General features: G+C 44.1%; 2 protein-coding genes and 1 pseudogene across 9 annotated transcripts; 2 read left to right on the plus strand and 1 right to left on the minus strand.

The window, feature by feature from the left end:
• Positions 1-2,580: 2,580 nt before the first annotated feature.
• On the minus strand, positions 2,581-80,901 carry TTC13 (tetratricopeptide repeat domain 13). 7 transcript variants are annotated; one of them, XM_053207023.1, is made up of 24 exons: positions 80,631-80,672; positions 62,995-63,089; positions 61,885-61,973; positions 59,143-59,218; positions 55,207-55,277; positions 45,818-45,883; positions 44,216-44,308; positions 41,426-41,542; positions 40,252-40,362; positions 34,896-34,978; positions 32,863-33,004; positions 32,196-32,370; positions 30,028-30,184; positions 25,552-25,682; positions 24,654-24,786; positions 23,726-23,818; positions 22,332-22,415; positions 21,182-21,266; positions 11,154-11,263; positions 9,082-9,217; positions 7,816-7,895; positions 5,067-5,145; positions 4,838-4,917; positions 2,581-3,380 (listed from the first exon to the last, which is right to left on the minus strand). In XM_053207023.1, exons 5-24 carry the CDS (start codon positions 55,213-55,215, stop codon positions 3,266-3,268), a joined length of 2,079 nt encoding a protein of 692 aa, XP_053062998.1. In that variant the 5' UTR covers positions 55,216-55,277; positions 59,143-59,218; positions 61,885-61,973; positions 62,995-63,089; positions 80,631-80,672; the 3' UTR covers positions 2,581-3,265. The 7 variants fall into 7 exon arrangements, with proteins under 7 accessions (XP_053062998.1, XP_026902679.1, XP_026902678.1 ...); XM_027046878.2 differs by lacking the exon at positions 61,885-61,973 and having other exon boundaries at positions 11,154-11,260; positions 80,631-80,901; XM_027046877.2 differs by lacking the exon at positions 61,885-61,973 and having other exon boundaries at positions 80,631-80,901.
• On the plus strand, positions 50,670-50,809 carry LOC113595852 (uncharacterized; annotated as a pseudogene).
• Positions 80,902-81,008: 107 nt separating the features above from the next.
• On the plus strand, positions 81,009-98,981 carry ARV1 (ARV1 homolog, fatty acid homeostasis modulator). Of its 2 annotated transcripts, none has more exons than XM_053207028.1 (5): positions 81,009-81,385; positions 89,302-89,421; positions 91,900-92,053; positions 94,653-94,877; positions 95,414-96,037. In XM_053207028.1, the coding sequence occupies exons 1-5, from the start codon at positions 81,176-81,178 to the stop codon at positions 95,428-95,430; spliced, it is 726 nt and encodes a 241-aa protein (XP_053063003.1). In that variant the 5' UTR covers positions 81,009-81,175; the 3' UTR covers positions 95,431-96,037. The 2 variants fall into 2 exon arrangements, with proteins under 2 accessions (XP_053063003.1, XP_014943042.1); XM_015087556.3 differs by having other exon boundaries at positions 81,157-81,385; positions 95,894-98,981.
• Positions 98,982-109,125: the final 10,144 nt, after the last annotated feature.

Here is a 109,125-nt window from a genome sequence, read left to right on the forward strand (position 1 = left end):
ATTGCTGAAGGGCCCCTGAAATCACAATAAGAACCACAAGGGCTGGTCCAACCCTAACACTGGTTATCGACAGACTATGACAGGCCCACATTAATTACCTCATGAGGGTTTTCGAGAGGATTAAATAAGCTAATAATGTACAACGCTAAGAAAAATGCCAACCTGGGTACCTAAGTGCTAAAATGTGTTAGTTCCAAAAGGGTCTCTCACCCTGCAGAGGGAAGCATCTGGTTTGAGTCCCCCCAGGAAAGATGGCGGCAAACCTTGGCACCGAGATGGAGAAGCGATGGCCAACAGGGGAACCTCCACAGCAGTTGGACAGTTCGGCCCAGTCCTGCAGGCCATCATGGCGCTCAGTAGACGCCAGGACTCTGGAATGTTGACAGGCCAGCAGCTGGAAGAGGGAAGGGGAATGGGCGGTGTATGCCTGGACTCGTTTCAAACCACAGGGACTCCCACTGTAATTACTGTCCCACAGAAATGTGGAGGGGCTGTTCCTCTCTTTCGGGTGACAGCACCACCCAATAGAACTTTCTGTGATGATGGGAATGTTCTGTATCTGCCCTTCCCAATACTGAGCACTTGAAATGGGGCTAGTGCAGGCGAGGGAAAAGCATTCACTTTTAATTTATTTTAAAAAGTAACCTCGACGCTCATGTGGGGCTAGAAGTCATGGTCCTGAGATCAAGAGTCACATGCTCTACCCGTGGATGCAGCCAGGTGTCCCTACTTTTATTTAATGTTAAAGTACATTTAAATAGCTTAGGCTGGGACAGGACTGCAGTGACGGCTAGACATGAACCTTTCTGGGGTATTTAGAGAAGTAAATTGTATTGGATGGGATGTGGAACTGGGTGGTGATTTGGAAACTAGGGAAGAGCCAGTGTAGACCCAAGGAGGCCACCTGGGTTTCTGGCTGGAGCCACCGGGTGGCAGGATGCCATTTATGAAAGAGGAAGAGTGGGGAAGGGACAGACTTCAGGGCAAGGAATGAGCAGCTCCATTATGGACAACTTAAGCTATGTTCATGAATACGGCCAAATCTGGTTTGGGACATACTGGCCTTTTAATCTCTGGTCTGATCCACATAAATCTCATTTCCTTATTTCCAAATTACTGGAAGATAAGTATATTAGGAAAATTCCACATAAAATTCCTACTTGACCAACACGCCTTATCTAGAAGATCTTTTTAAGTCTTTGGAAAGTTTGCATCTTTTGTTTCTTAGGAGCAATTTTACAAATAAAGCTCAGCTGCTCCTACAAGTTCTGTGACATTGAGTTCATAATCATATTAGTTACCACCAGAGAACATCACTTGGGAATATTTCTGTGGAAAAAACCTTAATCCTAAAGTCTAATTAGGGTCTCTCCAGGCTGTGCCATCCCATATAATAGCCACTAGCTACCTGTGGCCCGACCTGCAGGGCATTGGGAACACAGCCTCTCACTCGCATCTGACCTGGGCAGAGATGACCTCAAACGTGGGATTTCCAGTTCATCACGGAGGTGGAGGGGGACGAGGCTGAGGGTATCACACACCTATCAGGAAGGGCTTAACATTATACCATAAAACCAAAAGGATATGTGTAGCTACAAAGATAAAAATGAAACAGATAAAACAAACAGTCTTGTTTCCTCAGAATGATCAAGAGGTTTTGATAAGAAATTTTAAGGATAAAAGCAAACCAAATTCTGACTTTTAAGACAGAGATTTATGTTCTGTAAAAAAGCTTTAAACAGCGAATAACTTGTATGATGGAACTCTGGTTGATTTTTAGGCACAGTTTTTCAATTTAATAGAAGAGGCGAAAACTTGAAATGTCATGATATAAAAATGCATTCCAAAGCTTCTCGTGACAGCGCCCCAGCGGTTAGTACCTTCTTGGCCACCAAACAAAACTGCACGTAACACAGTTCGGACCACAGTCAACTTGGCCCGGAGACCGTGGTGGGGCAAGGCAGGCCCTGGGTTTAGCGAGGACCACGGCTTCACCAGCTCGATCTCTTGGGAGAGTCATTCCTGGCCCAGAGCCTCAACTCCCTCCCCCTGTGGAATGAGAACAGACGCTTGCCCTCTGTGGGCGCAATGCCGGCGTCAGGAGAAGACTGACCTGTGGAGGCGAAATCTGTTCACAAGATGGGGTGTGCCTGACAACGTAGACCCTTATTCCCTCCCCTTCTGGTGGCCACCAGATGAGACACGAACGGGAGCCACACTCAGTGGCTGCTGTGAAGCCATGTCAATGTGCGGACAGCGTGTGTCCAAAGGACAGGTCACCTTGATCAAAAGCTGGGTTCTACCGAGCCGGGCACATAACTGCTCACGTCCAGCGTCACTAAAGTCAAGCACGATGTCCTGGCGTGCTACCCCTTACGTGAGATTTCAAGACAAGGAGTAAATAGCGGGGAGCAGCGAACAGTTTCTGATCTGGAAATGGCAACAATTTAATGAACCCATTTGACTGTCATTTACCCTGCCTCGGTGGGGGGGGGGGGGGCGCGGGGGGGGAGTCATTCATTTCCCGAACGTTTTTACACCTGTAAGTGACACTAGTTCACAGAATGAAAACATACGTAATCCAGTGTCAAAAACCGGTGAGTTATAGAAACCACCCCTCGTTTATTTTTTCCAACACAGAGAAAAAAAAAACAAAAACGAAACAAAACATGGTTCCATAATCCAGTGTTTGGGTCACTGGAAAATACAGTCTGCATCAGTCACAATAGACGTCCCTGGCTGTGAGCGCTGTGGGGCACGGTGGTGGCCTGCGAGTGTCCTATCGTTCGAATAAAACGGGGGTCGCACGCGTGAAGGTCACGTGAGGGGAAACAAGATGGCCTACCACGATGTGCACATAAAGGAGGTCTTTGAAAAATACCCAGATCTCTAAAGGAATGGAAACACTCCTGTGCTGTGGCTGGTTTTGTTCCTTTTAATGACCGATTTTTGGCTTTTCAAGCGAGCTTCTCGGCCGTAAGGAAGGAGCTGTATGACGTTGTGGGTGGAAGCCGACAAGGCTGGTGACCTCTAGGCACGCTTTCCTGCCCCGACACGGAGCCAGCTCTCCTCCCCCCAAAACCCTCTTCCGTGATTTTTGTTATGGTTCCCAAAAGTAAAGAAAATGATTTCAAGTATTCAATTCCTATCAAAAATTGGTATCAAAAGTAATAAAGGACCTAGTTTCTTTAGAATTCCATGTTTTAAAAAATAACTTAGGAAGCAAGAGGTCCGGCCCTTTACTTGTATAAATACCACAGCGTGACTAGAGTTTCTTAAGACAACGTGGAGAGGAGTCAGTGTTTAGCACCTCGATCATTGATCTTAACGTTGGGAACGCCTCTGACACGGACGGGAGACTCTTATAAGAAGGTGAAATACTGCAAAAGAGAAACACAAAGAAGGAAGATAAAAATTAACACAGATTTACCAAAAACGGCAAAGCTTATATTTATTCCTATGACAATATTCTCTTTCCAACAACCCCGTGTGTGTAACGTCAGAGGCGCTGTGAACAGAACCGATGCCTCTACTGTGGTGGGCTGGGATACCTGTCGGCTCCCGCAACGAGCTGCTTGCAGAGTGTAACCAGAGTCTTTGGGAAGGAAAATTAAACTCTGATGTACACGTGACTGTGACACACACACGTCCCGTCGGGGCGCGTGCTAGACTTGAATCAGAGACACGGGGCCCAGGCCCACCTCACTCCTTATTGGCAAGGGGGCTTTCTCCAGCCCCTACTCTTATCAGTAGCAACGGGGACAGTCTCCTTAACTCACAGAGTCACCCTGAGCAAAGGAGGAAACAATGGATGCCAAAGGGTGGGGTGAAAGGGCACCTGCTCAGTGGGAGGTAGTTTTTTATTCATTCCTTAAAGAATTATTGAAGGGTTAACACTGTAAAACCATGGAAGAGACAGAAGCCAGATCGTTGACCTTATGGTCCTCTTACTAAAACATGTGGGAAGAGCAATCCTGAAACGAGAATATACTGGAACGAAGGGTGACCGTTAGCAGCGATTGTTACAAAGCTAATAGAATACTTACAAATCGAACAAGAGTGCACTACAGACATGGATTTCTCTGTCTGAAACAGAGTGCAAATCACCCCGCAATTTTTAGAGCAGCTGTTATGTCTAATAGATGGGACAGGCAAAGTTGGAGGTGACGTAAAACACATGGGGAAGGAGCAAGAATAAATGAGGTCAAACAGTGAGATTTGCTTGTTGTTTATTAACTATTAAAGCACCTACGAGCTTAATTTCATCCCAAATTTCCTGGAAACAAGAATCGGGAAAGGGCGGAGGGTGCTGGACTTCTCCTGGTAGCCGCTGGGGATGATGTCCGGTTAGCATTTACTAGTATTTACTAACCACTCACACGTATTCCTTGCCTACGTTACAATGCAGTGCCACCTTCTCAAAGTCTACAGTGCAGTAAAAATGCGGCTGAACGGGCAAAGTGCACCCACTCAGAGTAAGTCTGAAATGGGTCCAGCTCACCCTCCTCCAATTCCCTCCTGAACCCTAGGAGTTTGGGATAAAGGGTAAAAATTAGCCAAGAGAGACAAATCCCTGATTATATAAGGAAGACGTTTGTAACTTTTCTCTCCCACACCAGCGCCCTTGCCTTTTATTCGTTATTTGTTTTTCATCTGTGGACTCCCCCTTTTCAGGGGGGTCTTACACGCCCCCTGGCAACGTGGATTCCATCACAGGCAGAGTGAGAACTCGCGAAGGGAGCACAGCCCCAGTCTCGCACAGCCCCAAAAGGAGCAGGAAGTCCCCTCCCTACTTCAGAGGTTAATGTCTTTTTGTTGACCCCCCCCAAACAGTTACCTTTTCAGGTTCATCCAGCTTTTGGCTATTTTGCTAAAGGCTTCTGAACCCGGGGCTGTCATAGCTTCAAAGTCGACTAACTGAAAAAGAAGGAAGTTGAGGGATGGCATTAGTGTGGGGGAGAAAGGCTCCCTCGGAGATCTGTTTAACTTCTGGACTGCACCGCAAAAACCCAAGGACTGGAGTTTCAGCGCTCAGCCCGCCATCTGCCCTTCCAGCGTCAACGTACCTTCCCTTTGGGAATTTTTCCGGTTACTTCCTTTCCACTTGCCATCAACGCTCCCACGATCACGGAGTAAGCTATCACACTGTTTGAACAAAGAACAACGACCAGGCAGTCAGTCCCAGTCCACGGACAGGTGTTGGGTGAAGCCTCACTATGGATTTTCCACCATGGAAGACGACATTTTGTCTCTTTTAAGACGTCTCTAGAAATTAAACTTCAAAATAGTTTGTCTTAAGAATATTCACTGATTTGCTCCAATAAAAATATTTACCGGTTCGCTATTTTAAGGGTGAATGTGACTCGGGACACTCTTCTTTTTTTTTTTTTTTTCCTCAATGTTTATTTATTTTTGAGGGAGAGAGAGAGAGAGAACAAGAAGGAGAGGGGCAGAGGGAGGGAGACAGAGGATCCCGAGCAGGCTCCATTCTGTCAGCGCAGAACCTGATGCGGGGCTTGAACGCAGGAACCGTGAGATCATGACCTGAGCTGAAATCAAGGGTTGGACGCTCAACCCACTGAGCCACCCAGACGCCCCCAGAATATTCTTTTTCTCAGGAAAAAGTGTTTCTTTCATTTAGCAGTTTTCTTCCCACCTGGCTTTTCTATTCCTATAAAGGAATGAATTAGAAAATGTGTCTGCTTCTATTTCCAGCAACTGCACCCGGCGCGGCTTTTAAAATGCACATATACAATGCACTTTGTAATATAAACATACTGATCTTATTGTTGGAGCATTAAAACCTTTGACCCACAAAGAAGAAAAGCAGAACGCCTTCTCAGATTGAGCTAACAGCCCGCTTGGAAACTTGACGCGCCATGTAAATTTCCTTCCTGGCATGTAACAGACTCTCTCTTGCTTCTGACATTTAGTACACACCGACTACGTATGCCCCTGTGCGGGGCACCCTGGGCGAAGATAACCAGCATGAGGCTCTGGCCTCTGAGAGCAAGCAGCCAGGCCCAGAAGGCAGATGGCAAGAGAGCTGCAGACAAAGCCTCCCGTGTGCAGCGAGCGAAGCCTGGGGGTCACCCAAGGGGACGACCCCACGGAGGCCAAGGGCATGCATGCAGGCTACACCTTCCGGGCTGGGGTGGAGCAAAGGGGGCAGAGAAGAAGGAAGGGAAGTAGCTGGTGCAGAGGGAGAGCACGCGTGGACACGAAGGGGTGAGGCATGGCGGGCAGCCGCGCAGGACAGGGCAACGGGAAGACCCTCGAGAAGCTCCGCAGGGCAGTAAAAGGGCAGAGGAAGGAGGGCGGTGAGGAGGCCAAGGCAAGCTAGGATCAGATGGGACGGGCACTGTGCGTGACGACCCCGAGTTTGCACCTGAGCCGCTAGGTACGAAGAACGGGGGCAGAGAGGCTGAATCACTGTGTTGTTCACCTGAAACCAGGGTAACACGGTAGGTTACCTGTACTGGAATTAAAAGCAACCAACCAAACAAACAAAAGAACTGGGGCAGAGAGGGGAAGGAGGAAAGCCCGGAAGAAGGGAGACTAGCCAGAAAGGTACGGGTGACGAGGGTTTGAACTGTGGCAGTAGCTGCAAGCAGTAGAGAGGACAGACCCAACCGGATTAGGGACTGAATACATGTAGGCTCGGGGGGGGGGGTGGGGGGTGGGGGGGGGAGGAGTGCAGGTGATTATAGTTGTATGTCACCCCCCTCCTGTGTCACCACGAGCCAGCAGAGCTGCTGTGAGGACAAAAGGGAAAATGCTGCCTATCCTCGCAGAGCCTGCTTAGGTGGTTGATAAAAGGGGGTGGGCAGGGGCGTGCTCACATCACACGTTCGGTGCGCACCCTAATAACAGTTAGGCTGAGGTCACAATATATACGCTCTTGGTTTGTCTCCATGCCTTCTCAACACAGCAAAACTTACTTCCATGTTTAGGAGAGCTTTACTTTTAAAGTGTTGAAGCTAAGGACATTCAAGTATATTATTTTGGCCAAAATATCGTAAATTCAAGTCTGTGCCAGCAACAGCACATGCCCCTTCCCTGATCTACGGCTCAGAGAATAAACAGAAAACTCTGCAGACTCACCCCCCCGTCTTAATGACACCTGGAAAGCTCCTGATGGATTCATGAGTAGTGAGAATTTGTTCACAATAATAAAAGTAGTATGGAATGGTTGGTAATCAAAAAGTATAAAACTGATGGGCAAAAACTGGGAGGAAGGGGAGAAGAAGGAAGGGTAACAGTCTGGGCCAATACGAGAAGTTAAAATACAGTGAGTACAACGCATGCACATAGTAGGCCTTCAATATATTTGTGTTGAATGAATGAATCCTTGACCTGTAAAACTTTTTTTTTTTAAGATTTTTTTCAAGTGTGTTTATTTTGAGAGAGAGACAGAGAGCGAGAACGAGCAGGGGAGGGGCAGAAAGAGAGGGGGAGAGAGACAATCCCAAGCAGGTTCCACCCTGTCAGCACGGAGCCCAAGGCATGGTTCAATCTCATGAACTGCGAGATCATGACCTGAGCCGAAATCAGGAGTTGGACAGTCAACCGACTGAGCCCCCCAGGTGCCCCCTTAACCTGTAAAACTTAAGCACACTATCTTAGAACAATCTTTCATAATTCTTTAGATGATATGGTAGATTGAGGACATAATATCTGGGTGGATTTTGGAAAAAACAAAAGGGAGTGTCTTGCCATTGCCTGGGGGTAGGTAGTACAAGCAAAAAGGAGTATGTTTTTTCAATGTAAAAACTTTTATTTAAAAACATTTTTAAATTACAGGGTATCACTCACCTGGATCCTCGAGAGAGTGGCATTAAATTATAAAAGTAATAAACCAAGGATAAGATTAAGTTGCAAACAGCATCAGCTTCCTAGGGGGGGGGAAAAAAAAAGACATGTGCTCATGAATTTAAATACTAGATTATACACTAGTTTTTTACGAGGTGACAAGACATAAGAATCATTTACATCAAGGAAAGGGTTATTTCATGCCTCTCCTACAGGAACCTACGTTCCCATTCTTGAATACTTCATATTCTTTGCTGCCATTTTTTCCTTTTATTAAAAAAAAAATGCTTTTAAGTTTATTTATTTATTTTGAGAGAGAGCGTGTGTGTGTGAGCAGGGGAAGGGCAGAAAGAAAGGGAGAGAGAATCCCAAGCAGGCTCCCCGCGGTCAGTGCAGAGCCTGACGTGGGGCTTGAATTCATGAACCGCGAGATTGTGACCTGAGCCAAACCGAGAGTCGGGCGCTTAACCGACTGAGCCACCCAGGCGCCCGTTACCATTTCTTCCTAATGAAAGGGTATGTATACAGTTTGGTTTAGAGCAATATTTTCTGAGCTGTTGTTAAAACTGAAACCTTTTCTGATAAACATAAAAATCTCAGCCTCCTTTAATGTTACTTGACACGTCAAGATACATATTAAGATTTAAACAAAACAAAGTGCTTATTAATGCTGAGGATGGTTTCCCAAGATTCTGACAGGCACACCCTCTGCGCCGAGATTTAGGTAATAAATACACTTAATTACGTAAAAACCTGAATGCTTAATTGTAGGTATGAACTGATTGAGTGCACGAGAAATGAACCGACTGCCCAAGGACCACGGATATCTACTCCAGAATGTGGACACTCTCAGCACAGCGGTAGCTGCTATCACCAAGGGGGCAGGCCAGATCCTGCCTCCAAGGAGACCTCTCGAGTTGGGGTGGGACCCGGAGGGAAGAGGTCACAGACCAGGAAAGGCCCACTGAGTGCAGCATGGGCCGCTGTCACTCTGGACCGACTTGTTCACTTCAATCTTGAGAAAGCCCAGACTTATAGCAACTATATAAATGTATCATTGCCCTTCCTCAGTCACTATCATTACTAAATACAGTAATTGTTTCCATAAGAATATTAAAAAGAAGTATTTATAGGTCATCAACAAAAACCGATCTCAAGCATAAGGTGCACGCACAATACCAGCGAAAGGGTAGAGGCTTTAAAAAGGTTACAAAAGAATCCTAGGAAGCATGGATAAAATGGAAAAAAGCAAAAAACCAAAAAACCTACCCCAAATTCTGATGAAAGGATCAGTACTTTTCCTTTTGCTGTTAGATCTTTATAAAGTGCATCTATTTCGGCATGATATAATTGTGTTCTTTCTTCTGTGGTTTGTGTTTCCACAGAAAACAGTATGTTGCCAACCCTAAAAATACAACAATGTGTGTCAGAGGCACGTATCATACAATTCAAAGAGCCAAACACAGAAAGCAAAAAAAAAAAAAAAAAAAAAAAAAAAGGAAGGAACCAGTAGGTCGATGTGGCACAAGACGTCCGTGAGAGTATATCCCACCTAACTACAGCCAGATTGAGGCGTGTTCCATAAGCATGCAATTTTTTCACAAAATACAATATTTTGTTCAGTCTAACCATGTGTACCTATTATAGGAGCTTAAGCTAATATAGAAGGAAACTACACATCGTAAAAATGAGGGCATAGTAAATATTTTCTCAGACAGCCACCCTATTATGACTGAAGATCGGGAGCCAGCACTGTTCAAGGAAGTTCAAGGACTCCATGGTGTCTTCAAGCTTTTGCTGCACACCTGGCTACACGCCAGGTACTGCGGAGGATAGAAAGTTGAGGCAACAGGCGTTTATCATATAACTAAACAGTTCTTAGATCTTGTAAAGAAGAACACAGCACAGCTGTTGCATTTACTGGGAAAGGGACAGAGCCCTGAGGCCATCAATTATTATAAGACCATATGCATCACCTAGTTCGTCAGGGTTCAAAAGAGGGAGATTAGGTCTAATTTGGAAAGACATGGACGAAAACAGGAAATGCTTCATGGAGGAAGGGGCCTGAATTTGAAAATCAGGACGGGAGTGAGAGAGGCTCAGAAGCAGGCGCTGGGAGGTGACCACAGGGAACAAGCAGCCCAGCTGAATCAGCAGGCCAAGTTCAAGCAGGAAATGTTGCTCGAGGCCGCATCACAAAAGGCCTTTAGTGTCTGGCAGGGGAGGTGGTCTCAGTATCCACAGGCAGTGGAGGGTCTGCAGTGGGGAGCCACCAGGAGACAGGGGACGGAGACACCAGTTTTGAATCTACTTGTGCTGTGGGGGAGGGTGGCACATGGGTGGGGGGGTACACCCAAAATTCAAGGGATATGGAGGCTCCTAGGTGAAGCTTGGAGTTCAGATATAAGTAAGACTGGTTAATGAGAATGGTCACTGCAGTGCTATATTTTATAAAGTGAAAATGAGAAACACTCTAGATGGTCAGTAACAGAAAAGTAGTAAGAGAAACTCAAAAATATCCATAAAATGAAATACTCTGTAATCATTACAAATGCTTACAAGAGTATGAGAAAATGTTCATGATCAGGTAATGGTAAGGGTAGAAAAGAAGCAGGTTCTAAAACAATGTGGAGTACAACCTCAGTTTTTAAGGAAAACAACCTAATGATTTTCTTTTTTATCTTTGTCTATCTGTGCATTCTAAATTTTTTTTTTAACGTTTATTTATTTTTGAGACAGAGAGAGACAGAGCATGAATGGGGGAGGGTCAGAGAGAGAGAGAGGGAGACACAGAATCGGAAACAGGCTCCAGGCTCTGAGCTGTCAGCACAGAGCCCGACGCGGGGCTTGAACTCACGAACCGCGAGATCATGACCTGAGCCGAAGTCGGACGCTTAACCTACTGAGCCACCCAGGCGCCCCTCTAAATTTTCCATAATAAGGCTGCACTAATCTCATAATACATTAAAACCTATATCCAAAAAAATCTTACAATGGCTTTCTATCTGCCAATCTGTCATCTTTTTTCATTTTATCATTGAGTGTTGCCCACAAGGAACTTCAAGAACCCAGAAGAATGCTTTCCACAAAGCACGTTAGACATTATACTTAATATCTAGAAAGTAGTCAGATAGCAGCACAGTCGAATGTCTGCTGGCGTAATACTCTAAAAGTCACGTTAAAAACATAACTGGCTACAGCTGCACACTGGACCTTGACAATTTTCATTTCAGGATAAAGCAAAAGTCTGGTAGGTCTGACCTCCCGTGGCAATAATCAGGTGCATGCGCACTTCCTGACACCAGCCCACCTTCATGCCCACGCTTAGGAAGCATACGTACTTGTCTCCCGTAATCGTGATTGTGAATCCATCGTATTCCTTCCCTTGATCTTTGAGGCTGGGAACTTTTGTGTTCACAGTGAACCCATCCTTCGTTTTAGTATTAAACTGCTTTCGGGGAAAACAAATTCACATTACTAGCGTATAACTCATTGTAAACCCCCAACTGCTATTCTGTAGCATTGACTCTGACTTCCATGTTTTGAAGTTTATTTATTTATTTACTTATTTGAGAGAGAGAGAGAGAGAAAGAGAGAGCGAGCACGCAAGCAGGGGAAGGGCAGAGAGAGAAGGAGATTCCCAAGCAGGGCGGAGCCGGTTGTAAGGCTCATGACCTAAGCTGAAACCGAGAATCGGACGATTAACCGGCCAGCCACCCAGGCGCCCCCTGATACATGTTTTTCAGAAGGGTCACCGAAGTTCCCGACACAAGTGACCATGACCACGCCTCCTCTACAGTGACCAAGGGCCCTCTGCCAGTCCCTATGGCCCCACACAGAGCCCAGGGTCAAGTTGCACTGCCCCGGGGCCCCCCACGAGAGGCCAGCACAGAAGCTCAGCACACCAGGCTCACAGCTCCCCGAGTCAGCGGGCGCGCTGCTCACTTCTAAGAGCGCCTTTGGGTTTCTCATCATCTTAACTGGCAGCACCTTAGGATTCTTAGCAGGACAGTTGTGCCTAATACCCCCAAAACCCGAAAAACACCTGTGCTCATGCTCGCGCTCCTTCGAGGCAGTCTGATTTGTCCCGAAAAGTACTCAGAATTCCATCTGTCAAATCGAGAATTTCACACATGTGCACACACAACTCTGCAGACCACAGAAAAGTATGTTAGAGGGACGACACAGAGCCAAGAATGGCCTTCAGGGGTGACAAGTAGGAAGGCAGTTTCAGAGGAAAATATTTTTGGCAAAACCAAGATGCTAATAGATTTTGTCATTAGTCCAGAAAAATCCTCACCAGGTTCAATTATTTAGTGTTGCCAGCTGTTTTTGTTCGAACTGATAAGGAACCAAGGATAAAGTAAGAAGACGCTGTGCTTTACATAAGCCACTACCAGGGGAAAGGTTGTCTAAACTAGGCAGACCCCGCGGGTGGTCCAGAGAAGGACCTCGGCCAAACGGACATGAGGCACAGGTAATCAGAGCCAGCACTGGGAACAGGAACAGGAACTCTTTCGTGAAGAAAGGGCTTTTATTTTATTTTTTTAAAGTTTATTTATTTTGTTTAAAAAAATTTTTTTTTAATGTTTATTTATTTTTGAGACAGAGCGTGAGTGGGGGAGGGGCAGAGAGAGAGAGGGAGACCCAGATTCCGAAACAGGCCCCAGGCTCTGAGCTGTCAGCACAGAGCCCGACCCTGGGCTCTAACCCACGAACCGTGAGATCATGACTTGAGCTGAAGTCGGTCGTTTAACCGACTGAGACCCCCAAGCACCCTAATGTTTATTTTGAGAAAGACAAGACAGTGTGTGTGTGCATTTGAGCAGGGCAGGACAGAGACAGAGAGGGAGAGAGAGAATCCCAAGCAGATTCCACGCTCAGTGCAGAGCCAGATGTGGGGCTCGATCTTCACAGATCACGAGATCAAGACCTGAGCCAAAATCAAGAGATGGGCACTTAACCCACTGAGCCACCCAGGCGCCCCAAGAAAGGGCTTTTAGGGGAAGAAATGCGTTAACACTTACTACACGCTAACTTCTCACCTGATGCTTACAACATACCGGTAAGACAGGTATGTTTTCTGGCACAGTCTCAATCCTGCAGAGGAGGAAACCAGCTGGGAGGGGAGGGCCCGGCAAGAGTTACTGAGCCGGGAGTGGCAGCGGCCTCCAGTCCACATTATATGCTGATAAGCTGCCTCAAGGGGAGCTGAGGTAGCCAGTGACCCTGAACAACGTGATGGGCATCTGACTGATAACATAAAAGCTGGATTAACACACATTTTGTATGTTGTATGGATCCTGTATTCTTACAATAAAGTAAGCTAGAAAAAGGAAAATCCCAAGGAAGATAGTTACAGCGCTGTGCCGCCTTTAGAGATAAAAAATCCACATAAGTGGTCTCACGCAGTTTAAACCCATGTTGTTCAACGGTCAATTGTACTTCAACTTGGTTTGTCACTGAAAGCAGATTTCAATGGAAGCTGTCGTGACATCACATCGCACCAAGCACTGGAGAACCAAAGGTGTTTAATATACTTCCATCCGTGCCCTTAAAAATATCAATATGCCCACAGCCCCGGGTGAAAGCTGGGTGTCCAGGGCCCCGACGGAATGGTCACTTCCGGACCATGGTCAGACAGGTGGGGACCTCACACCGGGCGGGCGCCCGGCCTCTCGGCGGCACCCTGAGTAAATTGCAGGCTTGGAGTCCACTATGCTTTTCTTTTTAAACAAAGAGAATATAAAGTTAAAATCCCCCTAAGCTGCTTTGGTATTCTTCCCAAAAGAGTAAGTTTAAAAGCCTAAAGTACCAACAAGAGGGAGATTAAAAACGAAGACATGCGCCAGTTTTCTTTCTGTACAGGATGTCCCAGCGGCCCTCAGTGGAGCGGTTCTGCCCTCTGGGGGGCATCTGGGGAATTTATGGGAGAGTCTGGTGGCTACAGCGTGGGGGTGGCGGGGAGGCTACCACCGGAACTTAGCAGGTGGGGCTGAAAACACTAGATGTCCGGGGGGGAGGGGGTCAGGGAACAGTCACGCGTTATGCATGACTGCCAATGCCCCACTGGACTGCCACGTAGATGACGAACTTATTTACAATTTAATAATTCCTGGGGCACTTGGGTGGCTCAGTCCGTTAAGCGTCTGTCTTCGGCTCAGGTCATGATCTCCAGGTCTGTGAGTTCGAGCCCTGCATTGGACTCTGTGCTGACAGCTCAGGGCCTGGAGGCTGCTTCCGATTCTGTGTCTCCCTCTGCCCCTCCCCTACTCGCACGCGCACACACATACACACACTGTCTGTCTGTCTGTCTCTCAAAAATAAAATAAACATTAAAAACATTTAAAATAATATTTTAATAGTTACTTGGGCCTAGAACCAGACTCCATTTCACACTTAGACACTAAATATTTGTTAACAAAGTTTTAATCCACGCTGAATTTTCCATGAAGGCGAATAGCACATCCAACTGGGGAAACAGGATATTAGGCACTGTTTGGAAGTTTACCATTTCAAAAAACGCTGTCACCAGCAGCTCGTTATACCAGAGTCAGCAAATCACATTGATGTGGGGCTGCGTTCGTAGCTGCCCTGTTCACCCCCCTTTTTCCGCAGGTGTAGTAAGCAACCAGCTACTTCTTTCTGGCTTCTGTGAAGACGTGCCTGAATCCAACATCCTAACAGACGCTATTCTATTACAAATGATTTACCATTTAGACCTCCTTTATGGCACTACGTTGGCCTTTTAAAGAATTATTTTGCGTAGGTGTGATATAGTCTCTATGAATTTCATTTGGATGCAGTGAAGAAGGCGTCTGATACTAGAGTAGCTTTTTTTTTTAAGTTTATTTTGAGAGAGAGAGAGAGAGAGAGAGAGAGAGAGAGAGAAGGAGAGAGGGAATCCCAAGCAGGCTCCAAGCTCTTCAGTGAGGACAGAGCTTGACGAGGGGCTTGATCCCACAAACCGCGTGGTCATGACCTGAGATGAAATCAAGAGTCGGGCGCTTAAGCAATTGAGCCACCCAGGCACCCCAATACTAGAGTAGCTTTGAGAAGGTTGGGAACCACTGCGTCAGTGCATCAAGCCCTTGCAATAACCCCTGCAACAGGCCTGGACAGAATCAGTGCTCTTAGCAGATAAGAGCCTGGGACTTAGATGGTGGAAGAGGTGAATGTGGACCCTGGTGTGCAGAGTATTAGCTCGCTGCTTTGTTCATGACCTGATCCTTCCTGCTCTCATTCCTCAGAAATGGGTAAGATCAGAGGGCACCTGGGCGGCTCAGTCGGTTGAGCGTCTAACTTCAGCTCAGGTCATGATATCATGGTTGGTGGGTTTGAGCCCCGTGTCGGGCTCTGTGCTGTCAGGATGGAGCCTGCTTGGAATCCTCTGTCCCCCTCCTTCACTGCCCCTCCCCTATCATGCTCTCTCTCACAAAAATAAATAAACATTAAAAAAAAAAGAAAGAAAGAAATGGAGGGACGCCTGGGTGGTTTAGTTGGTAGAGCACCCGACTCTTGGTTCTGGCTCAGGCCATCTCATGGTTCCTGAGTTCGAGCCCCTCATCGGGCTCCACGCTGGCGGTGCGGAGCCTGCTTGGGATTCTCTCTCTCCCTCTCTCTCTTCCCCTCCCCCATGCGCGCTGTCTCTGTCTCTCAAAATAACCCAATAAACTTAAAAAAAAAAAAAAAGAAATGGATAAGTTCTGGTTCTTCATGTCAATTTCTTAAATTTCATCTGATGTACATCAAACCTCTCTACTATAGCTATAAGGAGAACACTGATTCACGTTTTACATTAAAGTTCAAACCATTAATTGAAAAAAAAAATATCCACCTTCTGTTGCCAAATTGTTGAGTAGTTATAATCTGGGGTAGAGGCAATGTTTGTAAAATTGTAACTTCTTAATAGATTATACTTTTAAACAATGATTTCTGTCCCCGTAAGTATACTTCATCTTGAATTGCAATATTTCTGATAGTGACATGCTACACTCACATTCTCTTTTCATTAGCTTTTGCCTGGTACGCCTTTCTCCCTGTAAACAGCATATAGCTGGGCTTTAAAAAACCAGTCCGAAATCCTCAGTCTTTCACTGAGGGGATCAATTATAACACCACGTTGACTTGTCACTGTCATTACCTACATTTCCTAGCCCACCTGCTTTTTTATCCCCCTCTTTTTCTAAGCTTTGAGTTGAATTGATATTGTTTTCTTTATTCCATTCTCCCGCCTTCTACAGGTCTAGACGATGATACGTCGCATCTCTGTTGTTTCAGTGTTTGCCTTTAAATTTTTAGTATAGATATTTTAAACACGCATTTTTCTGTCAATATCATGGGTCAGTGATTATACTGTCTCACTGAAAAAAACAAATACCTCAGGAACAGTTTTATTTCCTTTCTCTACTTTCTCTAACCTCTAATGTTGACATTATCCAGTATTTTAATTCCAGACATACATATTTTTAAACATCAGGTGTGAACAATTCATTTCATTGGTTTATTTGTTCACCACGATTTCTTACATCTCATGTTTTCTTCTCTCTTGGGCTTATTTGATGAGAGTATATATGCCCTTCAATCATTTTGACAAAGAAAATCTACACTTGGTGAAATTCCTAAATAACTATATGTTTGAAACAGTTTTTATTTTACCCTCACACTTGAACACTGGCAGAGTAGGTTCAAATAAATTTCCCTTCGTTGTCTTCTAGAATCCACTACTGCTGCTGGAAGGAAGTTGGGCATCAGTGAAATTCTCCTTCCTTAGTTTTTCTTTTTCTTTCTTTCTTTCTTTCTTTCTTTCTTTCTTTCTTTCTTTCTTTCTTTCTTTCTTTCTTTCTCTCTCTCTCTCTCTCTCTCTCTCTCTCTCTCTCTCTTTCTTTCTTTCTTTCTTTCTTTCTTTCTTTCTTTCTTTCTTTCTTTCTTTCTTTCTTTCCTGGAAGCTTGAAGATGTTCTTTTTACTCTTTGTGTGTTAAAATAAATATGTAACATAAAATTTGCCACTTTAACCATTTGTGAATGTATAGATCAATGGCATTAAGAACGTTCAGACCTCATCAAGATAAAAAGTGTCTGCACAGTGAAGGAAACAATCAGCAAAACTAAAAGGCAGCCAACGGAATAGGAGAAGATATTTGCAAATGACCTATCAGATAAACGGCTAGTACCCAAAATCTTAAAGATCTTATCAAACTCAACACCGAAAAAACATATCATCCAGTGAAGAAATGGGCAAAGGACATGAATAGACACTTTTCCAAAGAAGACATCCAGATGGCTGACAGACACATGAAAAAAATGCTCAACATCACTCAGCATCAGGGAAATACAAATCAAGACCACAATGAGACAGCACCTCACACCTGTCAGAATGGCTAACATTAACAACTCAGGCAACATCAGATGTTGGCCAGGATGCAGAGAAGGAGGAACCCTTTTACACTGCTGGTGGGAATGCAAACTGGTGCAGCCTCTCTGGAAAACAGTATGGAGGCTCCTCCAAAAATTAAAAATAGAACTACCCTACGACCCAGCAATTGCACTACTAGTGGAATATTACTTGGCGATCAAAAAGAATGAAATCCTGCCATTTGCAACAATGTGAATGGAACTAGAGTGTGTTATGCTAAGTGAAATTAGTCAGAGAAAGACAAATATCATATGACTTCACCCATAAGGGGAATTTAAGATGAACATGAGGGAAGGGAAACAAAAATAATATAAAAACAGAGAAGGAGACAAACCATAAGAGACTTCTAAATATAGAGAACAAACTGAGGGTTGCTGGAGGGGTGCTGGGTGGTGGGGATGGGCTAACTGGGTGATGGGCATTAAGGAGGGCACTTGTGATAAGCGCTGGGTGTTATATGTAAGTGATGAACAACTAAATTCTATTCCTGAAATCATTATTACACTATATGTTAACTTGGATTTAAATAAAATAATAGGAGTAAAAGGAAAGTTCACATTGTTTGCAACCATCACCACCAACCTTCCACAGAACTTTTTGCATCATCCCAAATAGAAACTCTGTCTCCCTCCCCCAACCCCTGGCAACTATCTTTCTACTTTCTGTCTCTATGAATTTGACTACTCTGGACACCTCATATAAGTGGAATCGTAGGGTATTTGTCCTTTTGTGACTGGTTTATTTCACTCTGCCTAATGTCCTCAAGCTTCATCCATGCTGTAGCCTGTGTCAGAATTCCCTTCCTTCTTTAGGCTGAACAATACCCCATCGTATGGCCATGCCAAATACTATTTATCCATTCATCCATTAATGGCCCCTTGGGTTGCTTCTGTCTCTTGGCTACTGTGAATAATACTGCCATGAACATGGGTGTACAAATATCCGAGTCCCTGCTTTCAATTCTTTTGAATATACACCTAGAAGGGGAGTTTTTGGATCTTATCATAATTCTATGTCTAATTTTTTACCTATTTATTTATTTATTTATTTATTTATTTATTTATTTATTTATTTATTTTGAGAAAGGAGTAAGAGGGAGGGGCAGGGAGAAAGGAAGAGAGAAGGAAGGGAATTCTAAGCAGGCTCCACATTCAGCACAAAGATCATGACTGGAGCCGAAATCAAGAATCAGACTCTCAACTGACTGAGCTACCCAGGCTCCCCTCTACATCTAATTTTTTTGAGGAACTCTCTTTAATCTTGAAGTCCCCAAATTTTATCAGAATGTGTCTAGGTGTCAATATTGTGCATCATGCTGAACATCTAGGAGGCCCTGCATTGATCTTTTCATCTCTCCACAAGCTTTCCTTCTATTATTTTGTTGACTAACCGCTCTGTTTCTTTATCTTTCTTCTCTCCTTTCTGATCTCTATCAGGTCCGTTCTTCATCTTCTGCATTCATCGTCTCTCATATTTTATATTTCTTTGTCCTTGTATACTATATTCTGGGAGAATTTATTGATTGGATTTTCCAGCTCATGTGTATTTGATATTCAACTGTCTTTAATCTACTAGTCTTATCTAGCGGAGATTTTTTTTTTTTTTTAATCATGAGAATTCTATTTCTTTTTTATTGCTACTATCTGTCTACCTATCTACCTATCATATGATACTGGCTCAAATCTCTCAGAAAATTAATTTATGTATGTTTCACTGAGGTGAAATGTATATACAATGAACTTCACATGTGTAATTTGGTGCATTGTGACAAATATATACACCCATGTATCCACTATTCCAGTCAAGATATAGTGTAGTTTCATCATGCTGGAAAGTCTTCTCCTACCCCTTTCAGGTAAACCTCACTCCTCAGAAGCCATCACTGTTCTGCTGTCTCCCTAGATCAGTCGAACTTCTTACAAATGGAATCATACTCTTCTGCATGCGACTTCCTTTGCCCCACATAATGTTTCTAAAGGTCCCCCCGCTGCCGTGTGTTAGCAGTACCCTTTCTCCGTATTATTATTGAGTAGTGTGTTCCATCTCTGGCCTCCTCTGAGGAACGACGACGACCCTCATAAGGCGTCCCGATCTGGAAGACAGCCTCTGGACAAGGAAAGCTGAGGACTGGCACACAAACCTTGGGCCATATGCAAAACTAAAGTAGCGGCTTCTCTGACACCACTGACTTTCGCGTCCTCCAATTTTCTTTTGGTTCTTTTTATAGTTTCCATTCTCCTGCTCAGGTTCTTCATCATTGTGCTCATGTTTTCCTTTAAGTCCTCGAACATGTTAATGAAACAAAGACTTTAAAAGAGTTCATTGCAACTTCTGGATCTCCTGGGGTCTGTTCCTGTTAACTGGTTTTGGTTTCTTGGTTATGGGTCACGTTCTCCTGCTTCTTCCTTTGCCTAATAATTAAGAAGTCTAGACTACGTTTCTTTCCTTTAAAGGGTGTTGAGTTTTGTTTTGGCAGGCAATCCAATCACGAGCAGATCGATTTAATCCTCTTAGACTTGGTTTTCTGTTAGGGTGATCTATTCAGAAAGTGTCCTTCGGGGCGCCTGGGTGGCTCAGTCGGTTAAGCGTCCAACTTGGCTCTGGTCATAATTTCGCGGTTGGTGGGTTCGAGCTCTGCATAGGGGTTTGTGCTGACAGCTCAGAGCCTGGAGCCTGCTTCAGATTCTGTATCTCCTTCTCTCTCTGCCCCTCCCCTGCTCGCACTCTCTCTCTCTCTCAGGAAATGAACATAAAAAAAGAAAAAGAAAAAGAAATTGTCCTTTGTCCTAGAATGTGGACCTCATTCTAGGTGGTCTTATACCTACGGTGTGTCCTTTCTGGGGTTGTGAGTAAATGCCCAGGGTGCTCCCAGGATCCCTCTATTCTGGCAAGGTCACAACTCCAATGTCTCTCAGTGGTGTAAAACTGAGGCTACCTCCCTTCAGCTCTCACACCCTGGTATAAAACTGCTCATACCTCCGTTCAGCTCTCATGCCCATAGCAGCCACTGTCTGCAGGGCCTCTGGGTCTCACTGAGCGAGCAGAGCCCAGCTCTCAGCCAAGCGTGACAAGGAACACCCATGCTGACCTCTGGGGACTTCTCACCTTGAGCCGCTCTCTCCTCTTCTGTACTCTGCCCTGTAAACTCCAGCCACTTCGGCAGACCCCAACTCCAATCTCTGCCTCCTTAGCTCAGCAAGACCACCAAACTCTGTTTAGGCTCCACATACACAGTGGTTTAGTAAATAATCCCAGGTAGAAGGCTGGGGTGAACACGGGGCTCACAGAAAGTGTTTCCCTTTCCTCAAAAATCACAGTCTTGTAATTGCCAACCCCTGAAAACAGGTGCCTTGTATTTTGTGGAGTTTTATAACTGTTACAGTATGGAAAGGCAGTCAACTATCAAGTACTCCACTGTGGCCAGAAGCAGAATTCAATGGTATATACTTTTAAGTTTCCTTCTGTTTCCCGTATCAACTGCTTCCTCACAGCTTTGCTTTTATGTTTGAGACTGATGCCTGTGTTTTATGTGATTTGGGTCATTATTCAGAGGGTGTTTCCGTTAGTGTTTTCAGAATGCTTATAATTTTATTATTATTATTATCTTTTAACGTTTATTTATTTTTGAGAGAAAGAGATAGAGCGTGAGGAGAGGGGCAGAGAGAGAGAGGGAGACACAGAATCCAAAGCAGGCTCCAGGCTCTGAGCTGTCAGTACAGAGCCCGATGTGGCGCTTGAACTTACCAGCGGTGAGACCATGACCTGAGCCGAAGTGGGACTCAGCCCCGACTGAGCCGCATAGGTGCCCCTCAGAATGCTTATAATTTTAAAGTGCTTCTAGCACACTATTAATACACATGCATTAAACGGTTATGAGCTCTTCTTTAAAAAGTACTCTAGTTGTGTTTTTTTTTCCCTAAAAACACCTACCAGGATTCTGATGATAAACTTACCTTCATAATTGGCAGGAGATCTTCTACTTTGTGCACCTTTTCCAGAGCCTCTCTGACTTCCAACAATCCTTTAGGATTATTAGCTCTTTAAGAGAGAAAAAGAGACAGAGACAGAGGCAGATGGCAAGTAAAATTAATACAGAAATGTAATATACAATTCTATTCCTTGCTATTACCTTAAGCTTTAATGAATCGACCTCAATTATGAGTAGCTCCATAGTCAAAATGGTGGGCCCAAACAAAAGTTTCTAAATATGGGGATGGTTTAATCCTAATGAATTTGGGGCCGCAGATGACAATTAAGAAAACAGATAGAAGCCCATCTAGAAGGTGAAACGGAGAAACAGAACAGATTGCTGGCCAGTGGTTGTATATACATGCACAGGTCTCTGGTCATAATTTGGTGATGAAGCCTTGATTCTCATAGACCAATTTTGAAATTAGAAGTGAATTTTTTTTTTTCCTTTCTACAGTTGCTCAAACGGAAATATCCTGCTAGGTTTTTGTGCCACTTTTATATTTACTTGGTGATAACTATCCATTCAGAATTCTTTTTTCCCCATGTTCTGTTCACTGTGGGTTCACTATATGGCCTTTCAGGTGAGAGAGAATGAATATTACAGCTGAAACCCCTAATAAAGAAATTCAAAGAAACGTCCTGCTTTTCAGAGAAGGAGATGAGAAAAGTCACAGTATCGTAAGATTAAAACATTTCATGGATTCTGTACAGCTGTTAAAAGAAGGCTGGTAAGGGGCGCCTGGGTGGCTCAGTCGGTTAAGCGTCCGACTTCGGCTCAGGTCACGATCTCGCGGTCCGCGAGTTCGAGCCCTGCGTCGGGCTCTGGGCTGATGGCTCAGAGCCTGGAGCCTGCTTCCGATTCTGCGTCTCCCTCTCTCTCTGCCCCTCCCCCATTCATGCTGTGTCTCTCTCTGTCTCAAAAATAAACGTTAAAAAAAAAAATTAAAAAAAAAAAAAAAAGAAGGCTGGTAAGTCATTACTGAAAGGCTTTACAACTCCAAACACTGTGTCAACATTTGATAGACTTTGTTTAGTCTGTCAATAGGCTTAGTTTTCAAGTTTCACAGATACAGCTACTGTAAACTCTACCAAAGCTAGCGATTACCGTGAAAAAGAAAACTGAACGATTACCCGTGATAAACAAGAATCCTATCTTTAATAAAATGAAGAATTTTCTCAAAATATTCCAGGTATCTCATGTTGATCACCTGGCCCCTGAAAGGAAAAAAAAAAAAAAAATTAAGAATCGTTTTAGAAAGGACTGTATCGGAAACAACATCTAACTTCCAAGTGAATTCAAGAGAACGGGAAGAGAGCTGTGAGAATAATGTAGCAAAACAGTCTGGAAACTGTGCTTATTTGCACCCGGTGCATGGAAGAAGCAAAGAACTGTCTTGGCAGGATTGCCCGTCAGCTCTTGCAGCTTTTCCTGGTAGGAGAGGCACCAAACTCAGGCCTGGAGATGCCAAAATGAGGAGAAAAATCCTCAAGTACTTCTACGACGTTCAGCCTTTTTATGCCAATTTCCTTCATGAATCCCTGGACTTTTTCTCCTCTCCTTTGGTTCTCCTGGTAGTTCTGTGGTCCAGCTCACACACAGGCTTCATCTCCTCTGCCCACTCTAAATATTATTTTACTCAGGGCACCTGGGTGGCTCAGTCGGTTAAGTGTCCGACTTCAGCTCAGGTCACGATCTCGTGGTTCATGGGTTCGAGCCGGGCGTTGGGCTCTGGGCTGACAGCTCGGAGCCTGGAGCCTGCTTCGGATTCCGTGTCTCCCTCTCTTTCTCTGCCCCTCACCTGCTAGCGCTCTCTCTTTCTCTCAAAAATGAAATAATAAATAAATTTTACTCACATTTCTGTCCCCGCCTCCTAGGTTTCAAACTCTCTCCCAGAACTTCATGTACAGCCGACATACTGATGGACACATCCAACCGGCATGCGTGTGTACAACGTGTTACACACCCAACCGCTCCCTGGGCATCGCTCCCCAGATTCCCTACAGACATCTCAAACCTCAGGTTCGTAACCGTGCACAGGAAGTCACTCCCGTACCCTGCACGTCCCCCCAGCGCCAGCCCCCAAATGTGGCCATCTCCTTTCTGTCCTATTGTCACCTGGCCTATTGGAAGGACCTCGCACCTGAGCCAGAGAGGGGACCGCCTCCCTGTGGGTCCCTACGCTCTCCTCCATTTCCAACCTGGCGCCAGTGCTCCTGATTCTGCACTCTCTCCTCCGTCTCTTCCGCTCCCCCTCCCTTGCACACTTGTTCACCTGAATTATCACACAGTCTCTTCCTAAGAGGAGAGACTGGAGAGGGAACATGGCACGCACTGCATTCTTCCTGCAGCTGGACTCACTCTAAGGAGCGTAGGCGGGACCCTGCAGGTACAGAACTAATCCGTGTGGGCCCTTTTCAAAAAGTCCCCGGGAGAGGATCAAGGGTCGTTCGTCCACGGTCTCCATGACCTGTCTATTTAGAACAAACTCCTGTGCAAACAGGAAAGATGCACAAAGGGTTCCTACCTGATTAAATTGATGTGGTTGTTAAAACCTCTGCTAAGACTTCGTGCTGGCATCTGATCTAACCACAGCACCGGCTGGTCCGGGTCAGCAATCCTGTAAACCAGAGCTTGTTAAAGATGGAGGCCTTATACAACCTAGAAATGTTCAAAAGCATTACCAATGAAACAGGATGAGTCTTTGCAAAGAGTGGGGAGAAAGCAAGTACTCGGCCCATTATCTAAAAGTATGCCACACCAACCTGCTAACTCCAAATAAATGTTCCAATTGGAGCCAGTAGGAAGTCAGTATAGGTTTACTAGAAGAGTAGTATTTTTCTCATGTCAATGAGTATCAGTAGCTCCCCCCTAAGCCATAGCTGGTTAGCCAGGCACACACTTCAACTATCAAGGGACCAGTACACTACAGTTCATTCAAACGTACACCCCAGATAATGCGTTCTTTCCAAGAGACAGCTTTTTCTAAAACACTTCGCTTAAAAATGTGCTTGGAAACTTGAGAGCAGTCAGTTCCTATATTTCGTAAACATCGGCCAAAGGCGTTTCAAAGAATAATGATGCCAGCAATTTCCGACAAACTGTAGAGAGGAAAAAGTAACTTACAAGGCATAGTGTTAGTAATCAAAACAGAATTCGAAACCCGTCGACTGAGTGGGAGGGGCAGGCTCCCAGTAATGGAATGAATATGTCACGGGGGTGCAAGGTACAGCATAAGGACCACAGTCAGTCCTACTATAACGGTGTTGCGTGGGGCAGACGGGAGCTACATCTGTGGTGAACACAGCGCAATGTACAGATGTGCCTAGACTCGCATGAAACCTCATGTCGGCTCCACTAGCCAAAGACACCTGTTACCCAGAGGAGCCTTCTATTATTTTACAATGAGAACCCTTCTAGTTTATTTTCATTTAAACACGAGTTTAATTAGTTACCGTCTCCACTTTACTGCAATGTCAAACATGTCTCTCCACTGCATCAGCCGTGTTTTCCCATTCATTCGAACTTTCGAGTTGGTCCACGTACGCTGTACAGCTTGCATGACTTCCAACGCTGCCAAGCCCATGGCTGAAAGAAGCAAATATTGAGAAAACAAGGGTCTGTGAGTTCACTTCCGAGGGACTGATGTTCACCTACTCTGCAGAGTCTCGGTGATAACTTGAGTCACCGTATAAAAAAAGAATTGTAGGGCACCTGGGTGGCTCAGTCGGTTAAGCGTCCGACTTCAGCTCAGGTCATGATCTCGCGGTCCGTGAGTTCGAGCCCCGCATCGGGCTCTGGGCTGATGGCTCGGAGCCTAGAGCCTGCTTGATTCTGTGTCTCCCTCTCTCTCTGCCCCTCCCCCATTCATGCTCTGTCTCAAAAATAAATAAACTAAAAAAAAAAAAAAAGAATTGTACGTATTGGTAATTTAACAAGACCAGAGATACGCCACAATCGTGTCAGTCTTCATAAAACTAACATCTATCAGAGGAAATTAGAGGCACCCCCCCGAAGCTGTCTCCTCCCAGCTCTGCCTCCTAAAGAACTGGAGATTCAAATTCTCCCTCGCTCCCACACTAAGCAAACCGCTCCCGTGGACGAGCCGTCAGATCCACAGCCACAGCTGAAGACCCATATTCTACATCAACAGGGTGGCGACAACACCAAGGCCACACGGGAAGCTCTCTTTCAGAATTCATTGTGAATGAATCTCTACAGTTTTGTCCGGATCAAATGGGGATTTATGAGTTGGCACAAATGATTTTTTTTTTTTTTTTTACGCGCAACATGGTTTGACGATTCTTGCTCTTATGTCAGCAACCTGTCCGTTTTCGGATGGTTTCAGGATACCTCTGTGTATTCTCTTGTTTGGCAGGAAGCCAGGCGTTTCATACTGCATCAGGGATCCCAAACGATCAGCTACACAGATCAGCTCTTGTACCTCTGGCTTATAACTCTCAAAGTTCTGATGTAACACGTCTCTGGAAGGAACACGACATACACAGTTAGGGACTTTACAACAGAGGTCTGCTAATCCAATTTTACCTGAGGAGCAGTCATTTCCTCCACTGGAGAACTGATCGAGAAATCTATGACCACAGGATCTTGACCCCAGTGCTTGGCACCCAATCTTACACAAATTAGAAGAATCTTTACGCGTGTATGCGCACAATTATTATCACACGCTTGTGAGTAACACTGGTAACTAGAGTGCAATTCAGAAGGCACTTCTGGCCATTATTTGCTTCATAAACTTCCCCAGGATACATAACCTGCATGGACTGACTTTATCAACAAGCAACCAAATCTCTGTCCTATGTCACTCCCCCACCCCTGCCCCAGGTTGCATTAGACCAAGTATACCTGGGATGGCCTGGGGCCTATTAATCGTTTGGCTGCCTACCTGCCCGAAGTCTGCATAACAGAGTTTGCAATCTTGGGTTACAGGTTATGTAGAGGCCCACAAGACCACCCTTGGGTCCCATAATCCGCTGGGAGGGCTCACAGGACTCCACAGTTGTACTCATGGCTGTGATTTAGCACAGCAGGACACAGGCACAATCCTCAAAGGGGAAAAGCTCAGGGGGCGAAGCGCAGAGGAAACCAGGCGCAAGCTTCCAAGGGTCCTGTCCCAGGGGAGACACTCAGGATTAAACCCCCCTCCCTGCTGTGTGAAATGCTAACCAGGAAGCTCATTAGATACTCAGTGCCCAGGGTTTTTTATCAGACGCTGATCGTGTAAACAGCCTTTGCCTGGGAATTACTCAAATTCCAAATACCCAGAGGCAAAGCAAGTATTTAACATAAATCATATTGTTTGTACAAGCAGCTTTGGCACACAGTGAGCCACTCTTATGAGTTCTGGGCATGATGGGAACCCTCCTGAAATCCACGTTCCCAGACGCCACCCAGGGGCCGGCCTTGCAAGCAGACTTTTCCAGGGACAGCAGTGCAGGCCTGCCTAGGTTCGTGCTTTTCTGCACATGGGTACTTCTCTAAAATGGGGTGGTAGAGAATATATATAACTTCTTTGAGCAATCTCTTCTTTTTATTACTTTTGGTTAGATAATGGTCTCACTGCTTCCACAAGTATTGGTATGTGGAGTTTTCATCTTTTTTTGTTTTTAAAGTATATTCAAATTTCCAGTGTGGATTTTATCTTTAATCTATATTTTAATATGTGTGCTTTTAAATTTCCAAATAATGAAGATTTTACCGTAGTCTACTGTGGCACCAGTTATTTGAAATGTATTTAAATATGAGTAAGTGGTCAGTCTTTATAAATGACCAAAGTGTACTTGAAAAGACTATGTATTCTTCGATTACTGGGTACACAGTTCTATAGCAGAATAATAGGCCAAGTCTGTTAATCGTGACGTTCAGAAAGTCTAAATCTTTACTAGTTTTGTGTGTGTGTGTGACTGATCAAAAATTAGAATCTCTCATTAGGATACTGAATCTATTGATTTCTCTGTGTATTTCTTTCAATTTGTAAAGTTATTTTAGTAGGTATATATAAGTTTAAATTTACATCTTTCCTGGTGATTTGAACCTCTGTCCTTATGTAGTAACAATCTTTGTTCTTAGTAATTAAAAAAAAATTTAAATCCATTAATATAAACATACCTACATCAGGAATCTTTTAGTGTTTCCCATGTAGAATTTTTTCCATCCCTTTACTTTCAATCTTTCTGTGTCCTTAAGCATTACATGTCTCTTGTAGAAAGCATTTAACTGGATTTTTAAAACAGTCAGGGGTGCCTGGGTGGCTCAGAGGTTAAGCGTCCAACTTGGGCTCAGGTCATGATCTCGCAGTTCGTGGGTTTGAGCTCCTCATCGGGCTCTGTGCTGACAGCTCAGAGCCTGGAGCCTGCTTCAGATTCTGTGTCTCCCTCTCTCTCGGCCCCTCCCAGACTCACGCTCTGTCTCTCTCTCTCAAAAATAAATTAACATTAAAAAAAAATTCAAATCCAACTATGTCTGTCTTTTGACATTTAAAAATCCATTTATATTTATTGTCATTATTAATATACCTGGTTTATTTCAACCTATTCTTATTTTTTTCTTTTTATTTGCCCTACTTTTTTATGCCTCCTCTCTTTCCCCTCTTTTCTGGTTGATTGTAGACTTTATTTTTTTACTCGTCCACTAATATAGAAGCTATACACTTTGTTTCTAACTTTTAGTACTCATTCTAGTATTTTAAATATTTATGTATACCTTAAAGCTTCAACATATATTTAACTCATATTCCCTTAGCATACTTAATTCTTACTGTCTCTCAACTTCCTTGCTATTGTTCCCAGTATTTTATTTCTATCCATTTTATAAAGCCCCCAAACCAGGCATTATTTTATATAGACAATACTTATTTAGACTTACCAATTTGTCATGCTTACCATTTTCTTTTCTCATTATTCCTTCTTGTATCTCAAATTTTGCCTGTGGCCAACTACCTTTTTATTTAATTACATTCCTTAAGAGATTTTTAGTGAATGGCAGGTGATGGTTAGTTCAGTTTTTGATTATGGAATATATACTTATTTGGTCTATATTCATAAAAGATAGTTTTGCTGGGTACAGAACTTTAGGTTGAAAGTTATTTTTTTTCTTGCAGCACTTTGAAGATAGTCTATTATCTTCTCACTGCCATTTTGATGTTGAGGGGTTTATAGTCAGTCCAATTATTGACCATAAGTAGGTGATAGGATTTTTCTGTTTAAAAAATTTTCTCCTTATGTGTTCTCCTATTACTCATGGTGTGTCTGGATATGGCTTTCTTGTCATTTATGCAACTTTTTAAAAAAATCTATGGATTTATATTTCCTTAGTTCTGGGAAATAGTTAGCTATTATTTCTTCAAAAACTGCCTCTCCTCCATTCTCTTCTCCCAAGATTTCAATCAGATATATGCTAGACATTCTTACATCTTCCACATCTTCTATGTCATGTTTTCTAACACCTGGACTCTCTGTGCCACAGTTTAGATTAATTCCTAATGCTCCACCTTCCAATTAAGCAAGTTTCTCTCACCTATGTCTAATTTGCTGTTAAGCTTACATACTGAATTCTCCATTTCAGTATTTTCTATTCTCAAAGCTTCCAATTTATTTTTAATCTGCCTGGTCATTTTTGATAATCTCTTATTTCTTGCTCATGTTTCTGATTTCTTCATAATTTCTCTCAACAATTTCATTTGGTGTCAGAGACTGCATTCAACAATTCCAATACTTGAAGCCCTTGAGGGTCTAAGTCTGTTGTTTGTTATTCCCGTTGATTTTGACATATGGTTTTGGTGATCTTGGTTTTTGACTCTCATTCTAATGATCTTAATCTACGGAAATACTTGGACCCCAAATTGGCACTATTTTCTTTCCACGCAGGTTTGCATTTGCTCTTGTTGAGATCCTGTGAATATGGTCCCCCAATATGGGGCTGATTTAGCTCCTTGAAAAAGTTTAGCAAGCCTATCTTGCTTAGACCTTAAGGCCTCCCACTGTAGTGGCTGTTATATGCCTTTACCTCCAGGACACTTTTTGCTTTTCAAATGTGCTTATCATTCACCACTCTAGTTTGAATCTGCCACCAACAACGCCCCCCCCCCCCCCAACCCCGGCTTGTCTTTCTTTTTACAGCATGAGGGGATCGATCTTTGCAGATTTTTCTTAATTTTTAAGGCATTGCTAGACTCCCAGGAATTAATCTCTGTTCCAATTGTTTTTGTAATGGGATAGCCCTTTAGCCTGTATGTTTTGCCATAATGCAAGCAGTAGTTGACCAGCAGTGTAATTTCAAACTTCTGGCTTTAAGTAATTTGTTTCAAAAGTAACATGGTGGGGCGTCTGGGTGGCCCAGCAGGTTAAGCGTCTGACTTCAGCTCAGGTCATGATCTCACGGTTCGTGGGTTTGAGCCCCACGTCGGGCTCTCTGCTGACAGCTGGGAGCCTGGAACCCGCTTCAGATTGTGTCTCCCTCTCTCTCTGCCCCTCCCCTGCTCATGCTCATGCTCATGCTCCGTCTCTCTCAAAAATAAAATAAAATAAAAAAAAACTAACATGGTAATAATAATGCATATCAAAAACTGCCAGTAAGCACATTTCAAGTTTGAAGATTGCATCAAATTAGCAGGGAAGGCCAGGCTACCAGGAGAGATGATATCCAAAGGTAAGTTTCAAGGTGCCGTATAAAGTAAACTATTTGCAGACATATCAAATCCAAAAATAAATACTTGAGAGACGTGGGTAGAGAGCCGTTTACTGAGCAAGAGATATCATGATAAGCTTATAGTTCAGTCTTGAAAAAAGTCATTTTATTTAAAGCACTTACTTTATGTGGGGCTGTAACCCTGGCTGCTCTTCATAATCTTCTATGAGGAAAGGCAGATTTTTAGCCCAGTGGTCTTTAAAGCTTCCAGGCAGATCCACATCAATGTTATATTCCGTAAGGGGAGTATCGAGGTGTGCGTGAAGATACCGAGAATACTCTGCAGGTATGAGACGAGATCTGACACACCCACATTGGACACACGCCCCCAAATATCGCTCCAGAAGTATTTCTTCTTGCTGGCTGTCATACAACTGCTCTGTGACAAACTGTTAATTCCCAGAATCCTAAAGGGTGGCTCCAAATTTTAGTAAGTCGCTAACATCACATGATACAGGGTAACTCAAGTTACCAGGGTCAAATATAAGCCAGTCAATCAGGGTCCACTTTGGCTAAATTTTAATCATCCTTCCATGGACACCATCAAATATCTCACTTTTTAGCTGCAGAGTCTGAGAATCCAAGTTCAGTGTCGGAGCCTGGTTTTCTGTCAACTGATATAAATCAACTGACCATGTACATGATTTCATCAACTGACTGCTGCTTATCTCTACGGAAGCAGTGCAGAAAAAGACCAGACCATGGAGTGCCCCTCCTTCAGTCTACAGCTCCCACGTTCTACTAACCCGGGAAACAAGAGGAAATTGTAATTTACAGTGAGGAGCTATGCTGTCCAGTAGGCAGCCCCCAGCCACCTAGCTAGTGAATACTTAAAATGTGGCCAGTGTAACTGAGAAACTGTATTTTAAATGTTAATTTAATTACTCTAAACCTAAAAACTGATATTTGAGTCAATTATTAGAAAACTTTAGTCTATTTGGAACAACTCACATGTATGAACCTACTTTTTCAACTTTAAATTTTACAAAACAGGACTTCAAATTAAGAATTTCCAACAAAAATTCGGGGCGCCTGGGTGGCTCAGCCAGTTAAGCATCAGACTCTCGACTTTGGCTCAGCTCATGATCTCATGGTTTCGTGAGTTTCAGCCCAACGTCAAGCTCCATGCTGGCACTGAGGAGCATGCTTGGGATTCTCTCTCTCCCTCTCTCACTGCCCCTCCCCACACTCTAAAAAACTTAAGAAAAAAAAGTTTTTGACAAAAAAAAAGGTATTTGACAAAAGAACTTCCAATAAAAATTTAACATCCAATGTAAGTATAAACATGTAAGTATAAAGATGTGCTGTAAATATAAAATATACACATTTCAAAGACTTAGTAAAAAAAAATAACGTAAAATATCTAATGATACTAACAAATAGTGTTTTCATAATAATTACATGTTGAACTGATATTATGCATACACTGCATCAAATAAAATGTATTATAAAATTAATTCCACCTGTTTATTTTTACTTTTTTTAACGTGACTACTAAAAACTTAAAACTGCAGGGCTCATAAATTTTTACAGTTGGGCAGTAGTGGTATGAGAGGGTTTTTGATGACAAAGGAAAGAGGAAAAAGGGGAGTAAAGATCTGAGCTCTGTACGAACAACAAAAATGTTATATCGTGATGAGCACTGAAAGTATACAGAATCGTCAAATCATTGCACCGTGTGCCTAGAACAAATATAACACTGTATGTTAAGTATGCTTCAATAAAAAACAAATCCATTTTGGAACAAAACAAAAAAACAACAAAACAAAAATATAGTTTTATATGGCAGAGAAAAGGTAAGATTCTGCCTAATCAAAAGATGACATAAAGATTTGCTTTCTTCCTCATCCCAACTGAATATCTCCAAAGTAGGTGAGAATTCTGATATGAAGGAGATATGTCAAAGCTACCAAGTTTACATTTAACAACAAAAACCTCAGAAAATGTTACTTTCCTATTACTCCTATGTCTCCAGACCAGGTGTAATGAGACCCATCCCATACCCAGATGGTTGTCACGTTTAGCTCAAAATAGGTTTCTTTTGACTTGAGTAAAATTTTTTTTAACTTTTTTAACATTAAAGAGAAAAAAAATCCACAGGAAGTGATAGACAAAGTATGCGACTGGTCTCTAGAAGACAGGGGTCTTATCTAGTCCACCAAGGGATGGCCGTGTTCATGTTTCCTAGTGCCTTCGAGACTCAGCTGTCTCATACGACACAAGCGACAAGCAATATGATTTATGTGGCTCTGAGCATCCAAATTCAATGCTTCGGCAATTTTGTGACTTACCTCGGAGATATTTCACTTTCAGATACTCTGGGCTAGCCTTCTGGCCTGGAAGAGGATCATTTAGCATAACTTTAGTTTGTGCTTTTATTCCTTCGTAAAACTGTCCCATCGCAACATGGCTGAGTCCTTTCATATACTGGCACACCTCATTATAGGGTTCTAGCTGCAGACACCGCTGAGGCATGGAGGGAGAAAACGCCCCATTAGTTTCAATACAGTTGCAGATAACTCTTAAGTGCTTTATTCTTCAATCTGGAATTAGAAGGGCTTTCCCTCCAGGCTAAATCAGACCAAATGCATGCTCTGTAAATCAGTCTCTAGGACACAGCAGTGGTTTTTTTCTCTTTCTTTTTGCGGGGGTATAAACATTACCTTGCCCTTCTCTCTAGTCATTCCACTAAATTTTGTTGAAGAATGATCCCAGGGGCGCCTGGGTGGCTCAGTCAGTCGAGTGTCTGACTCTTGATTTGGGCACACATCACGATCCATGCAGTTCGTGGGATCGAGCCCTGCATCGGGCTCTGTACCGACAGCGTGGAGCCTGCTTGGGATTCTCTCTCTCCCTCTCCCTCTCTCAAAGTCAATAAACAGTTAAAAAAAAAAAAGAAAAAGAAAAAAAAAAAGGCTCCACGAGCTGTTACAGTGCTTCTCACTTATGGATGCTCACCTTGAAGTTCTTAAGGGCCTCCTGCAGGCTACCGTGGTGATAGAGCATCATTCCCCGCAGCTGCAGGGTCTGTACGTGATTTTGGTTGAGCAACAGCGCCTTCTGAAAGCTCTCGGTGGCGGCTTCAAAATTGCCCAGTTCTCTAGGTATTTGACAACAGTTATGAGCACAGTGCAGAACGTTTCAGTAAACACACAGAACAAGTTAGCCTCAGAATTACAGTCCCATATGAGAATCAGATACCTTGATAGGGATTCCCTTTTCTATTTTTGACACATCACATCTCACTTACTTTTCCCAAATTTTACTCGACTGCAGGATAACCACAAGGCCCTTGAAATTCTTTGGGGAAAATGAATTTATTGCTTTCCAAAAGCAAGTGCTTATTCAAATCCTTTTCCCCAATTCATGATGAGCTCCAACCCTTAGAAAAACTATGTGTAGATTTTAGTATTTAGATAAAATCATGTTTCTCCTTTGCGGGGGGGGGGGGGGAGGGGAGTATGTAGGTTACAATCATACATAGGTATATCATTCTGAATCAAATTCATAGGCCGAAAATTGTATTTTTCCTGTCACAGAAGTTACTTCCCTTAAAATCCAGTAAATCATTTTGTAATTTAAAACATCAGAAAGAAAGTATATTTTAGGATAGTAATCATTTCAGAGTAGAAATATTATTAGGCTTCTTTTACCTATCAAATTTTTTACAAATAACAAAAACACCTTAAAAACGTGCCATGTGTCTATTTTTTGTAAATAATATTTTTTAAAAATATACTACCCATTTACATTTACATATCACTTTACTAGTTACTCTAGGTGCTTTCAAATCTGTTTTCAATGTATGTCCCCAACCATTCTGTGGGACAGCAAGGATAAATATCATCATTTAAATTAAAAACGAATGCAAAGACACTTTCTTCAAGTTAGTGGTAAGAGAGCTTCTCCAATGACTGCATCAGATAAATAAGCCCTAGAATTCAATCCTTCCTGCGTGAGGTGACTAACAGCTCTGACAGGGATCTCGGTTACTGTCTCTTTCCTAACTTTTACAGAACCTCGTAAGGGAGAACCCTGACGCTCAGGGAAGTTGAGGAGACACAAGTGTGGAATGGACAATCTGGAACCAGAACCGAATCTCTTGACTCCTGAATCCCGAGCCCTTCCATCAAGCCATGCAATCTCCTTTTCAGGTCAGACTGTAAAGATTTTTGAAAGCCAAAAGTCAAAGTAGCTCTACTGGTCAGGGTAACACCAGGAGTCAGGACGCCAGGGTCAAAGCACAACTTCTCACTCCTGATAGAGATGCACAGTGACTGTATATCATAGTTGATCATATTGATGGTCATCGATATCATCCTACGCAGCATAATTTTCCATCCTTTTAATCAAGGAATCTTCAAACGAATCACAGTGATGTGGGAATTAACCTTATTTACGGTCTAGAAAAGCATCAGTGTCTACGACTCAACCAGCATATAATGCTGCTATTCAAAACAATAAATTTTGAAGGACGAACATTTTCTAGACCAATATATACAAAGCGAAGTCGTTTTAAAAGATGATATATACGTCATGATACCATGATACCCTCTGACCCATGGGTCTTTCTACATTCCAGAGAAGCTCTCAACAAGCATATTAATGCCTATGTGATTTAGAAGGACAATCTCTTCTGGTTACGAAATACAATTTCTTTTAAAATGTCACTATTATGACAGGGTGCCTGGGTGGCTCAGTCAGTTGAGCATCCAACTTCAGCTCAGGTCATGATCTTGTGGTTCGTGAGTTTGAGCCCCATGTTGGGCTCTGTACTGACAGCTCGGAGCCTGGAGCCTGCCTGCTTCAGATTCTGTGTCTCCCTCTCTTTATGCTTCTCCCCTGCTCACACCCTGTCTCTCTCTCTCTCTCTCAAGAATAAATAAAGATTTAAAAAGTTTTTTTTAATAAAATATCACTATTATGTGAGGCTCTCTTGTCTCCCCACTCTACACCCTCCCTCCTACCCTGACTACTGTTCCTTTTCTTACCTATAGGCCTGTCCCAGACTTTTGTACGCATCAATAAAATCAACTTTCTGCTTCAAGGCTTCTTTGAAGGACTCAATAGCTTCCTGAAAAAAGTATATGGGAAATTATGTCATGTGCATGACTATTAAAATTGAGTTTCACTTAAATCACTAATGGACTTAAATATATAATGTACACGGTCTTGGAGTGATTTTCCTTTTTTAATATGACGACTTCACAAAAAGAGGTAGAGAGTCTGACAAACTGAGTCAGGAGGATTTGATTTCAACAGGAAACAAATGCTCTGCTGTGGGCAATAACAGAGCCTTACAAGTTTCTCCCTTTCAGAATGGGGAAACGGCTTCCCTCCATCTACTTCATTAGGTAACGATATCACCTTTGTGTCAATATCATTTCTTTAATCAACAAAGGCCTTGTGGAATAAAAGTAAGCCTACTAGCTGTATACAATTTTAAATGATCATAACTAGCAGCATTTAAACTGAACCAGCGAAAGAGACAAAAAAGGAAGTCCAAAGTGAGATTGTTCATTAAAAAAAGACAAAAAGCACCAACGCTCCTAGATGGACTGTGTGAATGATTCCCATGATCTACAGGAAAAAGATACAGTAAAACAAAACAGAGACCTTGAGGTGGGGGCGTCTGGGGGACCTAGTTTTCTGCCAGCACAACTCCGGGTCTGTGGCTGACGGAGTGAGAAGGCGGCACGGGTGTTACGCTCTAGGGAGCAGCCTGCCGGGAATGCACAGTGCACCTGGCCGCTGTGGAATCCTCTGGAAACTGTTACTACAATGCACCAGTCTGCTTCCCAGTAAACATCCTGGGCTTACACTGTATTCAGTGTGCTCTCCATTATGACTTGATTATTTACTGTGATAAAAAATGATGAAGACATTTCACACATTTCCCAAGGAAAAGATGTGTCTTACTTAAGTTAATGGCTACAAAGGATCTCTGAAGGCTTTCAAGAGAAAGGCTTTAAAACTTCTGTGTATTTCACACCTGATTAGATGTGTGAAATTCATAATTTCATAACACAAATAGATAATTCATAACACAAAAACTACTAACATGTCAAATACCCTGCACATGGTAGGCACTCAATAAATATTTAGTGATTTGGTAGGCACATAATCCTAATTCTTTTCTAAAAAAAATCATTCATTCCCTGCTTCTTGATTTTCTCTGTAGGAGGCAGCAGGGTAGGAGGGGCCGGCTTTCAAACCTTTCTAAGGTGACAATGGGGACAACAACCTACTCATTAAGGAGTCCCACTGATTGTGTACCGTTCAGCGGAAGGATGAGAACAGATAAATGTTAACACTTAAATGTCAAAGACTACTCTTCATTAGGCTTCTGGCCCTGGCACAGTCTAGATCTTCTGGGTTTTTTACAACTACGTTTTCAATTCAACAAACATGTATTGAGCGCCTACTATGTGCCGGGGGCAGGGTGAGGTACAGGGGGACACAAAGCCGAGCAAATCACTCTCTCTGTCCTCGAAGAACTCAGTCTAGTTAGAAAGCCAATTACTTAACCAGGTTATTAGAATATAAACTAAGAGCTACAAGAGAGATACAAGTAAGAGTCTCTGGGAATAAAGAGGAAGGAATACCTAACTGAGCCTGGGACACCAGGACAGGCTTCACCAGGAGGGCAAGTGACAACTGAGCTGGGTCTGGGAGAATGAGAAGGAGGGTGGCAGAGAAAGAGGGCATCTTGGATGGGGGGTGGGGGTGCGCAGCGGTGGGGGAGGCAGGATGGCAAGAGTGTGGGTGCCTGGGTGGGAGTGGAGGGAAGGAAGAGACAGGGGGCCAGGCCCTGTGGCGAGCCGGGACCAGAGGGGAAGGGCCTCTGGCGTGCTCTGCAGTGGGGGCGTCACCCTGCCAGCAATGAGGACTGGGGGCTGAGTAGGTGTGCGACCTCACAAAACTGACTCTAGAGATGACTGCCACTGGCCACAACAGAGCAGGCGGGCGGGACAGGGGAGGGGACGAAGCCCAGTGAGGAGGTGACTGCAGGAGCCCAGGCAAGAGATAAAGAAAGCTCAAACTGAGACGGTGTCTCTGAGGACAGAAAAGAAGGGTCACACTCAGGAGATATCCTGAAAGGCAAACTAAGAATCCAGTGGCCGTGGGTAGGGGGTGGTGAGGGAGAAGGGAGGGCAGGAAGCTTAGGAGCTGAAGAGCCCGGGGGGAAAGGCGAGAGCGTTAGCCAACGTGAGGAAGTAGGGGGGCCGGCTGCAGGGCAGGGGTGGGAGGAGGTGATGAGTCCAGCTGGGGCGTGGGAAGTCTGGGGTGTTTGTGGACGTCTGGGGGAGATGCCCGGGCGACATCTGCTGCCCACTGCACTTACAGCACGCTGGGACGCCACAGTTCTTCAAAGTCTGATTTCTCTTCAGCTTTTAAGAGTCTTTGGTTTCGGGGTTCCTGTCTAATCACTGCACAGCTCTCTACCTCATTCTGCCAAAGAGGGGACATAGCAGAATCAAGATTTGAAGCCACTCGGAACAAAGAAACTACGTTCGAAATGAATCAGTCTCCAAGCACACGAACCGGCTCGGAGTTTGTTTGCGCAGCACGGGCGGGCATCACCCCACCTGGGCCGCCGTCTTCCTCCCTCACCAGTGGTGGGTGGCCATCACTCCGGCCTTCCTGCTTCGTTACAACGAAGAGAACAGTTGCAGGGACCTCTCGAAGCGGAGGCTGATAAAAAAACATGTGCTCGGAGTGTACCATGTTTGAAATATCCTTACAACACAAATACGAGACAAGTGTTTGCCGTGTTTGCCCCAGAGAAATCCAAAATGGCTGACAGATCTACCAAGCTGGACAGTTGCGAAATCTGTCAGGTCATATTGCCTGCAGAATTTCTCATGTATTACCTCATAAGTAAAGAAGCAAACCACCCCCGTAATTCATTTCTGAATTGCCGCTGACCTGGGCAGACCAGCTTCAGGATATAAAGACAGCACCAATTCATGGGTCCATTTAACACGTTGTCTCTACAGTTAACAAGAGACCTAAAGGTATCTACACTAAGTTCATTAGTTTAAGGAAGATGTGTCACCACTAGTTTTCCACTCTGTGTAACTAGGATACCCTCTGCCCCTTCTATATACTTCGTGGGGATGCCGTTGGGACGAGTGAGACAATACGTCAACACCCTGACCTCCTCGGACAGCAGATCTATAAAAATGCAAAGGAAAGGTTCCCATCTATTACACACGTTGATGCTGGGTTTATTTACGAGCACACTGAAGAGGAGAAAGCACCACGTAGTTTGGCGAGGTTGCTACTCGAGGGACAGACTTTGCATCTGGTGTTGTGACTGTGAGGTTTTTTTTTAAATTTAAGGTAACTGAGAGAAGGTGAGAGGCAGATGCAAAATAAAACTGGAAAAGCCCATCTGGCAGCTGCTCAAAGCACATTTTAAATAACTGCTCTCGACAACCAGGGCTGCTGGCCTGAGTCCTGGCGGGGGGGGGGGGGGGGGGGGGGGGGAGGGGGGGGGAGACGGGAGGTCTGTGAGGACCACCCACCACACCCCGGCAGGAAGGACGGGAGGCGGACGAAAGAAAATCTCCCCGGTTCCCTCTGGTTTGGTAGTTTGTGGACGGGAGTTATTTTTTTAAGGTCTATGACACTTACATGAAATTAAATGTTCACATGTAACACGATCTATAATAACTAATACCTGATTCGTGCTCATAGCTCTTAAAGTACCTTTCACACACGTTGTTTTATTGAACCCCTTCAAGAGGCAGACGGCAGAATCATCTCTACGTGACAGATAAGGGAAGGAGCGGCTGAAAAGGCTTAAGCAGCTTGTCCAGTGGGACAGTTCACAGGGTTCAGAGCGGGAGCTCCAGCCACGGCCTTCCAACTCCAAACCCAACGCTCTGTCCTTGAAATTCATTCAGTCCACTAGTACTTACTGAGCACCTACTATGTGACAGGCACCGCCCATGACGCCGAGGGTTTACAACATGTGGCCTTTTTAAAGGTCAACTGTGCCTACCCCCCAAGAGTGCGGGCGTGATCCTCAAAACCACTTTCCGTAATAAAATGCACGTTCTTTCTGCCAGAGCACTCTTTCCTGCCACGCGCTCCTGAGATTCGTCACAGCTTTCAAAGTTAAGGTAAAGAACAACCTTCTCTTTTGCAGGCTCTCTTGACCTGCCAGACAGCATTAAGCGTTTTTCACCTACCCAGGCTGACTCTTAGGCCAGCCTGTCTTCAAATGGACGGCTCGGGTGGGTCCTGCACCAGAGCTCTGACCCTGTGCCGGCTGTGGGCGCCGAGGAGGCCACTGTGAGAGGCCAGAGCTCCCCTCCCGACTCCCAGCCAGGTCTCTGCCCCAAGATAAGGCTCTTGCACCATAGGTCCTCAATATGCCCAGAGAGTGCCAGGCCAAGGACAGGAGGCAGGGACAGGCCAGAGGTGACACTGCCTCTCCACACATCAATCGGCTTGGACGACACCTTTTCTATTTCCCTCAGCTCCTTCCCCCCAACAGCAATCTCCAGGCGGCAGCAGCAATGTGCTCATTGTAGTCATGTCTCCAGACCCACTCTTGGAGCCCCCAGGAGTCCGATCAGGTCTCCGGTTACCCGTGTCTCCCCGTGGTCCTCTGCCCCTAAGGCCCCCAGCCACTGGGTTGTCAGAATCCACATCCTAAATAGCAGATTGGGTCTCAATGACATCCTTTCCCCCAAAGCTAGATTTTACAGCTCTCTGGGCCTACAAATTAAAATCAAGATGCTCAGCATAGCACTCTAGACACTTCGGGGGCCTCCCCTCGGCCGACCTGACAGCTCAACTCCCTTCCACTCAAACCTGCTTGCTACGCCGCAAACTGGCCGTACCTCCATGTTGTATGCCAGCACTCATGCTTTCTCTCGGCCTGAAGTAGCTGGCTGCCCCCAATCCACTCCGCCTGCAAGGCCGAGGACAACGTCCACTTGCTCTCCGGAACCTTCTCTAACCCCGCAGCTTAAGTGAATCCTTCCTATCCCTGTTTCCAAAGCACTTTGTTTACACTACTTTTTTTTGTGTATTTACCATATGATAAATTATACGTCGGGGGTGGGGGGGAGAGGGGAACTTGGTGAACTGTATCCTTCCTAAGCGTAAAGTGCAAAGAATTCTTTCCCCCTATTTATCCTTGTCCCGTCTGCACCAGATAGTAGGAGCTCAATAAATACACTGACTCAAACTCCCTCCTGAAATAAACCAATCAGGTGGACACGTGAGATGTCATTTGCAAACAGGCGAGTGGAATCCCATTAAAGTCTTCCCACCCTCGAGAGAAAAGCAGAATCATTATACGGTGCACATATTGTGTAACACTTTCACCTTCAAAAGTCCTCTGTGAAAGAAAGTTAGACCTTTGTATAGCATAGCTATAGGCTGGTTTTTGTTCAGCTCTAGGGACTGCTGAAAATCTTCGTGGGCGGTCGCATAGTCCTACAGAAAGGAGAGCAAGGGAAAAAAAGAGAGTAGCATTCATTAGATATTTAGACATTTCCTACTTTTGATTGGTAGAGGTAGAGGAAAAAAAATCCCATTTCATTCTATGCCCTCTTCGGCTTTAAAGGGAACATTTCATGACCATAAATATCAGCTGAATGCTTATCCTATTCGTTGAAACAGTTGGCTTTCTTAAGAAATTGATAGGGAAAATCCCGCAAAGGTTTAATTTAAATACGCTGTCTCAACTACAAAAAGATTATTTATGGTCTCTCTGCCCGTGCCCCTCCCCTGCTCATGCTCTGTCTCTCTCTCTCTCTCTCTCAAAAATAAATAAACATTAAAAAAAAAAGATTATTTATAAAAACAGTATTAAAGTCATAACCTGTCAGAGAAACTTAACAAATTATTTTCTGGTACTAGCATCTTACTACACTGAACACTTCTAAAATGATTATGCCACAGGTCAACCTTAACGTGTGTTATGCTGAGATTGTTTTCATACCCATTTTCTCTTGCAATAGAAAATTGTTCCTGAAGTTACGTAAACCCACGCAAATAATGGCGGCAATCAGAGATACCACTATGATGATAAAAGATAATCTTGCCAGATCTGGGTCACTGCCACTGACAAGCTACGGTCTGAGAAGCCACGTTGGTTCTAGTTATGGCTCCTGCTCCCCGAGGAAATTCCAACTGTGCCTTTCAGTTTCACAATCACATCGGTAACATGTGCACCTGTTTCCCTGTGCTGACATGTGCAAAAAAGGCTGAAGTACAGTCAATGAACCAAATCTCTTCATTTTCTCTTTCTTTTTCCCCGGGTCTAGAATTAGTCACTGCTGACAGTTCAAGCAAGACAATGTACTCTTGGTACTGAACGTTTCTCCGCTGGGTTCAAGTTCAGCTAAAGAAAGTGCTTTTACGACTGTCTTGTGTCACAAGCATATTATTATGCAGCCCCGAACCCACATCTATCAAAGAGCAGCTTTCTGAAGTGAACAGAAAAGTGAAGTCTCTATTATCACAAAAGAAACATTTCAAGGCAAAAATAACTCACCTCTGATATGAAGTACAGGGTCCCCCGGTGTCTGTACAGCCGTGCTGAGGGCTGCAGCTGAATAGCTTTGGTGAGATCATTCACTGCTTCATTAATTCGTCCCAGAGGGGACAGAATCTATAAACCCAAACATGTCATTAGCAGAGAAATCTTCCAGTGACAAACCCCCAAACTGCCAATGTTCTTGACTTTTCAATTCCACCTCACCACACCCCACTCACAAGATTACTTTCCCGGCAGCAAGAATCCTTGACCCCACATACTACGCAGTGAGGTTCAAAGTCAACAGGCCGAGGGGCTGCCGATCTTTGTCCCGCAGACGGGGTGGCTGACGAACTAGAACTATAGCAATGGCTTTGTCACGGTTTCATGGTCTGGGTTACAACAGATGTCGCTTTTCTTGAAATGTGACCCTTTTTTTCTCAACCTATCATTATTTTTCAAAACAAATTTAGCATTTCAAAGTTAAGCTGAAGGATGACTTTGAGCCATTAAGAGCAGAGAAACTGACAGACACAGATTAGAGTCCTTCATGGTCTTTAGCTACGACCTCTGTGGCACTAAGGGCTGACTGACAATCTAAGACTCCAGGTGTTTTGGGAGTCCCTTTGTGTTAACTCTCAGCTCATCGGTCAAGATCTGCGCAGCAGAAGAACAAAGGTCCGCAGGCTTGTTTGGGAAACCCTGGTGATGCAGCAGTCAGCTGTGTGCAGGTGACAATGACAACACAGAAGACAGTTGAGAATGCAAAACTACACCAAGAGGACATGAGAAAATCCAAAATGGGTTATCAGGACTCATGCAATCAAGCTCAAGCATTTCATCCTGAGCAAATGTCCTGAAATTCGGGTTAATTTTGCTCTTAGAATATAGGTCATTTCCATCAGGTTCTACTACATGGTTTCCTACTCTGCGGGAACCGAAAACCAGCAAAAGAGAGAGGATTCTGGCAGGCACATCACCAGTGGCAAGAATGGAAGCTCAGAAAAAGGAAAGAAAGAAATTACGGAATATACACCTGAGAATTCAAAAAGCCTAGCAGTCTGGGGTTAGATTTTGGGAGAAAGAACATCCCTACCTAGTTCATAACCCCTATGTACATAACTGAATCACCACACCTCAGCACAATAATCGACATTCATAATAATGACCTGAGTAACTAAAAAAGATTGAATGATGTTCATTAAACACAGACTATCGCAGCAAGGATGAAAGAGAAAGATTTCTCATCAAATAATTTCAGACGTATGTAAACGGTAAGCTGTAATTTAGCTAGAAAAACCACTTTGTAGTGATATCGTTGCCCAGTGATGCCAGGAAAGAGGAATATCACTATATATATTTAAGATCATTGAAAATTACTTTTTGGATTACCAATATCACTTTTGGGTACACGACTAGCTTTTGAGTAGATATGAGAAGCTTTTTGAGTAGCTTTTGAGAAACTTCTAAAGCTGCTGAACAAGTCTTCTTTCTATGCACATATGAATTCATGCTTTACCGTAACATTTTAACATGACTTCAGAGTAATGGAGGGAAAAAGCATCAGCACCCCTCCCCAGAGCAGATATCACCAAATCTCACCCTAAATACCAACAAGGCTCTCGTGCAGTAACGAACAAATTACAATCCCTTAACCCTTATGGTTACAATCCAAAATAGACAAGAGATAATGAATTATATCATTAACTGAGAAAGAATTTTATTCAGAAACCCAAATTCCCAATAAGACATAAAATTCACTTTGTGAAACTGAACTATAACTTTAGACACTGTAATTTTGAGAATACAAACATCACAAATACAGTTGTTAAATTACTAACACATTTAGTGTTTTCTTTACTTCTAAGTTTTCTCCCCCATAAGAGGAAACAAGTCATTTTTCCTTTAGTTCAACTATGAAATCCCATTATGTCAGATGACTAAAAGTTAAGTTTTAGCCAGTGTGAACACATTAACAAATTCTAAAGCATTTGATATGGTTAAATGAGCGGTAAAATGAAATCTGGGTAGTTTCTAACTATATTATGCAAACGGTAAGAGGAACACGTTTTATTAAAAGAAATGCCTCACCACACGCTCCTTTCTCTGATCTGAATACCCTTTCTCCACCTTGTCCCCCAAGACGTGGGCTCTGATTGGTTCTAGCATTATCTGTTCAGTGAGGCCTCCGCAGACACACCCCCATCCTGCCCCTGCCAGCCTCCCCCAAGCTCTGACACACCACGTCTCTCTGTTCCTGGAGAAGCATTTCCTCTTCCCGTCTCCCATCACAAATACTACCTGGTATTTTCACCAAGTTATTTCTGTCTCCACTTCAAGTCCTAAGTTCCTTCAAGGTCTGGTTTTGGTCACCCTTACCTGCTCTATGTCTCTATGTAGATAAGTACATCTCCCAAGAATTATACATAAGCGTATACACACACACACACACACACACACACGCACGCACTTGTAATGGTTATAAATTTCATTCTGACCATACTGTCATACTGTTTGACTAAAGTATGTCATAGATAGAGTAAACACGAACACTGACAGTAATAGTACATGTTATAACCACATATTTTAATACTAAATATTACTATTAAATGTTCAATCAGGAGTATCTCTCAGTCAGTCCATAATTTTCTAGTAATTTCAACCACGTTTAAAGGCAGAAAGTACCTATGGAGGAAAATGCAATAGATAGGGGAGCTTTAAAATGTATGAGTCATAAAATAATAGGAAAAAAAATCTGAGATTCAACTAATCCAATAACGACAGAGGGAAAAAGAAAACCGCACTCACTTCTGCTCGCTGTTCAAATACCTCTGGACGATCTGGTTCCAAGGTAACTACTCGGCTCAATTCGAACAGAGCAAGTTCAGCATTCTTAATGTCCTTGAAAAGGCATTAGCTTAGTATGAGATACACTGTTACTCAAAATCAGGTTCAATAGTTTTTCTGAAAAAACTAAAAATTTAGTAAAGATATAACTACTTACTTAGAAGTAAATATGAACTTAGCTTCTAGATAAAAGAGCTGCCGGTTTAAATTCAGTTATGATTATTTAACTCACTCACGTCTACCTACCCATCAGTAGCCCATTAGACCTGGCTACGTATCACAAGTTCCACTGATGGTAGGTTATTTTCTAAATTGAACCTATTTAAACACTGAATCAATGAATTTCAATGGATGAGTATGTGGATGGATAGCAGCATGCAAAATGATGCTGACCAGTGACAACATGGGGATACAAAGGGACCGAGTCAGTGTCCGTCAAAACCCCTAAGCCTACCTACCTACACCTTAGGAAGTCCAGGTAAGTTGTCTTTAAAATTTGCCGGTTATTTTTATATTAGAAATATGAGCATGTCACTTTTACATTAAAAATGCATTAAAGATACAAGGAAATTTCATGTCGAGATATAAAATTAAAAGAGAGGAGAATTGGGAAGAAGCTCATCTCTGACAACTTCTGTCATTTATTGATGCTCTGAATGTAACACTGCTTCCTTCCTAAACACCTCTGTCATTCCCAGATCTGAGTTCGTTCTCAGTCCTCTATGTCTCAGAAGTATACAAATATTATATAAAATTTCACCAATAGGCCAGCACCTGATTAGTACAATTTTTTAAATTGGCAAAGACGAAAGTCATGCTTCTCCTTCAATCATCATTAATTTGAGTATTTCTAATATACAATAGGACAACAGAATAGTTTGTGTATAATAGTCTAACTGAAAATACAAAGATCTGAATCTTAAACTATTTCCTTCTTTACCATATAGTCTCAGGAAAATCTTCATGTTTATACCATGGTGCCTTTGTTGAGTAAAATATGTCTATTATAACCCTCCTTCTGCATTCCCCACAGAAATAAGGGGAAGAAGGTGAAAATGATATACTTATCTGGGGGAGAGTATAATACATGATAACAAATAAAAATAATCTTTATCAAAAAAAAAAACAACGCTTTTGGTCTTTTATCCAACCTTTAAAAATTGTGAAAGAAACTCAGATTCTAAGTCCTACTGCACTATGCATCCCTAGACTCCACTTCTACCAATGAATATTTCTTGGGAATTCAGTTAAGGTCTCATACTTTCCTTGCTCTATGTCCAGCTCATCATGAAATACAATTTAGGCTGGCAAGGCTGTCCTTTTAGAGTAGATGGCAAGACAGACTCCCAGGAGCCCTGGGTAGAGATCCCCAGTCCCCCGCTCCCACCTTCCTGGCCACGTGATGTTGAGTACATTCTCTAAAGCCACGTTCTCAGGCGGGAACTGGCGTGCCCCCACTGTGTGTCCATCGGCACTCAATCAACAGGGAGCGGTTCTGTCGGAACCCTGGTCCAGGTCAGGTCATGTTAGGCACTATGGCAAGAGTAGCTATTCCATACTCACATGTAATCCCTTCTTTCCATAGGCTATCCCTCGGCCATAAATTGCACTAACCAGATCAGGCTCCTCCTAGTCAGACCAAAACAGAAACACGTCAAAAACTATAAACAAAACAAAACAAAACAAATCAGTTTCTGCGTAAAGCGTGTTAACGCCACAAGCAACAAGCTCTAGTTTATGCTACTGCCACACATACGTCCACATGCGGTCCCCAACCAGGAGAGTCAGTGTGCTTGGGGCTCATTTGAATGAGACACGTGATTAAGGTTCTTTGCGTTAAAAAAAAATAATAAAGAGAACCAACATTAACAAGCCCTGTGCTAGTTTCTGTCACACGGTCATCTCCTTTAAAACATCCTCTCAACAACCCTATGACCAGCAGCGTCCGCGATCGTGTGCTCTGGGTGGGGAAACAGAGGCCTGGGGAAATAAACGGTTAGGCACGAAGCACTGGGCAATGCTTCTTCCCAGTTTGTCCCCTTGCACAGTCATGAAATCATCTAAAAAGGGAAGAACCTCCCAGTGCCAGCTCCATCGAGCAACAAGAAACGAGTCCACCCCACAATCGGTTGGGGTGAATGCAGTCCTTTATGCTATATGTCAGAATAGGAATCAGACCCTTTCGGCAAGCTGCCCCCTGATAGACTAGATGAAACCCTCCTCAGGCCCAAGGACAGGGTCCTCTGCCTCGCCACCAGGTCCCCACAAACAGGTCAGTGGTATGAAGCATCCCACTTCCTGAGGGAAATGTCTCTCTTCTACATTTAGCAATCTGCAATTTCTACCTCTTCTCGGAATCCTTCCTCTGCATTTAAGAAAGAAGATATAGCTTCTGGCTATATCGTCCGGGGTGAAATTCTTGATGCTGCTAAAGAATTGAACAGAACTGTACCAGATGAGGCACTTTGTAGACTAGTCTATCATTCGGTGTCAAATGTGAGATAGGTTGTCTGCCTGCATTGCAGAAAAAGACACAGCAACTCCAACAATAACGAGAAAAAATAAACGAGAAGATTCCATATATTGGAAAACAAAAAAGACTACTTGAAACAGAATCAGGTACACCCGTATCAAGCAGCAAACTGGTGCATCAGTGGCCTCAACCCAGCTGGCAGACTGGCTCACGGTGTATAAAAATGGGAAAAATGCAAGTAAACAGTGAAAGATCTCTAGCTTCACTTGAAAAATCAAAACATGCAGCAAAGATAAGCCCATATTTTTGCATTCTCTCATGAAAAAAAAAACCTAGAGCTAAGTACTGGCCGCTTCCTTAGATGAGGGGTGTGTACTCATCAGTTTCCCAGAAGCCCACCCATCACCTCTATGTCACAGCAGTCCACTTTGCTCATTTAAACCACTTCCCTGGCTCCAGACGGTTCTGTTTGGAGTTGGGATTTATAACTTATATGTGACTGGCATGAAGGGCTCCATGCTATGCGTTACATGGGAAAAAAGTCCAAGTTATAGAACTGCAGGGGAATGCCACTTCCGTTTATAAACAGTACTTATAAATGATTTGTGTGGGTCCGTACGTGCACAGAAAAGAATGCTCCAAAATGCTAACAGCAATTTTCTCTTGGGAGTGGGATTACGAGCTATGTTCCCACTCTACTTACTACTATTCCTTTTCCTTGTTCAAGACAAACATGTGTACATTTATGGTCGGAAAAAGATGTTTTAAGTAATATGCGTTATGGAATATCGACATGTTTATTATAAACAAAACATTTTATTCAAATAAATAGTTGGAATACTTATTATAAACTACTGCAAAATCTAGAAAATGAAGAAAAGCACGAAGGAGAAGGCACCCCATAATCCTGCCACCCAGAGATAATAACACTTGAAACATTTAAATATCCTCCCTGGCTGGAAAATAAAAAAGGCAGAGTGGGGCGCCTGGGGGGCTCAGTCGGCTGAGCGTCGGACTTCGGCTCAGGTCACGATCTCGCGGTTTGTGGGTTCAAGCCCCGCGTCGGGCTCTGGGCTGACCGCTGGGACCCTGGAGCCTGCTTTGGATTCTGTGTCTCCCCCTCTCATCCTCCCCTCTCTCTCTGCCTCTCCCCTACGCACTCTCTGTCTCTCTCTCAAATATAAAAAATAAATAAATAAAAATTAAAAAGGCAGAGAGGCTGGTTTGGAGGGAGAGGGATACAGGCACGGAGGGCGAGGAAGAGCAGGGAAAACAGTTTCCTGATGAGGAATTAAGGTAAGATTGACTTCATGTGTTTCCATAGCAATACCACCTGCCAAGAGACAGAACAGTCCACAGGAAGTAGTACAGGCTGGGGCAGGGGGCAGTGAGCCCACATGGCTCTTCCCCTCTGAGGACGTTCTCCAGTGAATGGAACACCTGCTCTCAGATGTGTAATGTCTCAAAATATATGATCTAAGAAGCTTTTCTCCTAAAACTGAAAAAAATAATTATAAGGGGCAAATCAGAAAAAAAAAAAAAGTTTACGTAAATAAATAGTTCTTCTACTGAAGTGGCATCTCCATACACCCTGTATACCTACAACAGCCACATTCAAACATACTGTGGCTCTAACTCATAGTAAAATGCCTTTTACGTCATTACCCAGGATACACATACATATGTACGTGACATGCACGCGCACACACATACACGCATTAGAAATGAGAGTTGCACTAAGTCAAACCTAGTCTTCCTATTGACATGCAGTCTTCTAGTTTCTATTCCAGTGTGTTTCATTTTTTTAAAAGGTGTTAGTCTTCACTTGCCAATCAATTTCAGGCCCTACTAAAAGGCAGCAACTCACAATTTGAAAAACAATGAGATAACATCTAAATGCTTTGGTAGAAAATATCGGTCATTTTCTTGCCTTGTTCAGTCTCATCTCCTTCCACTTTCCACTCATAATTCGTACTCTGTAAACGAGTACTACTTCATAGCTCCCCAGATACAAGACGCTCTCCCAAGCTCAGCGTGCTACACATGCTAGTCCCTCTGCCAGGAACACTCACCCACTGCCTCAGCTCAAACACCACCTCTCCCCTGACTCCTTCCAGACTCCCCTGGAAAATAAATAAGCTCCTTTGCCTTGGTCCCTACAGTATACCGTACAGACATTAGAAATTTGGTCAACAAATACTTAGGGCCAGCTTTCAGCCATGTCTGGTTTCATGTGTGAGGAATACCATAGTCACCAAAAACAAAGACAGAAGGTAAGATTCTTGCCTTCTTGGAGTTTAGCCAAAGAATCACAAACATAAATGTAAAGTTACATGTTCAGTAAGAACAAGAGTAGTAAACAGTGCTTTTAGCAAATGCATAAAGACTAGACACGGTTAGGAAGGTTTCCCCCAGGAAGAGGTGCCTTGGATGAAATGTGTCACAGGTGAGGGCATCTCAGAGTAGCTGGTCCAGGCAGAGGGAGCCAAAGGCCCCAAGGCAAGCAGGAAGTATAGCATCTGCTCCAAGATGAGTTTGGAGAGGTAGACAGGGACGTTATTAAGGATTTTAATCTTCAAGCTAAAAACAACAGCAAAGTACGTGTGTGTTTTAAAGTGCAAAAGTGTACGTGTATGGATGGTGTGCATGTGTGTGGAGAGTGTGAGGTGATAATCCAGACAACCATGCCTGCACCGGTTATTTGGCAGGTGATAGTGGCTTGGCTGTGGTTTGACCAGAGCCAGGAGAAGCAGAGGGACAGGAGAGGTCCTTTGGGAGCTATCCAGAGAGAGTTGGTGCTGAAATCAGCAGCACACCGATGTGTGGAGCTGGTGGACTCACGTATGCCAGTGAAGAGGGTGCCACCCATTGATCCGGGCAGCACACAACTAGGGATTCCTTCTCAGTTATGGGTAAGGATGTGTGGAGGGATCAGGGGAAAGCATGCAGTCGAGTTGGAGCCTCTTAACAGATAGAATTCCATTGAAGTCATTCTCTTATTACTCATTATACTGCATCTGCACATTTGTCACCCACGGTGACAATCTCCTCAAGGGAATGTATCCTCATGTTTGGATTTGTGACACTTAGTCTTAGCCTGACACGTGAGTCTTAATATGTAGCAGTTGTTAGTTAGCAACAATCACTGGCCATTTTTTAGGCAGACAAGAAGATTTTAATGAGTATTAAAGACTATCAGATCAAAGTCAGCTTGGCCTGGCCTCCTCTTCTCAGAGGGGGAGCAAGCAGATGACCTGGCCAGAAACAATGGGGTACCGTGATTGGAAAAAAAGCCAATTCATAGTTCCATAAGGCAAAGCAGGGTGACACATGTGCCATTGGAATGGCTCCAGGTGGGCCACCAGCAATCACAGCTGTAATATTTTATAGCAATAAAAGATTTCAAGCCTTTAAAAGATAGCCATTAAACAGTTTGTAACAGTTCAAATATCTGAACACTGACAACTTCCTGAATTTGGTCATCATTATTTTGGCCCTTAGGATTTTATGTGTGGCTGCCACTGGCAGAGAACCCTATAGCGGCCCCACATGCCTCACTTCCCCAGCCCTCCCTCTGGGTCACCCACGTGGTCTGATGTTTGTGGCGGTGACTTTCAGTTCTGCCAGTGACAGATAACAAGTTGTATCAATCAAGACAAGTAACAAAATCTATTATTTAACAACAACAATAATTACACATCCTGCTATACTGTTTAAAAAGAAATTCTAGGGCACCTGGGTGGCACAGTCAGTTAAACATCTGACCCTTGGTCTCAGCTCAGGTCATGATCTCACAGTTCATGAGTTCGAGCCCCGCATCAGGCTCTGCATGGAGCCTGCTTGGGATTCTGTCTCTCTTTCTCTCTGCACCGCCCTCCCTCCCCACCGCCGCTTGTGCACTCACTCTCTCTCAAAATAAATAAATAAACTTAAAAAAAATAAAAAGAAATTCTAGAGGCCACTGGCTGGCCAACGAACTCACAAGCGTCAGTAGTGTTCTACATAAGGGTCAAGTCTTTCCCTAACACCATGAGGGTCTCTGGTCCAGTGAGTGGAGTTTAATAGTAATTCTTGCTACATGTAAAAAAAAAAAAAAAAAAAAAAAAAAAGTAATTCTAAAAAAAAAGGAAATTGAATACAGAAACCTAAATATTGTGTGAATCTGTAAGGGATTATTGTGGTTGTTATTTCAGTTACAATCTAGTATTAAGAGGTCCTAAATTTAAAGGGCAGATTTTCTTACCTTTCTTGATTGATACAAGTTTATTATTTTGTCTATCATGGGCTTTGGATGTTAACAAGAAGTCAAAGATCTTTAAGAAATGTCATAATGCATTATATTTTCAGCTAAAAACCAATGTTTACTTCTAAAAACAAATTGGGCTCAGAATACCCATTTTTCAAAAGATTTTTGAGTCTACAAGTCTAATAATATTTACGTTTTGTCAAATGTTCAGCATTTTACTTTATTTTTTTAAATATTTATTTATTTTGAGGAGAGTGCAGGCATGGGAGGGGGAGAGAGAGGGACACAGAGGATCTGAAGCGGGCTCTGCACTGATGGGCTGACAGGAGAGAGCCTGATGTGGGGCTCAAACTCACGAACCACAAGACCATCATCTGAACCGAAGTTGGATGCTCAACAGACAGAGCCACCCAGGTGCCCCTAAGTGTTCTGAATTTGAAATGACTTCAATGAAAACTAAGATTTCAATCTTCCAATATTACTTACTTTATGCGAATGCACAATCATTGTATAATAAGATAGTTACATTACTAGAATCATGTACACTTAGATATCTCAAGTCCCAAGACATCGATCTCCTTAAATTCAGAAAGGTCTAATTTACTATCCTCATTATACCATTTATAGAGGGGCTTTAAATTTTACAAATATTTATTTTTCCACTACCAAGCCTGGCTTTCGGATTAAAACTCAAAAGTCAATGGATCAAAGACAAATAAGTCAAAAAAGTCAGTGCACAGCAAGGTAATGAGGACTGAGTTTTGCCCGAGCTGCAGACCCACATACATAACTACATGAAGGATGTTCACAAATCACACAGAGAGGCATGTTTCCTATTTTGTCTGCTCGTGTGAAATAAGAAACATTTTTATGGATTCAGTTCCACCCAAAGCAGATGAGCTCAAGCCCACACAATTAATAACAAAGGCCAATGGCTTCATAAAACTTCTGTAGCACTTAGCTTACCGAGCCCCGCCTGGGGACCAAAGAAGCACAGGGAATGGTTCTGCTTTTCCAAAACACGGTCTTCGATGCACGGACGTGCGGAAGGACACTCAGAGAGAGCACTAATTCACAAGCTTTTAAACCAAGAATTTTCAATGCACTCTGATAGATCTATGAAGCTTTGAAATTATGCTCAGTTAGAAACCTGCATGCTTGAGGAGTTTTTTTTTTTCCTTCCTTTATAGCTGTACAAAGTACCCCCTAGTTAGAGAACTATTCAAATACTTCACGGCAACAGAAACTGTGGAAACATCTTGTAAGCTTGCCCCTCATGGTGCAGCTAAGAAAAAAAGGTTTAAAAGCTTTACATCAAAAGGTCACGCTGGAATTTAAGTAGCCCACATGCACAGATCCAAATTGCACATTAAATGATCTTATAAAAACGATAAATCTCATATAATCCAAGCCCTCATGGTCCCATTTGTTTTCAGCTTTCTGTGAAAGGAATCAGGTTCCACACTCTGCTGCTGGATACTGGAGGAGCTCACGGGCTGTCCAAACGAAAAGTCTTATCAAGCGTTCATGAGCTCAAAATCCCTGAAACGCTTGTGTGCAAACAGTTACCACTGCAGGTTTGCTAGAGGATGTGTGCTGGCTTACAGAGTTTCTGCCCGTGCAAAGGGTCCTGCAGGGAACAGGTGAACCCCCACTGGCACGTGCTGACAAAAATGGTCCTGCAGTGGTACTCAGTCCAGTCCTAACATGGACAGGGAAAGGCAAGAGGGCAGCATCCATGCAGCAGTGGTGAGCAAACCGCTCTTCAGGACCCTGGACACGGAAAAGTTTTGTCCTGAAAGGCAGGACTGAGTTTCTCATTTAAAAAAATAATAAATTTTTAAATGTTTGTGTATTTTTGAGAGCGAGAGAGACACACAGTGTGAGCAGGGGAGGGCCAGACACAGAATCCGAAACAGGCTCCAGGCTCTGGGCTGTCAGCACAGAGCCCGATGTGGGGCTTGAAGTCACAAACCGTGAGATCATGACCTGAGCTGAAGTGAGATGCTCAGCCGACTGAGCCACCTAGGTGCCCCTCTCATTAAAATTTTTGAAAAGAATTTTAGCATTTTTTAACCAATCTTTATATCCTGTGTTTCTGATAGTTATGGAACACGAAGACAACATAACAAATTTTCACTGAGCTCTATCCAGATGCCTCTGTGTTTGCTTTTGTTTACTCCAGTGTGTTGTGTGAATAGGCTTTTCCACACATGTCCTAATGTGGATAAGGCTGGGAAGCACCGAGACAAAGGCACAGAAGACAGAAGTCACCAAGAACAGCACCAGCAGGAAAGCCAGAGGCACTCTTGTTCCTACATCAAAATGTGTTCTAAGTGGTCACCCGGGCCTGTCCTCTGTGAGCCCGTAGTATTTGAATTTCCGCTGTTCCCCATTCTCTGTTCCTGCCCCATCAATAGCCTGCATCACCAGAAAAGGAGTCCAACTGTATAAACCACACATGCTCAAAGAAAACTTTCCCACTTGAAAGCAGCCCATTGTATCGCAGACTGATGAAAATGCTATGTCAAATATCAGTATATTAAGACCTTGCCTGGACACACAGAAATTTTGATCTACTTTCTGAATGCAATGGCAAGAGAAATACGTTTTAAAACAATAAACGGGCAACACGAAGAGTAGCATAGAGCCAATGGAAGCATAAGATTACAGAGACTTACTGAAAAACATTTACAGTATAAAATTCAGTGAAAAGTAATATGAAATATTACGTGTATTCAGATTATAAAACACGAATGCATACACGCTTTGAAAGGTCATACGCAAAACAACTTCAATGAACGGTACAGTGGCAGAATTAGGAAATTTTTTGTTAAACTTTTTCTTTATGATTCTTATACTGCCTTCAACTACAATGGTAAAAATAGTTTTCAAAAAGTCGAATGAATTGATAATATGTCTGAAAGCTCGCACTGTTTTCTGCTATCAGTTACCAGAGATTAACTGACATTTGCTTCTATAAAGGTACCAAAACCTCCCTTTCAAACCAGGGCCAAGTGCTAACTGTGTGAAGTGCTTGCTTATATTTTCCAATATTGCAAGGCTTCACAGAAAGGCGATTTTTAACATTAATCATCTACCCTTCATCCTTCAAACTCTGCTGAAGAATGCTATTCCATATGAGCACTCAAAGACACAACGGCTTGAATCTCTGGGATTTCGAGGATGAAGGCACGATTGTCAATATAATCAATTCCATGTTTCGAAAAAGAAAACAAAAGTGGTGCAGAAACTCCCAAATGAGTATTCTAAAATTCAGTTTACCTGCTGGATTGTAAATTATCTGTTGGTTCTCACTGTATTGGCACAGACGAATATGCTAGAATGGTGCTTTGAGTAGCTAAAAGGAACTGAGCACTTACTCTGTGCCAGGCACTGAGTCCTAAGTACTTTACAGAATATGTCATTTAAACCTAGCAAGAATATTTTTGGAGGTAATGGTTATTATCCCCATATGCCAGGAGGCTAAATAACTTGCTAGCAACCAGCAGAGGGGATTAGAACATGGGTGTAAGTCTTTAACTCTAAAGACCATGCTTCTTCACTGCACTACTCTATTGGACACACACACATCGACAATCGGCAACGGTCGGCATCTACAAGAACACCGTTAAATAAAGATAAGGGTGTAAGGCTAACAACGTTGGGCTATTTTACGGGTCTCCACTGCAACTCTTACACATGTTTGTTTAAGCCTTTTATCTTAACCAGATTTTAATGCAGCCATCAATCAGTGAAGGCTCAATGCTGCCACTGAGGAGTCTCACAATTACACTTCAAGGGGAGAAACAAACCCACGAGTGGAACCGTGCAGATCAACTCCTGCACGGAAAGTGAACCTGAATGTCCAGCATCCGTATCTTATGGGGGATGGCATGGTAGAGGGCAAAGTGAACGGAAGCTAATGGTTTTCTTTTCTTTTAAACTTGCATTTGAGTCCCATCTCTTCTAGCTGATGGTGGGGAGACTGTCAGCAAATTGCTTGACCTCCTTTGATCTCATTTGCCTCCTTTAAAATAAAGTAATACTGCAAAGATGACAATGAGAGCAGTGTTTCAAGGCCTCCGCCAAGAAAGTGCTCAGTCAGGGCTGATTTCTTTCACTTTCTCACATAACCTTAAAGTCAATGTATTCTTGTAGCACTTTACGCATAAGCCTGTATTTCTGTTGTGACTATAAACTTGAAATTACATAATTAAGAAGAGAAATTACCTGAAGCATTGTTGAAAAATGTCTTATGGCTTCATCATAGAGACCACTGCCAATCAACACATAAGCAATAGCTATGAAACAAAATACAAAAATATTAAAAGAAAGAACAAAGGATCTCACACCAGAATCGGTGACTAAATGCTTCGCTGAATCCTAAAAAGGCAGCTCCAAGGGCTAGAAGCAGTTAAAGAAAACCTGGAAGTTAAGAAGATGTAATTGAATTCCTTCCACCACTCGCCACTTGCTATCAGTCTTCTGGTGCTCTCTAGATTTAAATTATTAAAGCCATCTATAAAACATTGCCTACAGAAGTAATTATCTTTTTCTAAGCCCATTGTTCACTTTCAAATACCAAATAACCTTTATGATGTTTCCCACCTATACATCAAAAGAGCTAGTAATAAGCCTCAACAAAACCCACATAACATGACAATGTGGTTTTATGGTGAAAGTTAAGAGAAACACCCAAATAGCAGCACAAGTCTCAATTCCGGGGCTGGGGGGGGCGGGCAAGGGGGCAGTGGTGGTGCTGAACTTACTGCCAGTTGCCGAGTAAGAACAAAAACAGAGGCTCAAATTAATACATATGAGCAGAATGCTTCATTGTAGCCAATTCACAACAGTGCAGTGCAACAGTCTTTTTCCTACTTCTTGTATTCAAAATACCGCCAAAACACTACTCTAAATATACACTAAAGATGAATAGTTTCCAGTCAAATTGTGTAGGTAAGCGGTATTTTGAAATTAGAGCCATGACAACCTCCTAAAACACAGCAATATTTGGACTCCATTTTTTCACCTGTCCAAACTAGAATACATTATTGATATTCTACATTACATTTCATCTCTAAAACTTGCCCTAACTCCCTAAATCCCCAAATATCCCTCAAAAAACTGTATTCCTCGCTCAAAACAATACTATTTTGGTCACATTTCTTTGCAAATAAAGCTTTACTGCAACACTCTGATTCTAGGCCCTAACAAGTGTTCAAGGAGACAAGCAACTAAATCTTTTCTTCAGACAAGCAACTAAATCTTTTCTTGTCGCGAAGAGCTTAAATTTCCTGCCAGTTAAAAGTAGTGAAAACATTCAATGCAGAAAGAGACTATCCTTATAATTAACCTGAAAAAGGCAAATTTGAAAAGCACTGAATGTCATAACAAGACAAGAGCTTTGGGGGCATTCTTCAAAACAAAGAGGGCTGTCTTTGTCATAATTTCTTTGAAAAGAGAAATTACGGTCAAACTCATATTCAGAATAATAAGAATGGATACCATTCAGATGTATCAGATGAGCAGATGGCCAGAGACACCCTTGGGGTGCGGGCCAGGAGGAGCAGGCGGGAAAAACAAGAGTAAGGTAACGTGCATGGCACTCTGTACATTTCCATGTATTAACTCATTTGCTCCTTGAGTGCAACGAGGCAGGTACGAAGATTATCCCCATTCAAAGACAAGGAAAGGAAACTTAGTGCAGTTAAACAAACTGTCTGAAGAGAATGCGCAGTGACACAGGCCCCAGGCTGCCCGCTCTGGGACCCACCCTCCAGACACATACCCTGCCGTAGACCACGGCTGTACCGAAACTGCCGTGTGCTGGGCTGGACTGCAAAAGGGTTTGACTTTCCTGATGATTACATGAACAGGGACTGAAATATAAACGTGTCCTGTTTGGAATGCAGGAGGATAGCGATGTATTGGAAGGCCAAGATAGGCGCTCAGGTTCTCGCTCTGCCAAACACCGGTGATCACGGGAACCTCAGTCACTTCTCATTACTCTCTGGGTCTTGCCTAACAAGCCTGCAGAACATTTTCTTAGGTTCCTTTCAGATCTAAATTTTTCAAATTTCCTACCCATCTCCCCATAATCAGTAAATATCTGTCGAGTGAACAAAAGAATAAGCGACCCATAAAAACAAATACAGTGTGAGGGGATAAATACTGTACTTGGGGACATGTTTCAATTGTTCTCCGTGGCTTGGCTGTTGAACCCCACTCAAATAAAATCAAACGCAGCTCTCAAATCTTTCTAATGGTAAATGTGTTTTGAGAAAAGCCCAGAGAGAATCTCTCTCTGCCCCTCCCCCGTTCATGCTCTGTCTCTCTCTGTCTCAAAAATAAATAAACGTTAAAAAAAAAAAATTAAAAAAAAAAAATCCAAATCTTGGGGCACCTGGGTGGCTTAGTTGGTCAAGCGTCCGACTTCGGCTCGGGTCATGATCTCATGGTTCGTGAGTTCGGGCCCCGCTTTGGGTTCTGTGTCTCCCTCTCTTTCTCTCTGCCCCTGCCCTGCTCGTGCTGTTTCTGTCTCTCAAAAATGAATGAACGTTAAAAAAAAAATTTTTTTTTTAATCCAAATCTTGCAAAGATATAAATAAGTATTAGGGCCAAATTTTGCTGTGGCAGTACAAAGACGTAAAGAGAACACCGGAATTCTCACAGAAATCATTACTGACCAGAATTCTACATCTCCTGGCAATGTGTGTGTTGACAGAAGCTGTTCTTCCAAGAAAAAAAAAAATGCTGTGATATGAAAGATCCTAAGCCATGTCAGGGCCTATACTATCCAGATCCACTAGGATTAGTCTTAGACCCCATACCAGGCCTTTAATTACATCACTTAGTATGTGAATACAGGGCTGAACAGATCCAAGGATTTCAGAAAAGGCCAAATCTGATTTCTTAACAGGCAATTAATTCTCAAAGCCCACTCAAAGAATAACACCAAGAAGTGATTAATACTTTAAAAATAGTCAACTCTTAATTGCCTGCACAAACAGAGCAAAGGAACCAATACAAGAAGCACTCAGTCTTTATTTTTTTAAGTGAGCTCTAGGCCCAATGTGGGGCTTGAACTCACGACCCTGAAATCAGGAGTCACGTGCTCTCCCGACTCAGCCAGCCACACGTCCTGAAGTGCTTAGTCTTAATACAAAATGCATACGGCCACAGAAAGGATAAAATAATTATGTATAAGATAGAAAAAATTCCCAAAGGTGCCTTGGGTCACCAGGTACCAGGTAGGAACACGTGCTTATGGGAAGTCCATCCAGCTGCACTGTTCAGTCTGGTCTTCAATTTTGTTTCCACTCCTTCAAGTGTAAGCTGACTAGGCAATGAATGAGACACACCCAAAGCACGTCAGACACTGGTGAAACCAGACTGTTTTAAAACATGCCACGACCCAGCCAACTTGCAGGACCCCTCTGCAGATCTGAATGAACTCAACTTTTCTACACTCACAACAATAACTGACTGGCCTCCCGGTAAAATTAACCCACACTTAGCTATTTTATTACACAGAAGATTAAGTAGGTGTGAGTCCCCTCGGCTTTCACTTCTGTGCGGCTCCTATTTGATGACAGCCCAAGTGACCTTTTAATGAATGATAACCGTTCCTAAGGGCTCATGACCATCATTATTACTTTCCAGGGAAACACAGAGGTGGAAACGTCCTTACCGATCATTTCCTCCAAACCTTGTACGGTAAAACCTTGGTTGGCGAGCATAACCCATTCCAGAAACACACTTGTAATCCAAAGCACTTGTGTATCAAAGTGAATTTCAGTAACAACTGGTTCAGTTGTGATCATGTGACATTCGGCATCACGTAATACTCGTATTGCAAGACAACTGCTCGTTTATCAAGTTAAAATTTATTAGAAATGTTTGCTCGTCTTGCGAAACACTCGCAGAACAAGTTACTCGCCATCCAAGGTTTTACTGTATTTTCTCTATTTCATGTTATCCTGACATAGGGTGCACGGACCCACACAAGGGCTGAATGTCCTACCCGACATCACACCACTCATGTTGGCAGAGCTGGTGTCTGTGTTCTTTCCACTCCACCACCTTGCCTACCTGCTTGGCATCGAATCATATAAATTCTAGGCAAATACCCCAGGAGCCGCCCCCTCCCCCAGATTCAAATCTCACCTAGCTCTTCGTTTGTGCTGTCATTATCCGTGGCAAAAGGGAATCTCTTTTGTTCTGCAATAGACTTGGCCTGGCTCTGAAATAAAAACAAACAAACGTACATGTTAGCTTCTCACAAATGAAGACGAGGCTTGCAATGAAAACCTGTATTTTTACAAAGTGAAGCTACATTTGATTCATATGGAAGTGAGAAAAGGTGCACTTTAAGTCATGCCAATTGTGTACTTCAAGCACATAGCTTATGGTGTAACTGATTTGCCTCCTCCCTTCCATTAGTGGTTCTGTTTCTAAGAACAAGTTTCTTTTCGCTCCCATAGGGATTTATCCTGCTGGCTGCTCCACGCTCCCTCCATGTTTTCAGAGACTATTTAATGGCCTCGATTAGATTACGAGGATCACGTTCTGGCGATCGGTCCTCCGATGCGGCTGGATGATAGAATATTGCTTTGTAAACTCTAAAAATACTTTAGAAAAAAGAGCTACCAGTTGTCCAGAGATGACGCCAGAAAGGGACCCACAAAATCTGAGCAGGAAACAAGACATTCTAGTAGAAAGTGCACAGCAGATGGTGAACATCTCCATCCTGCTCAGTGCAGTAAATTGCTACAAAGAATTGTTGCAGACATATGCCCATTTGGCAGGAAAACGAAACCAAAAGTGGAAACTAGGGGCAGACAAAATGAGTAAGTTTGCTTAGTAACCGGAGTGATTTTACAGGCAGCACGGGAAATGACGGCTCTCTAGGGTGCAGGAGACAAATCACATCAAACGCTACTACAGCGGCCACTTCCCCGGAAGATTTAACTGCTGATGCTAAGTTGGGATATGCTTAGCCTCCAGGGTACGTGTTAAAATGATTACTTCATGTGAGATTCACCTAAGACACAATTAAAACTTGTACACACACAGAGACAGGAGAAGCTAAGACAGTGAGGGACTGAAGATTTGCGGCTTTGGGCAAGACCACAGGATTAGAACTCAGTGGCGTCCTGATTAACTGAGTTCTTCTGTTTTAAAAATGCATAGTACGGATGCCTGTAGGCATATATGATGGCCAAATAATTTTACAGGAGAGTCTCTCCTAATTGCTGTTTGTGCTTTCCAGCTCATGATTGGTGGTCATTAGCAGATGACGAACTGTGGCCTCTTGGACTTCATGGACTCAAATAACAGAGTAACAAGGCACTTCCGCTTATACTCCCTTTACTCTCAAAATCTAGAGTGATACTCAGATACTGCGTGGTATTTAGTCTGCCTATGAAACAGGTCAAGAATAATCTACCTCTGGTTAAAACACTGGTTGAAAGCTAGAGGCCAGAAGGGCATCCCATGTCGGGATGAATGCGCACTTCATTCCATGCAGGACTCCAGACAAAATGGAACATCTGAAACTTCTACTACTATGGGAATGTTTAACACTGAATGTTTAACCTGATGACTAGAGAGGAAGTCTCTCAGCTCTTTCGCATTTTGTTCTATAGCTGGAAGCTTCCACACAGCTATGGGGAGCCTTACAGTGAGATCCTCGCAAGACTTAAGAAGCGGCAGATTTAACAACATGTGAAGGCATCACAGTACATACATCCCGTGTGACCAGACACGAGGCTCTCCTCTTTGTTAGGCGGTCACAGATAAGCACGCAGATGTAAAATACTTTTCCGCTTAGTAAGTTACATATAGCCAAGGAAAGGAGTCTATGAATATCGCTTTTAGTACTTAAAAAGGTCTAATTGTTTCATCCAGTACTCAGTGAGAGTTTCCCATTTGCCAAGGCTCTGGGCAGAAAGGCACAGGAAGAAAACAAAAATGAAATCCCATAAAAGGATATCATTTACTTGGGGCGCCTGGTGGCTCAGTCAGTTAAGCGTCCAACTTTTGATTTCAGCTCAGGTCGTGATCTCACAGTCCTGTGTTGGGCTCTGCACTGTCAGTGTTGAGCCTGCTGGGGGTTTCCCTCTCTCCCTCTCTCTGCCCTTCCCCTACTCTCCCTCTGTCTCTGTCTCTCTCTCTCTCAAAATAAATAAATAAACTTAAAAAAAAAAAAAAAAGAAATCATTACCCAGCAACATCAAGAGTATACTGAAGAGCACATCTGAGTTAAAGTGTTTTTATTTTACTAGAAATAACATCTAACAGAAGTGGGCAGAAAAGTATAATATGGACAAATTAACTTCTATCAATAAAGAGTCTTTCCCACTTTTTTTTTTATAAAAAAATTTTTTTCATAATATTTATTTATTTTTGAGAGAGAGAGAGAGAGAGAGCGTGAGCAGGGAAGGAACAGGAGGGAGAAGGAGACAAAGAATCTGAAGCGGGCTCCAGGCTCTGGGCTGTCAGCACAGAGCCCGACGTGGGGCTCAAACCCACGAACTGTGAGATCGGAACCTGAGCCGAAGTCGGACGCTTAACCGACTGAGCCACCCAAGCGCCCCAAGTCTTTCCCACCTAATACTGCATCTGTAGATATCTTCTGTGGACAGCGGGGAGAAGCTCCAATCAAAGACGTTAATGCACACAGCCCCACTTTGCTGGGACACCAACTCCAACCCATCCTCAGGTCACTGCTTACGCTTCAAGTTCTGAAAGCTGTCCTACCTGACCCCCCTAATTTAAAGGGAGATTATGTTGATCTTTTGCTATACCTCTATGTTCATTTGTATAATTATCTGGTTAGTGACTAGGAGTCACGAGTGCAGGGACTGAGGCTAGCTGGCTCACTGTGGCATTATTCCCAGTACTTACTTAGCACAACGCCTGGCACATAATAGGTGCAAAATAAATATCTGGAGAATTAATGAAGAAATGAATAGTCGAACTCCCATATTTTCAACCTAGGGAAAATGAAAGGCCAAGATTGATGAGCTTTCTCCCATAGGTTACTAGCTAGTGCCATCTTAAACTAGAAATGCAACACGGAGAAAATATTTGAATTACTGTCAGTAAGACGGTAGGTCCCTAATAATTCTAAGAATCTAATCCCCTCCCCAAGGTGGGGATTACCCAATTTCTACTTAAGTGTTTTCACTGGTGGCCAACTCACTACAAGCTAGCCCATTCTGGTTGGGGACCAGTCTAATTCAAGTTCTTCCATATATCGAGTTGATCGCTATGCAATGAGTTAGGTAACATCTGTTGATCATTCTTTGGCTTGCAAACTCTACCCATTTTCAGCAGTTCTCACATGCAAAGGCAAAGCTTTATCTGGAGAAGAGAGAGCAACCTAAAGGGAAATTTTAAACACAAGAAGCAAACAGTATCTATGTGGATGTTGAAGGAAAAGGCCTGGAGAAAAAAATATGTTCACCTTGGGCACTGAAAGAACAACTCAGCCTCAGAGAATTAAGTGTGAACAACAACAACAACAAAAAAGAGCCTTGCACCTGAGGCAGCTAGGCTGGAGGAGTGTACGTGCTAACGTGAACAGGCAGAGACAGACGTTATGTAGTGCCAGGAACTCATCCCTGGAGTGGAGAGGCCTCCTATACAGTTCAGCGGGTACTGACAGTTAAAAACATAGATATAAAAGATATCCACACAGGCAAAAGCTGGAAGAATAATATATTATACCTTAAAATACATTAGGTTCCTAGAAGTAAGGCTCAGCCATTATCTTCCCTTTATTCCTTGGAACTGAGAAGTAAAAAGGCCAAGGTCTAGAATGATCAACCATTCAATCCATAAGTCATAATAATGTAATGTGACTAAATACCAGACGACCTATCTTTATCTTATGCAAATAGAACCAACTAGAACCAACTCCTAGTTGATAAACAGAGGTGACCTGTGCCTTCTGAAACATGTGTCATTGTACTTTAGGTCATAAAGACAGAAGCATGGACAGAAGATGCGTACCAGGATCTTTTCAGTGTTGAGGGAAAGCAGTGAGTCACAGGGTGGCGGCCCTTTGGGTTCACAGTCTGAGTCGTGGAAGTTCAGAAAGGATGACTCTGAAAAGCAAACATCCCTGGTTATTCTCCGAACCTGAAATTTATGGTTCTTAGGTTCTTAACTATGAATTATAATGTTAGGAACACACACATGTGCGCGCGCGTGCGCGCGCGTGCGCGCGCGTGCGCGCACACACACACACACACACACAGAATCTACCAAACCAAAATAAGGACAAGGCAAAAAAGCACCAAAAGGGGCATCCTGCCTTCCACCTTACAGCTGTGTCACATTCTACAGTTTCCAAATACCTTGCATAGCTGTCATGACTGTCCCCACAACCAGTCACTAATACAGTACTTGTTAAGATCCCTTTTTCAGACATCTCCTACCTGGCAGCATTTACCATAGGTTAAAAAAAATTACAAAAGGGAGAACAAAGTCGAGCCAGGGAGATCTAATGTTAAAAGATATGTACCAGGGGTCTAGAATCCAGAATATATAAATAAGTCCTGATTTCAACAACAAAAAGACAACCCAATTAAAAAATGGGCAAAGGACTGGAATAGGCAATTCTCCAAAGAAGATACACAAATGGCCACTGAATAAATGGAAAGATGCTCTACATCATTATTGATTAGGGATGTAAATCAAACCACAATGAGGTTTGCCACAATAACGGCTTTTTTTTTTTTTATTGTCGAGGCAAACAAGTGTTGGCAAGGATGTAGAAAAATTAGAGCCCTTGTACATTGCTGTGTAAAATGGTGTGGCCACTGTGGAAGATAGTTTACTGGTTCATCCAAAAGTTGAACATAGAATTACCATATGGTCCTACTATTCCATCCCTAGGAATATACCCAAAAGAACTAAAAACAGGAACTCAAACAAGTATGTGAACATGCATCTTCACAGAAGCAATATTTAACAATAACCAAATGGTAGAAACAGCCCAAATGTCCATCAACAGACAATGGACAAACTGTGGTATATACATACAGTGGAATACTATTCAGTCTTAAAACAGAATAAAGTACTACAATCACCATTAATTGGTACACTTTACTCTTCAAATAATAAATCTACATTTATACTTTAACCATTTCAAAATTTGGAGACTTTTCACTCTAAGCTACATCTAAAATGCTAGCCCATATATGGAAACATTCAAATATTAAAGATAAATTTTTTAAAAAAGAATGAAATACTTTACATGTTCATATAACATGAAAGAACCTCCAAAATATAATGAGTAAGAACCTCCAAAACAAAAACTAAGTGAAAGAAGCCAGACACAAAAAGTCACATATTGTGTGAGCTCACTGACACGAAATAACCAGAAAAGGTAAATCCATAGATACAGAATGCACATCCATGGCTGAAGGAGGGAAGAGGAAGAAACTGCTGAGGGGTGAGGGGCTTACTTTGGAGTGATGGAAAGGTTTTGGGGTGGTTGCACAACATTGTGACTGTACTCAATGCCACAGGGCTGTTCATCGGAAAACATTTAAATTTATGTTATGTGAATTTTGCCTCAACAATCATTTTTAAACCTATACTGTAATTCAGCAGTCATTAAAGAGCATCAAATTGTGTTCAAGCGACCATGTGAACCGACAGAGATAAATTCTCATTTGTGTCTGTCTTAACAGCTGGAGACTAGAGCTAATATACCAAAGAAGCCCTGGATGGTCAGTGATTTCTGAAGCTAGAAGGTTAAATTTCACAAGGCCCAAGCAGAGTTTAAATGCATGGGTGGGTTCTGCTAATATCATCCTCAATGGGGAAAAACTGAGCGTTTTTCCCCTAAGGTCAAGAACACGACAGGGATGCCCACTCTCACCACTGTTATTCAACACAGTATTGGAAGTTCTAGCCTCAACAATCAGACAACACAAAGAAATAAAAGGCATCTAAATCAGCAAGGAGGAAATCAAACTTTCACTCTTCACAGACAACATGATACTCCATGGAAAATCCAAAAGATTCCACGAAAAAACGACCAGAACAGATGCATGAATTCAGCAAAGTCGCAGGATATGAAATCAATGCACAGAAATTGGCTGCATTTCTATACACCAATAATGAGGCAACAAAAGGAGAAATCAAGGTATCAATCGCATTTACAATTGCACCAAAACCCATTAAATACCTAGGAATAAGCCTAAGAGGTGAAAAATCTATACACTGAAAACTATAAAAAGCTTATAAAAGAAACTGAAGAAGGCACCAAAAAATGGAAAAATATTCCATGCTCATGGATTGGAGGAAAAAATATTGCTAAAATGTCGATACTACCCAAAGCAATCTACATATTCAATGCAATCCCTATCAAAATAACAGCAGCATTCTTCACAGAGCTAGTACAAACAATCCCAAAATTTGTATGGAACCAGAAAAGACATCAAATAACAAAAGCAATCCTGAAAAAGAAAACCAAAGCTGGAGGCATCACAATTCTGGACTTCAAGATGTATTACAAAGTTGTAATCATCAAGACAGTATGGTACTGGCACAAAAACAGACACTTAGATCAATGGAACAGAATAGAGAACCCAGAAATTGACCCACAAACGTAAGGCCAGTTAATCTTTGACAAAGCAGGAAATAATATCCAATGGAATAAAGACATTCTCTTCAGCGAATGCTGTTGGGAAAACTGGACAGCGACATGCAGAAGAATGAACCTGGACCACTTTCTTACACCCTACACAAAAATAAACTCAAAATGGATGAAAAACCTAAGCATAAGACAGGAAGCCGTCAAAATCCTAGAGGAGAAAGCAGGCAACAACCTCTTTGACCTTGGCCACAGCAACTTCTTACTCAACATGTCTCTGGAGGCAAGGGAAACAAAAGCAAAAATGAACTATCGTGACCTCATCAAGATAAAAAGCTTCTGCACAGCAAAGGAAACAATCAGCAAAACTAAAAGGCAACTGATGGAATGGGAAAAGATATTTGCAAATTACATACCTGATAAAGGGTTAGTATCCTAAATCTATAAAGAACTTATCAAACTCAACACCAAAAAAACAAATCATCCAGTGAAGAAATGGGCAAAAGACATGAATCGACACTTCTCCAAAGACATCCAGATGGCTAACAGATGCATGAAAAAATGCTCAACATCACTCATCATCAGGCAAATATAAATCAAAGCCACAGTGAGATTCTACCTCACACTTGTCAGAATATCTAAAATTAACAACTCAGGCAACAACAGATGTTGGTGAGGATGCAGAGAAAAAGGAATCCTTTTGCACTGCTGTTGGGAATGCAAGCTGGTGCAGCCAGCCTGGAAAACAGTATGGAGTTTCCTCAAAAAATTAAAAATAGAATTATCTTATGGCCCAGCAATTGCAGTGCTAGGTATTTATCCAAAGGATACAGGTATGCTGTTTTGATGGGGCACATGCACCCCAATGTTCATAGCAGTGCTGTTGACAATAGTCAAAGGAAGGAAAGAGCCCAAATGCCCATTGACAGATGAATGGATAAAGAAGAAGTGGTATATACATACAATGGAATATTACTCAGCAATCAAAAAGAATGAAATCTTGCCATTTGCAACATTGTTGATGGAGTGTGTTATGCTAAGTGAAATTAGTCAGAGAAAGACAAATATCATATGACTCACTCATATGTAGAATTTAAGATACAAAACAGATGAACATAAGGGAAGGGAAGCAAAAATAATATAAAAACAGGGAGGGGGACAAAACAGAAGAGACTCTTAAATACAGAGCACTGAGGGTTGCTGGAGGGGAGGTGGATGGAGGGATGGGCTAAATGGGCAAGGGGCATTAGGAGGACACGTGCTGGGATGAGCACTGGGTGTTATACGTAGGGGGTAGATCACTGGATTCCATTCCTGCATCATTATTGCACTATGTGCTAACTGACTTGGATATAAATGTAAAAAATAAGTAAATAATAAGAGGATGGGTGGGTTCAGACTGGGGAACAGAGAGAATGGGTATTCTGGGTGGGATGAGTGGTATACACAGAAGTATAAAGGTGAGAAAACGCGAAGGAGCAGTAAGCAGGCGACCCTGGCTAGAGGGAGCTGGTGTTGGAAAATAAAAGATGGAAGGTTGGAACGTGAGTGGTCAGACTGGGGAGTCTTGGAGCCAAGAGAAAGGCTTTAGTCTCACATGAGTGAGGAGGCAGTAATGGTTGTCAGTAGGTAGTTGGAAATAACATTAATTTATAACCTATTTCTTCTTAAAGCTAACATTTGAGGCCTTGCCATATGCGAAGCACTGCAGTAAGCATTGCATATACGTGGCCTCATTCTATTCTAACAATGCCTCCACTTGGTGGGATTCACTTAGGTTTCGATAAACATGCATCGGTATAATTGTAAGTGGATGCACTCATTCCCTTCTGTGAAACCTAACCATCTGTGGGCAATTAGGCTGTCCTTCCCCCCTTCTGATAAATAGTATTTTACAAGTATGCTTGACCTATATTTTTTAAATTCACCCAATCTGGCAATTAAATTCTAACCAATACAATTGCTGAGGCAAAGGGTGTAAATAACTTTAAGACCTTTCACATACGCTGCCCCATTTCCCTCCCAGGATGTAATAATAATTTCATTCCCACCCAACAGTGTAGAAGATGGTCTATTTCACTCTGCTCAGAGTATTCTGTTCTTTTCATCTCTTCCTAATCTGAAAATAGCACTAGTGAGACCAAACTTTTGGTTTACTGCCCATTTGTATCTCTTCTTTTGTAAATCATGTGTTTCCTCTGCTAATTTTTAAGTCATTTTAGGGGCGCCTGGGTGGCGCAGTCGGTTAAGCGTCCAACTTCAGCCAGGTCACGATTTCGCGGTCCGTGAGTTCGATCCCCGCGTCAGGCTCTGGGCTGATGGCTCGGAGCCTGGAGCCTGTTTCCGATTCTGTGTCTCCCTCTCTCTCTGCCCCTCCCCCGTTCATGCTCTGTCTCTCTCTGTCCCAAAAAAATAAATAAACGTTAAGTCATTTTATCTATTCCGGCCTAAGGTATAGAAGCGAATGTCTATTTTCCAGTTCTCTCAGAACGATTTTGAACATCACCTTTACAATACATTACAGTCACCGGGGTCTTAAAGGAAGCTTTGAGATAAGTTATACCCAACTAAAATAGCTCTCACAGATGACTATTCAATCTATACGGGCACTGATGTTTAAAATATTACAGTAGGACTTCATGTTCATTCTAGAAAATAGAAAAAAATCACAAAACATAAAAAAAAAAAAAAAAGTCATTTAGAATACTACCATACATTGAGATCCACTGTGAAAACCTTGGCGTTAATTACTGTAATTAAGAGGGACAATTCTTGAAATCAGACAGACTGGGTTTGAATTCCTGTTCTCTGCAACTACTTACTAGCTCTTGGTCACTGATCTAGCGGCCTCATCAATCTTCGGTTTCTTCATTTGTAAAACAGGGTCGCTGATGGTATCTACTTCACAGGAGTGGTTGATTTAAACAAGATTATAGGGGCACCTGGGTGGCTCAGTGAGTTAAGTGTTCATCTGTTGATTTCGGCTCATGTCAGGATCTCCCGGTTCATGGGATCCAGCCCCATGTCAGGCTCTTTGCTGACAGCACAGAGCCTGCCTGGATTCTCTCTTTCCCTCTCTCTCTCTCAAAATCAGTAAATAAACTTTAAAAAAATAAACAAGGAGATATAAGTAAAGTATTTGGTACAGTTTCTGGCACAAAGGAGACAGAGGATATTTGCTATTGTTACCATTAGGTTGTGAGGAGATACACTGTTTTGTAACCTGCCCTTTTAACGTAACAATATAATATAAACACTTCCCCATTTGATTGAACTTTCTTCTGCAAACTATTTAAATTTAAACTTAGTGAGGTTATATATCATTTTTAAAAATTTTTTTTAACGTTTATTTATTTTTGAGACAGAGAGAGACAGAGCATGAACGGGAGAGGGGCAGAGAGAGAGGGAGACGCAGAATTGGAAGCAGGCTCCAGGCTCTGAGCCATCAGCCCAGAGCCCGACGCGGGGCTCGGACTCACGGACCTCGAGATCGTGACCTGAGCTGAAGTAGGACGCTTAACCGACTGAGCCACTCAGGCGCCCCGATTATATATCATTTTTAATTTAATATCTTTAAGATTTCAGTGCTCTACGATAAACCTGTATTTTGTTGTTTCTAGACTAACTCCTTCTAATGATCTGCCTATTGACTTCAATAGTTTCACAATGTATCCTTAAAATAAATGCACACATTTTAACATAAAGGAAAGCCTCATCAATTTTTTTTCCCAAAAGTTTCTTGGCTATTTGGATCAACATTCTTCCTTCAAATAAACTTGTCATTAAGGATCCAAAACCAAAATGTCCCTCTTGGAATTTTTATTGGAATTGGTAAAACCATAGGGGGACCTGAGTGGCTCAGTCAGTTTGGTGTCCAACTTTGGCTCAGGTCATGATCTCATGGTTGGTGAGTTTGGGCCCCACCTCAGGCTCTGTGCTGACAGCTCAGAGCCTGGAGCCTGCTTTGGATTCTGTCTCCCTCAAAAATAAATAAGCACTAAAAAAAATTTTTTTTAATAAATAAAAAAGAAAAAAAACCAAATAGGAGAATCCTTCCTTCATATGGTAAAATGCATCCACGTTAACCCATAGCCATATAGAGCATCTTCCCACTGGATGCTCATGTTAAAAGTCTTATCAAAAGGTGAAATTCTGGGTCAGTAAATGAAGTATTAATGTCAGGAATAAGCAGGAGTACTAGTACTGAACAGTTTTTTGGAGGTTTTCTCTAGTTCAATGAGACGCTAAATGAGTATAAATACTAAAAAGACCCTGATATCATTACATGTAGAGGATGCAATTACCCACTGAATAAATGGAAGCATTAAAAGAGCTGCTAGGAATTCAGTGATGCTGTTGTTCACGTCCGCAGGAAACTCCCCGAGCAAGCCGCTTCCCCTGACTCTGCTCTAGTTCGTAGGGTCTTTAAGCTGCCGTGATTTCACATTTCTGTGTGATTTCGCTTACTGTTGGTTTCCCTCCCTGAACTGTAGTATTCGTATACAAGGACAGGGGTCATTTCTGGTTTTGTGGACCACTGAGCAATGAATAGAACAAGGTAGATGTGCAACAAACACGTAATCAATGGCCATCCACCAATTTCCTTTTCAATCACAACAAATTTGAATGTATAAATTCTATAGAAAAATTGTAAAATTTCACACAGGCCAATAAAACACTTGAATAGATTAAATTTTGTAAAGTACTCCTCTGCTCGTTAATCTACAGTTTTAGCAATTCTTTAAAAAAAAATTTTTTTTTAATGTTTACTTTTCAGAGATTGAGAGAGAGAGAGAGAGAGAGAGCATGAGCAGGGGAGGGACAGAGAGAGAGGGAGTCACAGAATCTGAAACAGGCTCCAGGCTCTGAGCTGTCAGCACAGAGCCTGATGCAGGGCTTGAACTCACAAACCGTGAGATCATGCGTTTAACCGACTGAGCCACCCAGGTGTCCCTTCTTACTCTTTATTTTACCAAAAATTTTTAAATCAGGAAAGCTGGCTGAACTTTATCAAGTGCTTTTGGAATTTCTTTAATCATATGATTTTTCTCCATGACTTACTAAGGTGATTAATTCAATTTTTTTTTTTTTTAAGTTGAACCACCTTTGCACTTCTAAGATAAATTCTAATTGGTCAAGGCACATCATTACTTTAATTTCTGGTTTCAACTTATTAGTATTTTACTTGGGATTTTTATAACTGTGCTATAGTTTTCTACCCATACTTGCCACTATATTAAGTTCTGTCATCCATGTTTTTCGCTGATTTGAGGTCTGTAAGAGAAAAACAGCTTATTACAGTTGTACCTAGACTTCTCTGGGAACAGGTTAAATTTCTTCTTTGATCTAAAACTGTTTTGTTTGATATGGCTTGAATTGTCTAACAATAACAACAATCTATATTTAGATGGAATAGGTTTTCATACAACTAGGAAAAGCCTCTGTTTTCCTCCTTGCTCAGATAATGCAAGTAAAATTTAAAGATAATTGCTACACGGGGCGCCTGGGTGGCTCAGTCAATTAAGTGCCTGACTTCGGTTCAGGTCATTATCTCATAGTTGGTGAGTTCAAGCCCCGCATCGGGCTCTGTGCTGACAGCTCAGGGCTTGCAGCCTGCTTCGGATTCTGTGTCACCCACCCTCTCTCTCTACCCCTCCCCCACGAGCTCTCTCTCCCTCAAAAGTAAACATTTTAAAAAATTAATTACTTAAAAAATATTCTCAAAACACATCGCAGAATCTCATCTTTTTCTTCCAGATCATCTTCCTGGACATTTATTTATTGCTTCGTATTGTTAACCTTATTAGCGGGAATTTCTTCACATTTGTCTCTTCGTTCTAATGGCCTCTACCACTGTCCACACAGCCCCTCATTCCTAATGGACGTTTGCATTTGCTCACCTGCAAATCAATGACCTTTTTCGAAAGAACTGTCTAGAGTCATTTCTTTGAGGGCCGCCTGGGTGGCTCAGTCGGCTGAGCGCCTAACTCGATTTTCACTCAGGTCATGATCCCAGCCAGGGTCATGGGATCGAGCCCCACATCAGACTCCGTCCTGAGTACGGAGCTGACTTAAGATTCTCTCTTTCTCCTCTGCCCCTCTCCCCTGCTCGCGTACGTACCCTCTCTCTAAAACATGGAAAGAAAAACAGAAAGAATTACTTTTTTTGAATTGTTCTGCAGCCTTGCCATAAAACTACACACAGAGTTATTATAATGATTTTCATTCTTCATTATACTCCCTTATTCCTGAAGTCAAGTATTTGTTTCTTCTCATTTTTCTTGACCAGCCTTGCGAGGTAACTGTCTAAACTTCACCAGTACTTTCGAAGAACCAGCTCTGATAGTGAAATTTGATTCAATCTGAAGTCACAGGAAGAGTAATTAGTGTGGAGGCAAAGTCGGAGAGTCGTTCAGAGTGTGGGCTGTGGAGCCGGACTGACCCGGCTCAGATGCCTAAGTGGTTGACTTGGCGCAAGTCCTTCTGTATCTCTTAGCCTCAGTTTCCTCATTTGTAGAACAGGAACGACTACCCCCACATACCCTCACAGGCCTATTACGAGGAAGAGACGTGATGCCCACAGTTCACAGGAAATGGTTGTCACAGGTTGGTAGGGCCGGCCCTTGAACCACACGGGTTTGAACTGCGTGGGTTCACTTACATGCAGGTTTTTTAAAATAAACATAGATATTGCTGTAAACGTATTTTCTCTTCATGATTTTCGTAACCACGGTTCCTTCTCTCTAGCTTATTTTAGTCTAAGAATACAGAATGTAATACATATACAAAATATGTGTTCCTCGACTGCTTGTTATTAGTAAGGCTTCCGGTCAACAGTAGGCTATTAGCAGTTAAGTTTTGGGGGAGTCGGAAGTGGCACATGGACTTTTGATGGTGTGGGAGGCAGGGGGGAATTGGTTGGTGCCCCTAACCCCCTAAGGGTCCACTATATACATATCTCGGAAATTACCATTTTTTTCTGTTAATTTCTTCTTCCTTCTTAAGATTATTTTGGTCTTCGCAGAACTTGACAGCTTTCGAAATGCCCTCGCAACACTCTGTCCACTGGTCCTCCCTCCTCTGAGGCAGGGAGGACACACCTTAGGCGGATCACACACGTGGGGAAACGAGGTCAGTGTTAACGCGCGTGTTTAAGTCACAAGACGAAGAAATCGCCCGCATCTGTGCTCCGGGACACCGCATCAACAGAGGTGCACGGTCCGCTTGTCACCACTCATTCTGCCCCTGCTGGGTCCTAGCAATGCCCTCAGGCTTCCTTCCTGTCCTCCCAAACCCCACAGACCACTGATTTTAAGAAGAGCGGTTTCGGTAAAGACACGAGGGGCCAACTGCAGTAGCTTCGGCAAAGGATGGGAGATGGGGAGACAGTGCACAGAAGCATCTCCTCTGAGGAATTCTGCTGTAAAGGAAGCGGAGAGAGAGAGACAGACAAGAGGTGGATGGAGGGGCAGATAGTCCTGTCTTGGTTTCTTGTGTTTCCCAGATGGGAGCTCTCACAGCCATCTGTATGCTGACGGAAGACAAGAGGGAATGAGCGCTCCCGCACAGGGAGCGTGCCCCACTCCGCAGAGGCTCCCACAGCTCCGCACAGCGCCAGGACCAAAGGCAGAAGCTATCCTAGGGCTGCAGGCACGCTGCAGCTGTGATGGTGGGAAGCACAGAAGTTCTCTGCTGATTGCATCTTCCTCAATCAAATTACCTCCTAGGGAGGAGAGGAGACTGGGGGGCAGCGGGGGGTGGGGGGGGCATTGGAAGTACCACGTATTTGTCATACAGTCATGTCGGCAGGTGAAAGGGCCTGAAAGTTTGCAAGCAGCACGCTCAGAGCCGATCCCTGAAGGAAGACGTTTTATAAGGGATTCAACAGCTGCTGGGCTGCACTTACCACTTGACCACCGCGCCCTAGTTAGAACAGTGGGCCAAGTTCACCCGGAAACCAGGATGACGGGGCCTTTCCCACCGATGGGCTGGAACGTGGGAGTCAGACACCAGATACTTACTGGCAATTCTAGTCCTAGGTGTAGGGTGGCCTGGGAAGAGCAGAAATAATTACTGTGGCTGGATGCGCGACCTGAAGGCCAAGGGGCTGATACGCAGCATCAGTTATACTGTCTGTTGCTTTGATCAATTTCTGCACTTGTAAGACAACCACTGTTGAGGACGTTGCACATCACCTTGGTTGATGGTCCCAAATGGTATACATTTCTTTTAGAATGTGATAACAGGAAAAGTAATAGGAAGAGTTCTCCTCGGAATTCATATGCTTCTTTTATTCTAACAAAATCGCATTCATCAGTACCTAAGATGTGTAAGTTATCATAAAACAACTTGCAAATAGAGGCTGCCCACTGGGAACGAGATTATAAAGCCAACGTATAATTAATCCACCAGAACAAAGATCTGCAAAAGCCATCTTTCGCAGTTTTATAACAAAGCATGACCATAATCTGATCAAAGCTGTATTAACCCTAACAAAAGTATTAACAGGTGTAAAGAACGTATAAAACCTTAAAAAAAAAAAAAAAAAAAAGGAGCTGGTCAGCTGCACAAAATGGAAAAAGAGGGAAGGAAGTAAATCATGTAGCACTGACCCAAGAGCAGAACCAGGTGGGGGGGGGGGGGGCAGGAGGCGCTGTAGCCACAAAGGCTATTCACTTAGCCTGGGGTCATAACATGGATTACACACGCATCAGGTGCTCAAGGTGGCACATACTTTTAAGAGCTGAAGACTCTGTCCATGAACCTATACGTGATGTCAAATACCATCAACTCCACTGGGAAAGCAATGCTGTGAAACCATTAGTGAAAAGGGAACAGGGTCACTTTGAACACTCCACGGCGAGCAAACTCAACTGGCCTTTCGTGTCGAAGAGGCGGACCGTCTGACCCAGGATTTCTGAGTGTCTACGTAAAGGACGCCGGCACCCGAGTCAGAGCAAATCTCACCGTGCTGGTTCCTGAATCAGACATAAAGCCATACCAAATCATCTCCAAACCAAACTGGGGGAACGGGGGGGGGGGGGGAGGAGACTTCATTAGCGAAGCTTAAACACAGATATCAGTTGTGTACTGGGGACCCCCTCCGGTTACGCAGATGGTTCAGTTTGTGAAAACAGCTGTGATCCGTTTTTCTACATAGACGTCATGTTTCGATAAAAGGTAAAAATAAAAAAGATAAGAGAATGAAAATGTCAGAAAGCATTAACCCCGAAGTGAGAAGTATTCAAATTCTGCTACTTCAATGAATTTTGTCTTTATTCTATCTGCAAGATAACAGGCCCGAACAAAAAGATAAAATGGCCTCTTTGAAACACCATATTGTGAAAAGGGGAAGCTTCAGAGGCCGGTCAGTCGGCCAAGTGTTTAGGGAGTGAAGTGACGCCAGGCCGTGTCTACGCGCTGTAGAACTTCTTGAAAAGTCCGTACACCCAAAGTGCTCTGCCACTCCTGTAGGCATGTTTCATGCAGGGTAGGTTCTAAAACCCAGGCCCCATTATCCTTTGCCCTCATCCAGAGAGCGACGACCCCTCATGGTCCAAAGCAGAACACTGGTCTACTGGGGTACAGACCGTTCAAAAGGTAAATGTAATTTTTAAGAACAATAGATCTATTTGAGAAAGCTTCACAAGTCTGCAAATAGCACAGCTATCATCCTCATAGGGCTCATGCTATAAAAAGCAACTCTTAAACCAGAAGACTTTCTGAAAGATGCAAAAGAGGCAAAAGCAGTCTCCAGGCGATGCCCCAGTGGCCAGGGCCAGGGGAGACGATACAGAAATCTCTTTCTCACTCTATGCCTCCGTCTCTGTGACTCAAAATAAGCGAGTTATCTTATACTGGCAAATTTACTTCTGTAGACCTTAAAAAAAAAGACTAGAAGAGATTTGCCACAAAACTGTATGTGATAACATGCACAGAGAATCAGGGCCAAGGGTAAAAAAGGGATCAAGCAAATCTACTAACAGTAAGGGTTACCACAGTTACCATGACTGGGCTTAAAACGTGGTTCTTAACTTCCTCATAGCCAGAACAAAAAAAGGAAATAGCACTCATTATAAAAGTTTCCCTCTACTGATTCCCTGCCACCGTTAAGGCATAGCAATGATTTAAGTGCTGTGAGCAAGAAGACTGATTTCATGTATTTTAAATAACTGCCTCCTTTAGTTAGAAAGATATAGACAATCTTTAGGTCTTACTGTCAAAAACACAATCAGGTTCGTAGTTACTTCCTTATTTTTGTGACAGTTAACAACCCCCGAATCAGACACTAATTCCCTTTGCTTCACACAGAACCGTGGGGAAATAAACTCAAATCTTGGATTATTAATCTCAATAAACTAAGGAAAATTACTTCAGGTTGTAAATTAACCGTCGAACTTCATTGAGACATTAAGCATAGAACTAATGCTGCTGGATAGATGAAGGTGGCCATTTCAAAGTTTCCAGAAAGACATCAGGTACAAGGACTGCCTAACTTAGGAGCAGACAAAAGTCTCAAGAAGGCAGGAAAAAGGGAAAAAAAAAAAAAAATCCGAAATCACTGTTGTTATAAATACTACATTTTCAAAGAAGGAAAATGAAAGCGTTTTCAAAACAGTGACTAGAGGGGCGCCTGGGTGGCTCAGTCGGTTAAGCGTCCAACTTTGGCTCAGGTCATGATCTCGCGGTTCGTGAGTTCAAGCCCCGCGTCAGGTTCTGTGCTGATGGCTCAGAGCCTGGAGCCTGTTTCAGATTCTGTGTCTCCCTCTCTCTCTGACCCTCCCCCGTTCATGCTCTGTCTCTGTCTCAAAAATAAATAAACGTTAAAAAAAATTTTTTTTTAAAATAGCAGTGACTAGAGGTGCACAGGTTCGAACTATTACAATACATCCTGGTCCATAAAGGACACACGAAGATGTATTTCATACGGGACGAACGCCGCCTTTGAAGAAAGATGCAAGGTGGCTTTCTCAGGAAGAGCAGAGGGGACACAGATGAATTCTTAAGGGACAGGTTACAGCTTATCTAGCCCTTAACTTGCCTGATCTGTAACATTACGGTGCCAAGTTAAGGGGTAAGACCTCTCCCAAGCTCGCTCTGCTCTGGTCCCTGTCGATGCCACCTTATCAGAGGCCTTCCCTGGCCCCCCTCAAGGCAGCAAAGCCCTCTTCCTTCTTCAGGGCACTTAGCAGCGGGCCTACTGAACACTGGTCTCTTCCTGCACTGGCACAGGCTCCACTTGGGGGAAGCCAGCCACTGCTACTGTATCCCCAAGGATCCAAAACACTGAGCAAGTGGGAGGCACACAGATAGCTTTCCCGCAAAAGAACAGAGCCATCCTAGCTCTACTGTCCAAAATATTCGGTGCAGTGAAGCATCCTTCCATGTACGTAAACAAAAAAATTCTAGAAGTTACTTAAGAATGTAACTTTCAACAAACGTGAAGACAGTGGGACTTGATCAGTAATAAGAAAGTATACGGATCAGCAGATATTACTAAGGAAATAATGCACAAAAGGTCGGGAGGCCAGGTTCAAACCCTGGCTCTGAACTCCTCTGTGGGACCTTCCCCAACTTCTCTTTGCCTCAGTTTCACCTTAGGTAAAATGGGGACAAAAACAGTACCTGCTGCAGTGTCGAGGATTAAATAACATACAGGGCGTATACACATAAAACCAGGGGGAAAAATTGGGGGAAAACCTTCTGTTCCTTATTTCTTCCTGCAATTCCAAACTACAAACAGGGCAAAGGTAGCAAGGAAGGGAAAATGATTTTTTTTTTAATGTTTATTTATTTTTGAGAGAAAGAGAGAGAGATACTGTGGGGTGGGGGGGTAAGGGACAGAGACAGAATCTGAAGCAGGCTCTGCACTGTCAGTGCTAAGTTCGACTCGGGGCTCAAACTCATGAACCATGAGATCATGACATGAGCCAAAGTCAGATGCTTAACCGACTGAGCCACCCAGGTGCCCCGGGAAATTGATTTTTATTTGAAAAATATGTACATTACAGCATTCACTTTTTAAAAAAAGATTATTTTTCCCATAGGAAAACAGATGACCTGACATTTGTGGCTATACATGTTTTTCAAATAAAATACAAAAACGTGCCGGGGAGAAAGTTGAAGGGGGCCTGGGAACAGCAAAGTCAGGATGACACCGCTGGTGCCCCAGTCATCCATGCTTATCTGTGCAGCTGGACCTCGATGGGGTTCAGCCCACTGAGCTCGAGGCTGATCCCAGGGCACTGGATTCCATTTGATGGTGGTCCACACAGCACAATCAGCCATTGCCAGTGCGCTGTTCACACCTATGGCTCCCACCATAGGAAGACACATATTGTCTTTGGCCCTGTAATCACTGGGGGTTCGGTCTTATGAGAATACCCATACAGCCCATTGGAAGGTGTGCAGATTTAGACCCAAGCAGGTGTCAGTTCAGCCATTTGAATCTGAAAGCTGTGGGAAGGCTTCTGAAAAGTGGCGGTGCTTCTGTGTCTGTCCTCTGCATACGGACTGGCTTGACACGGACAGGCTCGTGGCTGGAAAGGCCAGCAAGTGATGACGACGTGATGAATGGATGGTGAGGCTCTCAACAACTGATTCGTTCTGGATCCTGGCACTTATCTAGACCCTTCTGTTGATCAGAAGGGGGTTCTGGATTCAGAACCTCTGGGCTACGATATGATTAGTTGTAAATCCTGAATTTGTTCCTACATCTGTTCTTCTTAGGACAGTGAGGGAATGTGGCAGTTTCACAGGGTCCAGCTTCTACCTACTCGTCCAAAATGAAGAGGGAGAAATGAGAGACATTTGGGGAGTCTCTACCATGACAGAGATGGCTCCTGTCACGTCCCACAGCTGGAGTGGCAAGTAGCATAAGCAGTTGCCTTTGGGAATTATTAACTGGGAACAGCAGCAGCAGCCAAGTGACTTCGGCGCCTGTCAGCAACTGCGGGACATTCACGTCACCCCAGGGGAGGCTGGCTCCAAGACTCATGCCACACATTTCCAACAGCACTTGTGGAATGCCGAACTAAGAAACCAAGTACTAAGAAACTACATGGGGGGAGATAAATGAAAAACTGAAACATTTGACAAATTATGCTTAAAGCCTCATTAAGATTGCGTTCATCCTTTGACGCAAAGAACTCTGGATAATGGTTTCCACAATGGACAGGAAAACTCCTCCGAACGCCCGGTTCATGAAAACTTATATTACCTCGGGGAAAAGCATAATACACGTCAGAGTTGGCCCAAATAAGGACTCCAAAGACTAGCATAAGCCATGGAGTGAAATGAGCCACCTAGATCAATACTATCAATCAATTTCATAATATAAATCAATGTCTAACTTCTACTGCCTAGAATCTGTGTCTCCTTGAGCCAGTGAGCATCACATGACCATACAAGGGAAGGGGAAATGAAGATTTACATAACACGTCCTATATGCTAGCACTCACTACAGATGTGTTCTCCTACCTATAATGACTTAGTGTCTAAGACAAAGCTTTGTCTGGAGCCTGACCACCTGGCCCCGTCCCTTTACAGCGGTGGGCCCACAGGAAAGTGATGATTTCACCGTGTCGCAGTTTCCTCATCTGAGGAAAAGGAGCTACCATTCAATGAGGTAGTGACGGGTGTTTCAAAAGACTTAAGAAAATAGGCTAACCAACCTACTCTTACGACAGCACCTGGCATACGGCAAGCACTCCGTATTATGTTGGCTATTTCTCACTTTCCCCGCAGCACTCTTGTGAAGAAAATGAAACCCGGTAATTAGGTAACAGTGTCTTCAATTTACAGAGGCGGCAATTTCGCTTGCCAAGACAAGCAATTAACTTGTTCAGAGTCACAGGAAGCCACAGAGGTAAAAAGCCATTCTTTTCCCACTATACAATGCCCGCCGAGTTTTTTATGCTGTTACTAGCTAGCCAAGGCCCACTACAAAACAAAGTCAATGAGTGAGACTTCCTCAAGGGAGTCAGATTGTGCTAAAAGGAAATCAGAGTGTGCTAATCTTGACATCTCTCAACTAAAAAATGCTTATTGTCTTCCCAGTTGCACAATGTTCAAGAACACAGCTGTCCAGGCTGTAAAAGCCACCAGCCAGCTTCTAGTGAATTAGGTAGACCTAGAGGTTTCAAAAGCAAGCCTTGAGGGAATTAGGGGGAAGAGGAAAAGGAAAGGAAGGGGAGGGGACTGAAGGGTGAAAAGATCCGATGGAAATGTCAAAACAAAAAACCACAAGCATGTATTTGCCCCTAAGGCATCTGCCATGACTTACTAAATTGAGGGCAAAAGCGCCCAACTTAATCAATGAGATGGCCTAGTTCCAATAAGCCCGGCTCTGACTTACACAGGCTGAAGGCCTGCGGGGCCCTCTTACTCACTGGGAGATACCGGACAGGTCACAGGTCAATCTTAAATAACTGGAAGCAAGATGTCATCGAGCAGAAAAAATAGGCTTACTCTGGTCTTCCCTTCTTTCTTCCAGGGATCGAATTTGGAGAGATAATGTTTAATACAAGACATCAAACCCAGGTCAGAGAACCTGATTTCCAGGCCTAAGAAGGGCCAGACGACCCCCACTCCGGGCGCGGGCCCCCCACTGGGCCCGGTCCTCCTCCATCCTTCCGTTTTCCCCTCCCTCGCTCCCCCGGCAACCGTGGGGCACAGAGCGGGAACCGGGGCTGCCCCAGGCCACTTGCCATCTCCTCCTCCACCCTTTCGACAATTGCTGCAACTCCGAAGAGACCGCCCTGGTCCCCAGGAACATGCTGTCAGCTCTTTTCTCTATTCACCACCCTCCCCACGGCAGCTACCAGAGAAGGGCGCGCAGCGGCGTGGGTGCGAGCGGCGGGAAGCGGCCCCAGGATGACACCTCGCCGAGCCGGCTCCCCCAGGAGCACACGCCGCACCGCGGCCGGCGGCGGCGAGGCCCGGGCCGCCCGAACATCGGCCCCCGGGAGCCCGCCGTCCCCACGGCCCCGCCGTCCCCGCGGCCCCGGGCGACCCGGACGCCCGCCCGCCGCCCACTCACCGCCGCACTCGACCGAGTACTGGTCTCCCCAGTCCCCGGACTGCGGGCTGCAGCCGCCGCCTGCCTGGGCCTCCTGCTGCTGCCGATGCTGCAGCTCCTGCTTGAGCAGGGACAGCGGCGAGTAGTGCTCAGTGGCCAGCGCACCCGGGCGCGGCCCGACGGACAGGACCCCCAGCAACAGCAGCACCAGGACGCGCCGGGCGGCGTCCGCGGCGGCCACAGCGCCGCCCCAGCAGCAGTAGCAGCAACAGCAGCAGCCGGCAGGTGCCATCTTTCCTCAAGGCGCATGTGCGGCGGCCCTCGCCGCACGCTGCGGCCTCCCAGCCTTAACCCGCGGCGGGCAGGTGGGCCGTGGCAAGGGGGAGGGAAGGGGTGTGGCGTTGCCTGCTGGGAGTTGTAGTCCCAGCTCGGCCAGCCGCGAGCCCCCTTTCCGAGGCTGAGACTACGAATCCCAGCAAGCACCGCACGGGACAGGCTTTCCGGTCTGATGTCTGACGTCTTTCCCCGCCACTGAATCGGAAGTTCTCGGCTGCAGTTGCGTGGAAATGGGCACCGGTGGGCGGTATGGGCTACGGCCAGGCAAGGGCAACGCAGAAGGGGTGGTGGCGGGCAAGGGGAACACCGATGGGGTTGCAGCTACTCCCACTCCCACTGCTGCCTCGGCCTCCTGCCAGTACAGGTGCATCGAATGCAACCAAGAGGCCAAGGAGTTGTACCGAGACTATAACCACGGAGTGCTGAAGATAACCATCTGCGTGAGTTGTCAGGCGTGGGGTGTCCTGGGGAAGAAAATGGCGTGGCGGGATTTGGGGACCATGAGAGGCAGTGGGATATGTATGTCAGCGTTTTAGGGCAGAAAAATCAACGAGTTTCAGGGTCCTGTAATACAGTCTTCAGTTTAATACTTGGCATTCCTGTCCGGAGTCAGTCGAGCCTTTGCGGTTATCCATAGTGTTAAAGAACTCACTACCCTGCAGTGGTTTTCTCATACCCGTCGTGTTTGCTGGTGAGACCTAACGCAGCGGACGGATTCTCGAATGGAGATGGATGTAGGCGTTGTGCAGAGAAATTTAAAAATCGGATTATGTTGACATTTGAGTTCACGCCCAAACTCTTTAAGTTTTAGCTGTTCACCCTTGCACAGGTAAATGTTATCATCCATACACTCCATAACCTGTATTAAATTTTCCTAGAACACTTTATGTCGGGTTCGTCCTTTGCGATGATCGAATGTAGTTTGTGTTGTGTGCAACGCACTAAGGTGGACGTTGGTGACACAAAAACCAAAAATGACGAGTTAACAGGACTTTTTATGTTTAAAAAGTCACAAAATTGGAGGTTCTTTTTGCGGTATTAGCAAAGAACCAGCCGCATAGTAGGCAGTCAGTAGGTTTTTGTCCCATTTCTGATCTGATGATTTGCTAGTAATAATCCTCATTCGGAAAACATGGCCTGGTGTTAATATAGAAGGGAGCAGACAAAGTAGGAATGTGTACCTATTTAATCTGTTGTTAGCCGACATGATCACTGTTCCTGTCTCAAGTGCTTTCCCTCACTTGGCAAAATTGCAACCCTGGTTGAGTCCAGCATATTGTCTGATCTGTCTCCTCCTCACCCTTGCAGCTGTATTTCACTGAGGAAGAAAACACCTAAATCCATGACCACCAACCTCATGTAGCCCATGATACCATCTGACCATCACATTGCATTTCACTAATCCATGCACCATTCCCACAAACCTTTTCGCTCCTCAAGTTTCCCCACATATGCTGCCCTCTTTGCTAAAAAAAAAAAAAAAAAAAGAGGAGAACTTCCACAAGCTTTGCAACCACATAAATCCATTCCTAGCACCCTTTATTCATATGCTCTGTCTTCCCTGCTGTGAGGATGGATGAACTGTTCAGTATACCTGTCCAAAACCGATGTGCACATGTGCACTAGATGTCCCTGTCATCTTCCATTAGGGACATCCCTGTGACTATAATCTTCTGCTCTCCACTGGATCATTCCCACCGATACATGTACAGTCTTTCCTTAATTTAAACACACACACACACACACACACACACACACACACAACTTGACCCCACTTCCTCCTTTGTTTGGGCTCCCGCTCTTTTTCCCCGTCCCTTTGACAGCAAAAGTCCTTTAAGAGATATTTTTAATTGCTATCTCGATTTCCTTTCCTAGTTTCTCTTGAATCTTCTTCAGACACACTTTCTTCCCACCCAGCATTTCACTAGAAACTGTTCTTAAGATCACAGACCTCTACTTTGCTAAACCCAGTAGTCTATTCTCAGTGAACTGTCAGCAACATTTGACCTTATTACTTTCCCCTGGACACGCTTCGTGCACTTGCCAGGACACTAGGCTCTTCCAGTTTTCTTACCTTATTGGCTGTTTCCTCTCAATCTCCTTTCTGGTTCTGTGTCACCTGCCTCACCTCTTAACCGTGAGGCTCAGTTCTTGGGCCTCTTCTCTGTCTACACACTCTCCTTTGAAGAGCTCATTCTGGCTCATGGCTTTAAAGACCATCTACACTTTGACAGTTCCCAAGTTTGAACCTCTGGCCTGAATCTCTTCCTTGAATTCCAGAACACAAATGTCCAACTAACGACTTGATTTCTCCAGTTGGATATTTCTAGTTATCTCAAACGTTCACAGTTAATGGCAGCTCTTCCGTGTTAGTTCCTAAGACCAAAAAAGTTTGGAGTCATCCTTGATTCCTTTCTCCCGCACTTATTTCCTTATTCGGGTTCTCAGCAGGTCCTGTTAATTCTGCCTTCAGATCGTGTTCAGAATCCACTGCTTTTTCACCACCTCTACTGCTACAGCGCTGGTCCATGCTGCCATCATGTCTCACTGGGATTATTGTCATAATTCTTAACCTGTAGCACCCTTGAACGTCTTGAGCCTCTTCACACAGCAGCCAAAGTGTTCCTCTTCAAATGTAAGTTAGACAGGGCGCCTGGGTGCCTCAGTCGATTAAGCATCTGAGTTGGGCTCAGGTCATGATCTCGTGGTTCACGAGTTCGAGCCCCGCGTCGGACTCTGTGCCGACGGCTCGGAGCCTGGAGCCGGCTTCTGATTCTGGGTCTGCCTCTCTCTCTGCCCCTCCCCCGCTCACACTGTGTCTTTCTCACATAAATAAATTAAAACATATAAAATTTTTTTTTAATGTAAGGTAGAGGAGCACCTGGCCGGCTCAGGCAGTAGAGCATGAGACTCCTCATCTCCAGATTGTGAGTTCAAGCTGCATGTTGGGCATAGCGCCTACTTAAAAAATAAATAAATAAATAATAAAATAAAATTGAAGTTTTCTCAAACTTCCCAGTGATTTTCCATCTCACTCAGAATTAAGGTCAGAATCCTTGCACTGGTTTATAAGGCTCATGTAGTCTCTTGCTACTCTCCATTATTCTACTGCAGTTTCATTGCCTCCTGATAGTTTTGTTATTGTTGTTGTTTTGGTTTTTGGGGGTTTTTTTTTTGAGAGGGAGAAAGAGAGGATCCCAAGCAGGTGCCGTGCTGTCAGCATGGAACTCAACACATGGCTCAGTCCCACGACCATGAGATCATGACCTGGGCCAAAATCAAGAGTTGGATGCTCAACCAACTGGAGGCAGGCACCCCTGCCTCCAGATAGCTTTTAAACCAGGCAAGTTCCTTCCTCAGGGCCTTTGCACTGTGCCTGGAACACTCTTCTGTCAGGATCTGACATGGCTAATTCCCTCACCTCCTTCAGGTATTTTTATTGGCCTCTCAGAGAGGTCTATTCTGACCACCCTATTACAAATTGTGGTTCCCCCTGCCAGGTCTGATATGCCTTATCACCTCTCCCTGCATTATCTTTCCCATAGCACCTATCATCTTTGAATATTCTATAAAGCTGACTTATTTGTTATTTATTGCTTGTCTCTTCCCGCTGGAATATAAGCTACACGAGATTATATATAATTTATTCATTAATGTAGCTAGATCATCCAGAACAGTACCTGACACATAGTAAGTATGCAATAAATATTTGTTGAATGAACGAGCCATTTCTATGTTTTTAGATGGTGATATCCTTGGCCATCCTAGTACAAGGGAGAGAATAGTAAGTTAGATGGGATCTAAACTTAATAATTTTTGGACTGGCACAATTAAGTCATCTGTCTTAAAGATGACAACCACATCTAACTAACTAAAGTTAGTAATCTTTAATAATATAATATATATAACATAAATTATTGTATATAATATAAATTAATCTCTATTTTTTAAAATTCTTGGCATTAAACTAACAAAATCCTTTTCCTAATCATCAGATGCTGGCTTCTCTATACCTTATTTATGGAAAGTAATTTTATAGAAAATAATTATTGGATAGCTGTTTAGGTCAGCCACTACACCCTCGTCTGGCTCCCCACCCGTTCCCCCAACATCATCAGCCCCTCTCACCTAGGAGACAGATTTTAGAATTATATTTGGGGTAATGAGTGGTGGTACAGTACATTATTGTACACAGCCATTTCCTGATGAGATAAGAGTGGGTAATCTCCTTTATCATGATAATGCATAGTAATATGCATAGTAGCATTTTTTTTTAATTTTTTTTTTTTAATGTTTATTTATTTTCAAGAGAGACAGAGACAGAGTGTGAACAGGGGAGGAGGAGAGGGAGGGAGACACAGACTCCGAAACGGGCTCCAGGATCCGAGCCATCAGCCCAGAGCCCGACGCGGGGCTCGAACCCACAAACCGTGAGATCATGACCTGAGCCGAAGTCGGACACTTAACCGACTGAGCCACCCAGGCACCCCTGCATAGTAGCATTATTTAGGAAAAATCACTTCGTTGATGCTGGACTCTGAAAATTAAATTGCAAAATAATTTTTTAAAGGCCCTCCAAGTCGTGAGAGTAAAAAGTAAACAGTTTTTACACATCAGGCTATTTGTTCTGGAAAAATAGCCACAGTTTCTATAAGCTGGTGACTCATGCATGCTTCGGTCCCTTAGCTACCAGCAATCTACTCAACCTGATCTCCTACCTGTATTTCTCATCTTTAACTCCCTTCCCTTTGCTCTTATGTCTCCAGTGCCGTCCCCCGCAGTTTGCCCCTGTGTCTCCCGAATTTTTCTCCATCTAATGGAAGCATGTCACTTGCTTTTAGCCACTCCCTCTCCTTCAGCTTTTCACGGTTTCTTATAAGTAGGCTTAAAGATACAGTGCTTTTGACATCCTATAGTGCCCAGATTGTTTTGTGTGCTCAGATACTTGATAGGTTCATGATGGTGACAAGACAAGACTCCACTGAGATCCTCACAAGTTTGAGTTCTGTTCAGTGCGAACAGTATGGAGCCTCTACCCTTACATCCTGGATGGATGCAGAGATGGATGAGAAGGTATCCTAACCCTGAGGAGCTTCAAGTCTAGGGGCCTCCAGTTTTAAGATACATGTTTTGCTGATTGTGGAGCTAAAACGGAACAGGTTTGAGAATGAGTGGGGAAGGGGACGGCCCTAGAGATGATGGGGAGGAAGAAGCCGCAAGAACGTTCATAAAATATTGGCCAGCTTATATGCTGAAGGAGAGGTGATTTCCCAGGGCACTGAAGAACATAGCAGCAGAAAGTAATTCGTATCCATGGTAACATAGAGGTGGCGGAAATATCTGCGTTTCCGGGATGTGCATAGTCCCTTGTGCTTACAGATTTCTCAGAGGACAACTTTCTCTTTCGCGATACTCGTCCAGTCAGTAGTAAAGGGAGCGGAACGATTTTGCCAGAGTAAGAAAACGTAATCTAAACGTAGCCGCCTGCCACTAGGGTGTTTTACTGTGTGTTTGTTTTGTGCCTGTGTGGGTTTCCTCCTTGCATTCAAGGTGGAGGGAGCCCTCGCGGGAGAAGCAAGTAGCAGAGGCAGAACAAGGACAAATTAGGCTTAACCTGATAGGGAGGGAACCAGTGGGCTCTAATGAACTTTCAGTGCTTGTAAAATTCTCAGAATGCTAGGAAGGGAAGGTGGGCGTAGCACATCACAGGGCATGTGACACCAGGAGCCGCCCCTCCTACAGGGATTCGTGTCACCCTGTGTCCCTTCCATTGTAGCGCTTGCAGTAGCGTGCTTATGCGTCCTCTTCTAAACTGTAAGGTCCTTGAAGATAGAGACTGACATCTCAAGGGGAGTATCTAGCATCCTGGAAGTGCCTGGTCCATAGAAATGGTTAGGAGAGCTGTTGCAATGAACGCTGTGGCCGCGACAGACACATCTGTCGGCCAAGTGATTGTAAAAGGGAAAACTGGGCTGCTGTCTTCTGCCACTTCCTCCCAAAAATTGTCCAAATCCTGGCTCAGCTCGACTTGCACTGCCGCCTCCATACATACGGGTTTTAGGAAACTTTTTTTTAAAGTTTTATTTGTTTATTCTTGGGAGAGAGTGAGAGAGAGAGAGAGAACAAGCAGGAGAGGGAGAGGGGCAGAGGGAGGGAGAATCCCAAGCAGGCTCCGTGCTGTCAGCGCAGAGCCTGACATGGGACTCGAACCCACGAACCATGAGGTCATGGCCTAAGCTGAAACCAAGAGGCAGTCGCTTAACTCACTGAGCCACCCAGGTGCCCTTGAGGGAACTTGTAACGGACAGAGATAAGGCCCTTGACCAGCCAGTGGTTCCATTTTACAATGGAGTAGGATCTCCAGTGTTGTTTGTAGAGAGGAGGTGTTTTGCCCATAGGCAGCAGAGGGAGGGTGTCTAGAAAACACTCTTCGTCATGAATATAGGATGTCTGATTCCGCGGCTTCTGCCTAGACACTGGCTTACTCTTTGCCCAGCTGAAAAACTGTGAAATCGTTAACATCTTATGCCTCGAGTGATTAGGTGTATTTAAATGAGGTAATAGCACGTCTCTCTTCATTGGTTCACTTGATGACTTAAAAACATACGCGTTTCTTGTAAATGACATGAATGAAGTGGAGAAACTCTTTCAGTTGGAAGTGGTTTTTCTTTACCTTTGGAATGCGGGGTTGATATCTTTCAACGCCCTTTGTTTTTTTCCCTAGCACTTTGATATAATTAAAAGGCCATCCCAGTATGTTTGCATATCCATCACTTCCATTTTTATTTTATCTTCTCAGAATTTCAAAATGTTTTATGTTTGAATTGTAGCCATTAGAACAGTTGCCTTAACTCAACTTTGTAACTAAAACTCTTTGAAATGTCACATTTCTAATGAGCTTGTTCTCTTTTTTAAAATATTTTTTATTAAAAAAATTTTTTTTAATGTTTATTTATTTTTGAGAGAGAGAGCATACATGCGGAAGGGGCAGAGAGAGGGGGGACAGAAGATCCAAAGCGGGCTCTGCTGACAGCAGAGAGCCTCATGTAGGGCTCAAACTCACAGACCGTGAAATCATGACCTGACGCTTAACAGACTGAGCCACCCAAGCACCCCTCTGATGAGCTCGTTCTTGTACACCGGTGTTATGTGTTCTGCCGGTGTTGGACTTTGATAACATTGTAATCACGAGTGTCCAAAAAAGTTAATGTAGTAGGAATTACTGAGAGCCCAGGTGTCTTGCTTCCGGTAACCTGGAACCAAGCTGCACCCCATTTGCTTATGTATAGCTCAGCATTTTCCAGCGTCTTCACCATTGTTCATCACAGAGAAGGAGCATTTTCCTCCCATATTCTCAATGTTAATTGGAGGGGAGGGGAAAAAGAGCTTCTCAGTATCTACCACATTCTTTATTTGCTTTTAGCTCTCAGAAGCTCCGCGTGCTTTTCTGAACCCCTTTCTCCAAGTCATGTTTCAAGAACCGCAGAGTTGGTGGCCATCTAGCCAATAGGCAACAGTTTATCAATGGAAGTACATTATAAATGTATTTCTTTATTTTATAACAAGTCCTACAAAGTGAAAGCATTTTCTGGGATACTTTTCTGCCTAATCCAGTCTTTAAATCAAATATTTTTGGGGCGCCTGGGTGGCTCAGTTGGTTAAGTGTCCGCTTTTAGTTCAGGTCATGATCTCACTATTTCATGAAGTCGAGCCCCACGTCAGGCTTGGTGCTGACAGCTCAGAGCCTGGAGCCTGCTTCAGATTCTGTGTCTCCCTCTCTCTCTGCCCCTCACCTGCTCATTCGCTCGCGCTCTCTATCTCTCAATCTCTCAGAAATAAATAAACACTAAGAAAATATTTTCTAAAAAAATCAAATTTTTTTTAGCGTCCTTACATATGAGATTAAAATATTAATATTTCTGGGGTGCCTGGGTGGCTCAGTCGGTTAGGCATCCGACTTCAGCTCAGGTCATGATCTCACAGTGAGTACCAGCCCCGCATCAGGCTCTGTGCTGACAGGTCAGAGCCTGGAGCCTGCTTCGGATTCTGTGTCTCCCTCTCTCTCAGCCCCTCCCCTGCTCATGCTCTGTCTCTCTCTGTCTCAAAAATAAATAAAAACATTAAGAAAATGTTTTTAAAAAAAGATTAATATTTCTAGCCTAGAAGATTGTATTTAGTCATTTCTGAAACCAGAGCTTATGTGAACATTTTGTATCTGAAGAGAAGTTAATTTAAATAAATGCTGACATGTCCTTATTGCTATACAAGTCCAAAATAGACTCTGCTAGTTCAGAATCCTTTAAGATTTCAGAATGTATGAGTTTGCTTGTTCTAATATTATCTTGCATTATTTCAGAAATCCTGCCAGAAACCTGTAGACAAATATATCGAGTATGATCCTGTTATCATCTTGATTAATGCTATTTTATGCAAAGCCCAGGCCTACAGACATATTCTTTTCAATACTAAAATAAACGTAAGTTGTGCTAATTTTTTTTATTTTCTAATTTTACTTGATAATGCTCTTGCATTTTTAAAGAATAATTTGAACGGAATTAAAGAACATTATTTTAAAAAGAAAGTCTATTAAGCATGGGTCTTTTATCTCAGCAGTGTCTGGAAGTTTCTAGAAATAGCAGGCATTGATAAACAAGGCACACAATGTTTAGTGAATATTTAAGAATACGCTCACTGGGAGGAAGTTGAAAAACTATAATCTGTATTGCCTTTTAGTGGGTTTCCTTTTGAAACAGATACCAGTTATTTCTACCAGAATAAATTAAATATATCCAGGTAAGGAGAGAAATATAGCTAGAGGAAGTAAGCGACCATTAAAAGAGAAATATTTTAATACAATATGTTACATTTTATATCCTGTTGAGGGAATTCCTTCCCCTCCCCCACGTTAAATAACCAGGGCAGAAACCAATTTGACAATAAATTTCATATATTGAAAAAAAAATAAATAAATAAATAAAATAAAATAAAATAAAATAAAAATAACCAGGGCAGTTTTTAAATTGCTAGACCATTGATTCCCAAACTTTGGTACACAATGGAATCACCTGGGAGAGAGAGGGTGGATAGCAGTTCATCCTTCCAAGCCGAGGCCTCGCCCAGAATCAGTTACATCAGAATCTTTGGGGCTGAGTTCAGGCATCAGTATTTCTTAAAACCCCCAGGTAATTCTGAAGTGCAGCCAGGGAACCACTGTGCCAACTAGAAGAACCTCAGAAGCCCACACTGATACCTATCCTGGGACTGCATTGCATTTGCACACACTTTCTTTTCCCCACTTTATATTGATATAGAAAGTCCAATGGGTAATGGGTTTTATTTTATTTTTTAAAGTTTATTTATTTTGAGAGAGAGAGAGAGGAACAGAGAATCCCAAGCAGGCTCCACACGGTCAGCACAGAAACCTGAGGCAAGGCTCAAACTCACAAACCCTGAGATCATGACCTGAGCTGAAACCAAGAGTTGGACACTTAACCGACTGAGCCACCCAGGCACCCCAGGAGAAACATGTTGTAAAAAGCCGATTCTTGTTACCTGATAATTTTTATTTTTGCCCAAATTTCAGACTCTTTAGAACTTGCAGCTTTAAAAATTTCTACCTTTTAATTACTGTTTTTTCCATATATTAATTGACACTCATCCAGCATAGGGCCATTTTTTAAAAATTTATGTTCAGAACAGATGTGGGCGAGGACGGGGAGAAAGAGGATCTCTTTTGTACTGCTGATGGGAATGCAAACTGGTGCAGCCATTCTGGAAAGCAGTATGGAGGTTCCTCAAAAAATTAAAAATAGAAATACCCTATGACCCAGCAATTGCACGACTAGGTACTTACCCAAGGGATACAGGTGTGCTGTTTCGAAAGGGCACATGCACCCTAGTGTTTATAGAAGCACTATCAACAGTAGCCAAAGAATGGAAAGAGCCCAAATGTCCATCGATGGAGGAATGGATAAAGAAGACGTGGTACATATATACAATGGAGTATTACTCGGCAATCAAAAAGAATGAAATCTTGCCATTTGCAACTACGTGGATGGAACTGGAGGGTATGATGCTAAGCAAAATTAGTCAGAAAAAGACAAATATCATATGATTTCACTCACATGAGGAATTTAAGAGACAAAACAGGTGAACATAAGGAAAGGGAAGCAAAAGTAATATAAAAACGGAAGGGGACAAAACATAAAGACTCTTAAATACAGAGAACAAACAGAGGGTTGCTGGAGGGGTTGTGGGAGGGGGGATGGTCTAAACGGGTAAGGGGCATTAAGGAATCTACTCCTGAAATCAGTTGTTGCACTATATGGTAACTAACTTGGATGTAAATTAAACAATAAATTAAAAAATAAAATAAATGAAAGTAAACATTTAAAAAAAACTTAAAACTTAAAAATAAATAAAATAAAAATAAAAATTTATGTTCAGAATAGTAGTTTCCTATGTGGTATGATGGAATCTTCAGGTTAAAATGTGTTCTCATTGCTGCTTCTGCCTATCCACGAGTCACGTGAATTCTGTGCTTGATTCTGTGTATAGGACAGATGCTGAAAATGGAGTGTGAAGGGTGGACTACTCTTTAGAGTGGTATTTCTTAGCGAAGGGCGTACATCAGAATCCCGCCTTGCCCCCAGGACTGTTTCAAAATTGCATGTGTAGGATTTACTTCCCAAGATTCTGAGTCAGGACTGGGGCCTCGACATTTGCAATCTGAAAAATCCCCCCTTGTGATTCTGATGGTCATTGCTGATGAAGAGCCATTGGGTTTACAGGCAACACAATTACACACTTAACCGGGCAGTCCTGAATTTGAAAAGCTGTGGGATGGGAGGTTCTTCAAAACCACAAGTACTTAGCTACGTCTGCGCCTACTCGATATTACGTGTAATTAGGTGTTTCTCTACCCAGTAAATGGCATTGTCTTTTTGACTACCAGATGCACGGGAAACTCTGCATATTTTGTTTGCTTTGCGAAGCGTACCTGAGATGGTGGCAGCTTCAAGATTCAAACCAGAACACCGATCCCGATGACTTCATCAGATATGCCAAGGAGTGGGATTTCTATAGAATGTTCGCAATTGCTTCTCTAGGTACGAAGAAGCCACGCTTTCTGTTCTCAGCCATCTAGTCCCCACTATTCTGATCACAAGTGAAGTGGGTGGGCTTCATCATTGGTAAGAGGAGGGGGTTAACATAGGACTTGAGACTTAAACGTTCAGCTCTACTGCTAAGCTGCTAGATGAGTCTGTCTAAATTATGTGCTTGCTTGCTTTTTTATTTGTTACCACACATCTGTTACGGAAATGGTTAGGTTTATCAGATTAGAGAGTTTCGTAAAATATGTTGAGGCATACCATCGTCGATAAAACTCTTAAATTTAATTTCTGATTGTCCAGTTGAAAGACTCCCCAGGTCTCATCTTTATTAAAACAGACTGATAATTGCCAGACCTTATCCAATGTGTTGTGCTAATTGCATTGAACTCATACAACCTGTTTAATAGGGAAAACTTGTTCTTTCTCTGACTGCATTCAGGAAAAGTGACTCCTGTCCCAAGTTCCTTAAGTTCAAAGAACTGCTTTTCTCCAGAATTCGAGTTTGTGACTGAGGTCAGAATTGTGTTGAATTAATTTCTGCCACTGTTTTCTTACTTACAGGCTTCCATGCTCTGCTTCTAAAACTCTTTGATTATAATGAAATATTGTTTTAGCAGTATTGAGTCTCCAGTGCACTGCAGTGTCACATTCCTGGACTGTGTTGTCCTCTTTTGTCCCATTTTCTTCTCTGTTTGCTCTCACTTCCTTGGTCCCCTCATCCGTTTCTGAGGTTTTAAAATTTACATTTTAAGAATTTGCAAACGTATATAATAATATTAAAAACATCCTTGAGAACGTTGCCTACGCCGGGAACTAGAACCTAATGTAATTTTAAGCTTTAAAGCAAAACCTCTTAAAATTTCTGAGGATAAGCTCCCGTGTGTCCGTAATTTTTAATATAAAAAATAAACCAGGCTTATTTTCAAATAGTTCAGAATTGCTGTAGCACCTACTCTATAGTGGATATTTTGACACTCAGAAATTTTTTCTACTGTTACTTTTTTAATCCACTATTAGGTTCTGACCCCCTAAAATAGGTTATGAAAAAATGCCCTACATAAATACAGCATTTTATAATTTAAACACTGCTTTTACGATTTTATCAACTTAATGTTCACAACCATCCTCTTTGGTAGATAGGTTAGGTTCTCCCGTGGAGACATAGAAGCAGGAAGGCAATGATTTCCCCAAAATCCCACCGCAGGTTAGTGTCAGCACTGAGACAGGTGGCTCCCCGGGCTCCCCATCTGGTGTTTTCTCCGTGCAGCCCTCTGTAGGCAGGTGAGGTCCTCCTGAACCCGGCTGATCCATGAAAGCCTCATAGTATCTGCCTTGAGAAAGACTGTGCAGAGCCCAAGGGCTGGTGCAAACACATAAATCTCTCAAGTTCTGAGTTAGATAGATGTGGAGGTTATCTGGTCCGCCCTTCTCTCCAGTGCTAGAAATCCTTCCCTCAGCTCTGCAAAATGATCTAGCTTTGTTTGAGTATCTCCAGCGACAGGACACAACCCACTATTAGATCGTTCTTGTTGTTAAGGAATTCTTTGTTGCTTTTATTACTTTTTTGGTCCAAATCTGAGGCTATAAGATCAGCCTATTTCAGCAGGTCTTTGCAGTTGACAAGCCCTTGGTGTCCCTGTCATGTAGGTCAACCGGCCAAAATTATTTTTGATTCTAATCACCTATGTTTGGAACCTCTTTAGTTTGACTCTGTTTGGTTATAAAACATTTTAGGAAGGATACAGTTGTCTCTCCTATAAGATGACACATGTGTTCCAGAAAAACCAGATTCTACAGAAACCTACATAACATAGCTTATGGGAAAAAATAGAATTAGGGACAGATCACTCAAAACGTATGCAGCTGGGTAATCAGAGGACTAACAGTCTGAATAAAAATAATACCACAGTTAAAAGAAATGTTAAAATCCTAGTTAATGGGAATAGAACAGCCCGTGCTCCGTTCTGTGGACCCAGTGGAACTGTGGCTTCTCCTGTACTGGACTCTGTCTATGAATACTTTCTGGAAGGATAAGGAATTGCACTCAGAAAGCTTGTTAACATGAATTAAGGAAGTTTTAAATTTAGATAACAGTATTCAAAATCTTGTAGATACTAGGTATTCAATAAATAGTGGAAGAATGAGCAAAGAAAAACATCTTCATATGCAATTCTTAGGCTGGGTCCCGTCTTTCGGACTTAAAAAAAACCTCCATATTCCTGTATTATTCTTTCTGTGGAGGCCTCGAACACTGAAAATACCTAAACAGAGTCTTACTTCCCAGAAAGAACTTCAGAGAGCCGATGATCACAATCCTAACGGACTGACTTTTGCTTCGGTGGGTGATGAAATGCTCCACGAAAGAACTGTTGAACTATGTTTCTGAAATCATACCAGCAGGATTTGACACAAAAGGCAGGGGCTTATTTAAAAAAAAAAAAAAGGAGGGAGGAAAAAGAAAATTTGGTCTCGATAAAGCAATTCTAATGAAGTCAGCCGGTAAGTTGTATTTTGGAATTGTGGCTCATTTGGTTTTAGAGAGATATGGTTCAGATAGGGACATTCATGTGTTTGTCCTCCGTTCCCTCCTTAGAACAAGCTGCCTTTTTTACTGGCATCTTTACTTTCCTGTGGGTAGAACGACCGACGACAGCGAAAAAGAAACCCGACTTCATTTTGCTGCTGAAAGCATTATTGTTGTCGAGCTACGGAAAACTCTTGCTGATTCCGGCCGTCATTTGGGAGCACGACTACACATCCCTTTGCCTCAGACTCATCAAAGTATTTGTCCTTACATCCAATTTTCAGGCAATCAGAGGTATGTTTATGTTTTATCCTGTCTCCTCTGCTTTCAGCCCACACACAAGCTTAAAGCCTTGCGCCTCCGACACGCTCTTGCCAAACCTGTTAAACTCTGGAATTCGTCATAGAATAATAACAGGGCCTGGCACTCCTCTAATGCCTTATTCAGAGCGCGTAGTCGGTATTTGTTCACGTGAACCACGTGGTATTTTTTAGTGCTCAAAATGCCTTCATGTGCAACATCTCAGTGCCGTGGGGTTAGTAGGGCAGCCGTCATTACCCTCCGTTTTGCGGATGACTTGTCCAAATGTACGTGGCGGGGCAGTCGTCAAGCCAGGAAGCTCCTACCACACCAAAGAAAGGATGAGCAGCCTTGGGGGTCTTCATTTTCCCCATCCATTGTGAGCAGGGTTATTTTAAATGAGGCTGCTACCTGATACCTTTTATCGTAATGCTTACTGTTAAACAGAGAGTCTCCGGGTTTGTTTGTTTTTGTTTTGTTTTGTCGATCTCTCTTTTTTTTTTTTTAACATTTATTTATTTTTGAGACAGAGAGAGACAGAGCATGAACGGGCGAGGGTCAGAGAGAGAGGGAGACACAGAATCCAAAACTGGCTCCAGGCTCTGAGCTGTCAACACAGAGCCCGATGCAGGGCTCGAACTCACGGACCACGAGATCGTGACCTGAGCTGAAGTCGGTCGCTCAACCGACTGAGCCACCCAGGCGCCCCATTGTCGATCTCTTTATAACCTTAAAATCTGTTCTTAATTTTCTCCGTCAGTATTCATGGAAATCTGTGTCTTGATTTCAGGAGGAGAAACTTCGTGTGTTTGTTATCGGCACATGTTTCTCTCCAGAGGTCCGTAGATTTTAAAAAAGTGGGAGAGGATAACAGCACCAGTTAATAAGAACAAATAGAGATTTTTCTCAAAAACAGCTTTACAAAAGAGTTCCATTCAGAATGCCACGTACTTTACATGCTGACATCACTTAAACTCTTAAGGACTTACTAGTTGTCTGTTCTTTTCCAGTGACCCTGAATATCAGCCGAAAGCTCTCCTTTCTGGCCATCTTTAGTGGCTTACTGGTGGAAAGCACCATGGTCTACTTCTTCCAGAGGATGGAATGGGACGTGGGAAGTGATTGCACCATCTATAAATCTCAAGACTTTTGAAGAGGGTACAAAAGCCTCTTAGCATTCACACACTCAGACGGGCGTCCTCCTCAAATGAGACCAGTGCCATCGCAGAGTCCGTAGATGCCCTTACGTGACCCAGCCCCTGACTGCCTCTGGGTCACCTCAGCCGCCGCCCCCCCCCCCCCCCCCCCCCAGACCGAGGACTTCAGTGCACATCTCTCTGGGTCCTTCACTTTAGGTCAAGGACATCCACATCCGTGCTTTGCTGCTTCCTGGGGCCCTATTCTCCGCCTCTCTGACACCGGCACGCCATGTCGCTTGTAGCGGGACCTGACTCCGAAATCTGCCCCATTGGCCGCTGTCCCCCCCACCCTGCCCCAGTCCCTCGTCCTCCCTTCCACGGGCTCTGCTGTGGGCTGCCTCCTCACCTTCCCTCGACCTCCACTTCTGACCGGCCTTGCTTCGCTTTTTACCCACTTGCAAATGTAGGCAGCTGCCGACTCATCCCCATTAGTCCCCGAACCCATCAGCCCCTTGCCTTTCTGCCGGCCGCACCTCATTCAAGCCGTTGGGGTGACTCCGCGGCCGTCTTCCCCACGAGGCCAGCGCTGCGCGTGCACAGAGCTCGGCTGGACCTCCGTGATGCCCCTCTGCGTTCGTGGTCACCTCCAGTGAACCTCCCCCATGCTCCTGCCGCCCACGTCTGCCCTCCCGTTGCTGAGAGTCAAGCTGGTTACGCTATTGCTAGAGCTTTGTTCCTTCAGCTCAAATCTCATTTGGTCGCCTGCCTTCTTCCCTCCTTCCCTCCTGGTCCTGGACCCATGCTTGTCTTCCTCTCTGGGCTGTTTGCTCCCTGGAAGCGTCCTTCCCCTCCCCCCCCCCCCCCCCCCCCCCGCCCCAGGTCACAGTCAGGCTCCTGGCCCACAGCCTGGCCCTCCCTGCAGCCTGTGCTGGCCGTGGGGGCCTGGAGCAGACCCAGAGGCGGTTTGGGGGTGGGGGTGCAGGCAGCGTGGGAAGCACAAAAGTGGCAGGAGAGCACCCCAGGTCCGAACCTTCTCCACTGCGGAAAGGCCATCCTCCCTCCTGTGACCTCAGTCTCCCCTCATGCTCAGCCAATGCTCTTCCTTTCCAGGTCTTCAGACACAGCTCTTTTCATTGTCCTCTCCCGTGCCCAGGCTCCTTCCCCTCTGCAAACTGTATACGCACAGCTCTCTGTTCTAGAACAACTGGTCAAGCCTGCTTCTTCACCGCCTTTCCTCTTTGTAAGACATACTTTCTCCCATAGTCTCCTGACTCTGCCCTCCTAAAAATCAGAGGGAAGCCAGTTGCCAGATCTTTGTCAGACTCCTCCCTAGCTCTGCTCTGGAAGCTCACCCAGAGCCCCTCCTTCTGAGACCGGCCGCCCGTCCTGTCGGTCTTTTGTTCACTGGCTTCCCAGCCCCGGGACTCTGACCTCAGCTTCTCTCCTCTCTCTTGCCGTTCGCGTTCAGCTCCCAAGACGTAGGCCTCCCAGACCCAGCACCTCCAGCTTGCCCCTCTGCCCGCTCTCTCTGCCCGTCCACTGCCTCCCAGGCGGTGCCAGCACGGCCCCACCTTTACCTCTGAAGCTGAACTCCCACCTCACCGCCCTGTACCCACCCAAACAGAATCCTTGCCCGAAGCTTTTCTCTGGAAACGTCCCTTTTCACTCAGACCCCGGGTCAGCTCTTGTCTCCTGCCTGAAAGGTTACAACAGCCTCCTCCCAGGCCCTCAACCCAGACCGGCGCCACGCACCGTGGTGGCGTCCCTCCGTGTCTGTCATCGTCTCTTACTGCTGACCCTGGAGGTTCTTGTCTCTTCCTGAGGAACGACTTCGTATGTTCTCTTAGCATAAGCGTGGTCCTCAGTGTTCCGGTCCCAGTTCGTTCTCCGCAGACGTGTTCCTACCCCCATCTTCTATTACAGCCTCTGCACTTCCCCATGTGTCTTCTGCTCTCCCCAGGGCCTGGAGTGGCCTCGTTTCTGCCCAACCAGATAGAGTCAGTCATCTTGGCTTCTCTGTGGAAGGAAGGCTTTCCAAAAACTCGAGTCTGTGGGCTCACTCCCGTTCACCCCCCCACCCCCCAAGGCCCAGCCCAGCACCACAGCGGTCCTATCCAGGATTTCCGGAGACTTGTTCTGGTCCTGCTTCCCCAGGTGCTTCCACTTGTCACGCGATCCACTGTAATTTCCAGTCAGGAAAACAAAGTCACCTGCCTCACAACCGTTTGAAAACCATTGTCCTCCTATTACATTACCTCATGTTTTATATTGTCCACATCTTCTATTCCGATTCCAAGCGTTTATGCCTGACTCCCCCAGCCTGGGTAAAAGGTTAGTTCTGGGAGAGACCGGGTGGTTTATACATGAGGAAATAGCATGTTTCCCGAAGTACAGGGCCTGCCCCAAGAAGAATTTGTTGAGTTGATTTTGAGCAGAATGTGTCACCCTACATACTTCTTTTACTGCCCACAGTTGTGTTCTTTATTATCTGTGGCACAACCAACTGCCCTTGCAACAGAGAAGACATAAAATACAAACCAAGCTCCTCATTTCTGTTGAGCAAAGTGACGCAAAGATTTGGATACATTTCCTGAAAAAGAAAGCTATGGTTATGTCATCGGAAACCCCCAAAACTACCACATAGCCCCCATAAGAAACAACCGAACCACATATAGGCACAGACCCAGGCAAGCTCAGAGCCCGGGGTGCTGCCTGGGGAATGAGGGATAGGACAAGGGAAGAGTCCTACTTTGTAGACCACTTCGGGGAAGCTCTGGAAATGGAGGAGGAACGTGAATCCATGATCCACACATAATAAAAGATCTATGTTTCATTCCTTTGACATGTTTATATCTTTTTAATTTAAATGGTAAGTTACTGGCTATAAATAATGTATTTAGTATTGTGTTCTTACAACAACAGAAATATTTTTCTCTTAATAAAGTCAAAATAAACAGCTTTTGTGAATTTTTCATGAATTCAGTATTTTCCCCTGTGACTAAGCTACTGTTTAAAAATGGCTGACCCAGGGGCGTCTGGGTGGCTCAGCAGGTTAAGCATCCGACTCTTGATTTCAGCTCAGGTCATGATCTCGCAGTTTGTGATTTTGAGCCCCGGGTCGGGATCCACTCTGACGGTGCAGGGCCGACTTGGGATTCTCTCTCTGTCTCCCCCTCCCCTTCTTTCTCTCTCTCTCAAAATAAGAATAAGCATTTAAAAAAAATTTTTTTTTAATGGCTGATCCAAAACTAACTAAAACCACTGAGCTCTACACTTTACAGGGGTGGATTCTATCTCCATAAAACTGATATTAGATAAAAGCAAGATAATCTTATCTTTAGATAAGATAGCACTCCCCCCCTTTCTCTCCCCCTGTTTCATTTATCCTTTTATTCATCATTCACTTATTCATGTGACCTATTACGGAGCTCCTACTATGTGCATCAGACGGTATAGATGCAGGGCTGAGTAGCCCTCTTAAAGTTTACAGAAGTAGTGATAGATTTGGAAACCTGAGAAGGTATTTGCAGTGGAGCATGGTTAAGTGCTGTAAAGGGGATCTAGGGAAATGCAGAGCAGGAACACCTGTTCCAGCCTTAGAAGTCGAGAAGTTCCTCTGAGAGGAGGGGGAAAGGAAAGGAACTTTCCAGTGTCCCTGGAGGGAAAATAACCATGCATGCCAAGCCCTGGAGGGCAGAGAGGGTAACGTGTGCAGGGAACCGAAGAGCCCACACAACTGGGTGGAGCGTGGGTGCTGGGGGTTTTAAAAATGAGCCCAGGACGCTACATAAGGTCAGATAACAGAGGGCCTCGGGAATTGTAATTTATCCTGAGGATGATGAAACCAACACAGAACGCTAAAAAGAAGATGCCAAGGTAAAAACCAACGGGAATGACCTCGCATAATAGCCATAGGATGGAGCCTGTAGAAAAAAAAATGACAATGTAATATGCTGGTCACAGCTTTTCGAATCTTTGACCTGTCACCTTGTCAGTGAAGACGAACACATCACTGATCTTTTCATCCACACTCGATACACCCCCAATCTTTCTTGAGCACCACAAAGGTATTTATTTTTATGAAAACAACTATTCGAAACCCTTTCCCTGAGGGGCGCCTGGGTGACTCAGTCGGTTGAGCATCTGACTTTTCATTTCGGCTCAGGTCACGATCTCACGGTTCCTGGGTTCGAGCCCCGCATTGGGTTTTGTGCTGACAGTGCGGACCCTAGCCCGCTTGCTCTCTCTCAAAATAAATAAATAAACTTAAATATATATATATATATATATATATATATATATATATATATTTTAAACCCTTTTGCAGGAACACGGCAGAGAGGCCACCCACAGGTGCCCGGCAGGTGCACTTGAACTAGTGATGAGTTCTCCCCCACCCCACGGAGTTCATCTTTCTCCCCTGTCAGCAGCCCTACGTATTTTTCAACATGTTTTAATGAAAAAGTTCAACGATACAAAAAAGCTACAAGGATTCTGTAGCGAAAACCCATATATCCACCACCTACGTTTTACAGTTGTGACATTTTTCCCTGACTTCTTTTCAGGTTTGTTTCTATGATGAGTCCTGAGAGGGCAGAATCGCTCAGCTAGTTACACTGGGAAGTTACAAGGTAGTGGTGATACTTGGAGCTTTAGAAAGGCGCCTGTGATTTCCAAGACACCCCTTCCCTGCAAGATCGAGATGTGGTCTCACAACGACAGCAAAAGGTATTTATATGCAAATCCACTGGAAGCTATAAAAATCAAATCCCTTTCAGATAGCCCCACTTTCATTGCAAAGTATATGTATTCAAGCCACCAAAGAAAACCTGCCCCCTACTCACAGTCTGATGGGTTATGGTCACACGGTGGCTACTCTGACAGACCCCAGCGCTGGCCCTGGAGTGTTTCACATCACCCAGAACCAGAGGAAAGCGCCCAATTTATGAGAGCACAATATAGACTAATCAGGCACATGGAAAATAGACAGTGGTCTTGTCAAAAGACTTCAGCAAAGTGAATGAAGCCCTTTGAACTAAGTTGGGACAAAAATACTGTCACAAATACAAGAGTCACAGAAGGTATTTTTTTAGATATTTGTAAGACAAAGAGGCATTGATCAGAAAAGTTAGATATTTTTAAAAATGTTTTCTAATGTTTATTTTTTGATGGGGGGAGAGGCAGAGAGAGAGAGGGAGACAAAGAATCTGAAGCAGGCCCCAGGCACTGAGCTGTCAGCACAGAGCCTGACACAGGACTCGAACCCAGGAACCGCGAGATCGTGACCTGACCAAAGTCAGACGCCTGACTGACTGAGCCACCCAGGCGCCCCTACAGATATTTTTTTGAATCACAGTCTTCTATGAAGAAACTGAAGCTTAGATTGGTAAAGAGATTTGCTCAAGGTCACAAGCAGATAACTGACAGAGTTGGGACTAAAACCTTGGCCTCTGCTAGCATAACTAGGGCCCTGGGGCTGTGCTGGTCTCCACCCCCGGCTGATGGTGCATCCCGGGTCGACCCATCTTCCCTTGTTGAGAAAAGGGTAACTTTCTGTTCTTCAAATACAATTAGGAATCGAGAACAAGAGAGTTTTAAAAAAAAAATAGACTAGGAATCGATGTTTTTTAATGTTTATATATTTATTTATTTTGAAAGAGAGAGAGAAAGAACAAGTGGGGGGAGGGGCAGAGAAAGAGGGAGAGACGGAATCGCAAGCAGGCTCCTCACTGTCAGTGCAGAGCCCAACACAGGGCTCGATCTCACAAACTGTGAGATCATGACCTGAGCCGAAATGAAGAGTCAGACGCTTAACTGACCGAGCCACCCAGGAGACCCTAGGACTGGATTCAGATATTAGTCTCCAAGGGAAGACACTGTAGACAGAGAGGAGCATTTTACCGTAGACTTTTCTCCGTGGGACAGCTGTGAGCCTTAAAACTTGGATTGTCTCTTTCTGGTATGTAACACACCTAGCTGTAACCTTTCCTTATAACATTGGGCACACGTTCTGAAGGGAAATGTTATGAACCCAAGACTAAATTTAAAATGCTCTCTGGCTCCCAAAGAGTCAACAGAGGAAAAGCACTACAAAAGCAAGAACCCCAGGACCCCAAACAGGATCCTATTTATTTATTCCGACTTGACAAATATTTATATACGCTCTGAGATGAGCACTGTATATATTTACCTGGAGCCAGGCACTATTTTAAGGGCTTCATAATCCATAAGTCCTTTTATCCTTATATTAACCCTAGAAGACGTCTGTGGACTAAAATGACTCCAAGAGCCCATCAGGAAACGTATCTGAATGCATTGGAGGAGTTGGCACGTCGTGTTCAGCCAGCAGATTGAGTGATGATGTCCCCGGGTGACACACATAAATGGAAACGGCGGGGAAGAACCGAACAGTACCCCGAAATGTGTGTTAGTTTTCTGTGGTCACTGCAACAAATTACCACAAGCTTGGGGGCTTAAGACAACATATTTAGGGGCGCCTGGGTGGCTCAGTCGGTTAAAGCCCGACTTCGGCTCAGGTCATGATCTCGCGGTCCGTGAGTTCGAACCCCGCATCGGGCTCTGTGCTGACCGCTCAGAGCCTGGAGCCTGCTCCGGATTCTGTGTCTCCCTCTCTCTCTCTGCCCCACGCCCCCGCCCCCATTGCATTCTCCCTGTCTCTCTCAAAAATAAACGTTAAAAAAAAAATTTTTTTTTTTTTAAAGACGACATACTTACCGCTCACAAATCTAGAGGGAGAAAGAACAAAGTCCGGCCCCAGGTTCACAGGTGTTGGTAGGGCCCTGCTCCCCCTAGAGGCTACAGGGGGGAATGCACCCTTGCCTCTCCCAGCTCTGGGTGGCTGCTGCGGTTCCAAGGCTGTGGCCAAGTCTCTCCCATGTCCCTTCCAGCCCCACATCGCCTGCTCCTCCCTTGTGTCAGGTCTCCCTCTGCCTTTCTCTTACAAGGCCATTTGTGATGGCATTTAGGACCCACCTGGATAATCCAGGATACTCCGGTGACCTCAAGATCCTTAATCATGTCTTTTATAAAGGCCTTTTCCAAACACAGTAACATTCACAAGTTCCAGAGATTCTGTCTTTAGGCCAGATGTTTTCGGGTGGACAATTTTCAGCCTGCCACAAAACTGCCTGGCTAATAGCAGCCCCTTCCCCCTAGCATCCCCACGTCGCCCCCACACACATACAAATACCCTCGCCCTCCCACGCTTGAATAGGATTCTCCCGTGAAGCCTAACCCTTTATCTGCAACTTCATCAAAGGGAAAGCAGACGTCAGGGCCCTACAAGGAACTCTCTGACAGTCACCTTACTGCACAGCTTCCTGTTTTGGGAGCTGTTGCAGCAGAAGCTCCGAGACTGGATGTGGGTCACGGGGGAGATCCCTACAGCGGTTGGGAGTGGATCCGGGTGACTCTCGCGATTCCCTTGCAAACATTTAAAGAATGCTCTTCTGACTCGTCCCCACATTTTCCAGAGGTCGGCTTGCTTAGACACACTCGGCAGGGAAACACCAAAGTAAACACTTGCCTGAGAGCTGAGCATTTTCACCCCGTATCTGCCCCGTTTGTGTTCTGCTAGCAAATAGGACAACTTGCATTCCTCACAGGTGATTCTTGTGCTGATTTTACAGCTGGCTTCCTCTTCTCTGTCCTGCCCTTGTATTCCCTTTGTGCTGATTTCTTTTTTTAACATTTATTTATTTTTGAGAAACAGAGAGAGACAGAGCATGAACAGGGGAGGGGCCGAGAGAGACGCACAGAAACAGGAGCAGGCTCCAGGCTCTGAACTGTCAGCACAGAGCTCGATGTGGGGCTAGAACTCATGAACTGAGATCGTGCCCTGAGCTGAGGTCAGACGCTTAACCCACTGAGCCACCCAGGCGCCCGTCTTCTTCTTTTTTTTTTTTATGCTTATTCATTTTGATAAAGAGAGAGAGAGACAATGAATCCCAAGTAGGCTCTGAGCTGTCAGGCAGGGCTCAATTTCACAAACCATGAGATCATGACCTGAGCCAAAACCAAGAGTCGCACACTTAACAGACTGAGCCACCGAGGTGCCCCAGCTTTGTGCCGATTTCTAAACCCACTTTTTAAAAAAAAAATGGCATTTGGGAGCGCCTGGGTGGCTCAGTTGGTTAAACATCCGACTTCGGCTCAGGTCGTGATCTCACGGTTCGTGAGTTCGAATCCCCGTGTCAGACTCTGTGCTGACAGCTCAGAGCCTGGAGCCCGCTCCGGATTCGGTCTCCCTCTCTCTCTGCCCCTCCCCCACTCCCACTCTGTCTCTCCAAAATGAATAAACGTTAAAAAAAAATTTTTTAATGGCATTTTATTGTATTGTGTGAATTTTTATCAAGACCCAAGGTGGTATATACATCATATCAATCCATTTAAGACAAAGAAATGTATGACCTAGCACATATGGGTCCCAGTTTGTCTCCTGCCCTATGGGGTGTATTTCCACCCTTTCTTCTACGGTGGGGCGAGGTAAACTCAACTTCCAGGTTTTATGCCAGGCTCCTTCCAGCTTGAGGTCCTGGCACAGCGGAAATGCATTGGTAGGAGTGGCTGGGCCTCTGTAGGTTTATTCCTCAGGGAGGCAGTCATCAGGGTGTGTCCGATAGAAGCTTGTTGAAAGCAACCAGTCACACACGGTGACAGTGGCGTATGACCACAGGGGGACGGAGCTGAACCTGTCTTCCCTGGTATTTCTGCCGGCAGGGCAAGTAGGGATCAGCCACAGAGAGGACCCGTGCCCCGGAGGGCGTGTTGCCGGCCTTGACATGCTGGGCACACACTGCAAGTGGAGTCTGGTGACTGAGCGCCGTCCTCAATCCCCAAATTCATCTCCATCTAGATCCCTGGGTTCTCTGCAGAGGGACACACGGGAGAAATGGGTGGGCACGGTCACCAGCTTGCCCTTCAACCTCAAATCCGGGCTGTTTTCCCACCCTTGTGCTACACTTAGGGGTTTCAAAGGTGCTTTCTTCTTGTTTCTAACACAATATTTTTTAGAGGCCATTTTTTTTTTTTTTTTTTTTTTTTTTTGCCCAAGCAGGCTCTGTGCTCGTCATCAGTGCAGAGCCCAGCATGGGGCTCGAACTCACGAACTGTGAGATCGTAACCTGAGCTGAAATCAAGAGTCAGATGCTTAACTGACTGAGCCACCCAGGTGCCCCTAGAGGCCGTCATAATGGTCTCCCCTTTCACCCTTTCTCCCAGAGCCTCACCCTGGCGTCGCATCATCCTGAGGACAGGAGAAAGAAAGGGAACGAAGGGGAAGGTGCTCTCTTCCCTAAGTCCCGGGACAGAGCCCGACTAAGTCCTCACTTCCCTTCTCCTAGGCCGCTCCCTCTGAAGGAAACTGGGGCGTGCTCTCTGCCACGAGGTGACTGTGGCTTTGACCACGTCTATTTCTAACACAAGTGCTCCTCCCACCAAAACCCGCCTTCCCAATAACAACGGTCTCTGTGTTTTTGTGGGACTTTCATTGGAGCTTCTCCATCTTGGAGACCGAACAAGAAGTGGGGGGGGTCTCCGGGCTTGTCCCTGAGGCTGACATGTGCTCCTGTGCTCTCTCCTCTCTCTGGCATCGGCTCCCTAGGGCCATAACTCCTCCTTACTGACTTGCTTCATGCTTTTCGTTTTGCTAACATCGCCCCGTTAGTGTATCTAATAAAGGTTTTGCTCAACCCTCTGTAGGTACTCGGTTTGTGCACGTTCTTCAGGGAGTCAGAAGCAGACAGGGATCTGGGTATCTAGGGACCTGTCCTCAGTTGACCGGAAGCCAGAGAAATGAGGTGGAAACGTAATGCACTCTCACAGTTGGTTAGAACAAAGGCACCAGGTCCACTTCCAGAGCCTGTCCTCCCTGGGTGGTCGCGAGGCCCACCGGCTCCCGTCGCATTTTCACCCATGGAACTGTGACCCAAGGTGTCAGCTGTCCCTCACGTGGAGGCTGCAGGTGTCATCTTTGCGACAGAAGCCCTACCACCTCCGTGTAGAATCGGCTCAGATGCATCTCTCCGAACTCAAAGTACAACCTGCCCCGAAGACAAGTAGACCAGACATGTTTGGGCTTTTACAATCAGTCAGGTTTCTTTGGACAGAAGGATGAAATCAAATTGATACCTGGCCTGATGTTGGTTGCTGAAGAGCCTTTCCGTCACCCGTGCGCTTGGCCATACCTATGTCTATAATCACGGGCTCTGAAAGAAATTAGGCATGTGCACGGAGAAGTGAGAGCAAGATCCAGGAGAGAGCACTGCACGGTAAATCGTGAAATAACGCGCTGTGATTTAAGATCGAGGGGCTACAGCACGTTATTCCAACACCTGCTTGGGTCTTAAGCGTAAATGGAGCCCAAACCTCATTTGAGAACTCCAGTCACCTTAGCCACGACCTTCTGGGCCTCAGGGTCCCCTCGTACTTCCCTGATCGTAGTATTTACCCGCACACGTTAGGTGTTTGTAGAAGGGGGATCTGCCAGAGACCCTACAGGTTCTGCATTGTGCTCTCAGTGCCTGCCTCAGCACGACCCAAAATAGGACTAAGTACATGTCAGCCGAATGAATGACATCAACCTAGGTTACAGAAAAGCGAAAGCAAGGAATCAGGCTGGTTAATTGACTCTGAAAGCCACTAGGGACATGAGAGGAACTGCATCATTTGTGAACGGCAAGGCTTAAATTATCAACAACTCTGGGATCACTGCACATGTGCCCTAGGAAGCGAAAGGTGCCTTTCTCTATCTGCTCTGTACATTGCCTTACAGATTACAGCTTCTTCAGCAAAAATTGGACTGTCTTACTGCCTACCAGGCCCTTCATTGGCCACTCCGTTGGAGTAGCAAAATAGTCCCACTCCAAACATAGAGGTGATGACTTATGCCAGGGAGCAATAAAGGGCAGCGGCTGAATTTAATTATTTATTTATTTTGAGAGTAAGAGAGAGAGAGAGTGCACGCAAGAGTGTGCAAGTGGGGGAGGAGCAGAGAGGAGAGAGAGAGAGAGAGAGAGAGAGAGAGAGGGAATCCCAAGCAGGCTCCGTGCTGTCAGCACAGAGCCCAATGCGGGTCTCGATCCCACGAACCGAGAGATCATGACCTGAGCCGAAGTCAAGAGTTTGACACTTAACCTACTGAGCCACCCAGGAGCCTTCCCCCTACCCCAGCAGAATTTATTTTCTAATCATTTGCAGGACCTTTGTAAGGTGAGTGTATGAGAAAACATTTTATAGTTTGGGAAATTTTAATATTCCTTGCCAAGGTATATTTACACTATATTTGGAGTAAGAGAAAGTTTGGGGCAATTTATATACATTTCAAATGGACTAAGGCCTGCAGTGGTTTAGGTATATTTGCCACGCCCCCATCGGGGTGAGGAACGTGTCAGCCCTTCCCCACAGTAAAGGAGAGGCCCCTTGCTTACCTGGATTCACTCCACTTCTAGCTTTGGTAGCCTATCCCCCAATACTGACATGAGGGCCCCCAAACTCAAAGGCACTGTGAATCTGTGGTTGCAGTTCCAGAAGAGTCCAGAGGCAGCAGACCCAGGGAAGCTGTGCATTCTCAATTTTTTTTTTTAACATTTATTTATTTTTGAAAGAGAGAGAGAGCAGGGGAGGGGCAGAGAAAGAGGGAGACACAGAATCCGAAGCAGGCTCCAGGCTCTAAGCTGTCAGCACAGAGCCTGATGCAGGACTCAAACCCATGAACCATGAGACCATGACCTGAGCTTAAGTCGGATGCTTAACCGACTGAGCCACCCAGGCACCCAGAAGCTGTGCATGCTAAACTGGGGGGCTCCCCCTCGCCTGAGCTTCACTCCCTGCAAGCTTCACTCCCTGGCTGTGGGTGCCCATCCTGAGAGGACAGTCTCCTGGCCATTGCCCGGGGCTCCAAGAAGATGCTGCTTCCCGGGCCATTGTGAACACTAGATGGCAACTGGATCTGCGTTAGAATCACTTGGGGGGGGGGACTTCTAGAAGTGAGCAGAGACCCAGGCCTCACTCCTGGCTAATTAAATCAGAATGGAGATGGGGGTTCTTGAGCCAGACTCAATATTCTTCTGAAAGCCCCCCACGTGACCTTAACGTGGTCAGGGTTGAGAACAGCTGAACCTGAGGTTCGACGCCTTGTTAAGTAGGGGCCCCACCTCAAAGATTCCAGTAGATGACCAGACTGCACCAGTCCTGCCACTTTTAATTCTCTTGTCCCCCCTGAACGATTGCGCCACATACTGGAGGCAGTTTGCCATCTCTCATTTAAAAAAAAAAATTTTTTTTTTAACGTTTATTTACTTTTGAGACAGAGAGAGACAGAGCATGAACGGGGGAGGGTCAGAGAGAGAGGGAAACACAGAATCCGAAACAGGCTCCAGGCTCTGAGACATCAGCACAGAGCCCGACGCGGGGCTCGAACTCACGGACCGCGAGATCATGACCTGAGCCGAAGTCGGCCGCTTAACCGACGGAGCCACCCAGGCGCCCCTGCCATCTCTCATTTAACTACTACTTTCAACACAGGAGATCAGCAGGAATGCTCTTCCTTCTCTGCATGCCTCACCCCAGTTCCCAACACACGGTCCGATCCCGTACATAGCAGGCTATCGACTGCTGGTTCCTGGGGATTAGTTTTACCTCCTCTCTCTAACCCGAAAGAGACGCTAATGAGCAATTATCACGTCAAAAGAAAGAAGAGGGCAGGGGATCTGAAGTGGTCAGAGACAGAGCAGCGCTGAGACCCAACTGCGTGGTCCAAGAATAAATCAACAGAGGAACGAAGCGTCTTTCCAATTCTCAACGGCAAGAAAACACCCTGTAATTCGCTTTCAGTAGTTGACTGGATTCAATGCATTCAAGTTCTGGAAACGGACGATTCGGCGTTCAGACCAAAAGAACACACAACCCCAGTCAGAGAGTCTAGCATTTTATCCTCATTTCTAACCTACAAAGTGTAAAGTGTTCATGAAGCATTTTAATAAATATATTAAGGCTTAAGGTGATCGTTGTTTTTGAGTGGAAGAGGCAGGATCACTAATATACTAGCTCACGTTCAGAATCTTTCAGAACAAAAACGGTTGCCA

This window comes from Acinonyx jubatus, chromosome D2 (assembly GCF_027475565.1).
Source record: "Acinonyx jubatus isolate Ajub_Pintada_27869175 chromosome D2, VMU_Ajub_asm_v1.0, whole genome shotgun sequence".
Taxonomy (NCBI): Eukaryota; Metazoa; Chordata; class Mammalia; order Carnivora; family Felidae; genus Acinonyx; species Acinonyx jubatus.

Bases quoted from the DNA above. Each gene is read 5' to 3' on its own strand.
- TTC13 (XM_027046877.2), bottom strand. From the start codon at position 80,901: ATGGCACCTGCCGGCTGCTGCTGTTGCTGCTACTGCTGCTGGGGCGGC. The intron at 23,819-24,653 runs GTAACTAATTAA...TCTGGTTTACAG, and splicing joins ATTGCAGTAAAGTGGAGACG to GATTGCTGACCCGGACCAGC. The intron at 7,896-9,081 runs GTAGGTTTTTTG...CCCCCCCCCTAG, and splicing joins TCCTTTCATCAGAATTTGGG to GAAGCTGATGCTGTTTGCAA.
- ARV1 (XM_015087556.3), top strand. From the start codon at position 81,176: ATGGGCACCGGTGGGCGGTATGGGCTACGGCCAGGCAAGGGCAACGCA. The intron at 89,422-91,899 runs GTAAGTTGTGCT...TTTGACTACCAG, and splicing joins TTTTCAATACTAAAATAAAC to ATGCACGGGAAACTCTGCAT. The intron at 94,878-95,893 runs GTATGTTTATGT...GTTCTTTTCCAG, and splicing joins CAATTTTCAGGCAATCAGAG to TGACCCTGAATATCAGCCGA.